A 144,179-nucleotide genomic window follows, 5' to 3' on the forward strand; every position below is an offset into this window, starting at 1 on the left:
CTGGTGCATAACTACGAATTAATTGACGGATCTCTCAATCTACGAATCAGGCAATGGAAAGGGAGGGGAAGATTAGGAGGGAAAATTACACTCCCACATTACATGACCCAACGTCAGCGACGCACTGCCTAATATCTGGCCATATCCAGAGACAGGGTATATCTGACTAAATCGTTCAAAAAATGGAGCGTAAACGCAAAGGAGAAGCAGAGAGTCAGCGTATAAAAAAAGGAAAAAAGCCCTGGCCGCAGACGCAGCAAGCTGCTGCAAAATCCCAGCCATGTTCGCCAGTAAGGGAACAGGTCGGTCAAGATTACATTTACATTATATTTATAATAATTTGGCAGACGAACACTTTCATCCAAATCATTTAGATCATCACAATCGATAAAACTAAACCAACAAACGAGCAACAATATGTAAGTGCTGCTGTGCTGTGTCAAGTCTCGTTTCATCTGAAAAGGTGACGAAGGAAGCAGCAGCAGTAGCACCAGTGGCGGCCGGCCCATAGGGGGCGCTGGGGCACCGCCCTCCCTGATAAGAGGGGCTAAAAATGTAAAATATATTTTTTACAAATTAAGTTTTTAAATTCGGTTTACCCACCAGTATGTGCCTACATGCGATATGAATAACATATACAACATTTCCCACCTAGTGACATTCATTCACCAGTGAATTTCCACAGACAGACTTGCAGGGGCGGACTGGCCATCGGGAGCACCGGGACATTTCCCGGTGGCCTGACGGTCGTTCTGGCCTGCCGGCTGCCGCTGTGCAGACGATCAGCCTGGCATGTGATAGGCTGGTGCATAACTACGAATTAATTGACGGATCTCTCAATCTACGAATCAGGCAATGGAAAGGGAGGGGAAGATTAGGAGGGAAAATTACACTCCCACATCACATGACCCAACGTCAGCGACACACTGCCTAATATCTGGCCATATCCAGAGACAGGGTATATCTGACTAAATCGTTCAAAAAATGGAGCGTAAACGCAAAGGAGAAGCAGAGAGTCAGCGTATAAAAAAAGGAAAAAAGCCCTGGCCGCAGACGCAGCAAGCTGCTGCAAAATCCCAGCCATGTTCGCCAGTAAGGGAACAGGTCGGTCAAGATTACATTTACATTATATTTATAATAATTTGGCAGACGAACACTTTCATCCAAATCATTTAGATCATCACAATCGATAAAACTAAACCAACAAACGAGCAACAATATGTAAGTGCTGCTGTGCTGTGTCAAGTCTCGTTTCATCTGAAAAGGTGACGAAGGAAGCAGCAGCAGTAGCACCAGTGGCGGCCGGCCCATAGGGGGCGCTGGGGCACCGCCCTCCCTGATAAGAGGGGCTAAAAATGTAAAATATATTTTTTACAAATTAAGTTTTTAAATTCGGTTTACCCACCAGTATGTGCCTACATGCGATATGAATAACATATACAACATTTCCCACCTAGTGACATTCATTCACCAGTGAATTTCCACAGACAGACTTGCAGGGGCGGACTGGCCATCGGGAGCACCGGGACATTTCCCGGTGGCCTGACGGTCGTTCTGGCCTGCCGGCTGCCGCTGTGCAGACGATCAGCCTGGCATGTGATAGGCTGGTGCATAACTACGAATTAATTGACGGATCTCTCAATCTACGAATCAGGCAATGGAAAGGGAGGGGAAGATTAGGAGGGAAAATTACACTCCCACATCACATGACCCAACGTCAGCGACGCACTGCCTAATATCTGGCCATATCCAGAGACAGGGTATATCTGACTAAATCGTTCAAAAAATGGAGCGTAAACGCAAAGGAGAAGCAGAGAGTCAGCGTATAAAAAAAGGAAAAAAGCCCTGGCCGCAGACGCAGCAAGCTGCTGCAAAATCCCAGCCATGTTCGCCAGTAAGGGAACAGGTCGGTCAAGATTACATTTACATTATATTTATAATAATTTGGCAGACGAACACTTTCATCCAAATCATTTAGATCATCACAATCGATAAAACTAAACCAACAAACGAGCAACAATATGTAAGTGCTGCTGTGCTGTGTCAAGTCTCGTTTCATCTGAAAAGGTGACGAAGGAAGCAGCAGCAGTAGCACCAGTGGCGGCCGGCCCATAGGGGGCGCTGGGGCACCGCCCTCCCTGATAAGAGGGGCTAAAAATGTAAAATATATTTTTTACAAATTAAGTTTTTAAATTCGGTTTACCCACCAGTATGTGCCTACATGCGATATGAATAACATATACAACATTTCCCACCTAGTGACATTCATTCACCAGTGAATTTCCACAGACAGACTTGCAGGGGCGGACTGGCCATCGGGAGCACCGGGACATTTCCCGGTGGCCTGACGGTCGTTCTGGCCTGCCGGCTGCCGCTGTGCAGACGATCAGCCTGGCATGTGATAGGCTGGTGCATAACTACGAATTAATTGACGGATCTCTCAATCTACGAATCAGGCAATGGAAAGGGAGGGGAAGATTAGGAGGGAAAATTACACTCCCACATCACATGACCCAACGTCAGCGACGCACTGCCTAATATCTGGCCATATCCAGAGACAGGGTATATCTGACTAAATCGTTCAAAAAATGGAGCGTAAACGCAAAGGAGAAGCAGAGAGTCAGCGTATAAAAAAAGGAAAAAAGCCCTGGCCGCAGACGCAGCAAGCTGCTGCAAAATCCCAGCCATGTTCGCCAGTAAGGGAACAGGTCGGTCAAGATTACATTTACATTATATTTATAATAATTTGGCAGACGAACACTTTCATCCAAATCACTTAGATCATCACAATCGATAAAACTAAACCAACAAACGAGCAACAATATGTAAGTGCTGCTGTGCTGTGTCAAGTCTTGTTTCATCTGAAAAGGTGACGAAGGAAGCAGCAGCAGTAGCACCAGTGGCGGCCGGCCCATAGGGGGCGCTGGGGCACCGCCCTCCCTGATAAGAGGGGCTAAAAATGTAAAATATATTTTTTACAAATTAAGTTTTTAAATTCGGTTTACCCACCAGTATGTGCCTACATGCGATATGAATAACATATACAACATTTCCCACCTAGTGACATTCATTCACCAGTGAATTTCCACAGACAGACTTGTATCGTTTCTGTCATGGAGCGCTGAGAAAAAGCGCCCCTGAGTGCAGCCAAATAGCCCGTCATGTAGCTGTTGCTAGGGTAAATTAATAAATATGCGGCCAATCGGGTTCTCAGAATTTTATGGTCTTGGGGCGCTGGAAATTCTGCCCCAAGCCGCAGAAAATACCGCGAGATTTAAGTTTTTTTTTTTCTTTTGAGGCGCGGCCAATCAGAGAGAGGCGCGGTCAATCAGAGTAATGATGGCGAACTTAACGAGCGAAGAGCAGTTTCCACCAAATTCGGTGAGATCCTTATTAATATACCCGTTTTAGACTGTTGGGTTAAATTGCATTTTTAAAACTGTTTTTCTTTGTGTGAACCACTTTGAGATGCAACTTTGCTTAAAGGTGATCCAGCTGATCATACCCTTTGATGTTGATTATTGTATTTGATACTCTCTTAAGAATACATGGCGTATTATACAATGGAAATTTGTTCATTTACTTTATCTGTGAAACTGGTGATTTTGAGGAGGAGATTAAATCATTACTGTTAATTGTAATCATCGTCTGACTGTTGATTTTAATTCTTATATTGGACTAAGCAAAGAAATATTTTGTCACATCAGCCCCACCAGGAAAAATTTTCACCGGCCGCCACTGAGTAGCACTAGTGCTGTAAATGCTCCTGCTGTTGAGCTAGAGGTGGTGGACAGTTCAGCGTTTGAGTCAGAGCAGGGACCTTCAGGTAAAGTTAAAGATAAGCAAAACTAAACATGCAGGCAGCAGGCTATACTTTTTAAACAGCATGTGCTTTTTTATGATTTATAAGATCAGTAGTAGGACTGTGATTTTGGGGACATACAACTGATGACTCACAATTATAAATAAAGATTATTGAACACGCTTATTTCATATTGCAGAGCAACTACATGTGCAGAGTGAGAGAGAGAAGGATTCAGGGAAAGATTAAGGAGACAGTGAAAGCCTTGATATCTCTTTTGATTATTTTGCCTGTCCACAGTCTAAGGATTAAGATTTTTTTTTTTAAGTATCACCCAATTCAAACGCCTACAGGTGTACTAGTAGTGCTAATTACTTACTGTTTACTCTTACTGGTCTGTTCCACATAATGCCATAATTGAGTAAACATTGGTATATGTTACTTACGCTGTCATAGGATTTGTTAAGTTTATTTGTGTTTGTGTTTCTGATGCATTTGATATACTAGAGTTGAGCACTGAAAATACATAAAATGTAAATATTTCAACATGTGAATGTGTCTCTTATTATCTCTTTTAAAAAGGCAATTTTCTATTTGTCATTGGTTTGGTAGTATAAATGGTGTATTCCTTGTGAGTTGTTAAGGGCTATTTTTTTATTCATTTATATTGCATCTGGTAGTCTACCTGTTACAATAATAGGGTTAGCCTACAAGTTTATCAGTCCAGTAGATTACATGAATAGGGTGGTGGTGACTGCAGCAGCAGAGGTGGCCTGGGAGTGGAGTCAAATTCCCGGCCTGAATTATTGTCCCAGTCCGCCACTGCAATAAAGCATTATTAAAATAAAGTATTTACGTAATGCCGTTAGTCACAAAAATGGTACTGGCCATGCTGAAAATAATAAATCATAATCATGACAAATATAAGAGAACGATAAGTATTTACTTCCATTATGGTTGAACTTGCACTGACATTAACATCCACTTGCGTCTCAAGCCCCGCCCACTAGATCTAGCGAGGGGGAGCTGGAGCTCCAGCTCCTCCCATTTGGCTCAACAGCGAGCACCCTCTCCAACAGCGAGCACCCTGTCTCTTTTCGAACTGCTTGCTTACGCTTTCTGTGTGTGCGAGCTCACAGACGCCCCTGATTGGCTGTAGAGCCGTGATTAATGTGGGAGCGCAAGTACCTCTCATCCCTCCCCCCTGAGAGAGCTCGGCCAATCAGCTCTCTCTGTGCTTCCGGCTGTGAGAGGAAAACAGCGCTCCCCGGATGATAGGGCGAGCGCTTTACCACTGCGCCACTCGGAGGCTTGTTGCTTCTTTCTACATGTAAATGCCAAATGTTGCCTTATATAACCAAAAGTATGGTCATACAGTATACCTCACCATCACACCTATATCCGGTTCTTCTCGGAAATGTTGCCACAAAGTTAGAAGCATACAAATGGAATGAGAGGAATGGGATATTCAGCATAATGGGACATACGGATATGATTATCAGGTGTTTACAAACATATACCGTATAATGTAGGTTTAATAATCATATATTTAGTTTATTGTGATATAATATAAAATACTAGACGCATAGTATTTGACAATATTCAACATGTTTTTAATAACTAAACTATTATCCTTTTGCAATTAATTCGTAATAATTAATTTGAGCTTTTTCATTTGATAATTTGTTTTTTAATATAATGACCTACAGTAAAATGACATAACAGAATCTACATGTGTGGTATGTTTAGTTTAGCATTCTAATCTGATATAGACTACTCCTTATGGTGGTGTACGTCATTCTCACTACTATCTATGGAAATAGCTATGTTTTGGACAAAAATGTAGATCATTACAGTATAAGATAAAATTTACATTAACATTAAAATTAACATTTTTATCACATTTACAAAAGAAATAGTATTATTTTAATTGTAAACTTTACTTAGCTAAAGTAATGTAATGCAATGCTGCCTTATTTAACTGAACAGAATTACAATAATTTTAAACAAACCAGCAAACCAACAAAAAGCATTACCAGCATAAAGCATAAGGATGCTGTTGATGAGAATAATAAATGTTCAGTGTTTAAAATAATTAAAATAATGTTTTAAATGATGTGGAACAACTAAAGACCACCTGTAAATGTGTGTGTTTTTATAAGGTAAATTGTATATTGGGATTGTAGGTGATTTCCATTTCTTTTAATCTACCTGGTATAATTATCCTGGATAAAAGACATGAACTAGAAATAAAATTCCTTTGTGCTTTATCACAAAAAGCTCATTCACTCGTCATTTATACCACTCTATCCTGTATACAGGGTTTTGCTCTAGCCTGGAAATTTAGGGCACGAGGTGGAGTACACCAATCCATCACAGGACATACACATCCCCTCTGACCAGTGTTGGGTGTTCAGGAATGCTAGTTAGTCTAATCTGCAAGTGTTTGGACTGTGGGAGGACACTGAAGTACCTGGAGAAAACCCACCAAGCACAGGGAGAACATGCAAACTCCATGCACACAGATTCAGACGGGAAGTGCAAGACATCAGTGCTAATCACAACGCCACCGTGCTTTTGTGTGTGTGTGTGTGTGTGTGTGTGTGTTTTTAACGAAACTATTTTAGTTAAATTGTATACAGGTATATGGTAGACTAAAAATTACATCAGAAATAAGGGTCCAAGATTCATAAAAAGACCAGAAATAGTTTTAAACAACCTTTTTTTTTAAACACTTATAGCTGAATGATGCCACTTGCTGGACTAAAGTCTTTTCTACACTAGTCAAAAGTGAACGTGGATGATATCATTTTTTGTGCTGTTCTGTCCTCTAGTGCCACCTTCTGGAATAAGGTAAACAAGAAAAACAGTTACTATAGATAGTATAAAAAAAGTTATAGTAAGTGGGTCAAAGTGAATAACTATTAATTTGTTAATCAACGTTAATTATTTAAGTCTAATGGAGATATTAAAGGTAAAATAACTTTTTTTTAGTTCTTTTTTTCTGTTTATCAACCCTAACAATTTGCACAACCATTTGAATGGTTTGTTTACTCACTCTTAGTGACCACTTTAACTCAGTGGTTCCAAAAGCCGTATTCGCCCAGGATTAGTATTATCTTGGGACTTAATAAACTTATCTTGGGACTTGTGTAATTTAGAAATTACTTCCCGCCATCTGTTTTTTTTTTTTTTTTGTGGCGCATTTACACAGGATTCACATGAAGCCTGCGAGTGTTCCTTACATGTCATCCATCTCTATTTAATCATTCTTTTTGCTTTTGCTCTTTTGATGGTTTTCAGCTTTCTCTTTTTGCACATTGTAGGGTGTATATATGACCCAGCACCTCCAATGCAGCCTTTATTCGTCACAGAAGTTGGATAAAAAGGCCACAGGGAACACCAATTCCTGACAAACCCTTTACAGTTATTATAAATAACTAGAGTTCCCCACATAATACTAATCCTGTGTAAAAAGGACTAAAGACACCCTGCAACCACTAGGCATGAGACAGGCATCCTGAATGGGACAGAGGTACACACACACACACACACACACACACGCAGACACAAAGAATCCATGCACATAAATTCAAAATGATCCTATACCATGAACTCTTCATTCCACACAGCTCCAGGAATTATTTGGGATTCATTGGAAGTTCATTACTAGAAGTTTGAGAATAGTTACCAAGACTTTTATGGGGTGAATCAAATATATAAACTCGGCAGGAGTGAAATACAATTAACATTGTTAATTATACAATTGCCATAAACTATTCATGATTAAATATTGGGTCCGTTAACCCAAATAAATTAGACAGGAGTGAACATTAAACAAATCTTTAAACTATTTAACTGGTTCACAACAGAAGGAAGGTTATAGGTGAACATTTTTTGTGATATTTTTATGTGTTGGTTCTTTTTTACAAACATATAAAGAGAGAGCAAGAGAGAGAAAGAGAAAGAAAGAGAGAGAGAGAGAGAGAAAAGACTTTTTAGAGAGAGACATATACTTACAACAGGATGTTAAATTGTTGCATGCCAGCCATAAGATAAGATTACTGAAGCAGGACAGAACAAAGGAGTTCTTATTGCTTTGACAAGAGACAATTCACAGTATATTTAATATCTATCTTTTAGTAACTATACCTTTAAAATTATGACAAGCCCTTTTATAATTGTACTTTTTGCTACCCTTTGGATGCTATATTAAAATAAAAAAGTTTAAAGTATCTTAGCCAGGATTACCCTGACATTTAATCATTTTACTTATATAAATATGCAAAAAAATTACTTTTTTCTAAAACTTCCCTAGGATATATAGTAATTCATAATATATAATAATTGTGAACAAAGTTTTACTCATTGTATCTAGTACAATGTCCAAAAGAGACAACATTCCGTTCCAACACATATGAGCAATGTTTTACTGTAAAACAACCACTAGTACAATGTCCAAAAGAGACAACATTCCGTTCCAACACATATGAGCAATGTTTTACTGTAAAACAACCACTAAACCCAGATGTGTCAGATCATGATTCATGAGGCTCTGTGTAATATAAAATAATGTACTTATAGTATAATGGAAACAAATAGTAAAATATATTTAATGAAGTGTCTCTAACATAAATACTGTAGATCATTTGCTGTTAATATGTTGCTGTTTAAAGCCTGCTTGAAATATAGCACTTTAATCCTTTAAAACCTCTTGTAATTTAATACTTTATGTTTTAAATTATCCACCAAATTATTCTCTGGCTCATTTCATTATAAATGAATAAAGTGTTTATCTCCTTTTTGGCTGCAGTTGCCTCTATGCTTCTGGGAAGTTTTTTCACAAAATGTTGAAACATGTACAGTAGGAACTTAACATTAAGTCAGCGATTATCATTATCGTGTCCTTACACATTATATAAAACTACTACCATGAAGCAAAAAAAGACATGATATTAAAATAGTGGTACAGTAGGATGACCACTAATGTGCAGTGCAGTACATCTACAGTATATATGGGAAAATGTCATTTAGGGTAGGAGGCATAGATTGGCCTTTAATTTTATTGTGAACCTTAATGTTCAGCCATGACATAAAGACTAACCACTTAAGATGATTTAGCCACTTTAGCCATCTAATAATATCAGACTTTTTGTTATCCCTGTCAGACAGAAACAATATGATTTACACTAAAACTATGATTTAAACACTCTGGAAAAGTTTTAGCAACTTGGCCGCTTTCAGCAAGATATGGTGACATTCTTCATTACATTGACAGTTTTGTATTCCCCTTTGAGTGATTTTTAAGAGTTCCATTGATATGATGTATTCAAAATAAATGCATTAAACATACAGAAAACCCATCCTGCACACCAGTGTATATCTTTTGATATTGTATTTGACTAATTAGAGGTAAAGTTCATTGGATTTCCCCTATGATAAATTAATAAAAAAAAGAATGGTGTCCTCTCTATTTATCTACTGGTAAAAAAAATGACTGCATCCTGCAGTGTTCCTTACTTTGTCTGTAAGCTAGTGCGTTAAATTTTGCTCTGTATCATCTACTCAACTCATCAGCAGTTTTAGCAACTGTAGTACATCTACTATAAAGACTTCCCCTAAGGAAAGCTCAACATTACCACATTATAGCAAGTATCGTTGGAAAAACTTTAAAGCACATAAAAAAACCTTCAAATGGACTCCCCAAAGTCCTTGCCAAAATTTCTGCTTTTTATTTATAAAAATTATTAGCAAGCCTAAAACATGTGTGAGCAAGAGCAAGACATCTAGTAAAACAAAACTTTTTAGCGTAAACTCTGAGACACAGCCCATGTCTATTGTAAACTAGAGATGCAGTTTCTTTGCTTGAAATTAACCTAAGATTAAGGTTATTCCTTTATAATACCGCTCATGTACAAAAACAGCTGATATTATGATGATATATTTAGAGAGACCGTCCAAACAGACTGCCGGCTGTTTAATAACGCTTTGCGGGACATTAAACAGCCCTCTTTGTTGAACCATTTTCATGCCTGTGTTTCGGGATATGCTCTTTTCCCCCCGTAGTGCAGACTCCGCCCACAAAGGGAGTAAGTACTCTGGCGCGTGCACTATTCCAGCTGTTACTAGAGATCAGAACGTATGTCGTGTTCGTTCTTGTCAGTGTGGCGCTCGTGCTGCTCTCAGGATGCTGTACTTGCACGCCGTGGCCGCTCTGCTCGCCTTATCGTGCGTCCTGGAGGAAACCGAGGCCTGGGGATACAAGAACGGGATATTTCACAACTCTATTTGGCTTGGTAAAATATATTTTCACAGTTAACTTGTGTCAAGTCGCTTGTAATTGCTATTAGCGTAATTACAGTTGACTAGTTATAAAAGTAATCAAAGTATCTCCTGGGGGCATGCTTGCACATAGTTTTTTTTATTCTAAATAGGAACACTTGGCTGGTCCCCATGGGAAATACAGTCTGATTTCCTGTGATATCATATTTTTTCCTTTTGTTTTTTTGTTGTAGGGATAGGTAATTAGCTCAGCATTAATAATCGTCAATGAGCCTCACAACAGTAAGACACGGTTAGTAAGATAGTCGCTCGCTCGCGTGTGTGTCTAGTTGGCGCTGTCACATTAAACGAGGCAAACATTTATGACCGTCTCAGTGTTGAGTCCATCCTTCCTCTGAGGGAGTCTTATAAACTAGGGGAAGTGAGCTCACTATTTGAGTGAGCTCTGTCGCAATGCTTCATTCAAACCACACTGTGGTCATTACCTCAGAACAATCGACTCATTTATCATTTGTGCCATAGTATATAGAAAGAAATTGAGTAAATTGCCACATTGTGAAATCTGTGTGAACACCATTTTTCATTAACCTCATGGCTCTAAAGCTTGTGAGGTTTTACACTAAACAATGTGCTGTTTAAACCACAGGACAAAAACTTACTTAGAGAAATATACAGTAATTCTAGAGAACATCTATCATTTATTCATCTTAAAGATCACTGGGACATTTAAAGGAATGTTTTACAAAACTGTAAATGTTAAATGTAAATAGGAGTTAAAGTACAAAGAGGCACTTTATTGCAGCTATTTCTCACGCTTCACATCTGGAAAACATATATAAGTTGTTTACAGATGTACACCCTTGCATTTTCCTGAATTTTCCTGAATATTCTTCTGGATAGTGAGTTGCTGTTACCCCATGCATGTTTCTGTTCAGTGGCATGGTAATAAACGCAAATCATTAGTGCTTTTAGTGATGTGAAGTCTACGGGGTCAGTCATGCTGTCAGGGTCAGACTTGTCTGAGAGGCATGAAAAGATTCACAAATGCCTACTGGCATGCATTCAATTTTTAGTATTAGTATTTAACTTCTTTTTTTTTTTTAACTCTCAAACTGTGTTCCTTATGGCAAGAGTTTCACTTCCCTTATAGATGCTAACAAATTTCTACAGCTTTTTTTCTGTTTAAGGTTTTGTCCTAACAGCCAGACCAGCAACCTACTAACACTTTAGGACACTGAGCAGATCCACATCCACTTGTAGGTCAGCCCACCACTGCTGATAACAGGATTTACTAATTTGTGCTTTCCCCGCTTTCTTTCTGCAGAACAAGCAGCCGGAGTGTACCACCGGGAATCTCGCAAAGGGAGATACCAGCTGACATATAAAGAGGCCAAAGCTGTGTGCAAGTTTGAAGGGGGGTCACTAGCTACTTATGATCAACTTGAAGCTGCCAGAAAAATAGGTCTCTAATGCCTCTTTTGTTGTGTTTGTTTTTACCCTAATATTAAACTCTGGGCCAGGGCAACCCACGGGACTTAAATGTAAAATGAAAAAAACAGAGACAGCTTTAAACAGTATTCCGCAGCTATCTAAAATCAAGACTAACCTGCAACCAATTACCATTATTCAAAGATACTTTTCCTTGTAATGTCACATTTTGTAAGTTGTGAATATTTGTAAAATCATTTAATTTTGTACTCTGTTACCAGAATAACACCTGTTTAACAGCTAACCAGATCATATTCTCATTTAAGTTAAATTAGATTTTAAGCTCTACATATCTTAGGTCTGTTTTAAGTCATTATTTCTAAGTTGCTTGAGGGGTCTGCAGTTCCTCATTTTGCAGCTCTGTAATTGCAACAAAATGTTGTTTCTCATACATCAATGACCGCACAGCGGATTTCCCCCGATTACCATTTCCCATGGGGACCAATTAATTGTCTGGGTACCTCATACATGTTTTTAGGAACCTGTCCTTTACAGGACATTGGTCATTAAGTGATTAAATTATATGGAAGAACAATGTCAGTGTAGTCTGTTAGTAAGAATGCTTTATGACAGACATTACCATGACATGCATAAAATCCAGTTAAAGTATAAATTTTAAGTTATTTCGAAAATTATATATATACCGTATATATATATATATATATATATATATATATATATATATAACAGTATATATATTTCTGTATTACATACTGTATCTGTCTTATATTAACTGTAAACATTTTACTGGCTTGAAAATTAGCTTTGGTATCTCTCTCTTCAGCTGCAATATATATCTTTTGAGCTTTGTTCTGTTCCCTTAAAAAGTTTTTTATAAGGCATTTTATATTATTATTATTATTATTATTATTATGTCAGGTCTAAAAAAGATCTCTGTTTTCAAGGCTTCCATGTGTGTGCAGCTGGATGGTTTGATAAAGGCCGTGTGGGATATCCCATCGTGAAACCTGGATCCAACTGTGGATATGGAAAGGTTGGAATTATTGATTATGGCTATCGGCTCAACAAAAGTGAAAAGTGGGATGTCTACTGCTACAATCCTAACTGTGAGTAATACTAAAAGAATAACTATGCAAGCGATAGTGAAGAAATTCTGGGAAGTAGGCTAATTACTCACTTTTAACATCAAAGTCCCACAGTTCCTTCCAAATGGTGAATGGTGTAACCACTGACAAGAGTCACACTTTTTGTGGGTGGCAAGCTCTCTACATGAAACATTTATTTTATATCCAAAACAACAGTCATTGGTCCCTGTGGAACAAAATATAAAGTTGTGCATCAGCCAATAATGAGAGCATGTGGATATGTCATCTGTGTCTGGAAATAAGAACCAAGGAAAATATTATTTTGTTTAATTGTACTATGACTAAGTGGTTGTGTGATGTTCACTGCTACAGATGATTCACTTAGCTTGAGCTTAACCTAGCTTCCACACATTTACCACCTACCTTTATGTAAGCTTAATGAAGATTCGTACAGATGGTATCTAAATAACATAACATAGGTCATAAACGTACTGGGGTAAGCTGTTAAGAACCAGAAAGTCACTTAAATTGAAACTTTGTACATTTAACTCAATTTCGAAGAGCATGCTTCATGTTGGCTTTGACCTTAAACAAACCAGACATTTTTGTCTTTGTGGGTGTGTCTGGTAATCCCACTGGGGGTCTTTTCTCATCTCGCACCCAGTTCCCTGAAACCATCACATCCTTACCCAGGATAATGCAGACATTGGAAATAATAATACATTTACTAAAATGCACTAGATATTGAAACTAAGCTTTCAAAACTAAAATATGGAACTTTGTGCCTGTGGTGTGTATTTTTGTCTGAGAAAATCTGTGCCTTACATTGACATCCGTTACAGTACTGTATATACTACAGTATAAATGACAGCAGCACATTGCACACCTGTACAATATGTGTGTTTATGGGAATGCTTTTCCTTGTTGAGCTGTTTGTTCAAGGTCACAGCTGACAATAACACAAATGACTAATAGGACGTAAATGCAATATATCTACCGTACGTAGTAGGAGCTTGAGTATTTCTTTCTTTCTAAACACACGGGACTCATATGCATTAATCCCATGTGTTAAATCAAATTTGTATTTTCAAACTTAAAGTAGAAATGTAAATATTCTTAAAAATGACTTTAAAACCTTTTACAGCAAAAGAGTGTGGAGGTGTGCATACAGACCAAGAGAAGATTCTACAGTCACCAGGTTTTCCAGATGAGTATCCTGATGAGCAAATCTGCTACTGGCACATTCGCGTGCGCTACGGCCAGAAGATCCATCTGCAGTTCCTTGAGTTTGACGTTGAGGATGATGTAGACTGCATCAGTGATTATCTCGAGCTCTATGACAGTTATGATGATGTCGCAGGCTTTGCTGGAAGGTATGAAGACATTAATTAATGAGCATATCTTGTGCACAAATTCTACAAACACTGACCTGTATTTACTTTGTAGGTACTGCGGGGATGAACTACCTGAAGACTTTCTTAGCACAGGCACGTATTTTACTGCTTTATTACATTTAATGCATTTCACTTTCCGCACAATTATTCACTATAGGCTTAAACTTAAATTAATGTAGTTTTATTTTATTTTTATGTCAGATGACATAGATTAAAGATGATGTAGCAGTCTGCATCACATACAACTGCATTCCAGGGTGGTGCATTTTTCTGTCCCTAATATTTTCTGCATCTTTCTCTTTCTTTAGGTAACGTTATGACGCTAAAGTTCCTGGCAGATTCATCTGTTTCTGCCGGAGGTTTCAGGCTACAGTACACTGCTATCGATTCATCTGTTCTCCCCGACAATGATACTTACACTTACACTTGACTATTTCTTATACAGATGTTGTTTTTATCAATAAATTGTTAAGGTTATATGTTTATACAACTGTAATCCACCATTTAATTAATTGTATAGGACATTAAAATCCTTTTGTACTTAATTTGTATTAAGTTAATTTGTCTTTTTTTTTTTGCTTTTTGTGAAGTAATACTAGGTGATGCAAATAAAGATATTGCAGTCATTTAACAGAGAATTACCTTTTGGCCAAAAACACTCTTTTTTTCTTTACATTGGACCAACTATTATGCTGTATTTAAAAATACATTTATATGTTTCTAAAATGGATTAACCTTATGCATTTGACTTCATTTTTTTTAACTTTAATTAACTTTTACTTGGTTTATTTGTGTGCGTGTGTGTGTAAAAGAGTACTGAATTGGACTGAATTACATTTTTAATGGGCTGCAAATTTAAATTTATATTTAACATAGATTTGAAAACATGTTTCTGTAAATGCAACAGTTGGGATCTTTTCATATGTAAGTAATTAATTTTATTTTAAAACACTAAGTTCTAATGCTAACACCAAGTGTTATATGTAATTAGGATGGCATGGTGGCGTAGTGGTTAGCACTATACCCAACATTTAGGTTGAGAATTCGATTCCCACCTCAAGTCATGGAGTTTGCATTTTTTCCCTGTGCTTGGTTGTTGTTGTTTTTTTCCCCAGATCAGATTAGGTTAGGTTAATTCCCAAATTGCCCCACAACCTTGTATACAGAATAAGCAGCATACAAAATTAATAAATGAATAAATGTGATTAAGAGCATATACATTATTGTTAAAAGTATATACAATTAATATATAAAGTAAACAAATAATCAATTACAGAACTTGTAACTTACACATATAGCATAGTGTTAAATTCTATTCTATTTGTATAGCGCTTTTAACAATTGTCATTGCTGCAAATCAGCTTTACACAATCAAAAGAAATTATTTAAGTTTGTGAATGTGTATGAATCAAAATGGTCAGATAGTCCCTGATGAGCAAGCCGAGGGCAACAGTGGCAAGGAAAAACTCCCTATTTAGCTCTGTGGCCTCGCACCTCCAGTGTTGAGGGTCCGATTTCTGCCTCTGGTCTGTGTGCGTGGAGTTTGCATGTTCTGCCCATGGGTTTGGTGGGTTTCCTCTGGGTACTCTGGTTTCCTCCCGCAGTCCAAAGACATGCAGATTAAGCTAATTAGCGTTCCCAAATTGCCTGTAGTGTGTAAATGAATGTGTGTGCCCTGCAATGGATTGGCACCCTGTCCAGGGTGTACTTGCCTCATGCCCTAAGTCCTGGGATAGGCTCCAGGCTCCCCCGTGACCCTGAATACAGGATAAAGCGGTATAGAGACGATAAGACAACATTATTGTTGAGTATATACAATTGATATAAAAAGTAAACAAATAATCAATTACAGAACTTGTAACTGACACAATGGTGGCCTAGTGTGTAGCTCTGTGGCCCTGCACGTCCAGGGTTGAGGGTTCAATTTCTGCCTCTGGTCTGTGTGCGTGGAGTTTGCATGTTCTCACCCATGCTTGGTGGGTTTTCTCAGGGTTCTCCGATTTCCTCCCACAGTTCAAACCCATGCAGATTAGGCTAATTGGCGTTCCCAAATTGCCCTAGTGTGTGTGTGTGTGTGTGTGTGCACTGCAAAGTCACCCCTTATCAGGATAAACGGTATAGAAGATGAATGAATGATTACGTGACCCACAGATTTCTTTATGTGGTCTTGTTTTTAAAACTATAATAATTTTCTGTAAACATTCATAGAATGTCATTATTTGGGCGATCAATCCAAAGGAAACCCGTAATAACATGTAAAGCTAAAATGTAAAGCTTATATGTAAACCTCGGGATTGGGGGAGGAATTAATTAACTTCAATACACCAATAAGCGACTGACTATGCTACATTGTTACGAATTATTTATAAGTGGGCGGGGCTTGTGGCGGGTGAAAGGTGAAGCTGCGCCGCGCGCCTTGTTTGGCGCCAGCGTTTTCGCGGGACTGCTGAAGAAATAGCAAGACGGCAGCTTAGCCCTCCCTTATTGACATCCATTATTTTAAAACATAAATAACTCTCGATAATTTTTTCAGTATAAGCTTTTCGTCCATGCCATCGCCGTTTTATGCTGGTTGTGTTCTTTTAATTTCAGTGAGGTGAGAGAACACTACTTGCTTCCTAGTTAGCTGCAGTGTGTCTGTTCTGGGCAGGGGGTTGGGTAAGTTAGCTAGCCACCATGCTCGTGATATAAGACTGCAATCTCAAATCTAACGCATGAGCTGAAAACAATGTAATGTCCTTGCACTCGATAATAAAACAAACCGATCAATCTAGCAGGCTGCACGCGCATCGCTTTGAGCTCATTACATGAGTGCAGATGTGATTAGCTGGATTTTATTAGCTGGCTCCACATTGTTTACACAATGTGCTAAACTAGGATGAGGTCGCTAAATGTGGAGCAGATGTGAAAAGCAATCCCGGTGCTGCGTTTATAAATGGTGGACAATATATTTAATATATATATATATTTAATTGGCTAAATTGTCTGTTATGCACCGTATTTTTATTGGATGGCTAGCCAGCCTTTTAGCAAGATGGGAACAGAGAAGCTAGCTCGTTTCCACCTCCGTAATTCTCACCATTGCTGAACGACTCTTTCTCATGCTTAGCAGTTAAATGCGCATGCTTTTAGATATTTATTTATATAGTTACTTAGCACCCTCAGTACATATTAGACATTATAGCCTCCTGTAAACTCCCATCCATCAGTGATTAAATGGGTTTAAAGTCTAGCTACACGTTTGTCTCTGAGAGCACAACGTGTTTCAGTAACTGACTTTAATCAGCTCGGGTCTTTCAGACAACATATCGATAGTTCTTGATCTTGAAGCTTGATGGTTGTTTTTCAAGTCTGTTAATGACACCATCTAGGCATCAACCCATAGAAGTCATATTTTAAACATATTCTGTAACTATAAAAGTTAAGTCAGTTGTTTAAAGAACACTAAAATCTAGTGTTTTTTTTTTTCTTGCTTGTGCCCAGTTCAGCATAGTGTTGGTGTGATTTAAGTTAAAAACACAAGTTTAAAGCATGAATGTATGTAATTGTTTGTGCTACTTCAGGTGAGGATGATGGCCACAGTCCCCATGTCCAGCTCCAGCCTCCTCTCGCTCCTCAGGACTCTGGAGGATAATGCAGCCGGTGTGTCTGAGCAGACAGATGCCTACCTTACTATTGCAAAGTGAGTGATTGAGGCTTAGACAGTGAAACAGCCATGGTGAATCTGTAGCACATTCCTAGATGTTCATAAAACATTTATGACCTAATTTGTATTTTATATTCTCAGTCGGTTGAGTGGAGAAGACGGACGGCAATTTTTTCCTTTAATCCTAAAGCACTTTCCACGTCTGGGTAAAGCTTTTCAGGTAAGAACTTTCTATATAAAATCTGTTTGCATTTATTTGTTTGTTGGGGTTATAACCTTTGGTATGGCCGTTTTTATGTATTTTGTAACTTGGCACTATTAAACATGCTACTTTTGTAAGTCTGCATTTTTTCATTTATACTTATTCATACTTCAGACCCACATATCCAGCGAGAACGAGGAGCTAAGCCAGGCTGCACTTCAAGCACTGGGCTTTTGTGTATTCAACACGAACATTGTATCTGGCATTCCAGGTAAGAATACGATGAACAGAATACTGATTCAGTGCACGTCTCCGTATTTTTGTTTCTTATTGAGATGATTTCTTTGATTCTTTTTCAGTAAATTTTGCAGAGGAGATTTTGTTGACCCTTTGTGCCTTGGTGTTAAAGACTACAGACAAGAACACCTGCACACGAGCATTATGGGTCATTTCAAAACAGAACTTTACTGCAGAAGTTGTTGCCAAAAAGGTCAGTTATCAGAAAGTATTCCACAGGTTATTTGTGCTTTTGCTTTGATTTTAAGCCATGTTTGCATCTTTCTTCTCCTGTCTTTTAGACACCAGAAATACTTAAGACGCTAGAGGCTTTGCAGACAAAAGACATCCAGTCAGTCTTAACGGATCATGAGTCACTAAATGTTGTGATAAAGTAAGTCATTTTTCTTATATAAATTTTTAAAATGTACATTTTTAATTATACCCCTAATGTAACAATTTTAAGCACCTGGACAAAGCATGAACCATTCATATTAGCCTCTGCTCACACAAAATGTGAACATTTACTTTTGCTTCAGACTTGTAGTAATGAAGTGTTTGGATGTAGTACTGTTACAAATTTTACAGATTTTTATTTTTATGCCTCCTGATTAAACATTTGAACTAAATTCAGTAGAAATAGCTTGCATATGCATGTATAAATACTTCTTTTTCCACTGGTGTAAGCAACAGAAATAAGCTGTTTTAACAGTTTTTGTGTTATAATTTTAGGCTGCTTGAGCAGGCCCCTGTTCAGATGGGAGAAGGAGCAGTCACGTGGATTAAGCTGGTCATACCTTTGGTAGTTCATCCAGCCTCGAAGGTGCGCTTGCGAGCGGCTGCAGCACTGGAGCTGGGAATGCCTCTTCTTCTGGAGAAACAGCAGGAGGTGGCTGCCATTGTAGAGCCCATGATGTCGTCTGTAAGTTTCCCCTTAGTTTCACTTTCTGCAAGCGTGACATCGGTACATTTGTGGCTTGTGCTTTTTGGCCTTGGGAAGAAGGCCATTCTTTCTCATAACTGTTTGTGATTTGATTTTGCTGCATGTTAAATACCACCATCTGTGATTCTGATAAAGCAGCTCTGTCATGGAGGCTATTTATTTACTGTATTATTCACCCATCCATCTATCTGGCTTTTTAAACGTTGTTTCCCTTACTGTGTTAGGATACTGTATGTTTTAGTTTAGTTTATCTTGGGTTGGTTAATGCATCTCTCTTACAATTTTCTTTCAATAACTCACCTTTTTTCTGCTTTTAAGAAACTTATCCCTGAGATGCAGAAACTCTTCTCCACCAAGAATGAGAGCAATGTGCTGAAGCTCTGGCCTTTATTTGTAAAGCTTTTGGGCAAGGTAAAATGTGCATTTCAATACAATATGTACAAGAACTAAAGAGATTTAGTGCAAGGAAATGTGAAATGTCCTGTCACTCTGTTTAGTTGCTTCACAAAGGAGGAGCCTTCATCAACTCACTGCTCTATTTAGAAGAGCTGGGATTTCGCAGCTCTTCTCCCAGCATTAAGAAAATTGCCTTCATAGCCTGGAAGAGCCTCATTGACAACTTTGCTCTCAATCCAGGTAACCATTTTGTCAGACTGTTACAAATATTTATCATATTTTTGTTCTTCGGTACTAATTGGATAAAACTGGAATAAATGTCTTCTAGATATTCTCTGTAGCAGCAAGCGACTAAAACTGCTTATGCAGCCACTCAGCTCCATTCTTGTAAGGACTGAAGCCTTGTTGCTCACCAAATTAGAGGTCTGGTGGTATCTGGTGGTCAAACTAGGGCCTAATTTGTCTGCTAACTTTGAACAGGTAAACTGGAATATGATGCAATTTGCAATGTAAGACAAGCAGCACAGACTTTTACACTGTTATGAATATAATAAGGTTCTTAAATGTGAAACTCTTGTGTATAAAGGTTGGTGTGCCACTGCTGCTCAGCACAATTCCTGCAGATGTGTCATTGTTGTTTCCAGCCACCCCTGCTAGAAACACAAGCCAGAGCAATGGCATTGGACTAGTTACTCCTAAACCAGGTAGAAGGAATGTTCCTCCCTTTTCCCCTCCCTCTCTTTCGCCATCTTGCACATAGTCTCATAATTTATCCTTCTATTTTAGGTGTTGCTTCATGTAGCACTCCAGGTCCTAACTCTCGTCTGAGCCTTAACAGCAGTGCAAGTGTCCCACAGACCTACTCCTCCATCCAGCTGCTGGGGCTGGAGATGCTACTACACTATTTTTTAGGCTCACAGGCCAGTGCTGCTGCAGCCAAGAACAGCCTGCAGCTCAGTCTTGGTAAAGCAATAAAGTTTCTTTTGTTGCTTGAATTTGATTTCCATGATTGCTTTTTCTGACTTTAGTGATCTGTGAGTTATGGCTATTGTAATTTCATGCCCTTCTCTTTCTGTAGACTTCTAAGTCAATTTTAAGATGCTGTGGGACACAGCTTTATGTGATCTGTATTGTGATGGCATGCTGTCCTTTTTTTTCAGAGCCTTTGACACACAACCTTCTGAGCAGCAACTCGTTCTTTAGCAAGCATTCCTCCACACTCATTTCGGCTGTTAGAGATGGATTCATTTCTGTGGGCAAAGATGCTCCAGGTACTCAATTAATTTAATTCCTCCTTTACTGTCTAGAGTTTGACAGTGTTGGCATGCAGTTTCATTCCAGCTTTTATTTAGTTAAATATGCTGTGTGAAAATATTTATAGTAAATACATTTTTTTAAAATAAATATTTCTTACTCTAAATGATTCCCTTTTATTGTATTTATCATGTTGACCCATAAGATTTCCTTAAAGCACACTGAATGCTTTAAGGACATCTTATGGGTCAAGTCTGTGACTTTATAGTATCTAACTTTTAATAATTTAGTGTTAGAGTTTCACATTTCTGGCTGTTTAATTATAAAATAATAATTGCTTCCATTAAAACTATAGACCCACATCAATAAAATACATTTGGCATGCTATGTTCTCTCAGGAAACAATAGTATTGTTGTGTTTGGGACGCCCCAGAAGCACCCAACCAGGTTTTAAAGTCTTAAAATAAAGCTTAAAAATATTTTGTGTTGTATTTCTTTGTTTAGAAGCATTGCTGAATCTGATATGGAGCAGCCTTGTGGGCCATGTCAATACAACAGTAGAGGCTGGTAAGTGCCCTAGTGGTCTGTTAAACTGAAAAACTGTAAAAGTACTCACACATGACTAAAGTGTTCTGTTGCTCTTTAAGCTTGCATCTGATCTTTTTTTTTTACAGCTGGCAATAAGAAGGAGAGACAGGGTTCTGAAGTACTTACCCTCCTGCTACAGGCTCTTCAGTCTATTGTGTCCTCTGAAGCCCTGCCAGCTCCGCGAGCACTGGTAAATCATCTCGCTTCACAAATAGAAAACAAGGTCCATCAGTCTCTAACCATGTATACTGATTAAGGTTTCTAAATCTTTGAATTCCAAAACTAAGACTTTGTAATCAGAATTCAGAACTAATGTTTACTTGAGGTGATTTTTAGGTCCATAAATATATTTTTGTGCTTCCCTTATCCCAGATATTGCACCTCTTCCCTTTTTCAATGCTTTACAGTTTCTTAAAATTTGGCCAATTTTACAGGCTTTGTTTGAAGCTACTGTGAAGGCAATCCCTCAGAAGGTGCTAGGGTCTGCGGCCTATCAAGTGGCCAACATGGATGTCTTGAATGTGAGTTTGGGGTTAGCAGTATGTACAGCTGACCATTTTACAATAACCTGGATATTGAAATGGACTTTTTAAAATTCTTAAAGCATTATACAAAATCATAATTGTGTATAACAAAGGTAATTTCTACCTAGGGTACCCCGGCCCTTTTCTTGATTCTCCTCTTCTTCAAGAGCAGTATGCTCTCATCGTTTGTAACCGATGAAAGGTGAGTGAGTTAGAGGGGCATCAGTCTTTTGTTTATTGTTTATATTACTAATGTGCTACTACTAAATTACTAAATATGCTTTGGTTATAAGGATAACTTTAGATTTGATTAAAGGATCACTGTTAATATTTAAGTGTTGCTTTATAATATAAATGCATTTACTGTATTTTTGTGTCTCTCCCCTGTCTTTCAGATTCTTTGTGTGCTTGGAGACCCTTGTCAGTTGCGGTCTCTGTGGTCCCACATCCCCTCTGGCCTTTGCAGAATCAGTTTTGGGCACAGTCAGTGGCAGTGTGGAGACTGTGGAAAACAAAGAGCATTTGTGGAGAATGTGGAGTGTGGTTGTGAACCCTTTAACTGATACCATTACACAGGTTTGTTCTGTCTTTATGGTAGAATACTTTTAGATGGTTCTGATTTCGAGCATTAACAGATCACCATTTATTTAAACAGACAAATGAGGTAAACCAAGGAGATGCCCTGGAGCATAACTTCAGTGCAATTCATAGTGCCCTGATGTTTCCCATTATTCACCTTTTGCCTGGCTCGGGTCTTCCACAGGTCTGTTACATCTATATTTCTCGAACGTACTTTGGGCTTTATAGTGCCTTTGTCAGAGTTTTGATTTTGCTTTACTGGGTTTCTCTTTGCAACAGACGACTCAGAAAACCATGCTGGGCACTTGGTCTCGATTATACAAGGCTTTTGCTCGCTGCTCAGCTCTTGTGGCTACAGCAGAAGAGAATGTTTGCTGTGAAGAGTTGTGTGCCAGGGTATCTGCTGCACTGGATGGTGAAGCCCTGAAGGTACACAGCATTCATGGAACAGGACTGTTTGACTTGTTGTATTTTTCAGAATTTTAAGGAGCACTGTATTTTCCTTTTCTCCTGTCTAGAGTTTGTTCACTCTTGATGCTGTAGCAAATATCTTGCTGTCCATTATTGAAACTGTGGACTTTTCTCCATTTACCCCTCAGTTTCAGCAAAAGATGAAATGTAAGTCATGTTTTTTGCTGTACATGGAATGAGGAATGTTTTTAAATAATTTGTACAATTAACAATGAATCCTTCCTTCCTTCCTTAGCCCCTCACACACCACTTGGTTGGGTTCGAAAGAGAAACAAAGCTTTGGGGAATCTCTCAAACTTTCATGTGCTCTTGGTGCAGTCCTTGGAAGTTTTCCTAACCTTGGCCTCTTCAGGGGAGAACAGTGCTGTTTTAAGTACCATTGGTACAATACTGTTCTCTATTGTGTCTATTCTTTTCACAAACCTTGCATTACCCACTGTTATCCATGAGTCTTTGGCTTTCCTCACCAAACCTCTTGGACTTCTTTATGGACTAGTAGGAAGGTACGTTTTACCTTCAGCCTAACTATGTAGTATTAATTGTACTGCTATAAACATATCCTGAGTTTCTCAACACAAAATGAATGCATTTTTTGTCTTTTAATTCATATAGTTCAGAAGATGAACAGAAGACCCACTCTGTGCTAGGATCCAAGGTATTGCTTAAGATGAAGATGTTGATCATGACACATTACCTCATTAATTTGTTGCAATCCTGATATTCTCTTATGATTTTACATTATTTCTGTCATTTAATTTAGTTGGAAAAGCTGGTAGGCGATGTGCTTGGCAACCTGCAAACGCGTTCTGCACTGCAATATGATGATGAGCTCCTGGAGGTTTTGTGTCCTTTGCTCTGTGTACTGTTCCAGCACAAGAGCAAACAAATCCGCTCCATCATTACTCAGTTCTGGAATGCAACTTTTGGAAATGCTGTTGTACTGGCATACCCTGAGAGTCTCAGGTGCGTGGATGCAGGCGTATGCGTGTAGTTATAGTTGAAACCAGAAGTTAATGTACACATTAGGCAAAATTTAATCCTAGTAAACATTTCCTGTTTTAAGTCAGTTAGGATCACCACTTTTATTTTAAGAATGAGGAATGTCTCAATAATTGTAGAGAAAAATATTTATTTCAGGATTTCTTTTTATCACTTTCCCAGTGGGTCAGAAGTTGGATTGAGGTCAAGGCTACTTCAACACCACCCCCCCCCCCTTTTTTTTCCCACCCACTTTAACCCCTTTGTCTAGTTGACTTCGGGCTGGACATGAGTAGTGGTCATCAAAGCGAATCACACGTGGCAGGATATGGAAGGTCTGCAAAGACATTGTGGCGTAAAAAATTGCCCGACCAGTGTCCGCATCCCATAAGCTGGATGCCGATTTGTTGTGGGATCTGTAGAACCCACACAAAATTTCTACATAGTCTTCAATATTCACCAGGTCTACCTCTTTCCAGGTGTTTCCATAAACCCTTCTCCTCTCCTGGTTTGTCATGTTCGTGTCAATGGTTAAAGTGAAGTCGATAAGGAAAAGTTGAAAACGAGACTTGATGTCATCCACTTGGAATATGGCATGTTATGGTTTGGTTCCATTTTTGGATGAAGGCAGACCACAACTTCAGCTGGGTTTTTTTCCTCATCGGTGTCAGTCATCCTCTAAAACCTCCTCACTGTTAAACTGGCTTTTGTCCTTCTGATCATAGTTATTGTCAAATATACTGCATGTGAAGCTGTATATCTCTTTGCTATTGTGTTGCCACAGACTGAACTTGAGTAAGGCCTCAAAAAGCTTTTATATACCAGAGCTGCAAGAAAGTTGTATGATTGTTGGCCATGTTGTCTTTCAACAGGTGTGGTAAAGATTGTGTTGTCGTTAGGTTGCCGTGCATGAAAGGGGCATAAGAAGTGTGTTCTCATACGCCTGCATGTTTAGGTGTGGGAAAGGAGTGTAGAAATAAGAACTGTGCATGTTCTATACACTAATTGTAGTCTTACCTATTCATTTCCAAAGACCGTTCCATAGAGTGGATATGGTTCAATAAAACGCATACATAAAAATAAATAATAAAAAAAAATTAAAAATTCGAATTGATTTTATGTATTCAAATGCAATGTGAACAAAATCATTGAACCTTATGAGAAATGAATACAATTTACTGCACTTTTTAGAGAGGAAACAGAAAATCAGATTTGACCGGAACACATGAGGGTTAAGATGCCTCAATATATCCACATATCATATCCATGTTTTTGGATTGATTTGTGCTTTTCGTATGAAAGTACATGTCTCCTTTGTTAATGTTTATGATGGCTGCAGGGTCCCATGGCGTTTATACCTGCATAGTATTGTTTGTACAGATGAAGATTGTACCTTTAGGCAGTTGGAAATTGTTCCCAAGAATGAACCAGATTTGTCGGTCCTCGTTTTTTTTTTTTTTTTTTACCGAGGTGTTGCCCAATAATGTCAAGCAAAGAGGAACTGTGTTTTAAGACGGGCGTTAAAAATCCATCTAAAGGTAACCTGCAAGTGTTTATTACCATATCGGATGCTTCTGAACCATGACGACATTTTCTAAAATTTTATATTCATATTCCAATTTTTTGTTCATAGGCACAGTCGATAGTGTATGTAGCCTTCTGACCCAATAGAATTCATATAGTGAATTATAAGTTAAATAATCAATTCGTAAACCGTTATTAGAAAAATTGCTGGTGTCATGCATAAAGTAGTTGTACTAACTGACTTACCAATTTGTTAACGTGAATCTGTGGAGTGGTTAAAACGGTTAATGACTTATTGTATAGCCTAAGTGTATGTACTTCTGGCTTCAACTGTATATGTAAAAATGTCAAGCTATTCTGTTAATAATGAAAAAAGTATTGACTAATGAAAGAAAAATGTCTTCTAGGCCTATTTTAAGTCAAGCTAAGCAGAAGTCTCCTTTAATCTTACCTGGTTTTCAAGCAGTTGATGACTTTGAGGATTTCAGCGGCCCGTGCTCTGTAAGTTAATTTCTAAACAGAATCACAGTAGTATCTAATAATATTTAAACTTGTATTATTTAGTAAGTTATGTACAGTTGAATTATATTCCATGTTGTGCATTGAATGATGTACGTTGTAAGACACTGCTCCCTGGTGGAATTTCAAATTCAAATTTCAAAATTCAAATTCAAATTTTTATTTGTCACATACACAGTCATACACAGTACGAAATGTAGTGAAATACTTACACGACCGCCAGTGACCTTAAAAAGAGAATTAAAGCTTATAATAAGTAATAAATATCAATAGAAGAAATATAATAGAAAATTTAAATAAAAAAATTAAAATTAAATTTAACTAGAAAAAATAGAACTAAAAATAGAAACTGAAAATAGAAATATACTGTACAAATAGAACTATAATGGTGTGCAAATATGCATAGAAAAAGTGACTTTGTGCAATGGTTATTAAAGTGTCTTTGTGCAATGGTCCAGAATGTAAACGTAAACATGTAGTGTAGATGTGATGTGCGTGGAGTTGTCCATAGTGTCCATGGATGTATAAAGATTGATTAAATTTTACCATTTGAAAGGGTTTACGCAGATGACGACCACCCTTTTTTTTTAAAAAATAATAATAATCTAATCTAAAATCGTGCGTCAAATGTATTTATCTTTTATCAGGTTAAAGTACCAGTCAAATGTTTGGACACAAATTAGATTTATGTATTTTTTCTATGTTCTAGAACCATCCTTAAGATTTCAAAGCTAGGACATAACACACATGGAATTGGGTATTTAAGTGACAACAGTTGTCACTTGCTGTTTTAAGACACGAAGGTCAGCTGTTCTTGATTAGTGCTTGCGAGAGCAGTGTTGTCAAGTAATTTTGCCAAAACCATCAAGCACCATGATGAACCTGGCTCTCATTAAGACCATCCCAGGAAGACACCATAACTTACTTCTGAGAAGTTACCAGCCTCAAAAATCATCAATTAACAGCACCTCAGATTAGAGCTGTTGTAAAGGTTTTACAGAGCATAAGTAGCAGACACATCTCAACATCAACTGTTCAGAGGAGATTATTGCATATTTTGGATGCCGTCCGCATTGTTTTACAATGTAGAAAGAAATAAAAGTCAGGAAAGACCATGGAATTAGAAGGCATGAACAAACATTTGACAGGCGGCATACATAAAGATCAGCTTCTATCCTAACTTAAAAATAGTCTGAAAAACCCCAAAGGACATTTAGGACAACTCCCATTTTTTTTCTCTCTCCTTTTTATGGAAGTTTTATTTTCTTACAGTTCAAACCTATTGTTGAGCTTGAAGGGGTAATTAAGTTGATAACCTTTAAAGATGGGTGGAAAAAACTTGCTGTTATTTTGAAGGCTAAAAATGACTTTGGCTTATTAAATTATATGCATAATTTTGTTTCAAAATTATAATTTAAGTTTTGACTTTTCAAATGCAGTTAATTTACTTTAGCAAAATAAATTTAAATATATTTCTTTTTGTTTTGTACAGAGTGAGTGTTCTCAGCTTGATGCCAAAATCAGTGGGATTACAGTGACTTCAGTAGGGAAGAGAGAATCCTTACTAACCAGGGCAGCAGAGCTAAAGGAAAAGAGCTCTGGAACACCCTCCAAGCCAGTATCTGTAAGTGACTGAGCTCTTTAGCTAGATCTTATCACCTATATCATTATTTTAGCTGATGGTGGGATAACATTTGCAGGTGAAACTGGATTTTGGTTCTCCAAAGCTGCCACGAAAAGAAGTTCTTGAGGAGGAAGCATCAGTAGATTTTGTCTTCATTCCACCTGAGGCAAAGGAGAGAGTGTTGACTGAACATCAGAAGGAGGTCAAAAGAACTAAAAGGTATTGAAGAAACATTCCAGGTTTTGTGCACCAGTAAAAAGTCTTGGACTTAATCTACTGCTTTATTCCTTCTTTTCTAGGGTTGATATCCCTGTTATGTACAATAATTTGGATGCATCTTTGGATACTACGGCATTTACACAGTACACTCAGAGCCAAGAGGAATCAATGTATGTACTGTTTTTGAGCAAGTTTCATTATCTCAGCATCTTTATCCCTTTTAGTGCTGAGCTGTTTGCCTGCATGTGTTTCCATTTAGGGACAAATTTCCAACACATGAACAAGCTGAGACCAAAAAAGTTGCAATGACTGAACTGAAGGTAAGGCTGTATATTTTGGACAGGACTGAAAAGACACCTGTTGTGCATATGGTGGGTTATTGTATAGGCAATTCAACAGGAAATAACTTGGCTATTTTATGTATTTCTTTTAATCCATAGGATTTAAAGGATGAGGCATCACCTGTTGGCCATGATCAGAAGGTTTTAGAAAACAGTCCAGGTACAACTGCACAAGACAAAGCAACAAATGAAAGTAACCAAACTAGTGAGGGCCCATCTTCGGCAGATGTCACAACTTTGGGAGCAAGTGACCTTAATGATTCCGCAAGCCATAAAGAGAGCCAAAGCCCAAATGTGTCGGGTTCATCCGACATGATCTCTGGTACTCCACCAAAGCCTAACAGTCGACGTCAGTCTTTCATCACCCTTGAAAAATATGGAGAGGGAAGAGCAGTTAGTTCCCCAAGTGTTGAAAAATTTACTGGCCCACTCACTAGGACATGTAGTCAGGAGCCTCCAAAGTCACAAAATGACTCCAAATTGCTCCCACCTGCCTCTTACTCACAGCCAGAAACTGGAAAAGATGACCCTAAAGAATCTACTACTGATATTACCCAGGATTCTTCTAATCAATCTGTTGGACAAAATGAGAAAATACCGGCAATGGTAAAACCAGCTAAATGTTTAAGTGAAGGCACAGAAGATGAAGATGATGTGATTCCAGACACTCAAACCCAAGAGCTACAAGAGGCAAGTGATGCTGGTAACAAGTCTTCAGACAAATACAATGAGGACATGAACATGGAAATTGCCTCCCCTGGTGGAGAATCTGATGTTGCTGCTTCTCAGGATTCAAGTCAGGTTGAACTGAGGAGGTCAGGTAGACGCAGAAGTAAACCTATCCTGCCCGGGGAAGAGTCAGATCAGGAATCAAAAAGCAAGCAGCAGAAAAAGGCTCCTGTTAAATCACCAACTTCAAATGATGCACAAACATCTACACCTGCCAAGAAAGCAGCAGTTTTGCCCACAAGAACCAGAAGAAGTAGACTCCATGAAGAGAATTTAAATGAAAGTGGCAAATTGCAGGATAGCGAACAGAAAGATTCACAAGAACCAGCTCTGGCTGGCTCTTTATCGCAAAGACGAAGCAGAAGTAGGAGTAAAGAGATTAACCAGACAGAGCTGTCTGATGAAAAACAGTCTTTAAGTCAAACAGATGATAAAAATGAATCTCCACTTAGTCAGTCAGATAGTCCGTCAAATAGCAGGCCTGTAAGGAGGACCAGATTATCCAATGCTAATGTACACGTTTCGGACAAAAGAAAAAGATCTGAGTTAGACTCTCCAGTCGAGATATCCAAGCAAGTTGACTGCTCTGTGTCTGATGCTGATAACCAGTCAGCTGGCAGACCAAGAAGAGCAAGGCGGTCTGATGGAGCTGAAGCACAAAACAAAGACAAGCCTGGGCATAGAAATAAAGGGATAACTGACCCAAGCCCTACTCGCACACCAACACTTGCAAAATGTAGGCAATTAGGTAGGTGGAAAAAGGATGATGATGATGATGATGATGATGATGAAGATGAAGATGAAGAAGACACTACTCCCTCAGGTTCAGTGAATTCTGAGTGCTCAGAGGGTAATGTGCACAGTGAGTTACAGAAAAATTCTCAAGGGCCTGGCAAATATAGAACTCGACGGTCATCTCAAGCCTTGTTGGTATCTGTTGAGAACTCCGAGTCCGATGGGTCTGATACCCGAGATAGACAAAGACCTAAAAGGGCTAGAGGGCTTAAATCATCTGAAGTGATGCCAAGCACAGTGGTTAGTGAGAATACTCCTTTGAATATTTTGGGCAAGGAAGATGCAGTTATCCCTTCCATTCCAATGGACACTTCTAAGAATGAGTCAGAGGCCTGTTTAGGTGTTGGCCCACTGAATGAGGTTCAAGACCTTTGCAAAGCTGATGACAAAGATGAGCCACTTGTTGCTGAAGACCAGATGATTGACAGTTCTGATTTAAAATCAGCTGCTGATGAGCAACAAAGCGACAAAGAGACAATAATGCAAACAGATTCTGATCACAAGGAGTCACTTAACGCTGTTCTGGAGCAGAGAGATGCTGAGAAAGAAGCCCTTCTATCTCCACTTAACAGCCTACAACTACCTGCAAAAGTTGAATTAAAGGCTCCAGAATTGCGTACATGTCCACATAGTAAAAGAGGTCGTGGACGCAGACGCTCCACTAACTGTAACTGTCACCAAGTTAGCAGCACGTCTTCAAAAGATCAATGCAGTAATTCTCAAGATGTCCAGGATATAAAGGAAAACAAGCTTCTGCTTGAATCCAGCACCCTGGTGTCTGAGGCTGAGTTGAACAGCATCACATCTGTTTTACCGGAAAAGGAGGGGGAAGCTCTCCAAGTTGGTTGTCCTGACGTTGCTAATGTACAGTCTTCTCCAACCTTGCCCAACCTACCAGAAGCAGAGGTGCCTACTGAGAGCCCAGTGGAAAAGCATAATGAAAGCGTTTCTAATTTCTCTGATGTGAATGAAAGTACAGCTATGGAAGAGGAACACCACAAAGACAATGTTGTAGATGGCACAGAGGATAAACTTAAAGAAATAGAACACAATACAATTTTATTAGAAAATCCATTTGGACAGGAGCAAACGCTGGAAGCTTCAAGTGCACCAGATGTTTTGCCAAGCCAAAGTCAACCTGTGCAGGAGGAAAAACCTTTCTGCCAGGAACAGTCTGAATCTCCTGTCAGTCAGGAGGAAATGGTTCACAATGGAGAAAAAAGTGAGATGACTAGAAAGGAGGAACTTGTGCTTTCTGAATTTGGCAATAATCAAGAAGAGCAGGATGATGGTGAAGCAACACAGATAGACAAAGATCTTCAGGCTGAGACAGCTCAACCTTGTGAAGCATCTATACCTCCACAAACTGCTGCACTGGAATCAGGCTTGGACTCCCCACCCAAGCAGAAATCTTTAGATTCTCTTTGTAGCAATACAGAAGTGAGACAGAGTCCCAGTAATAGTGTAACACGTGGTGTATGGTCACCATCAGCCTCTCCATCTACAAGCATACTGAAGAAAGGACAGAAGAGGCAATGTGAGGAAGATTCTCCATCGCCTCTTATTAAGGTAGTATTTTAAAAATTAAATGGTTTTTGAAGGTCAAAAGCATAATTCTACTAAAATTAAATTTTATTTGTGTAGTGCAATGGTCATTGTCCAAAGTTTTTTTTTTTTTTTTTTTTTTAAACAGATTTGTAGAAAAAAATTAAAATTTTGAACAATGTAAGGAAATATGTATAGTTTATGAATATTAGTTTGTCCCTGTTGAGCAAGGAAAAACCGATGACACAAAGGAAAAACCTTGAGAGAAATCTGACTCACCAGGGAACACTCTCATTTGGCCGATATCCGATAGTATGACCGCAAATCCTATTAAAGTTAATATAAAGTCCAGACTTTGTTTTTAACAGGAAGCTCGACAGAAAGATGGAGAGAAAAAAAGAAAATGGTACAATGCCTCGTAAATATTGCTGTTTATATTAATACTTAGACCTAGTGTTTGTTTTTTTTGTTTTTTTTTGTGTAGTCTCGAAGAGTATCCTTCGCAAACCCGATATACCAGCAGGAACTGGCAGATGATATTGACCGCCGTAGTCCAGTAATACGGACCAGCTCTCCAAAATCAAAAGCTATTGGGCAGCCTAAGGTACTATGACTGTATTGTAATCACATCATTTGCAATTTTCTTTCATACTTTAATACTAAAATTTGAATCATCTTGCAGTATATTACAACACCTACAAAAGGCCTGTTAACCCTCAGTCCTCGCAACCTTCGCAGTCCGGGTTACAAGAGTTCAAAGAAATGCCTGGTATTTGTCTTTTTTTTTTTTTTTTTTCTAGAACATTTTTTAATTTTTCACACTTTGTGTGGACAAAACATTCTAAGCTATCTTCTGAGTCTAACTTAATGAGTGTTGAAAAGTCAATGCACAAAGTGTACATTAATATTCAACCTGGCAACAGATCTCAGAAATGAGTCAGGAGCCACGCCCCATTCCAAAGGATTGCGTTTATCCCGCCCTTGTCAGCTGTTCTACGCCTGTGGAGGCTGTTCTGCCCCAGATTTCATCCGCAATGTGGTAAGTTCTATTTTTAATAATTGTTCTAGTAAATGAGTGCAGTGTAGACATGTTTACAATTGACCTTTTTCCCCCCAATGACTTTAATGTTTACCTTTTAATGATTTAACATCATATAGACAAAATAATGTTAAAGTTTAAATGACTTACTTTTTGAAAATATGCATATTCTATACCTGATTTATGTTTCCTTTCTTACATCTTGACTGAATAAAAATGACTGCAGTGCCTTTTTTTTTATTTATTTTTTTATTCACAATGTTTTTCTTTGTACTTAGGCCTCGAGGTTTTGGTCAGCTTGTGCGTGCTAGGAATATTAAAACAGTTGGAGATCTGAGTGCTCTATCCCCAAATGAGATCAAGTCGCTCCCTATTCGCTCACCTAAGGTGTCGAATCTCAAAAAAGCTCTGAAAACTTACCATGAGCAGCAGGTACAGTGAAGTCAAGTGATTGCTTAATTGTGAATATTTGCTACAGTTGATATTGTATTCAGTAATGTTTGAATTGTCCTTAAAGCGCAAAGGACGGCCAGATGACCTGAAAAGCTTTGATGAAATGGAGAAAATGACTTCTGAACCTGAGGAGACTACTGCAGCTCCAAATCAAGAGGAGGACCAAATGTCTGGAGATGGACAAGGTACAGCTGATGAACCAGCAGTATAAATTGCCTGTATCATGTAGAAAAGAATAGTGAACTACCATGTTCAATTTAACGAATATATATAATATAAAACAGTTTGAGATTAAAATTATTTTTTTAAAATAATTAATTACTTTATTTTTTATTATTTTACTGCAGAAGTAATTTCTTCAGAAGTGGAATCAACTGTAGAGCACAAACAAGAGGAGCCAATGCCTGTGGAGGTTGTGTCGGATGTTGCTTCTCTGGGAGCTCGTCTAACCCAAGAGGAGCTTGGTCGTTGTTCCCCAAGAGAACTTGGGCTGATGCATGAACAACTCAGTGGCATGATGAGAATTATTGTGGATCATCTCCAGGCACGTTTGATCAGGAACCTTGAGGACAGTTTGTCATGATGGCAGCCAACCCTCGTATCCTCAGCCTTCTACATGGAACATGCCTCAGTGACTGGCTTTTAACATGTTATCTGTGGACGTTATTGTTTTTAGTGATTGTTTTTAGCTCTGGATCTTCTAACATCTTATTTTCCAGACAGATGCGATGGGTCTGCAAATACCCACTTGGACATTTATAGCTTGTACCATATTCATATTCTGAGAGAGCATTTTATGGATAAATGGGCCTCGCTTTAGCCTTTTTATTGCCGCTTTTTAAAGAAATCCATGCAAACCAGAATGCAGATGGCACTTTTTAGTATTACAATATTTTTTGTTTAAATAAAGGACTAAAGGTATAAGAGTGTTGTTTTCACCAGTGATGCACCCTCCATTTCCAAGATGAGTGTTTCATGGGTAATCCATCTTACATATTTTATAGGTGACATTCTTTTTTTTTTTTTATTTTTTTTTTTTTTTAGGATTATCTCCTGCCATGTAGAATTTGAGTTTATAAATAGTTAAGTTATGCATCCTATGATCTTTAGTCTGTTACAGTGTTAGTGTAAAAAGAAAAAAAAAATCATTCTGATTTTAAGTTAGTAGCAGCCTTCTTTAGGATAATAAGCATTTTATTATATTTCTATACCATAACAAACCAAAATTCTTTCACTGACAATGCCTTCTGTTTTTAGTTTTTTATTACTATTGCTAACTATTCATTGAATCACTTCATACACAACACATGGACAGTTCAGCAAATGATCTCTTTTTTTTTTTTTTGTTTGTTTGAAAGGGATCTTTAAAAGTGGAAATGCATGTGGCTGCATGCAATGATTTGTAATAAAGCCATCTAAAAACCTGGATATATTTAAATATTTTATGTATATATTTTGAACCAACTTTCTTTACATAAGGCTTGATATTCAGGACAAGAGACAGATCTACTGCAGAAGCGAGGTGTGCTTTATTATCTACTAAGCCAAGATATGGCTTGAACCCTGGACCTAGGGAACTGGAAGAAACAAAACACACATGCAACTTGTGACTAGCCATCAGCAAAGGAGGGAAGAGGCTTGTTTCTTGAACGTTTTTGTATGTGGGGACCTGTTGGTCTCTCCTCATTGTCTACTAGTTTATTTTTGTCCTTCTTTTGTGTCTCACTTTTAGATCAGTCTTAGATTTTCTTTTTTAAGCCCATCTCTTGTGTAAAAGATTCAAGGCTTGAAAAGGCAAAAAAGCTTTTCTCCATCCTCCAACCACCTGAATCAATTATTTGTCATTAATATAAAAATAATGGGCTTTAATTTACTTTTATATGTAGTCGGGTTTGGCACATAAAAGATAAATACAGCTGTCTAATATCTGTCAGTTTTGCACGTCACATCCACTAAAGATTTGCAGATACAGGCATGAACAAAATTGCACATAATGTAAATGCAGACCAACAAAATACTATTCTAAATCTAACCTACAATGAACTACACATAAACTAGCTAAATGCCTGAGTTGCTTAGCCCTGTGGATGTCATATTCCCACTAGTCTTTAGATTGCCTCCACGTAGTTGGCTGGCAGCATGCCAGTCTTTCCAGTACGCTGCACTGTGCCATACATCCAGCCCTCATCGATGGACTGCACATTCACTATGACGTCTCCATCTTTGAAGGACACTTCGTCACTGTCAGCAGCAATGTAGTCATACATGGCACGAACAGTTTTCTATGAAAAGAGAAAATATATGAGGTGAGTATTTACTATCTTTTCTTCAGATCTAGGTTGCAATTTATGTAGGAAACTCATTACTACATGTGTAAAGTTAAATATGGCATGCATTATCTTCTAGTTACCCCAGTGGTGGAGGGGTGTGAGGGTACAGAGGACACCGTGGTCTGCTGGGTGACTACAGAAGAGGATCTCTGCTGAAGTTCAACTGCCTTGGCTTGCTGGTAGCCTGTAAAACAGAGTGCACTATATGAAGTAATGTCTTTACATACTAAAGAAAGGCTTCATTGTTAATTGAAGTAACAATAATGAAAATGTTTCATTATTATCTTTTAGCTGTTTAGTCCACGTACTGATGGTAGAAGAAAGGAATCCGTTGCTGTAGTGGGACTGGTGATGGTCCACAGTCTCAGATGGCTCAGATTTCTCATCCCCTAAGCCGCTCATGGCGCTTGTCGAGCGAGAGTGCTCCTTACTACGGCGCTGAGCTTGAACTGAAAGGTGCAGAAAATTGTGGAAAATGTAAAATTCTGTTAGTCAAATTTTTTATTTAAATTGGCAGCACTTTTATAAACCTGTATATGTCAGTGTCTACACTTAAATGGAAAGTAGATGGTCAGTTGGAATTAATGGTCTTTTTATTAATTTTTTTTACATTTGCAAATGTATAATTTGGTGTTGATGCCTTTATTCAATTCCCTGATAATACAGCAGTTGAAATGAAACCAACTCATTCAACTGAAATGTTTTTTTAATCAGTTAATTTCCTTTTTCCTTACAGTACCTTTAATAGAGACCAATATAATTTTTGCAATGATTATAAATTATAAATCATTTTTTATTATAAAAAAAATATTTTAAATTGTATTAAATGTTTTACAGACAATAATATGAAAGTATGAATCGTGATTTTGGAAATTGACTGAAAGGGTGTAAATACAAATGTGGGAGTGAGGGAAGGTAAAGATTTCATTATAAAAAGTACATATTTCAAAAATAATAATTATTTCAACAGAAGACAATTACACTGAAATTTCCACCTGTTAGTGCACATAAAGATTTCAAATTGAGGCCAGAGCAATGTAACTGTACTGTTTATATTATGTAACCCACCTGACATCATGTGGAGACTTCTAGACTGAATATTATCTTCAGCAGGATCATAGTCAAAGACTGAGCCTGGGTTTGTACGCCATACACGCAGGTCTAGAAATCACACAACAATTAGTTACTGGTAAATTCTACCCAAACACTGAGGTATAAACCATGTAAGCAACTCTAATGCTGCTCTAAGTGTGTTATCGTGTTTCAGTAAGCTGACCAGTGATGGTTTCCTGGTCATGCTCCATAGCACGTTGCCTCTCCATTTCCACCACACGTCTCTGAATGCCGCGGTAGCTGATGTCACTGAAGTCTTGAGTGTTTCTCTTTACACGCTCGGTCACAAGGTCAGTGATGGTGGGAGTGAAGCTGCCCTTACTCTTCTCAAAGTCCTGGTGGTATTGCACCTGCGAGACAGACATATGCCATTTATGTCCAAATTGGTTGTGTGTATAAAATGATAAATTTATAAAACTGAAATTTACCCCAGAGATGATACGCTGAGTCTCCCTCACACGTCTCATTTCAGGAGTGTCAAGTACAAAGGCTGCTTTGCCCTGAACCTGCTTACGGAAGCTGTCGGAGTACAGAACCTGGGAGACAGAAAGAACAGTAAATGCAGTAGAAGCTGTTTACTGGCTATGATGAATTATGAGCACATCTCAAGGTGAACAATTCCAGGAGGGATGGAAACATGTCTATAAAGACAGCAGCCATAGAACATATAAACCTCGGTGTTATTGCAAAAGTAAATGAATGATTAAGCACAGTAGGTCCACAAAGATGGAGAATGTTTTTGTTCCATTCCAAAGAAGTGCTACAGAACAAGGGGAAACTGTTAAACCAACAGCTAGTTAGAAATGGTCGCACACATCACGTATAATTTAATGGATTATATTCAGCAGATGGGAGGATGAAGTTAATATTATTAGACACCTAAGCAAGAAAGGATAGAGTTAGATAGGTTATGTTGGACATGAATTTTAGGGCCTGGATGAGTACCGAGCTAATATGTTCTTGGTTCCGTTTGACCCGCTCCATCTCTGGCGTGAATACAACAGGGGTTCCTTTGCCAGAAGCGTCTTTATACAACACCTGTAGTGGAGAAGAACAGTGGCCATAAAGAGGCCAGTGAGAAACAGATATGACATATCACACTCATGCTCCAAACATTCCTTCGGCAGAAGAAGGAGATGTTTGTGAGCAAACACCACTCACAGCATCACATTTGGAGGTTAAATGGCACATACGGAGAGAACCCTGTAGTGAGGGGTTAAGAAAAGCAAATATGAGACAGATAATTAAAGTCTGTTTATGTAAACATAGAAATAAGACATATGCAGAAAAGGTTACTGTTGTGTTGGATTATAAGATTTCAAGTTTGAAAGCTTGGAGTAAACAGGAGCGTAGATGATTTGAGGCTGCTGATTGGAAGATTTGATTATATTAGCAGGTCATGACAGACAATATGGATGCAATGGAGGTAGTGTGAGAGTTCATGCAGATGAAGGCACTCTAAAATAAACTCTGTTTAGCTTCCACTACCGAACTGATGTGCTTCTGAGTCTCTCGGACTCGCTTCACTTCAGGGAGGTCGGATATAGCTGTTCCACGGCCCAACATGTCTTTGTACTTTATCTACCAACGGATTTGGTTCCATGCAGACAAGATACATAGCAAGATACAAATAAAGCAAATCAGAAAAAGAACAGCCAAAGATGTAAAACAATCAGAAAGAAGACAATAAACTTTCAATAAGAATATGGAAAATAATGTTATAATTCATCACATCTAAGATGAACAAACACTGTGTGTTGCTGACATATCTAACACATTTACTGGTATACATATAGATACTATACAATACTGTCTGGTCAAAAGAGTTGCACACTGCTTTATGCTTTCATTACATTCAATTCAATTTGATTCATATAGCACTTTTAACAATGGTCATTGTCTCAAAGCATAGCTAAAATTTCTACTGTACATTTTTTTACGATGCAACTTTACCAAAAGTCTAAGTGACCTCTGATCACAATAATTTATTATAAGATATTTTTATTATTATTACTTGTAATATATGCAATTCCAGTAATTGTAATGTTCTTTTTCTAAAACAGCAACTTTTTTGGCCAGGCAGCGTATATTCAAGCAATTTAAATGGAAAAAGAAATCCAAGTTATTGTAAGCATGAACTTTAGAAGTATTAGCATTGAACTTGGTGAAATATTCAGAAATGTGTGTTATAATAAATGTTATCATGTGCTTATCATTTTTTTTTTTTTCTTTTTTAGGAACTTCAGTTAACCAGGGAGTAATAAGGGTTTGTCTACAGTGATTTATGGATGACAGAATGATTTGTAGTTGGGAAAGGGTCACACCGCAGTGTACCATGCTAATATTTTCCTGATTGCGTTTAACCCTCTCCATCTCAGGAGTTTCTGATACTGCAGTTCCACTTCCTAAATCCGCCTTGTATTGAATCTTTAAATAAGTATATAAAAAAAGGGTTAAACAATTGGTTCTGAAAAAAATGTTATACAATCTGTTATTCATACAAATATTACAAATTTTGTATATACATATGATTGTTAAATAAGATATTTGAAAAGAAAGAATAAAGAAAATCATACAAAAGGGGGGTAATTAAGAGTGTGCAATCAAACAGAATATAAAGTGGTTGAGGATTAGAGAGTGTTATACCACAGCACTTATCAATTTCCTAAAACTTTTTTTTAAAGAAATATCTGTAATGCAAAACCCACATTATGTTATTGTGGTCATTTTAATAAATTATTGTCTCTACAGTGTAAATATTATAGGATTTCAGTGATTAAATATTTATTTAGCAATTATTGAAAGAGTTTTGGGACAGAAGAGAAGGAAGGGAAAGGCTTTAGGATAAAAGACTGATTTGCAGTTTTTCAGTTACATACATCCTCTCTTAAAAATAGAAAAAAAGAAAAAAAAATCCTTGTGTAGAAAAAACTTTTTAGATCAGTTATAACGCAAGTGATAACAGGAACAAACTTATCTCGCAAACGTTTCCGGAGTTAAAAATAAAGTTTTCTTTAATTTAAAACATCTTTCATTAATTTATTCATCAACAAATACGAAAATTATCATTGACAAATTGCTGTGGTATAAAAATATTGATGGAATAAAACACATTAGGATGCGCTTTTATACAGAAAACAAAACCTTCTGCTGATAATGGCATCACACACATCCCTGCTTTTGATTTTTTTTCATAATGATAACAGCATTCCATATAGTGTTTTATGCCTTCGCAAAATGTAGCACATTATTTTAAACCAATGAAGTAGGAAAGTAATATCTTTAGCAAGAAGAAGAAAAAAAAAACAGGTTAAAATGATTAAGGGGAGGGGGATACTCGTAATAGATCCAAAGAAACTCTACCGAGCTTATGTTCTTCTGAGTCTCCTGCACACGTTTCACTTCAGGAAGATCTGGTATAGATATGCCTTGACCTAGATGGTCCTTGTATTTTATCTATTTCATATTCCATTTCATTTGTGACATAGAAATAAAAGAGAAATTATAAAACAAGAAGCATTAAGTAAGTATCTGGCAAAACTATGGAAAACACTTTATATAGGGTTACAGGAAACCTACATTAGCCCTTCCTGACTACTAGTACTAACTGACTTAAATAACTATTTAGAAAGGCTTATTCCAACATCTGAATGATACCTAAAATATCACTTACTTTTAACCACCAAAGGACATGGTGGTTAAAAATAACTGATAATGTTTTTATAAGACATTTCATATGTAAAATTCAACCTTTATCAAGGTTTATACATTTATACATCATTATGTGATGTAATGAAGGGCTGATGTAAGTGGCATGTAGCTTTACACCATATTTAAACAAAAGTGGGAAAATTATATTAAAAGAAATATTCACACCACTCAGTATGAAATTATCTGGGACTCAGTTATGGAGCATATTAATATTTAAATACATAGCCAAACCTTTAGTTGATTAAAGTATTGGGAGGTTTTTTTTATTCCATTACAATGAATTTACTAAAATGAATTTAAAATCTGTGAATAAAATGGACTAAAATGTAGAATCCTTGTCCAATCTTGGTAGTGATGAGTATTCACAAGGGAATGTGGTGAGTGGGAAAAGGCTAAGGTAGGGTCACACCACAGTGTACCGTGCTAATAGCCTGCTGATTGCGTTTAACTCTCTCCATCTCAGGTGTTTCTGCTATAGCAGTTCCTCCTCCCACATCCACCTTATAATGAATCTTTAAAAACGCAAAGGCAAAATATTACACATTTTTTAAGGAAATTTTGTTTTCTCTTTGTGTTTTCTAAAGAGAGCCGTTGGAATTTTAATGAAAAACATAATTTAATGCATATGAATATTTTACATAGATTTACATATCATGGTTTGGAAACATGCACATCTGCAAAACAGCTGGCAGCTGTGTAAAAATGGATTAAAGTTTTAGTTCCCGAAATAGTTAGGGTGGATCTAACAAACAAATCAACTAAGCTTTAACATTAAGTTAGTCTCCAAACTGGTAGTCTAAAGTTAATAGCTAAAATTAGGCCTAGATGAAAGAGGAATTGGGCTGCATGTCAGGGACTGTTAACTTATGATTAAAGCGAGAGTAAAAGAAAAAATAACAAAAAATTCAAAAAAGAGAAAATGACGAAAGTAGGCTGTTAGAAAAAAGCATATAAAAGGAGTAAAAATATACTTAATGAATAGGTACCGAGCTGAAATTCTTTGTATTTTCTTTAACACGAAGCATTTCAGGGGTGTCCTGTACTGCTGTTACTCTGCCCTTACTGTTTTTAAGGTCAATCTGGTATTGAAGCTACAGAGAAAAAAGCACAAGCGCAGTCAAAGTACTGCAGACAGGAAAAATGCTTCAATTATGTTCAAATGAACACAACCACTGCATTTAATCATGAATATCTTTTTGAAAGAATGAGAATATCTTTTTGAAAGAATGAACAGGTTAAAAATTCCAGAACATTTCTGTGAACCTGAGGAGGGAGAAACAAAAACACAGAGAAGATAATTGGAAAAGCTTACAGTGCTGAAGTTCTTCTGGTTCTCCCGCACTCTCTGCATTTCGGGAGTGTCCAGAACTGCATTGTAGTGAGACATGGTTTTCTCTGCCTCCTCCTTGTACTTTTTCTGTTTGGAAATATTAAGGATGGCTGTGAAGCTTTTCATTCCACAACTACGGATGCCACAAGGTATTTCTTATAGATAAGAAATATAATAAATTAATAGGTTTATTTTATATTTATTACTTATTATTCCTAGGAAAATATCACATTATCAAGGTTTGTCTACAAGCCATTACCTGGCTCACAATGTTCCTGATCTGCTGAGCATGGATGATGTCGGGGGTGTCGATCACGCTGGTGTAGCTGGCCCTGTCCTGCTCAGCATTGTGCTTGTACTTAGTCTGTAAAACATCAGGGTCCAGCTGAGAAAAAGCTCTTACTTGATGGTAACATAAAAATGTTTGTGACGTAATGATATTACAAACATTTCATAACATTGTATTGGAAAAACACACACAATAGGGCTTCATAAGCATAGAATAAGGAATTTACAATGCAACGTTAGAATGTTTTAATATAGTAAAATTTGAGAGATGACCTTACGGGGATCTGATGTATAAAAAATTTCAATATACATAAAAAAGGCTTTAAGAGCTATTCTTAAAAAATATATAAGATGTGCATTATAAAAGTTCAAATTTAATACCATTGAAATGAAGTTAAAAATAATAATAATAAATAAGCATTTTATTGTTGTTGATGTTAATGAATAGTTCTTTATAATTTTTGTTGACATTTCAAGTAGCAAGTTAACTGTAACATTAGTCATCAGAATGGCAGATTTGAATTCCACTAACCTGGCTGAGGATATCTGTAGCATTCCTTGCTCTCATAAAGTCTGGAGTATCAGTTGCCAACGCCAACATTCCTTTGCCCTTTATCTCTTGCTCCAATGACTTTTTATACTCTCTCTGTGGAGATGTTATAAAGAATGTTAATGATGGTCCAATCAGATAGCTTTAAAATGAACAATACTGCATATGCAAAGCTCAAAAATGGCAGCTAGAAAATATTTACATATCTGCATAAAGGCTTTAAGATTAATATTAGATGTTAAACAGCTTCATTAAGGAGACCCTTATTGTTTAATAGCATCAGGCTATGGGTAAAGTCCTGTTAGAAAAATAAGAGGATTAAAAACAGGGAACTTGTGGGAAAAGAACAAAAAACGATTTAGTGAAGAGCATAGTGGGATCAGTAAAGTTTTATTACCAAACCTGGTTAAATGATTGGGTGGAGTGATCCATTAGGAAAGTGGAAATTTTAGTGGTTAGCAAGAATCAGGACTTAGCACAATCAGTGCAGCCCTGTTAGTGTGGTAAAGAGGCAAAAGAGTCATGACTTCAACAGGGTGAATAAGAGTAAGACGTGGGATGGCTTCAGCCTGAGCCATTCCTACCTCATTGAGGATCTGAGTAGCATTCTTTGCTCTTAGCAATTCAGGGGTTTCCTCTAGCACTGTAAGCCCTTTACCCTTCACCCCTTCCTCTAGATCCTTCCTATACTCTTTCTACAGGGTGGAGAAGAATAGAGAAACTGCACAGAGAGCACACAGCAAGGCACAGACGTGCAGTACCGGACATAGCACTGCTCACAAATGGAGCTCAATGTCACCATGCCTCTGTTCCAGCTGTGTGTATTTCTGAGGATACATTATACAATTATCTAGTATGGCAAGCAAGAATGTAAAATGCTCCAGATATTGTTTATTGCTAATTCAGGTTGTTGCTTTAGAACTGTCTTGCATTTTTATTTGTAAGAAATGTGCTTTAAAGGCTGAACAAAGGCATTGGTGAACACACATTTTATAAGGTGTTTCTTAAGCAAACATAAGAAAATATATATATATTTTTTAATGTTTTATGCTCATACAATGTTAGCATTAGAAATAAACCAAACCATAAGCTAAGACTATATAAATGTTAATAAAAATGCACATTCAGGGGTAATCAATGTGGATTTGGAGAAGAGTGTCAACAGAAAAAAAGGCAATCCTGACAAACAGACTCACAAAAGAAAAAAAAAGGAACATTTACGATGACAGAAAGTTGAACAAAGTATTATAGGGTGTATTATAACTGGGTGGTAAAAACCATGCAAACCAACTACAACCTACTCAGCTGTGACCAGGAACACTGTATAACGTTTGGTGGGTCTTAGTATGATTACTGGGAAAGAAGGTACAAAATATAGACTGGTCCATTTGTTACCTCACTAGCAATTTTGGTGGCATGTCTGACATGTAACATTGCCGGAGTGACCTCCAGGCCCGAGAGGTTCCTGCCTTTCATGCATTCCTCAAAGTCCTTCTTATAGTCTTTCTATCCACCACAAAGATAAGAGAGTAAAAGAAACATGAATCCTCAGTGTGACAGGCTTAACACAACCTCGGTTGGTCTGAACAGGTCCTCGGATGAATGCTGTTTTCTTATTCCCATACTCTAAAATCAGCATGAAGCTGAACAGGGAATAGCTGAAATTAAATACACCCACTCAAAGAATTCAACGTACATAAAAGACAAACATATGACAGACAACAAGACATACTTTACCACCTCCTCAAGCCCTAAGGGTCAATTGTCACTTGCTGGTTTTAAGACTTTTACTATTAAAGCAATAAACCTGTTTTTTCTTAATATTAGTTAATACATCTGAAAAGGTTGAATTTCCAAAATATAAAATATAAGAATCTCCATGCAAAGTTGAATCACGACTATAAGATCTTTTAGTAACTTATCAATTATTTACCTGGCTCTGCATATGCTGTGCTTCTTTGGCGCTCACGTAAGTCGGAGTCTCAAAGTCCAGCATGGCCTTTCCTCTCTCCTTCTCATATTTCTCCTTGTACTTCACCTGAGAAAATCCCAAAGGTCAATCACATGTGGAACACTTAGTTCAAAAGAAAATATGTTGTTTGAAAAGTATGCCCAAACACAACTTGTTAAATGCACTTAACTGTTCATTAATTTTGAACTTCATAAACAGTTAACATTAGTAAAATTAGATGGTCTGACATATTGTATACAGTACAATCTAATTTTAAGTAAATAATTTTAGGTACTCCAAATGTTAATACTATAAGAAAAATATTCAAGCGTATTCAAGTCTGTGGTCACTCCAACACATAAGCAACTTCAGGTTTTGTTTTGTTTTTTAAAATGGTATGTGAATGTGTTTTACTACTTCTATAAAAATCACCAAAACAGAAACTGTAAAAAAGTTTATTGAACAAATTACCCCAGACAAATAGAAAAGTACAGAAGTAACTGCTCTGGGGCAGTATTCATTGTTTTTGAGAAAAAGTTTAAAAGAAGAATTATTTCAAAGACCATTTTGATTTAAACACATGTATAAACACAAGAATACACACACACACACACACACACACACATGCTTCAGGTGATGTTGATTTGAGGCCAGGACTTACACCATGTTGTGACTTACATTACTCTGTAGCTCTGAAGCCTCTTTGAGATGAAGCTGCTCAGGAGTGTCAGGAATCAAATGGTAGTGACCTCTACTCTCCTCAAATTTCTTCTTGTACTGGTACTGAAGGAACCCCCAAGCAAAGTAACTCAGTCGAACAACACTAACTAATTCGATTAGTGCTAAACCACTTCTCACTCATTTGACGTGATTAAACTGGACTAAAATAAAGTAAAATTTAATTGAATGAAAATAATTAAATAAAATACATTTTGGTAAAAGTAAAGTAAAATAAAACAAAAACAAAATAAAATACAAAGCGAAAAACAAAAACAAAAGACCTAAATGTGAACTTCTGTGGAAATAAAAATAAAATCAAACAACTAATTGCCAAGAACCTACAAAATAAGAAATTGTCGCAAAATAAGGTTTTAAAGACATTTAATACTGTAGATAGATAGATAGATAGATAAATAGATAGATAGACATACAGAGATAGATAGATACAGTATATAGACAGACAGACAGACAGATAGATAGATAGATAGATAGATAGATAGATAGATAGATAGATAGATAGATAGATAGATAGATAGGATAAATGGAGGGAGAAGGGTTATCCAAGGGGTTCTTTTTTAGTTATTTGGAATTATTCTTTGGAAAATTAAGGATGACTTTAGTTTGGTACTGTGGTCATATGTAGGTTGAGGGAGCACAAATGTGAAAGGTTAAGACTAACTACTAGTTAGAGAAGAGTTTTGGAGTCAGAGATGAGGCGGGTGAGGGTCACTACCAGATGATGTCCTTCACAATGGGTAAGTTTCAGGTGAGCTACATTCTTGAGGATAATAGATGTTAGTTATGATGCTGTTAAAGGAATGGTGTTAATGGAAGCTGAAAGGGGAAATGGTGAGGTTTGGGAAAATCTTACATTACTAGCCAGTTTGCTGGTACTCAGGTTGTGCTGCATGGCCAGAGACTCAGACATGTCAGTCACAGGCTTATGGATCTTTTTTAGGTCACCCTTATATTTTACCTGCAAGATACATAGCATAAATTACTTTGTAGCCCTTATTATCTTTATGCATGCTTTTACAATGGCAAAATCACTAATATTCTTGTTGGATTATAGATAGCTACAAATATCATCTAAAGTACATACCTCACTTGCAAGTGTATTGGCATCCTTCAAAGTCTGATAAATCTTACTGTTCTTCAGGTCATACTCTGGTCTCTTTCCTTTCATCTCCTTGTCAAACTTCTCTTTGTATTTCAACTTTTTGGGAAAAAGTAGAATTAGGAGTTAATAATGAAAAATAATGAAGGGACAGTAAGCCATAATTCTCACCCCAAAACAAGAGATACATTCCCTCATTAGTTACATGCACTTGTAGATACAGGAAATCACATTCATTTGCTACAATAGTCAAGCAGGCAATAATCTGAAGATGCCGGTGGAGACCGATTTATAAAAATGTATACAGTTACAACGTGACATTCTGTTTCAAATAAATAACGTTATAAAATCCTCCGGATATTAAGCACAACACCCAGGTCTGGACTAGAGGACATTAACATTGGGTCTTCACAACACATTCATAGTCACTTCTTACTAGTAACGCTAAAGGATTTATGTACTGTATAGTTTCTTTTAGATAATAATTATACTGTATTTAGGTATTTTTGTAGTAGGTATCTCTATAAAAATGTGAAAAAATTGGTATTATTCTTTGTCTTCTCATTTTATACATTTAAAAAGCTTAGAAAACATTGTCGATGAAGACATTGTTAGCTTTTAGGATATGTAACTACTGTATCTATTTCACAGAGGAACACGGAATTAGGATTTTCTTAACTGAATGTGCTGGTTTTTTTTGTTGTATTTTTTAAAAAAGGGAAAATAGCTAAAAATATTAACTATTAAAGCCCTGATGATGGCTATCTGTTCAAACAACGTCTTATCTTAAATGCCAAGGCAACACTACATCAAAACATTGATGCTAGTTTAAAAAAATATATTAACCTTCCAGCATTTTCATAAAAAGTATTAATAAATGTGTTACAAGGGCCCAATATTTGTAGCTTACAGATGTTGGTTGTGCTACCCCTCAAATATACATATACATACATCTTTTTTTCTCCAAACTGTTTCCAGATCTGAAGAAAAATTACGTTGTGAGAACAAACAAAACCAAAAAACGCATAAGGATTGTGTAGATCCAAAAAAAACTTGTTCTAAATTAAAGTTTTGTGAAAGTGTCTTATTGTAGCAATAGTGTATTAACAATGCCATCTAGTGCTCTCAGGCTCTCAGGAAGGCCCCCTGGATCTGCACAGTCCTTATTTCGTAAGGAATTAATTATTTCGTAAGATTATATCAATTCTAATGATGATGTCATTATTTATTTTATACTTCACTGGAAAATAAAACAATGAACTATTCAGCTATGCTTGGCAACAAGACAAAAGCTTGCAGGAAAAACACAAAAAGGAGCAACGAGTGAAATCTGAGTGAGTGGGTAATTAAAACAGAAAGAAGCAAAACTGTAGGAATAAGGGTTGATGGTAAGGAGTGCTTTAGAGTTCCTAATAATAACACTGAGTGCCACCAAAGACAGACGATAGAGAGGCATAACGCAAAGGTCTTTTTCCCCTGAGGTTCATCCTTACATCACTAGTCAGAGCACTCATTTTCTTAATATGCCGCATCTGGGGAGTATCATAAGAGGCAACTCCATGGAGGGAAGGCTGGGCCTCCACCTGCAAAGCGCAGTGACATGGCAGGGTGAAAGCAATGAGAATGACACAGGACAAATATGGATAGTAAACAGATGGGATATACACAGACTGAATAACATGAGAATGAATGAACATGGAGACAGAGTTAAGCTTACAAGTGAAATGCAATCTAAATGTACACAGATCCATGGTCACAGGACAGTCAATAGTTACATAGACAGTATTAGACATTGCTATTAATGTTGGCTGGTAAGAAAAGCGCTGATGAAGCATTTAACACTAACACTACAGTTATTACAAAAGCGATGTCGCCTGACTTGGAACATGGCAGTTGTTATGGTACAGCACATAAAAAAAGAGCAGAATTATGATTAGAGAATGGTTAAAGTAGGGGCAAGAAAAATTACCTGGCTGGTAAGCTTGGAAACTTCAGTGGCCAAATTAATATCAGGACGATTGACCAGTGATCCTCCACGGCTGGCCTCCTGACGAGCCTTGTCACGATAACCGATCTATAAGCATAGCAAAACATTTGATGCAGTTAGGAATAACTGACATGGCTCCCAGTTGGAACAGATTTTACCCCACTGATAATAAATTCAAATTCTAGAAATTCTAACACTGCAACAGCCATGAGTGGCCTGAAGTTAACAAAATTGTATGTGAATAACAGAGATGGCACACTCGCTCTCCCCTGTCAATCACAGAAACACTAGCAAAATGTATTCAAAAATGTTGCAGTTAGCCAACTTGCATGCGTTTGGTTTAAAAAAAAAAAAAAAAGGCCTTGTTCCAAATGGAAAGTGGAAATTACCTCACTGATGAGCTTGGCAGCCTGTTTAGCCTTCAGAATATCAGGGCGATCAGCAACAGGTGTGTAATGCAGTTTGGACTTAGCTTCTTGTTTATAATTGATCTATTAAAGATAAAAAAGAGATAAACCAACTGAAAACTATAACTTTAATAACAACCCACTAATAAACATTACACTTTCAGACAAATGGTTCCTCAAAAGGAAATCTTTTCTGAAAGGAGAGCTTACTTTGTTTTGTTACTTTGTTTGTCAAAACTTAATTGGATGATGAAGGACATCAAAAACTAAAGTCATCTTCACATGTTTGTCAGCTCACTAGATGATTGAGAAGGCATTATTGTTTTTCTTTTCATGCGGAACAGACTCACATTGCTCTGGCTCTTGGCCACATCCATGGCATGCTGCACATCTGGAGGTACAGTCATACTGTTGTACTCAGACTTTCCTTTCGCTTTCTCAAACTTATCCTTGTACACATTCTGCAAGAAGATTAAATGGAATCAGTGAAGTCTTGCAAAGTATTACCATTCTGAATAATTGCCTAGAAATATGAACATACTGAAATTAGTACTTACAGAACTTGTTATTTTGGTCACCAGTTTGCTGTGGGCTGTGTCACGGGTCTCGGGCAAGGTGGTGAAAGAGCCAGACTGGCGTGCCTTCTTGCTGGCCAGTTTGTATTTACTCTGCAAAGGAATTTTTAAATGAAAAAACAAACCATTTTACAATACAGAGATTTATCTAAATACAATAAGGTGCTTTCACTACCTCAGAAACCAGACCAGATACTGATTTAGCATGGAGGATCTGAGGCGTGTCATGGACAGCATGGTAGTGTCCTTTGGCCTCTTCATATTTTTTCTTGTATTTGATCTGGTGAAGAAGCAAACATAATTTATTTAGCACGTAAAAGCAAATCAGCCATATGTATTAGTTACTGTATAAACAATCTACCACTTACATCACTGGAGAGTTCAGTGTTCTGCTTGGCTAGAATTGTGTACTTATCATCAGTAACAGGCATCACACAACCTTTCAGCATTTCCTTGTCGTACTTGTATTCAACCTGTAAAGATGAATATTTTATTCAGCCTCTGTTTTTCATGTGGATCCAGGAATAAAATGGAGCAATAAAAGGCAATGAGCACTTACATCACTCTGTTGGTAATTGACTTTGGCAGCATGGACAAAGTCGGGTCTGTCCACAGTCCAAATCCACTTATTCTTGGTGGCCTCATACTTCTTTTTGTAGTCAAGCTACAGCACAAAAGCACATAGTTGGTTTAAACCCATTCTTTATAAACTGAGAAATAAGCTCAAATATTTGTTGAGAGACTTCTTACATTGGTGATGTTTTTATAGGCCTCCTTGGCAGCACGTATGTCGAAAGCATCAGGAGCGATGTTGATCTGAGCTTTGTTTTTCTCATACACTTCCTTATATTTTAGCTGCAAAGGAAACAGCAGTGTGAACATAACAATCAAATAATTATTAGGATTTATGGATTCTTCACAAGAAGTGTAAGACTTACATCACTGATGAGGTCTTTGACCTTTTTCATGTGCAGATTCAGAGGAGTGTCATGGCCAAGAGTGTAGCCTTTAGCCTTATTCTTATTGTACTCCATCTTGTAGATGATCTGGAAGGGAGATCGCCACAATATTGTTGATTTTAAGAGAGTATCAGATTCTAACATGCTTACAAAAAGAGAGTACACAGGAATATTCACTGAGTCGAGAAGCAAAAGCAATGGTAAGGCCTTACATCGCTGATCTGCTTTCTACGCTTGTGGACCTGGTGTTCAGGGGTCTCCAGCACTGATGTGAACTTTGACTTGAGACGTTCATATTGTGACCTGTACTTCCACTGAGAAAGGAGGAAATTCACACAAGTCAGAGTCTGGAAACAGGCAAACTAATAAACAATATGCTCAATTATTTTTATTAATATGATAAATTTAGCATTGTGTGTTAGTGATGAAGTTTGGAGGCATATTAGAGGAAGTAAGAACTGATATGTATTTTCGCATGTTTTACTAAACCCAAAACCAGAACTGATACCTTGTAAACAGGCATAAACTGTGGTCTGGGAAGTAAAACCGTGTTGCTTGTATTAGAACACAGCAAAAAAATGCAACTGTTTTCCAGTATTAAGGTATATAAAACCTTAAAGTCTGTAAAAAAGAACATGCAGAAAAGGCAAGCAAAAGTTATATATTTATTATATTCTTTTGCTCTAAAACAGACATGTGTTTGTTCTGCTTTTGTGAGGTTAATATTAGGTACGTCATGAAGGACATGAGGAATTATTGCACTTTTTTAGCAAAAAAATTGGACTAATTTTCAGCCTGTACAGTGAATGGGGTGCTATTACTCTTCTAAGGAATCGGGTTGAAGGTTTTTCCGAATCAGGAATGGGCAGCCTTTACTCTCCTTTAATTTTGCACCTCCATGAAACTTATAGTATCAAAATTTGCACTATGGAATGAAGTCAACCTGACACAATAACCACGATTTATAGGTTACAAGGATCCTCTCAACCTCTTTGCTCCCATACCTCCTAGCTTGCTTGTTTTTTGGTTCGAAGACACATCATTAAAAAATATCTACTACTTTGTAAAAAATCATGTTGATCAAAAACAGTTAACCCCTCTTCTAAATCTCTTCAATGAAAATAATTCTACAGGGTAGAGACAGTGAATAAGCAAAAAAAAAAAAAAAAAAAACTACCTCTTGTCTCTCTCTCATTCACCGATTCTCTTCCAGTTTTGCAATAACTTTTATAAAAACCTTTAGCTGGGTCTCCTGACTGCTGCAAAAAAATTTTCTAGAACTAAACTTTCCTGAGATATGGTCAGCACAATCACTTTTCTTTTTAAGTATTTGCAAGATATCAGGTATTCTCAGTGTTTGAGTCAGCGGTGCAGACACAGCCATCGTCTTTTAAATAGCAGTTCTTTAAGCAGCACCAATGAGTACAAATAATACATTTAATGCACTAATGATACTGCTGATACCTTCAGCAGGGTTCAGTGGGTACATTTTTGAAGCTGCGGTTGATGATGAAGAACAGCCAAAAAGTGATGACAAGGTGATGGAGAATTATTGAATGAAAATTCAAGTTAGGATGGATGGAAAATGGAGGTATTAGGCTTCCAGGAGCCTGCAGCAACGCCTGCAGGCAGATGGTTACCTTACTCCACATGCTAGTGTTGTACATGGCGTTCAAAATGTCAGGACGAAGCAGCTCATTGCAGCCACTCCTGAGGAGCTCTTTGGCCTTGATTTTATACCTGACCTGTTCACAGAGAAGACATACACACACATACAAACACACAGGTCATGCTACAGAGTAAGAGGAGAATGCACAAGGGGATCGCACAGTCTGAGTGGTTTGCTGCCAGGTCCAGATTGGTGTCATCTATAGATTATTAAATGCAGGAATTCCTAAAACAGCAGTACTTTTGCAGTTACTATTTATAGGTTTTGGGGAGCTATGTTGTTTACAGACTGACATTGAGCGCACTCAGAGAACCCACTGAGGAGAATTGTGTGGCACAGTGGCAGAAACCCCTGGGGCATCATCCAGCAGATCTGAGACGACCTCATGCTTGGGACTTGTTGGCGAGCAATCTGAAGCTGGATTACCTGGCTCCTATTGCTGGCCTCTTTAGCCAAGAGGTTTCTAGGGTCATCTACAACTACGGTGTACTTATCCTTAGTCTTCTCATAGACTGCGCGGTAGGCTCTCTGCTCAGAACATTAAAGGGAGAATTAAAGACCACTGCCTGCAGTTTCACATTCAACCAGAAGATAGATGCTTCACATTCATTCATAGGAAAGAATCAAAATGGCATGTAAATATGAACACCAAAATTTTTTTTAACAGAGAATTACCTTTACACCTGTTTCCACATTAGATGCAGGAAAAGAAATCATGTTAAGCAATACAATATACAGCATTTAATTTACAATTTTTAAAAATTCATTTGCCTTTGGTATTATATAATTTAAGTAATTATTTAATAAAATAAAAAAAGGTGGCTTACGTTATTGGAGAGGGCAGAAGCATGTCTAACAGCTGCAAAGTGTGGTGTGTCACATGTGTACTTGAAGTTGCCTCTGTTCTTCTCATATGATGCCTTGTATACTCTCTGTTAACAAAATAAGAGCATGTCATAAACATTAATATTCAGTAGTCCTGTGTAATTTTTTATTATTTCATACATACTTTACTATGTATATTTGCACACATTGTGTTCTTGAATCAGAAACACACGTGAGTGTGTATACCTTTTGTATATATTGGGTGAATATAATGAAATTTACCTAAGCTTTTTGATGAGCATTTTAATGTACATAAGTTGACATGGAGTACAAATGACAAATAAACGTCACTTGAATACAGGACTGTTTTTGTTTTTTACCTCGCTGTACAGTGATTTGTTATGCTCAGCCTGCTTCAACAAAGGTGTGTCCCATACGTAGCAGCCAATGCCTCTGATCCATTCCAGATCCTCCTTGTATTTGGCCTGTCATAGAACAAAGTGAGAAAACAGCATGTTCAAATGACTTTTAAAAGAATTCAAGTATATTTCATACAATTATATATGAAATATAAGTTGCACTCACATCACTGATGCTGTCTCTTACAACCTTGCTGTGGAAGAACTCAGGACGGTCTGGGATGGACTTCCATGTGCCCAGTGAGCTGATGTATTTCTCCCTGTATTTAACCTGTAAGAGGGAGAGAAAGAAATAAAAAGACTGCCAAACCAAATTCTTTATCATTTAAAATGAAGAAATCTTTATCACTAACCTCGCTGATATCATCTCTGACCCGCTTAGCACAAACAATATCCCGGGCATCCTTAGTGGTGTGGTAGTGTCCTTTGGCTAACTCATAGGTCTCTTTGTAGCGAAGCTGGAAGGAAAAGAAGGTTATAGATCTATATAGGCAATTAATATGTTAGGAAATTGTAACAGAATGTGATGTACTTACATCACTGGAATTAAGGTAAGCCTTTTTGGCACGGATTAGGATAGGTGTGTCATGGATGGCAGTGTACTTGTGCTTCATCTTCTCATACTGTTCTTTGTACTTGGTCTAGAGGTAAAGAAGGAGCATGTAAAGATTTATATAATGTGCAAGAATAGTGGTTAAAATATTTTTCACCTATTAAGTATTTGACCTACCTCACTGTACACCACTTTCATAGATCTGGCATGTTTCAGGATGGGGGTATTAAGCTCTGGAGTGTAAAAGGCTCTTTCTTTGGAGGCCAAGTCAGTGTACAACCACTATAAAATGGAAAGAAAAGGTATACAAAACTCTTCTTTAAGTGTAAAATTACTCACAAGAACAAATAAACAAAACTGCGTGTGATAGTCCCATAAAGGCAGCCAACAATTCAATATAAAATATTCTTGAAGCGCTTTACCTTATTAGCAAGTGTCTGGGCCCACTTAGCTCTCTTGAATTCAATTGCATCACCAGTAGTGCTGCACTGAGTCTTCTGCACATTTCCATCAGCTTTGTACACCAGCTAAAGGCAAAAGGAGAAACATTGATTTAAGCATTCATCTGTTTAAAGAGGTATTATGTAGAGCTGAAATGCTTTGAACTCAAACTTACATCACTTAAGTGAGTCTTCAGATCAGTTACTCGTTTGTACTCTGGGGTGTCTAGGACCACAGAGAAGTTTGCAAAGTTCTTCTTGGCATCCACATCGTACGACGTCTTAAAAGGGAAAGTGAAATATTAGACTGAAAACACAAAATATCTCGATCCAGTATTTTTATTGTGCATGCATGGCAGATAATAAAATGGTTTAATCGATAGTAAATAGATAGTTACTCTGAATTTGTTGATTGCTCGGATGCGGACCATCTCAGGAGAATCAAACACAAAGCAACCAAGGCCTCTCAGCCAGTGCAGATCCTCTTTGTATTTCAACTATAAGGAATAGAAGCAAGTTTAGTTAACACAAGAATCATGTGAGACATTAAAGGATGAAAAAACTAAGTGGCATATCAGTATTAGTTTAACACTTTCCTAATTTTGCTAAGAATAATTACTATTTCCCACGGATAAAACTGTAAATATGAATACAAATGAGCACAACATTGCGAAGGTCTAAAGAAGCATAACACTACGTACGTCACTGTTGATCTCATTGACATGGGCGTAGTGCAACAGCTCCGGCGTGATTGGCATTGGCAGTAGAGTCCCTCTGCTGTTGTAGTACTTTTCTTTATAGCAAACCTATTGAGAATCAGTATGAGAGTGTGATACTGTCAATTAATATATATTTAGGTATTTTTGTAGTCAACAGGCTGCTGTTTTAAAGTTAGAATAGGATTAATGGTATGAACTGCAATGGCAGATAATCCAAGCTTTACTCACATCACTAATGGCCTCCTGGGTGGCCTTAACCTGCTTGATCTCAGGGGTGTCATACACGGAGTGAATCTTGTCCTTATTCATTTGGTACTCAGCACGGTATAGTCGCTAAAAAATAATAATAAATAAATAAACAGTAAAAAAAAAAATAGAAAAGATTTGTAAACTGTGTTCCTTGTATTCATATGGCATTTTACTGCGTATGCAGAAAGTTTGTCTTACTTCATTGGTGACCTGATTGGCCTTTCTTATGTTGACAAAATTGACACCATCAGGGTCCAGTTGGTAGCTTTTGGCTTTAGTAAGTTCATAAGCTTCCTTGTACTTCACCTGTAGGATGTAAAATGAGGGCACATTTGTAAGGCATATAAATATCAGATGAAAATACCTTAACCATAGGTTGTGTTGTGGTGTCTTCTTACATTGCTGGTATTGAGGTTGTTGGTCTTGACTTGCAGGGCAAGTGGAGTGTCGTGGGGAAGGGAGTAGCCAGTGGGCATAAAACTCTTGCTTGCCTCTTTGTAGATGTGCTAGATAGTTTTATACAAAAAAAAATGTCATGCTGATTATGATCATTCTTCCATGATTATAATCTAGAGGTAAACTTATATGGTCAGTCAGAAAAGAAATCTTACGTCACTCTGGATGTAGTTGGCCAAACGAGCCCTTTCGGTCTCTACAGTTACAGCAGGAGCAGTGTTCGTACCTCTCACGTTGGTGACATAGTCATGACGATAGTTGAGCTGAGAAGACAAGAGTTAGGGATCTTTACAGCAAATATTAATTTACCGAGACAAGCTGGAGGTGTTTGTATGAATAAAATATACAAGATGTTCACTAGGAATATTCTGGTAGAATTCTTAAAAACCCTACATCACTCAGGTTCTGGGCGCTCTGCTTGCACGTCTCATAGACAGGGGTCTCTGTTACCACAGAGAAGTTCTTGAAATGTTCAATTCCTTTAGCTCTGTAAAGGTTCTGAAACACAGAGTATGAAAAAAGGTTCAGATAAAAGTGTAAAGAGGGACATGGGCTGCGCTACTGAGAGTAATAGTGAGTGCATACTTACGTTACTCTGCAGCTTCATGGCCTGTTTGCAACGCAGAATTTCAGGAGTATCCCAAGCATAACATCCAACACCCTTAATCCAGTTCATATCATCTTTGTAAAAGATCTGGCGAAAAAACAAGAAAATTTTTTTAAAAAGTAGCTTTGATTTCAAAACAGATATTATTTTAAATGGGAGTCCAATTAACCAGGTTTTTCACTGTTTAGGTTTGGTTGTTATTACAAACATCCCATCAGTGCACTGCATTATATAGGTAAGTTACACAGTCATGTGAGAAACAGCAAAGTGGCTGTATCTGTGTGCTTTAAAATGTACTGTATATAAAATGTTAATCCAGCTCATTTACGCACATCACTCAGCTGCTCGTTGACTTTGCGGGCATGTACGTAGACCTGCATGTCAGGCAGGCAAATCCACTGGTGTAGATATTTACGGTAGTCTACTCCACTAATCATTTTCTGGGTGTTGCGGGCAGCCACTACATCTAACATATCAGGAGGCACATGAATTTTGGCTTTCGTCTTTTCCCAGTTTGCCCTGTATAACCGCTGTGGAGGAACATACAAAAGTAAGAGTTACAAAAAGGTTATAATTGCTGTGATATTGTAAATCTCAGGGAGAAAAATTATATAAAATTATACATACGTCCAAGTTGAGTTTTCCAGCTTTGATGCATCTGGCAGTGGATGGGTCATCCTCCAGACACTTAGGAAGGCTGTAAAGGGACTTGAACTTTTCGTATTCTTCTTTGTATTTCACCTGTAAGAAATCACATTCAATAGATCCAGAGCATTTTCTTAATTAAATTATTTTGAATATTGTTGAAACTGTGTAAAAATTTACTCACATTGCTCAGGAGGGCCTTCTGCTGTTTGGCATGGACCAAAGCATTAGCATCATGAGGAAGGCTATAGCTCTTGGCCTTGATTCTATCCCAAAGGGCAGAATAGGCTTTCTGTAAAAGAAAAGAACGTGTACAGACTCTCTGCCCAACTGCACAAACCAAAACAAAATCATTTGAACATCATACTGTTTTCTTTAGACTTACAGTGCTGTACAGTTGCTTCAGGTTTAGGCATCTTGTATAATCACAAGTGTCCAAAACAGTCGTGTACAAGTGCTTCTCCTTATGGTAGGCCTCTCTATAATTCAGCTGTAAATGAAGTAGTAATGGCACAGCAAAATAACATTCAAAAGTAGAACAAAACAAGATCATTAAACAATATGAGAAAATAAACTACTAATGTCCTACCTCACTGGCCCAAGTGTGGCCCAGTACAGCAGTCACATACACAGGAGTGTCTGTCACAATAGAGTAGTTATTAAACTCCTTCTTGCCCTCTGCCTTGTACTTGATCTGTTTAAAACAGTAAAAAAGGGAGAAAAAAAATGTAAGAGTCTGAACAAGCAAAAATAAACATAAAAAAATTGTGTGTAATATAAGTGCTACTCACGTCACTCTGGAGCTCATAAGACTTCTTGGCACGCACAATCTCTGGTGTATCCCAGGCATAGCAGCCAATACCCTTCATCCAGTTTAAGTCATCTTTATAGAATACCTGCAGAAAAAAACCCCAAATAATTATAATTTCCAACTGAAACAGAAGAAAATCTGAAATTGATTCCAAGATTTATAGATAAGCTACATCGCTCAGGATCTCGTTGGCCTTGCGGGCATGGATAGCATCATTCTGCTCTGGATGGCACGTCCACTGGTGCAGGTAGGTGCGGTACAGTACATCGCTTAGGATGTCTTGGCATCTCTTGGCTACCACATGGCTGATCATGTCATGTGGAATGTGAAGCTTAGTCTTGGACATATTGTAATCCTTCTGATAGGTTCTCTGTAGAAAAGCAAAAAGACCATGCTTATATTATACACAGCATAAAAAGCATGATACGTCTCAATCATCAAAAGATTCTAATTGATCTAAAATACTGTGCGATGTATCACTACGGTGCTGGACAAACCTACCATAGGTTTCATCTTTTCCATTTGCCCAGAGTGGACCACTGCAGGGAAGTCAGCCAGAGTGTTGGCCATGTAATGACCCTTATCTTTTTCATGACCTTCATGGTATTTAACCTGAAAATATCCAAATACACAGCTAGTTAAATAACAAATGAATACACTTGAGTATATTACTGCTACATTAAACTGATTATAAATATATCACACAAACTCATCAAACTGAATAGACACTCACATGACTGACAACGTCTCTGTTTTTCTTAGCTGATACAAGTGGCAGGTACTCATGGTCCAGCTGATATCCAGTGGCTTTAGCTTCATCCCAGCCAAGTCTGTACAGTTTCTGTATTAAACAACAGTTACAGGTAGGTTACGGAAACCTTTAAGCACATACAGCTCTTTAGTTATCAGTGTGAGCCACAATGGACTAATTACCTCACTGATGTTCTTCGCAACCTCTCTGGAGTGTGCCAGCTGTGGTGTATCTTCAGATCCAATGTAATGACCCTTCTCCAGGTTGAAGGATTCTTTGTATTTCAGCTACATAAAATGGCACAGATTTAAAAATTAAAAACTCACATGAAGTGGGATTTATAAGAAAGTACAGTGTAACTTGGAAAGTGTGGACTAATCTCAAACATTGACAATTTTATTTGTCCAACTCCAAAATAAATTTCAACAAACTTTTACAGAAGCAGTGAAGTATTTTTTAAATTAAATTGAAATCTTAAACCTACATTGATATTTAATTAATTAAATAATGAACTTTTTCTTATCTCACAAAGCCCCATATACAGTAAATGTACGTAAAACCTTTACTTGTGGTAGATTATATTCAATTAAAGGAAACACTTACATCACTGAGATTCATGGCATTAACTTTGGCCAAGAGAACTTCAGGTCGATCCACAATATTTGTGAACTTGGCAAAGTTATCTGTGGCATCTTTCTTGTACATTCTCTGTTTGGAGAGAACACAAGCAGGCATTGCTAAATAGGAATATTTTAACATACACAAAATTGCACCAGTTTAAATAATCCTAACAACTTACATCATTAAGAATCTCCTGGGCTTTTCTGACTTTGACATGATCAACAGAGTCAGCTGCCACCCATCCACAGCCACGGATCCATTCCAGATCTGCCTTGTAGATATTCTGAAAGGATTTAAAAGTATTTTTTAACTCCTTATTTACAGTATTTAAAAGCTAAAAAGTTTACAGAAAAAAAAACCTTTTATTAGCATGTAAGACTTACATCACTGGCAAGATCATAAGCTTTGCGGGCGTGAATGACATCATTCTGATCAGGCATGCAGGTCCAGCTGTGCAGGTATGTTCTGTAGTTATCATCGTTGACCTGTATCTGACACTTCTTTGCTAATTCAAAGGCCAACATGTCTACAGGAAGATTAAATTTGGTCTTTGATTTATTGAAGTCCTTTTTATACAGGGCATCACTAGCGATCCTAGCAGAGTTTATGGCCAGCATGATCAGAGGGTCATCCTGGACACAACGTGCTCCAATATGGTGACCAACTTGCCTACGATATCCCTCTTTGTATTTATACTGAATAAAAAAAAAAAAGAAAGATTGTGTTAATTTAAATAAACAATGTATTGTGTAACAACAATTATTTGGTCATAATTAGAAAGAAAGGGTCTTCTTTACTTACATTACTCTGGACTTTGGTGGTGGTCATGCATTGCTTAATAGGGACAGCATCTCCAGGCATGAAATATGATTTAGCTTTTGTCATCTCCCAGGCCTTTGTGTAGAGGTGCTATAGGCGGTAAGTAAAATAAAATCTTAGTTTAAATAGTAAAGTGTAGTAAAGTATTATAAGTTGTATGTAAGTATTTATTTTTCTTTGAAAGAGCTACAAGGTCATCTCTTACTGGATGTATATGCTTGGCCACCTCCCTGGCTGTGGCTAGAAGTGGGGTGTCCAACATATGGTATTTGACCTTATCATTGTGCCAGGCCTCACGATAGCTTGCCTGGAAGACGAATATACAAATAAATGAAAATTCTTATGCATGATTATAAAATACCAAATGTCACAAAAGACAAAATTACAATTTTGTGATTTTTTTAACATTATTTCTGAATTAAACAAATATTCTTCCATGCCAACCTACAATAGTTGCTTATATTATAATAATAACCAGAGTAAAACTGCACAATAAAAAATGGTTTTCTCACCTCATTGAGCACGTTTGCTGCATTCTTGGCACAAACGAAATCAACTCTGTCGACGGGAGTAGTGTACTTCTGTTCATCTAACTTTACACGGTAGCCTCTCTAAAAAAAAAAAACATGATTAAATTATAATAAATTTGTTTTTACTGCTTTTATTTCTTGTTAATAACCTCAACAAAAAAGTGCATAAAGGCACTCTAACTATTTCTTAATATTTACCAATAGTTAAATGTCTGCAATCAAAGGAAAATAATAATTTTAGGGACTTACATCTGCCAGAATATGTTGGGCATTCTTCACCTTGTTGACCTCCAGAGATTCATGAGGGCTCCAGCCACATCCTTTCAACCACTCTAAATCAGACCTATACACCACCTAGAAAGAAGTTTCAAGCTTGGTTATCAGTGTGACAACAACTTGCTACTAACCTCATATTTCTAGTACTAGAGGCCAGTAAATAACATTTAGCGCTATGCAAAAGGTATAAACTCACATCACTGCGCAAATCATAGACCTTCCTGGCCTGGGTAACGTCATTGGAGTCTGGTAGGCAGGTCCAGTTGTGCAGATAATTCCTGTAGATAACATCATTGACCTGGTTCTGGCATTTCTTGGCAAGCTCAAGAGACAACATGTCTGCAGGAAGGTGGTATTTTGTTTTGAACTTGTGGAAGTCCTTTTTGTACAGGACATCACTGGCAATTTTACCAGAGTTTAAGGCCAGCACGGTCAATGGGTCATCCTGGACACAGCGAGCTCCAATATGGTGGCCAAGTTGCTGACGATATCCAGTCTTGTACTTGTACTGTCCAAGATTTTTAGAAGTAAAGTCAGTTTGTTTGTTATACATACACACAAAAGGAAATGTAATTGCTTTTTATTTTTGACTTACATCACTAGCAATGTCTCTAGAAGCTTTAGCCTTTAATACAGCAACAGCATCCTGTTTGATCTGGTATGCTTTTGCCTTCTGTGAATCCCAGTCTTTGGTATACAATCTCTGTTAACAGGGTAAAGAATATGTGAAGGTCAAATACTAAAGGAAAGCCATATAATGAGACAATATAACAAGAATTCATGGGAGTAATAGGAAAGACTGTAGAAATGTTATAGATCACTTACATTGCTAACTGCAATAGCATTGGCCTTAGATAGTACAATTGCTGGTGTGTCTGGCTGGATGTGAATGGTAGTTTTGTCTTTGTCCCATGCCTCTGTATATTTCCTCTGTAATTGGAAAAAAAATGTTTGGTTGTTCAATGCTTGAGTTTTTATGTAGTGGAACTTGCTAAATGGTACAGTGATATATTACTATAATAAATGTGAAGTATCTAATGTAAAACTAGTTACAAGTAGTAGTACAGCTTACATGATTAGTATATTCATTAGAGATAATATATTTATTATAGATAATAAGACAGCTTACATTGCTGAGGATATCAGCATTTTGTTTGGCCAGGACAATAGCAGGCAAGTCTACTGGGCTGGTGAATGGAATTGTGCTTGGATGCTGTTTATATAGGTTATCGTTGAGGATCTTCTGGGCATTCTGTACTTTAATAACCTCAAGAGAACCTTGTGGCATCCATCCACATCCGCGGATCCACTCTAGGTCAGCCTTATATACAGCCTAAAAAGAAGTGTAAATCGTGGTTAGCTATGAGCATATATAGTGACAAAGATGTAAGCAGGTTGGAATTTCATACTCACATCACTGCGCAGATCATAGACCTTCCTGGCCTGGACAACGTCATTGGAGTCTGGCAGGCAGGTCCAGTTATGCAGAAGATTTCTGTAGTTAAAGTCGTTGACCTGAATCTGGCATTTCTTAGCGTGCTCAAGAGACAGCATGTCCACTGGGAGGTTAAATTTAGTCTTGGACTTGTTGAAGTCCTTTTTGTACAGGGCATCACTAGCGATCTTAGCAGAGTTTATGGCCAGCATGATCAGTGGGTCATCCTGAACACAGCGCGCTCCAATGTGATGTCCTTGCTGCTGCCTGTAGCCGGCTTTGTACTTGTACTGTGTTCGGGATATTGCAACAGTGATAAACATTCATTTCTTTTGTTTGTAAACTATAACTATGTGCATCTGCTTAACTATAATCACTTACATCACTGATGATGTCTCTGGAGGCCTTGGCAGCTTTGACTGCAACAGCATCTTTTGGCAGGTAATAGCCTTTCAGTAGACTGTCAACATAATCTTGACGATAATATTTCTGGAAAAAGATTTTTTTTTTTTATGTATTAATGCTAAACTATCATTAATGAAGGAAAGATTTATACCAAATGATATGAAAGTTTCCATTAAAGACATATCCACTACAAACAAACAATATTTACAGAGCTGTTGTTGAGTTTGTTCTGCCTGCTAAGAATGATCTCTGGAGTGTCTGGCATGATGTGTATGCTGAGCTTATCTTTATTCCAGGCTTCAACATAAGCTCTCTGCAAAGGAAAAAAGGATAATAAACGTATGATTCATGACATATTATTGAATAAGCATATGTGAATATGACTGAAAAATTAAGATGATATTGTTCGGTTATTTTCACAAATAAAATATAAAAAAATACCAATACCATACCATACCTGATTCATGACCTTAGCATTGGCTTGGGCAAGAGCTATTGGCATAGAGTCTGTTGTGCTAGTAAACTTGAAGTTGCTTGGGTGCTGACGGTATTTTCTCTCACTCAGGATTTCGCCAGCTTTTTTGGCCTTTTCTACATCAAGAGATCCTATTGGAATCCAGCCTGTGCCTTTAATCCATTCCATATCCGCTTTGTAAACAGCCTGGATTTACATGCAAGAAAACAAATAAAGGAAATTGACAATATTAATTTTGGTTTCATGGAAAAACAGTCAGACAAAGAGATCTTCAGTAACCATTAAAAAAAAACTTACATCACAGCGCAGGTCATAGACCTTTCTGGCCTGGACAACATCATTGGAGTCTGGCAGGCAGGTCCAGTTGTGCAGGTAAGTCCTGTAGTTAAAGTCATTGACCTGGGTCTGGCATTTCTTGGCAAGTTCAAGTGATAACATGTCCACTGGAAGGTGGAATTTGGTCTTTGACTTATTGAAGTCTTTCTTGTATAGTGCATCACTAGCAATCTTAGCAGAGTTTATGGCTAGCATGATCAGTGGGTCATCCTGGACACAGCGCGCTCCAATATGATGGCCAACTTGCTGACGATAACCAGTTTTGTATTTGTACTAAACAAAAATGGAAAAATTAAGATGCATGTTTCCCTTAAATGTATACTTAACTAGAATGTGCTAAATAGTATCATACATAGACCAGATAAACTCACATCACTAGCAATGTCTCTGGATGCTTTGGCCGCTCTGATGGCAACTGCGTCAGATTTAAGGTCATAGCCTTTCCTGAAGCCGTCCTCCACTCCTTGCCTGTAAAGTTTCTTTTTTTTTTTTTTTTGTAAAGTAAGGTAAAATGATAAATATTATTATATATAAATGACCACATCACTATTTATATATTATGCATTAATTATTTTTACATTATTATTATTATTACTATTAATAATAATAATAATAATAATAATAATAATAATAATAATTAAATGTAATTAAAACTATACTAAAGTAAACAGTTGATCAAAAGTAATACATACTCTGCTGTTGATAATAGCATTGGCCTTTGAGAGCAGAATTTCTGGGGTGTCTGGGTTAACATGGATCTTGACCTTATCAGCCTCCCAGGCTGAAATATATTGCCGCTGAAGTAAAATGAGAGAAAAACATTCATCAAAAACTTATTTAGTTGCAGTACCTTTATGAGGACAAATAAAAGAATGTCAAATTAAACGCAAAAAAAATCAACACACTAATTCACTGCTTTTAATCCATTTCATACTCTATTCTAAATGAAAATAAAACTAAATGTACTTACTCTTGTATCAGATTGCTACCTTTTAGCCTGACGCTAATGTTATGTTTTTTCACATGGTGTCAATTATATGGATAATGATCAAGCCATTTTATTTACCTGGTTCATAATATCAGCGTTTGTCTTTGCCAGAACCAAGGGCATAGATTGCATGTCTTGTGTGTATTTAAATGTGTCAGGTTTCTGTCTGTAAAGGCGATCATTGAGAATCTCTCCTGCTTTCTTTGCTTTCACAACATCCAATGAACCAATAGGAACCCATCCAACACCCTTCAGGTCCTCAAGGTCTGCTTTGTACACAGCCTAAGAAAAGAGAAAGTCAACTTTATATGCTACAATCAACTAATTAAAAAAAAAAAAACTTTGAAAAAAAACCTTAAGACTTATTTCAGGATAACATTTTTATACCATACTTACATCACTACGAAGATCATAGACCTTTCTGGCCTGGACAACGTCATTGGAGTCTGGCAGGCAGGTCCAGTTGTGCAGGTAATTTCTGTAGTTAAAGTCATTGACCTGAATCTGGCATTTCTTGGCAAGTTCAAGTGATAACATGTCCACTGGAAGATGAAACTTGGTCTTGGACTTGTTAAAGTCTTTTTTGTACAGGACATCACTAGCAATCTTAGCAGAATTTATTGCCAGCATGAGCAGTGGGTCATCCTGGACACAGCGAGCTCCAATATGGTGGCCGACTTGTTGACGATATCCAGTTTTGTACTTGTACTGCCATAAACAATACCAGGGAACAAGACAGAGGGTTTACATTTATGAAGTAGAATTTTAAATATTAAACACTTAACCTTTTGGACAAAAAAATGTAAGCAAAAGGTGCATACATCACTGATGATGTCTCTTGATGCTTTGGCAGCTTTGATAGCAATAGCATCACTACGCAGGTCATAACCATCCTTCTTAGATTCTTCATTGGCAAGTTTGTATCTTTTCTGTTAGTGGGAAAAATGAAATAATTATTGCAATTTTAACTGCATTTTAGCATTAAACATTGCAGTAAAACAGAATGGAAGGTACAAGATACATATTCTCAGTATCAAAGATATTACAAGAGAAACACACGTACCTGACTGTAATTGATATTGTTTTGTTTTGCCAGCAAAACGTCCATGGCATCAGGCATAACATGGATCTTGGTCTTTTCCTTATCCCAGGCCTCAGTGTAAAGCTTCTATATTACACATTGAAAAGGAAAACGTTATGACTTTTCAAGTTTTTTTGGATAGATTAATAGGCTTAATTTAAGACAAATATCTTGTTTTAGTCAAAATTATTATTGCACCTTATTGCCCGTAATAGCATTGGCTTTGGCCAGAGCCATTGGTATGTCTTCAGTTGTGCTTGTAAACTTGAAGTTGCTGGGGTGCTGACGATACTTTCTTTCACTTAAAGCCTCTCCAGCTTTCTTCACTTTCTCAACATCAAGTGAACCAATAGGAATCCATCCAATGCCTTGTAGCCATTTTAGGTCTGCCTTATACGCAACCTAAGTATGAGTGATTAAAAATCACATTTGTTAGTGAAATTCTTCAGTATCATATAGGTCTATAATTATAGATACTACATGATGGTATTGGTTAAAGTTTTAAATTATTGACACAAAATCTGTTCGAAGAACAAATTAATTAATCAATTAATCAATCATCATAATAATAAACAAATTACAAATGTAAAATTACATCACTCTGGAGGTCATAGACTTGTCTGGCCTGGACAACGTCATTGGAGTCTGGCAGGCAGGTCCAGTTGTGCAGGTAATTTCTGTAGTTAAAGTCATTGACCTGAATCTGGCATTTCTTGGCAAGTTCAAGTGATAACATGTCCACTGGAAGATGGAACTTAGTCTTGGACTTGTTGAAGTCTTTTTTGTACAGGACATCACTAGCAATCTTAGCAGAGTTTATGGCCAACATGAGCAGTGGGTCATCCTGAACACAGCGCGCTCCAATATGGTGCCCGACTTGCTGACGATATCCAGTTTTGTACTTGTACTGCAGGTGAAAGATATTTTTATCTTAATTGTTTTATTTGCATCAATGCATAATGTGCAGTTATGTGTTTATTGTAACAGACAACTCACATCACTGATGATATCTCTGGATGCCTTAGCAGCTTTAATCGAAATAGCATCATTGCGCATGTCATAGCCCTTCTTCTTTGCCTCTTCATTGGCAAGTTTGTATAGTTTCTACATAATCAAAAAAAAAAAAGCAAATTGGTTGGTAAGGAAACAAAACTATAAAAGTAGTTAACCTTTTCAAGGGTTTCTCTCTGAATCTTACCAGGCTGTAGTTTAGTTTATTCTGTTTTGCTAGGAGCACATCGATTGCATCTGGCATAATGTGAATCTTGGTCTTATCACTCTCCCATGCTGCAATGTAATTTTTCTATGGGGTAAAAATACAAATATTTATAGATTTTGAAATCTGAATAATATCTAGAGTATGCAATGAAAAAATTAACAAACTCAGGACTGCTTCTTGTAACAACACCTTGTTCATGATACTGTTATTGGCTTTGGCCAGAGCCATTGGCATGTCTTCAGTAGTGCTTGTGAACTTGAAGTTGCTTGGGTGCTGACGATACTTTCTTTCACTCAAAGCGTCTCCAGCTTTCTTAGCTTTCTCAACATCAAGTGAACCAATCGGGATCCATCCAATGCCCTTCAGCCATTTCAGATCTGCCTTATACACAGCCTGTAAAAGGAAAGCAAAAGAAAATCCATTTAGTGAAGTTAAGGTATAGAAAACACATGACAAAAAATGTATTTAAAAAAAAACCTACATCACTCTGGAGGTCATAGACTTGTCTGGCCTGTACAACATCGTTGGAGTCTGGCAGGCAGGTCCAGTTGTGCAGATAAGTTCTGTAGTTGGCATCATTGACCTGGATCTGGTTCTTTTTGGCCAGTTCAAATGACAGCATGTCCACTGGAAGGTGGAATTTGGTCTTAGACATGTTGAAGTCTTTTTTGTACAGGGCATCACTGGCAATCTTAGCAGAATTCAAAGCCAGCATGAGCAGTGGGTCATCCTGGACACTAAGAGCTCCAATGTGGTGGCCAACTTGCTTACGATATCCAGCTTTGTACTTGTACTGTAGTACAAAATTTTGAATATTAGCAAAATGAAACAGAACAACCGTTACTTTAATAAATTATTTCTTCTTCTTTTATTTTTTTTTACAAAAAGAATATGTTTTCTAAAAATACAAATGCACACAGATTGCTGGCTTTCAGTTACTTGTATTTAAAAAAACACTTACATCACTGACGATGTCTCTAGAGGCTTTTGCTGCTTTGATAGAAATGGCATCATTTCGCAAATCATAACCCTTCTTCTTAGCCTCTTCATTGGCAAGTTTGTACAGTTTCTGAGGGGTAATTTGTGAAAAACAATAATTTATGAATTACAAAAAGAAATTAAAATGGAAAAGCTGTTATCATTTATGTGTTATATAGTCCTTATAAACTAACCTCACTATAGTTGACCTTGTTCTGTTTTGCATGGAGAACCTCTATTGCGTCTGGCATGACATGGATCTTGGTTTTATCATTCTCCCATGCTTTGATATATAACCGCTAGCAGAATTAATTTAATGGGAAACAATTAAAAGCAAGTGATAAGAATTTTCATAAAAATTCACTAGGGTTATGTATGTCAGAGCAACCTTTACCTTGTTCATGATACTATTATTAGCTTTGGCCAGAGCCATTGGCATGTCTTCAGTAGTGCTTGTGAACCTGAAGTTGCTTGGGTGCTGACGATACTTTCTTTCACTCAAAGCATCTCCAGCTTTTTTTGCTTTCTCAACATCAAGTGAACCAATTGGAATCCATCCCAGGCCTTTCAGCCATTTCAGATCTGCCTTATAGATAACCTGAAGATTGAATGTAATAGAAAATGTAATCATTTAAAATCATATGAGTAAAGAAATTGGTAAAGTTATGTAACCAAATGAAATCACTTACATCACTCTGGAGGTCATAGACTTGTCTGGCCTTTACAACATCAGTGGAGTCTGGCAGGCAGGTCCAGTTGTGCAGGTAAGTTCTGTAGTTGGTATCATTGACCTGGATCTGGTTTTTCTTGGCCAGTTCAAATGACAGCATGTCCACTGGAAGGTTGAATTTGGTTTTAGACATGTTGAAGTCTTTCTTGTACAGGGCATCACTAGCAATCTTAGCTGAGTTCAAAGCCAGCATGAGCAGTGGGTCATCCTGGACGCTCCGAGCTCCAATGTGGTGGCCAACTTGCTTACGATATCCAGTTTTGTACTTGTACTATAAACAATACAAACCAATTAAGTATAATGAAAAACATCTTTAAAATTATGTGTCTTTTTAGCTCATAAAACTTACATCACTAGCAATGTCCCTGGAGGTTCTAGCAGCAATAATAGAGATGGCATCGCTGCGCAGGTCATAGCCTTTTTTCTTGGCCAGTTCATTGGCAAGTCTGTATTGTTTCTGTGTATGAATAAATGATGACATTTTTTATACACCACAAAATAAAAAAAATACAATAAACAAATAACTGTCTTGTGTTACCAATCATTAAAAAAAGCAACCTTAAATGATGTTTAATATATATGAAACTTATGTGATAAATAACAGCTTTAGGCATAGAATAAAGATACTGACCTCACTGTAATTTACTTTATTCTGTTTTGCAAGGATTACATCCATTGCATCAGGCATGATGTGGATCTTGGTCTTATCATTCTCCCAATTTTCGACATAAGTTTTCTGAAGGAAAATAACAGGCATTATAATACTTTCATTTCTCTGTACAACAAATAATTAAATAAGCAATTTAAACAAATGTTACCTTGTTCATGATACTGTTATTGGCTTTGGCCAGAGCCATTGGCATGTCTTCAGTAGTGCTTGTGAACCTGAAGTTGCTTGGGTGCTGACGATACTTTCTTTCACTCAAAGCGTCTCCAGCTTTCTTAGCTTTCTCAACATCAAGTGAACCAATTGGTATCCATCCCAGGCCTTGAAGCCATTTCAGATCTGCCTTATACACAGCCTGCGAAATAAAGGTAATAAAAGCAATAGAAAATTTATATAGCAAAGTTATAAAATAGGATGAGCTAACTAACAATTCCAGACGGAAAACCTACATCACTCTGGAGGTCATAGACTTGTCTAGCGTGTACAACATCACTGGAGTCTGGCAGGCAGGTCCAGTTGTGCAGGTAAGTTCTGTAGTTGGCATCGTTGACTTGAATCTGGTTCTTTTTGGCCAGTTGAAATGACAGCATGTCCACTGGAAGGTGGAATTTGGTCTTAGACATGTTGAAGTCTTTCTTGTACAGGGCATCACTAGCAATCTTAGCAGAATTCAAAGCCAGCATAAGCAGTGGGTCATCCTGAATGCTTCGAGCTCCTACATGGTGGCCAACTTGCTTACGATATCCAGTTTTGTACTTGTACTGTTTAGAAATAAAAGGTGTTATTTTTATACACACACTGTAATCAGTCTGTTCACACATTGACATTTATTTTGGCCCGATCAAAGAAAAACTTACATCACTAGCAATAGCTGTGGATGCCTTGGCTGCTCGAATTGAAATAGCATCATTGCGCATGTCATAGCCTTTCTTCTTTGCCAGTTCATTGGCAAGTTTGTACAGTTTCTTAAAAAATGGAAGACAAGAAGTTAGTTATAACTTTGCATTACAGTTACTGTACAGCATATGAAAGCTTTGTGTTAGAGATTACTAACCTCACTGTAGTTGGCTTTATTCTGACGTGCAAGAGTGACATTCATTGCATCTGGCATAATATGGATTGATGTTTTGTCATTCTCCCAGGCCTGAATGTAGCTTTTCTGTGAAAGACATGTTTGGAAGTATTCAACACAATGAGCATTTACATTTTGAAATCTATTTTTGTTATTAGTTAAATCCAATTTATCTGAGGCCATGACATAATAATTAAACAATTAATAAAATCAGAACAACAACAACAACAACAAAGAAAGTAATCTAAATCACCTTGTTCATAATTTGATTGTTGGTTGCAGCCAGGGTCAGGTCCATGGAGAACATATCCTTGGTGAACTTGTATTTGCTCGGGTGTGTACGATAAAGTTTTTCACTACCTATCCGACTTGCTGTTTTGGCTTTCTCCACATCCAATGACCCAATGGGAATCCATCCCATTCCTTTCATGTAGTTGTTGTATTCACTCTTATACACATTCTATGAAAAGCAATTAAACATTTAAAACAATGCATTTAACAACCATTTAACCTAACAACCATTTATTGTGTACGTTATAGATTTAAAACATTCATACGTTAATCTCAATGGTATAAACTTGTATTAGGATCTGCAGTTTTATTCGGAAAATAACCAAGACTATCATGTTAATCTACACTCACATCACTAGCAATCGCCTGCATGTTGCGAGCCAACTCTAGGTTCATGGCATCTGGCAGTACTGTGTAACGAGCAATGTGCTGTTTATATCCGGCATAGGTTTGCACAGCAGAAGCCTGCTTAGCAGATACAACACTCCACATGTCCACAGGAGAGTGGAACTTCAGCTTAGCCTTGTGATAGTCCTTCTTGTAGTTCTTGTCACTCTGCAGTTTGGCCACTTGCATGTAGTGCACCAAGAGCGGGTCGTCCTGAAGACTACGGGTGCCAATATGGTGGCCCCTGGCCTTCTGATAATCCAGCTTATATTTGTACTATTAAAAGTAAAATATCATATTAGATGAGACAAAGACAGACATTGGCTGTGAAAAGGTAATAAGATTATAATTCAGTTTTTGATTATCTACTTACATCACTAGCAATGCGTGTTGAAGCTTTGGCTGCAACTAAAGGTATAGCATCCACCCTGAGGTCATAACCCTTTTTCTTTGCAGCTTCCATTCCAGCTTTGTAGGCTTTCTAAAGTGAAACGATATGGACTTAAAGATTAGAATGGTCCACAAGTTAAATACCAAGGACTGAGAAAGAATGATGTAACATATGTTTTACCTGACTAATAGTTACTGCATTTGCTTTTGCCAGAAGAATGTCTGGGCTGTCAGGCATAATGTGGACCTTAGTCTTGTCTGTATCCCAAGCAGCTGTATACGCTTGCTGCAGTTACAAACATGTAACATATTTAATTATCAACCAGAGAATCCACACGTTTACTAAAAGTACAAAATTATACTTTGTTTATGAGATAAGCCACCTTATTCATGATCTGGTTGTTGGCAGCAGCTAATGCCAGGTCCATGGAATCCATGTGCTTGTGGAAAGTGTATTTAGATGGATGAGTCCGGTAACTCTTTTCACTGAGTATCCGCCCTCCAATTTTTGCTGTCTCCACTCCTAATGAGCCAATAGGCACCCATCCAAGACCTTTCATATATGTGTTGTAATCATTCTTGTACTCAACCTGGAAATATTAGCAGAAATATTGCTTTGGAGATAAGCAACCATTGCTAGGCTAAAATAAATTCATAACCCTCCACTGACAATAGAAATCTTTTTTTTACTTACATCACTGGAACTAGAATTCATGGAGCGAGCTAACTCCAGGTTCATGGCATCAGGAAGCAATGTGTAGTGATGAAAGAGCTGCTTATAGCCAATCCATGTTTGAGCTTTAGAAGCTTGCTTAGCTTGTATAACACTCCACATGTCCACAGGGGTGTGGTACTTTAGCTTAGACTTGTGATAGTCCTTCTTGTAGTTCCTGTCACTCTGAATTTTAGCCACTTGCATGTAGTGCACCAGCAGAGGGTCATCCTGGAGACTACGGAAGCCAACATGGTGACCTTTGGCCTTCTCAAATGCTAGTTTGTACTTGTACTGAAATAAAATGATAGCTCTATTAATGACAAGGACATACATTAAAGAAGCAATGCATATTATTATATCTTAAACCAGAGGATGATAAACATACATTGCTGGCTTTGTCCCTGCCAGATTTGGCAGCCACAATTGAAATAGCATCTGCTTTAAGGTCATAACCCTTCTTATTCATTTCCACAAGGCCAGCTTTATAGAGTTTCTAAAAATAAAAATAAAAAAGCAAAGAGCATACAAGTATAATTAATTAACATTGGCAGGTAGTACAATGTGCTTGGTCAACTCTAGCAAAATTATCTGTAGGTAAAGTTGGGTGTTCTAAGGAAACAGCTTTTTTTTTTTAGCCTTACCTCGCTCACATTGATGGCATTGGCCTTGGCAAGAACAAATTGAGGGCTGTCAGGCATTACATGGACTTTGAGTTTGTCTTTCTCCCATGCAGAAGTATATGCTTGCTGCATTAAAACAAATGGGGAAAATTGTTACTAGACAAAATTACACAGATTCAAAATCATACAATAAGAAAGTGAAGTCACAACATGCAAACTTACCTTGTTCATAATCTGGTTGTTGGCAGTAGCCAACGCCAGATCCATGGAATCCATGTGCTTGTGGAAGGTGTATTTAGAGGGATGAGTACGGTACTTCTTTTCACTCTGTATTTGTCCACCAAGCTTGGCAGTCTCAACCGCTAGGGAGCCGATAGGAACCCATCCCAGACCTTTCATAGTGCTGTTGTAATCAGTCTTGTACTCAACCTGTAAAAGATAGAATGATAATATAAAATATAAGATTTATACATGATAATAAGGTAATTGTAACAAGAAAATTTGGACTTATTTGATTTTTTTGCAATCTTAGTTGCTCTGGTTTCATTATGATGGCTGGCTTGGGCAGGTAAACTTTTAGACTGTTAAATTTCCAGTCTTACATAGGCTTTGTAAAAGAAATTAACTTGACTCACATCACTGGAATTGACATTCATGTTGCGAGCCAGCTCCAGTGGCATGGCATCAGGTAGAAGTGTGTAGTGATGGATCGGCTGTTTGTAGCCTGTATACGTCTGAACTGCAGATGAATGTTTAGCCTGGGCGACACTCCACATATCCACAGGGGTGTGGTACTTCAGCTTGGCCTTGTGGTAGTCTTTCTTGTAGTTTTTGTCACTTTGCATTTTAGCCACTTGCATGTAGTGAACCAGTAGTGGGTCATCTTGAAGGCTACGGAAGCCAACGTGGTGACCTCGTGCCTTTTCATAATCTTTCTTGTACTGGAACTGTAAACATAAGTCCCTCATAAATTAATGGACAAGAGATGGACAAGCTCCTTAACATAATCTGAAGAGAAGGATATATGTTTTTTTGTATTACTGTATGTGTTTACTCACATTGCTAGCAATACGCCTTCCTTGTTTAGCAGCAACTATAGGAATAGCATCAGCCTTCATGTCGTATCCTTTGGCAATGTCTACAAGCCACTGAGATTTGTAATGTGACTGAAAAAAACAAGAATGTTATCTCAGTGAGCACAAAGAAGGTTACAACTGCAACATTTTATTCTCTACATCTATTGTCATTAATTATTATATATTTTTTTAAACAGCAAATATTTCCATAATGCAAGCAAATTTACACTTAATAGTGACTCTCTTTCAACATGTATTTTACCTCGCTAATAGTCTGAGCGTTATATTTGGCCTGCATAAACTGTGGCGCGTCTGGTGGAAGGTGGTAGGTGTGCATGTACTTCTCTCCAGAAGCCTTATAAGCAAACTATAACAGAAAACACAAAAAATACAAATTATGAGAAAATTTACATAATTATGAGAAAGTTTTTACATAATCATTATATTATTGTGGAGCATGGGAAGAGTGATACATACAGGATGCATCTGCTTGGTGTTATTCATGGCTAAAGCCATGTTCATTTGGTCTGTCAGGCTGGTAAACTTCAAACTGCTTGGATGAACTCTGTAGTTCTTTTCATCCAGAGCAGCTTTGGCGGTTTTAGCTTTTTCAACATCAAGAGAGCCGATCGGAACCCATCCTGATCCCTTGTAGATATTATTGTACTCTGACTTGTAGGCATTCTGTCCAGATAAAGCAAAAACAAAATAAACAATTTTATTATTGTTTATTTTGTTGTAATAATGTAATGTAAAGTAAATGTAGATGTAATAATGCATTAGTACATTATTATAAATGTTGCATAAGTTAGACTTACATCACTCTGAATTTCCATCATGTTGCGAGCGAGGTCAATATGCATGGCATCAGGTAGAAGCGTGTAGCGATGGATCGGCTGTTTGTAGCCTGTATACGTCTGAACTGCAGATGAATGTTTAGCCTGGGCGACACTCCACATATCCACAGGGGTGTGGTACTTCAGCTTGGCCTTGTTGTAGTCTTTCTTGTAGTTTTTGTCACTTTGCATTTTTGCCACTTGCATGTAATGCACCAGCAGAGGGTCATCTTGAAGGCTACGGGTGCCAACGTGGTGACCTCTGGCCTTCTGGTATGCTAGTTTGTACTTGTACTGTATAACAAACAACAACATGTAATCATTGTATTAATATATATGTTAGAATTTTATACCATATTTTGAACAAACTTAAAAAATAAAATGTGTGGTTACTTACATCACTGGCAATATCTCTAGAGGCCTTGGCAGCAACGACTGGAATAGCATCCTGCTTCATCTGGTGACCTTTCAAAATATCTTGCTTGTGTGCATACGTGTAGTATGTCTGGAAAAATAAAATCAGTTAACTAGTATATCTATAGAATATGTAACATTTAATATACATTTTTTGGACAGGTGAGGGTGTGTCTTCTCACATCGCTGATATTGACAGCATTGTATTTAGCTTGCAGAAACCCAGGTGCATCAGGTGGAAGATGGTATGTGTGCATGAACTTCTCTCCACTGGCTTTGTACAGCCTCTGCAAAACAAAGAAACCACATGATATAAATTTAAAATTTAAATTTTTTCAAATATACTTTGACTTTCTGTACTTATTTGGCACATTTGTTATTACGCACATCACTTAGCTGCTGTGCATTCAGCTTCGCTTGCTCCATAACAGGACTGTCGGTGACGCTGGTGAACTTGATGGTGTCTGGATGCTGCCTATACTTCTTTTCATCAAGAGCTTTGCCTGCAGCCTTAGCTTTCTCTACATCCAATGAGCCAATGGGGATCCATCCAGTACCTTTCACAGAGGCTTCATAGTCTGATTTATAGTTGACCTAATAATGACAGAAATTGACAGAAATTGTGAGTTACTGGGAGTATGCATGCCCTATATATATAATTAGTTCATTTAAAAACTAAAATATAAGGCTTAATGTCTTAAAATGCTTTTGTTCAGTTCAACTGAGTTTATGTTAGAAAGAACTATCTTACATCACTAGAAATGCTGTTCATAGTGCGAGCCAGCTCCAGTGGCATAGCATCAGGTAGAAGCGTGTAGCGATGGATCGGCTGTTTGTAGCCTGTGTATGTCTGAACTGCAGATGAATGTTTAGCCTGGGCGACACTCCACATATCCACAGGGGTGTGGTACTTCAGCTTGGCCTTGTGGTAGTCTTTCTTGTAGTTTTTGTCACTTTGCATTTTAGCCACGTGCATGTAGTGAACTAGTAGTGGGTCATCCTGAAGATTGCGAAAGCCAACATGATGACCCCTTGCCTTGTTGAAGTCTTTCTTGTATTGGACCTAAAGGAGTAAAAAGAAAAAAAAAAAGGATATTAAAATGTATTGATTTCCTTCTTATTCCATGTTGTGCATGATCCGTGTCATGTGGGAATAAAAAAGAAAGGTACATACATCACTGACTGCCAGTCTTGCTGCCTTAGCTGCACGAATAGGAATAGCGTCAGCCTTCAAGTCATAACCCTTTGAAATAAGGTCTTCAAAGCCAAGCTTGTAATATTTCTGAAAATTCAGAACAATGTGGAAAACTTTATAAACAACACTGTCATAACCCCATGGATTTCTTATTAGAAATATTTACATACATTGCTGATGTTGTAGGCGTTACACTTGGCCTGGATGAACCCTGGAACATCAGGAGGGAGGGAGTATTTTTGATGGATTTCCTCAAGCCCTTTCTTGTAGTGAAGCTACAAATTGGAGTATAAGTCAGATGCAGTGCACAAAGCAGTGTGGTCGATTTACGATAGCATAAATGAAACATTAATGCACATTATATTGTAATGTGTTATGCTATTGAAGGTGTACAGTGTGGAGCACGAAAAGCAAAGCTCTATATCATATTTAGAGAACATGTACTTACATCACTCCTGAGTTGCTGATTGAGCTTAGATTGCAGCATGATGGGGTGGTCATCAATAGAAGTAAACGGCACAGTATCAGGGGCCTGCCTGTACTTTTTCTGGGTTGAGGAAATAAGAGAATAACATGTGACTACTATAGTTATGTGAGTAGTTATGTGAAAGATTAGGCAACATAGCAAAAAAAAAAAAAGAAAAACAAATTCTGTGAGCAAGTCATGTATTTTTCAGTTTAATGTAAAACACTAATCTAACAACATTTTTAAGCATAAAGTGTGTATGAAATCATTAAAAACAACTTGCAAACAAAACAGTGCATGTGCATATTTCAATGTTTAACAATATGAAACCGAATTTTGGGGTAATTGACAATTATACCTCACTCAGGATCTCTCCTGCTTTCTTCGCCTTCTCAACATCCAGTGATCCGTAAGGTATCCAGGGAGTTCCTTTAGTGTAGTTGTTGTACTCTGACTTGTAGTCATTCTGCCATATGAGGGGAGAGAAAAAAAAATCAGCGAAATCATAAAGAAAGCTAGCAATTTAAAATATAGAAGTTTATTCCACACAAAGCATCTTTTCTGTGTCAGGGTACAGTGTGAATGCTTACATCACTCTGGAGCGTGTTGGCTTTCTTTGCCTGCTCTAGTGCTATGCTGTCATATGGCAAGAAGTAGCGATTGATAATATTCCTGTAGCCAGTCATGCTAGCAATGCCCTGAGACTTCTTTGCTAGTGTAACAAGCATCATGTCCAGTGGAGTATGATACTTTGTCTTCATCTTCTCATAATCCTTTTTATATTCACGCTGTTAAAGAAAGATTTTACTTGTATTAGAAATCATATCAAAATATTAAACCATAATATAAACAAATCATCTTCCAGAATGTCCTTCTAGTTGTTATACATATATGAAATAATTACCTCACTTTGGATCTTAGCAACATGAACTGAATGCATGATCTTTGGATCATCATTGATGCTAAGGGCACCAACCATGTGCCCTTTGGTCTTTTCATAATCCTTCTTGTATTTTACCTAACAAAAAAGTCAATAGAGTACAGTGTTCTCAAAAGCAACTTAAATACTACTGTAATTTTAAGAGAAATGTTGAATTTGCTATAATGAACAACAGAGCTTTCTTTACTTACATCACTGACAATATTGGTGTGGGCGCGGGCTGCGAGGATGGGGATAGCATCACCCTTCACCTCAAATTTTTTTGCTTTTGTCTTTTCCCATTCGAACTTGTAACAAGTCTAAACCACAGCATTGGTTCATATTAAAACATGAAAGCTTGCTCATTAACTTTTATATCTAAATGAAGTCATAATATGGTGGTAAAACAGATAATACTTACGTCACTTAGGTTATACGCGTTGACTCTGGATTGAATGAAGAAGGGGTAATCGGGAGGTAGGTAACATTTAAACTTCTCTTTTTCATACTCTGCCTTGTAGTTCAGCTGAAAAGCAAACAGAATTAAGGTCAATAACTGCATATACTGAAGATGCACGTTGGTTTCATGCTAAACTAAGTTTTTGATAATTCTCATTATAACATTGCTATTGAAACCTGATTTATTTATTTATTTAAACAGCAGCTCAGCTCTGACAATAGTTTGGTCTACATAGATTTACACTATTCAGGATTGATGCTCCCACCTGTACAAGGCAATGCTAGGATCTGGGGTTGCTTCAATTGATCAGGTCTAGGCTTACAGTAGTAAAGTTATGGGCAATAAACTGAAGTCAGCTGATGACCTGAATGTACTGACTGACCAGGCTATCCAATCAATTGATTTTTTTTTTTCACTGATGGCATGGCCATATTTCAGGATAATAATATCAAGATTCCTCAGGATCAAATAGTGAAATAGTGGTTCTGTATGCATGTGGAATTTATTTAATCTTTACCCCAATAAAAATCTTTGGGATGTGATGGAGAAGACTTTATGGAGTGCTACTCTTCCATCATCAATACAAGATCTTGGCCAAAAAACAATGGCATGTCAAATACGTGCTGTTAAACATAAGGACGGTCTAACAAAATATTAAAGTTTTTAACTTTTTTCAGCTAAGGCAGTGTATTTAATGTTTCAGTTATGCTCAATTTGTATTTTATTCAAATGTAATGTTTTTGAATATAAAAAAGCAAATGACTTATTTAAATAAATATGATTTACAGTAAATTGATTTATCAAAATTCTTATTTATATTATTTACATCCTAATAGTCTATATTTTGATGATACCATTGTGTCTGTAAAATCAGAAAGTCCAATAGATGGCAATGTTGCTTCCTAAAATGTCCAATACCTTTGCTTTGACCTCTGTGGGTAGGAAAGTTATTTTAAGATTTTGGTTTGGAAAGTCCTAAAATATCTCAGCACATTCACTTTATCTACAGAACAGCAACTGGGCTCTGAAGATAAACAAGTGTGGCCTAAGTATTTGGGGATGGCATTTAGTGCACATGAGAATGCCATTGGTGCCACTCAGCGTCTTATCTTTGTTGTAATTTTTTCTAAGATAAATACTTGTCTGTAAAACAGAAATGATATATGTGACTCTTGTTAAAACTGAGCTAGACATTGTAAGGGATAAAGAAAGACGTACATCACTCAGCTGTTTGGCGTTGATGACTGCTTGTACTTGGACAGGCGAGTCTGTTACTTGTGTGAACTTTACTGTGTCTGGGTGTTGGCGATATGCTTTCTATGAAGAAGAAATGGAACACACAAATATAATTACAAAGTCATATACAAAAAAGGATTGAATGTGCAATGTCATGAATGTTTCTATTTGGCAAACTCACATCTTTACATTGTTCCACTTTTTTCATGGCGTCATATTCAGGTGTGATAGTTTGAGGGAAGTAGCACCGTGCCTTCATATCCTCATAATCAGATTTATAATTTTTCTAAAAGCAAACAAAAACACAATAATTAATAAAATGTAAATGGGTACAACTGTTCAAGAAAATCCTATATGTGGACTATTGTTTAGTAAAATACACATTACTTACATCACTCTTCATCTCTTCCACCCTTTGGCAGTGAAGCGTGTTTACATCTTCATAACTGCCAATATAATGGCCCTTTATCTCATTGTCATACTTGTCCTTATAGTGCGCCTATGGAATGAAACAAACGCATGGTTGTTCTATCACTAAGCTAACACTGAATGTTTCTTACCAACAAAGAATAAAGTAACTGATACTCACATCACTAAACTTCTTCAGCACATTATCCATCTTAAATTTTGGGGTGTCACAGTAATTAATGCTGAATCCTCTTGATTTTTCATAGTTTGCTTTATACACTTTCTAAAAACGAAGGAAGAAGAAGAAATGAGAAAACACCTAATACACAACATATAAATATTTAAAAGTCTTAAACTGTAATTATTGTAATTATTCTAAATATTTAACTTAAATCCAAGCGATGATTTCTAGTCACTGCTCTCACAGCCTTGTGTTAGTATTTTAACATTACATTCTTTCCACCAGTAATTTCACCAACAGTATTTGACAATGATATGCTACTTAATGAGCAGCAACACAACATGTTAAACATGAGCTCCACATGGTGGACGAAAGGTCTGCTGCGTGACTAAGCTTTTCACAACATGGGGTTAAAATGAAATAAAAAAAGTGAATAGCATACAAATTAATATATATATATATATATAAAATGCTTGGTAAACAAATCCAACCATACATCGCTCAAAATGTTGCCAGCGTATCTCAGTTGTCTGAGGAGGGGGTTTTCTGTAGCTGGGAGAACGTTGTAATCCGACTCTGATTTTGTCTTTTCGTACTGTTTCTTGTATTTGACCTAAGAAAGAAAAAAAATGTTTATAAATCAATGCACAATTAAATCTGGTTGTGAGCCTTATGGTTACTTATAGGGATCCTCTATTATTATTATTATTATTATTATTGTTATTATTATTATTATTATTATTATTATTATTATCATCATCATCACTATTACATATTATTATTATGATTATTATTACTATTTATGCCTACATTGAGTCTCTGTCAATATTACAAGTACAATATGCCAACTTGTGAATAGCTCTTGTGTCACTGGTTAAATTCAGCCTGAGACTAACCAGCACATGTACTGACAACATATCCACAAACAGAAGAATTTAAACCTCTGCATGTGATTCAGCTTGTTCTGTAACACTATCATTGTTTTCAACATCACTTAAGGATTTCTTGATTGCAACTGGGTGTCTAAGTCTAAAACACAATACCTAAATATCTGCATGACACATATTCACACTTATCAGAATTTGTTCTAAATATCATTCCAGTGACTATACAATTAAAAAGACCCTCCTTTTTTCTTGCCAGTTTCTCACTGTCTAGTTTATAAGCACTATATCACTGACCTCTTACTTTTACTATGTTTAACAGTACTGTACCACTGACTACCTCACTTCTACTATGATCACTTCCACATGTGAAAAAGAAGAGGAACATATTTAAGCTCACCGAGCTTGCAGTGTCACCAGCCATTTTGTTTGTAGCGTATGTTGGTGTTTCGGTTTGCATGAAATAAATTTGGTCTTTCATTTCTTCAAAAGCAGCAGTATATTTTTTCTGAGCGGGAAAGAAATGTATAATAGAAAACAGTTAGCAGTAAGAGTAATTTTATATACATCTTTATATGGCTTGTTTAAAATTAAGATATGAGGTAGATACATAGTACATACAGTAGACTATTACTTACTTCACTTAAGTTATCCATGGCCATCCTGCCAACTGCAATGTCAAAATAAGGAGTTTCACACCACTGGCCTTTGACATTCTTGTTATAGTGGTCATGATAGACAAGCTAAAAGATAAAACAAGTTGGTTAATTATAATAATACAAAAAAAACTTAAAAATGAATCTGCACTTTCTTTAAGGGTTTGTGGGTATATGAGCTGTTTAAATCTGAAACAAGACCCTTTAGTCATATCATGAACATATGTTTAGTCCTGTCTGTCTCTGAGGCAGTCTCTCATTCTTGTGTCATAGCCCTGTTTAGTCTCTGCCTGTCCGAAGCTTTGCAATATCGCTCATTATAGATATGATATGGCTAAAAATATACACTGACTATTAACACTCTCCATCAGACAGGGCTTTGAAATTTCAGTGACCAAGGAACAATATTGTTTTGACATGACTGACCTGATGTGTGAGTTCTACTTACATTACTCCGATTGGCAAAGTTTCTCTTGGCCAGTTCCACTTCTGGGGGATCAGGCAAGGATGTGTACTTTGCTTTGCGCTCATCATGACCTTTCTTATATTTAATCTATGACAAAGAAAAATTGAAAGTTGTTAACATATAGAATAGGGATGGTTGGCAACTGTTCATTTCTCTAAGTGCCCCTAAAATGAGAGAATACATCATCCAATCTGTTAATACACAGATATACATACTACGTGTACATTAGGTAATGAAAAGAAAATTATTTATTAAATTATTATTTGAGTACGGACTTTACAATTCAAAAAACATTATTTATATCAACGAGACAGGTTTTATAAAATAAAAATGGTCTTAAATGGGAATACTCCTCTTGCTCTAAATGTGATATAAAGTTGCAGTGCAAGTTTACAAACACTGTTAATGATCATGAATGTCATGGAAATTTGTTATTGGGTTTGCAAATTTCTTTCTTCAATTGGTCTTTTTGCTTGGGCAGAATGATTGTATACCATACATCTTGAATAGAAGAAACTCCCAAGGTTTAATTTATTTTAGTTCTTCTGAAATCAAAACAAAGTATACATTAATTTCTAAGGCACCTGTCATTTCTTTACATTTTGCTTCCAAAAAGCCAGACCTTCTTGAGGAACAGTTCTTCAGGTGTCCTGAAGAACTTTTAATGGCTTTCATTTTTGGCAAGTTTTTGGCTCTCATTTTTTTGTTAAACCACAAATAAGCCAAGCATTTGGCTTATTTGAGGTAATTTGGTCCGTTTGGAAGAACCATTTGTGGCAGAGCTGACTGATGTCTTGAGATATTGCTTTAATATATATTCAAATTATCTTCCGTCCTCATGATGTTATCTATTTTGTGATGTGCACCAGTCCCTCCTAAAGAAAAGCTTCCCACAACATGATGCTGCCACACCTATGCTTCATGGTTAGGATGGTTTTGTAACCTGTTTTTTTCCTCCAGAAAGAAGTCATTATGACCAAGTCATTCAATATTTGTTTCACCAGAACCCTGTGCAGCTGCAAAGTGCTGACTGTTTTTTTGTTTGTTTGTTTTTTGTGACAGAAAATGTGGTTCCGAAGCCGTGGCTTCTTCCTTGCTGAGCAGATTTTCCAAGTTACTTCAATATAGGACTTGTTACTAGACACTTTTTTCCATGTTTCCTACAGTGTCTTCACAAGGTCTGTTGCTGTTGTTCTGGGATTTATTTATGTTTTTGTTAAAGTACAAGTCTTCATTCCTGAGCGGTATGATGGCTGCGTGCATGCAACCATCATACTGCATGGGACCACGCAGTGGTCTTTATGGTAGTATTTATAATTGTGTAGTATTATTTGTACAGAACATGGCACCTTCGGTCATTTAAAAATTGCTCCCAAGGATCCAGACTTGTGGATGTACATAGGTTTTATTTATTTTTTTTCCCCTTTGTCCAAGACCTTTTTTCTGAATTCTTTAGATTTTTTTTTTTTGAAAACACTAAACATCAAACAGAATAGGGAGAAATGTAATCTCAGTGACTTTACCATGGTGTGGTTGTTGTAAGAGATGGGCTGGTTTGAGTATATGTACTCAGAGTATTCCAAACTACTGATCTCTTTTTACCCATAACAGCCTATAGAATGAATCGTTTCCTCTGACCCCTCTTGTGAACAGGACGTTTCTATCCATAAAGCCTTTGAGATCAGCATTAAAATAAATAAATAAATAAATAAATAAATAAATATGTCCTTCTGGCTTGAACAGCTTGGTCATAATCAAACTCACAAATCATAGTATTTCTTTATTCTAATGTTATAATGTTATTCTAATGTAAATGTTATTCTAATTGTAATGTTAAACATCAACTGAAGCTTTTGACCTCTATCTGCCTGATTTCATGCATTGCACAGCTGCCACATGAGTGACTGGTTAAATAACCACTTGAATATGCAGGGTCACAAGTGTTCCTAAAAAAAGTTTAATAGTGTGTTTAATTTGTAAACACATTCTTTATACTTTTCTTTTGTAGTTTTTGCTATTTGTTTTTTTTGCTAAAATTTGCTTCCCATACAGCAGCATATTATTTATTAATAATTATTATATTATTATTATTTATTATTATTTACATATTATTTCTGATGCTGTGTCATATACTGCCTTTTTCAAACCATATCTATATATTGAGACACAAAATTTTGTAGATAAACGTTTTGACTTTTTATTGTACAGTAAAGAAGGCTAATTTTGCCATCATTTGTAACGTCCTTTTTGATGACATTATATTGAAAGAGTATACTTACATCACTGAGGACTTCCTGTGCCTTTGCCACTCGGCGGAGCTCCGGACTGTCACTGTATGGGTAGTACATGGTCTTATCCACATCCCAATCTTCTGTGTACTGTTTCTGATAGGAATAAACATTTGATTGAAAGTTATAATGTGTTAATGAATTCAAGTCATAATAGTAAAAAGACTAAGGTCGCAGGTATTTATATACAAGACATTCTAGGACAGTCACTTTCCTACCTTGCTCATATTTGCAGCATTTTTCACTGCCAATACCAACTCGGGCGCATCAGGAGGCAGTAAGTATCTGTCCTTAGTCTCGTCCCATTTCTGTCTGTACAAGACCTTAAGAGCCACAAAAAATTAGGCACATTTGATAGATTTGGTTCTCTAGTACGATTGACTGTGTTTTGATGTTGCTACGTTAGATGTACTTACTTTGCTGACAAGATCGGAGACTTTCTTCACATGTGCGATTTCACGAGCCTCACCATCATACAAACTGCCGGTCTTAGCCTTCAGGCCTTCCATACGATATTTCACCTATATATATACCAACATTGCACATTGCATATTCAACAATAAATCCAAAAGGGGTAAATTGGTGATTCAACAGCTGAAAGTAATCCTAAAGTGTAATCATCACCTCACTGAGCTGATCCTGAGCCTTCTTGATTTGCATAATCTCAGGTGTGTCAGGGGTAATGTAATAAGGTTGACCCTTGCTCTTCTCATAATTCTCCCTGTACTTGTTCTGCAAAGATCCATGAGCTTACATGTAACATTAATAATGATGCCAAGCATATACCCATATACAGTTTATACACAATAATGCATGTATCATAGTAATATTACACCAGTATTACAATCTTAACAAAATAAAATGCAGACGTCTGTGTTGTTTATTTTATTGTCTTACATGGCTGTACTGGTCAAGCATCTTCTGACTGTGTTCCAGGTACGGGGTCATGAATTTAGAAGTGTCAACCTTCGCCCTCTTCCTGACCTTACGTGCAGGAAGTCCAGTAGGCCCAGGCTAGAAAATCAAAAAGTCTGTCAGAAACTAGATTAAGGTGCATGTATGAGCATCCTCTTGGATTCTAAATATATGAGCCACTAGAGACATATTAACACTAAAATATTTCTCTTGCAAATATAAATGCTAATTGTTGGGTTGATGTATTAACTGTGATATTAGCAACCTTTATTTATAACAAGTAAATCATGAAAAATACTTTAATTCAAGGCATCTTTCTAAATAAACTTAATTGCTGTAATACAAATCACTTACAGTATATGAGTACAAAGTAAAAAGTATGAATACCAAATTAGTCACATCTAGTCATTTCACTTCTTCCTTTCAGCAGCATACCAATAAACATCTAACTTGCAATTATCATTATTATTATTATTATTATTATTAGTGTGAGTGCGTGTTTGCATGTTTGTGTGTGTGTGTGTGTGTGTGTGTGTGTGTGTGTGTGGTTAGGAGGTTATTTGCTCTCAAAAACCAAGCAACTCAGAAAAAATGCATGAGACCAGTCCCTATTGAAGCACACATACATAACTTTACTTGAAAATGACATGCAAGAACAAAAGCATGCAAAAAGTCTATGAAGACTGCGGAGAGTCACATCCTTAAATACAACTCTAACTACTATTTTAAAAGGCCTACAGAACTGAATATGAGGGCTATTTCATCAGTATTTGGACTAAAGATCATATTTATAGGAAAAAACAGGAAATAGAAAAAACTTATATACTTCTAAAAGTAGAATGCTGACTGACTCTTCTTTCTACACTGTGAATTGTTAAACAAGGTGGTTTGTTTAATAATCCACTGCCTCTTCATGAGTTAATTTAAAAAAAATATTTGTATAGTTTAGGTATGGACAGTGGAATAACCCTCATGACATGCGAGATCAGGCAGCATGGCAAACGCTGTGTATCTCTTTCAGCAGTGGGCCCTGGTAGGAGGCCATTTACCTCTCCAACCCGAGCCTGTTGTGAGCTGGTTGAGGAACTGTAGACAGTCGTATACTCCTCATAAAACTACAAATATAGGACAAACTCTGTACTTTTAAAATGTTGTTCACAGAAACAAGCTGACATGTGTGTGTCTGTGACTTTTGCAGGGAAATAGCTAAGCATCTCTTTTACCTATTTATATATATATGCTCCCAGTCAAAAGTTTGGACACACCTTCTAATTCCATGGTCTTTCCTGATTTTTCTTTCTTTTTACATCGTAAAACAATGCTAAAAGAATCCAAATATGTAATAATAAAAAACTTGGTATTGAGATGTGTCTGCTGTGCTACTTATGCTCTGTAAAGACTTTATAACAGCTTTTATCTGAGGTGCTATAGATTTGTGGGGGTTTTTCCCCCTGGTTGGATAATTGAGTTATTTTTTACTGAGCAGCCTGCAATAGTTTGACTGCTTTGACTGACTGAATCTCCTGTGCTCAAACACTTCAGCACCTAGATGAGCTCACAGCTGTAAATGTTTCAGCAAAAGGTAATATCATGGTGACAAATATACATAACAGCGGCTCACAGAATACTTTAATTAATCAAATAATCATAACGCTGGTCATTAAAAATATATAGATTATCATGATATTATAATTATAATAAAGTTTTAGCTATTTAACTTGGATTCTATTTTATACATTTAAGATCTCCTTAGTTCTGATAACAAAGCTATTATTTGCTACCTTAAATACGTTTAGTTGAATGTTTAAATCACAAAATTTTACATCTTCTAAGTGTGTAATTTGAATACAATTCATTTTAAAAAGCTGACATTTATCATGGCTAGATAAAGTATTCCAGGGTCTAGAAAGAAGAGATTGTATAGATACAGCAAAATGCTTTAATACACCTATATCTCTTCACCTTAACTTCCTGCCCCTTACTGTATTGCAAATTGTTCTATTAACCACCTGTGGGTGTCTTTCCCCAATAAAACCCCAGCAAACCTTTCTGTAAGAGTGACATTAATGGCTTGATGAGTGTGATTTACAGTGCCTCTCTTCTCATTTGCCTTCCTGCAAGTCAACTGCATATGTACACTTCTATATTTGTATCTACTGTAAGAATAACCCATGCCAAAGCTGGATACTACTTTTCCACTAATGGTGAAAAAAAAAGTAGATCATACATGAAGATAATACTACATTGTAGTAATCTACAAGAGTTGGAATATGTTTAAAATGTTATCTATCTAACTGAGATAATACTGCTAGAGAAACCTGCTGAATTGTGACATGAATTGAATGGGAAAAAAAGGAAAGCATGAATCAATGTTAAAACATTTACACAAGTGTTCATGACAGCAAGAGCCCCTGGAAGCTTCACGAAGAATTATACTAGTCAAGGTGACAACAAAAGATTGGTATCCTGTGACAGTAAACAGTTTACAGAATATCAAATTGATATATCTTATCGTTCTAAAAAGAAAAATTAAGTAGTATTTTTTATTTTTATTTGCAGCTCTAAATGAGGCTTGCAGGGGATCTTGTAACATTGAACAGAACGTAATCCCACTGTTAGTATAAAGGTTTCACAGCAAGTGTGAGAATATCATATCTAACAATGGTTACTTCCATTCAGGCATTTTTCATAAGATGCTGGTAACACATCATCAACAATAAGAATACAGAACAGACACAAAAACAGTTGCAAAATAACATGTTGTGTTTTTTATATATCAAACCAACGTTCTGATATTGCATATGCTCAACTAATCAGACTACTTCAGCTGGGAATAAAGTGGTGGTGGTGTTGGGGGGGGGATGGGGGGGGATGGGGGGGGTTAAAATGTAGGTCTTATACTGCACTACGGGTGGTACTGAGAGGGATGATCTGAAATGAGAGCCAGCTCTAGTCATGAATATTGGGGTAAGCGCATACTGAACTGCTGACTGTGGTGGTATCTCAGTTCTCTATTCATAGGACCTGCCAAAAGACCTGCACTGTAGAGTTCATCAAGAGAGGTTAACTTATATCTTACCTCCTCCACTTCTTCATCATAGTCATCGTCATACTCTTCAGTGTCCATCATGAGACACTTTTAGTGGGTCTACATAACAAAATAAACTAGAGTTAAACTTCCTTAAATCTATTTTAAATGCATATAGCAAATAGGAGAGCTATATAAATTAACATTACTGAAGCTTAAACAAAGAAATAACTCAAACATTGCTGAAAACATGTACAAAAGATATATTCTTGCCTTGCTATCAGTTGAAGGGCACACCGTGGACCCATACTAAAAATAGGCCTCAAACCATCTATCAACACCAAGAGCAAAGATAATCTTATGGAAACTAGAATATTTACCCTTTATAGTTTCATACATACCTGACCAAATACAATTTCAGTAGTCTATCCAATGAAAGTAGTGATAGTAGAAAGGTGTTCACTTTCCATCTACTAGGGTCCCACACTGAAATTCCACTTAATGTATTCCTGCAAACCTAAAGACAGACAAATATGAATTCACTTTTTACTGAACTCCGCAAACGATTGTCTGTTTAAAGGGTTTTGCAGGCCTCAGGTGGTCAAATAGTTTGACACCCAAGAGCCCCAAAAGAGCCGCAACTCCTGGATGAAGCTTCCCGACAGCTGCGCCCAGACGCTCCAGCTATGTCTCATGAAAGTTAATGCCAGGACCTGATTGGCTGGCTTTGTTTAGCTAGCAGAACTGCAATGCCTTCTGAGGCTGCGGGTTAAATATAGGACTGCATACTAACTAGCCTTTTTTAGCACCAAACTCACAGAATTTAACATGAAATTATCATTTCTTTAAAGATAAAATTTTGGAAAAGAGAAAATGAGAATTGAAGCAAATTCCCATTCAAAGTGGTGAGGGGCCTCAGATAGTGATCCCAAGTGTAGATGCATAGATTCCAGAGAAAGCGAGAGAGAAGATCCAACATCATAATATGGGCAGGTTTAAGAGTCCTTGTAATGTTGCCCAGTCAGAGGAAGTTGACCAGTGCTTCGTAAGAGACAATGCCAAGAATTGACCCTGAGCTTCAATTCCATCCAATGGCAAAAGAGTAGAAAATCCACAGGATGCCATGCAAAGGTCTGTGTAGGCTGGAGAGGGAAATCTGAATTGTTGTTTGCTTTATTTAATTCTTTGCTTACCAGTAATTTTAAGGTTATAGTGTTTCCCAAGCTGCCAGAGCCTCCCCAACTCTTCCCTCCTGAGAAACGCTGGGCGACAGCTCACAGCCACAGTCGCACTTCAGTTATCATGTGCTCCAACCAGCCAATCAGAGAGCAATATTCTCAGGTTTCAACAGCTAAATATAAGGTAGTGATGGCTTTAGGAAAATAGCACCTGTTCAGCAAATCCAGTGAGAGACAACTATACAAAAGGAGCAGTGAGATTTGGGGTGAAATAGATTTTCGCAGTAAGGTATTATCATTGTTAGCAGAGGCGTTGCAGGGTTACAGTAACATTCCATTCTATAGAGCCACCATAATGCCCAAAAGTAACACTCAGGGTAGAGAGAGAAAATTGGTCAACTACACCTTGACCTAAGGAAATGTATGAAACAACTTTAATTCTTAATAACTTCTTTAATAAACATTTGATTATATTTTGGATTTAGATTTTTAGATGAGCAGTAAACTAATATTTTAAATCTATGACTGCAGATATGACATCATGCTAATTTTGTCTGTGTACTCTAGCTAGCATAAAATTCATGTTATGACAGACAGAAAAAAACATTCTTATTCTCTTGTGTATAATCACTATTGTTTTTGAAACAGAAGTAAATAATTTCCCCAAAATAAATTTTTTTCAGTAATAGCTCAGTATTACCATAAAACTGCATAACTATTATTGTTACAACCAAGGCATAATTCAACGAAAGATTTAACATGTAATAGAAAAGAGCAAAGGTAATAAAAATAATGTGTCATAAACTATACTTAATAAAATGCATGGGCATCAACAAGCTAACAATTACCAGGACATTGTCGCTTGTCCCAGTATATAGCTTTAGTGTTATGCTATGGGTTTGGTAACTAAGGTGTTGCCAAATATTTTTAGCCAAACACAGCTCAGGTGCCTGGCATGTACACATTTGTTGTCCAAGGATGTTTCAGAGTTGTCATGAAAATCCAGGAACCAAATAAAAAAATAACACATATTTTGACACAATTTATTTATTTTTTTTATGGGGGGCGCGAACAAAATTAAAATTAAACTTTTAATAATCACCTGTAAATAGCCATAAGAAGTGCTGGAAAGCGCAGAGTGTAAGCTCGGCCACGATCACTTGATTGCTGCTTGATAGCTTGATTGCTAAGCTCTTTAACTTTTTTTCTTTTCTTTTTTTTTTTTTTGCTTTTTAAAAATTTACGTGCCTACATAGACACTTGTTTGTTCGGCGCCCCACGTACACGAACATAAATGAACATAATACAGTTTCGATTTTTTTATCATAAAAAATAATATTAAGGAATACAGCGAAACATTGACTAAATAACTTTATTTCATTATTTAAATAAATAATTATGTTAAATTATGTATTATGTTAAATAATTACATGTTAAAGTAGCATTCTTCCCATCGCTCCTTATTGACCGGCCACCACAGCTTGCCACAGAAGCTATCCCCCATAATGTATCTTACCTCCTGGATTGTTCTGGTGAACAGGTTTCTACTTCAGCCCAGCCCAGGAGCAGGTTTCTGCACATGTTTATCTTCTTAATGCCTTTATCTACTCCCTGTGCGGATCTGCACTACAGAAGGTGAATGACAGCCACAGCTGAGTCATTCCTTCTCTGGGGGCTATGTCCTTCCTCAACCCCTCATACATTCTACAGCATCAGTAAGCAGAATGCAAGGGTACTGGGTCACCCCAACATCAGCCAGCAGGAAGCTCAGATTTTTAAACTAAGGTTTTAATGAGCTCGGATTGCACTGACCTTTTCATAAAACCACAAATGCGTAATAAATCTTGACTCATTTATTATTTTTTAGATCAAAAAGCTATAATAAAAATGTAGTGGTCTGGGTATAATCTAAAATGGCGACTTTAAAGTAAAGGGCAGCATCAATCGCCAGCCATCCACATCTATTAAACAGTAGATGACAGGATGGGTGAATCACAGGGCTACAAGAAGAAAGACAGCAAATCACTTGGTCATTGGTAAACAATGAGTCATGGAGACTAAATTTTACAAATTATTTGGCACGCTGACTCAATAACGCACCAGTGCCTGTCGTAGTGGAAAAGACTCACTTGCCAAAACACTGAGCTAAGTGGGCTAAATACAGAGGGGAAGAAAAGACATGTTTGCTAAGGCCTTCAAATAAAGCCAAGTTGTTTACTTTGTGTTTGTGAAAAGCTAACAGATTCTGATTTTCTAATTTTTATTTAACCCTTAGAATATTTTGTAATGTTGCTACTCACTCACTCATCATATATAGCACTTTATCCTGTGCACAGGGGCGCGGTACACCCTGAACGAGATGCTAATTTATTACAGAGCACACACAAACATACTCGCACACAATTTGGAAACGCTAATTTGCCTTATCTGCACATCTTCGGACTGTGGAAGGAAACGGAAGCACCCGGAAAAAAACAACGAAGGAAGGGAAGGTCATGCAGACTCCATGTGCATAGACTCGAGGTAGGGCCCGGACTGAGTAGCAAGGCGACAGTGCTAACCACTAAACCACTGTCCCATCTAATGTAAAAGTTGAAACTTAACATGAAACTTAAATACGATTTGGAAGGTTTCCTTCCACAGTTCAAAGACATTCAGGTTAGGCTAATTCGCGTTCCCAAATTGCCCGTAGTGTGTGAATGTATGTGTGTGCCCTGCAATGGTTTGGCACCCTGTCCAGGGTGTACCCTGCCTCGTGCCCAAAGTCTCCTGGCATCGGCTCCAGGTCCCTGCGACCCTGAATACAGGATAAAGCAGTATAGATGATGAATGAGTGAGTAAGATTTTGGAGGTGGTATAGTGGCTTAGTGGTTAACACTGTCGCCTTGCACCTACAGTCTCCAGGTTTAATTCCCAGCCACTTTTAATTGCCGCCTGAGTGTGCATGGAGTTTGCATGTTTTCCTTGGTGGGTTTCCTCTGGGTACTCCGGTTTACTCCCACACCCAAGACATGCAGATTAGGCTAACTGGCATTCCCAAATTGCCCATAGTGTGTGATTAAGTGTGTGTGCCCTGCAATGGATTGGCACCCTGTCCAGGGTGAAGCCCACCTCGTGCCAATTAGACTTTCTGCCTGGAGTTTGGAGTTTCTTCTGGGATAAGTGAGTGACTGAGTGAGAGTAAGAATTCGGTCTTGAGGCACAAATCTGGGGAAGGTTACAGAAACATTTCTGCTGCTTTGAAGGTCCCAATGAGCACAGTGGCATCCATCATCCGTAAGTGGAAGAAGTTTGAAACCACAAGGACTCTTCCTAGAGCTGGCTCGCCGTCTAAACTGAGCGATCGGGCCTTAGTCAGGTAGGTGACCAAAAACCCGATGGTCACTCTGTCAGAGTTCCAGAGGTTCTCTGTGGAGAGAGGAGAACCTTCCAGAAGGACAACCATCTCTGCATCAATCCACCAATCAGGCCTATATGGTAGAGTGGCCAGACAGAATCCTCTCCTTAGTAAAAGGCACATGGCAGCCCACCTGGAGTGTGCCAAAAAGCACCTGAAAGACTTTTAGACCATGAGAAACTAAATTCTCTGGTCTGATGAGACGAATATTGAACTCTTTGGTGTAAATGCCAGGCATCACGTTTGCAGGAAACCAGGCACCACTCATCACCAGGCCAATACCATCCCTACCGTGAAGCATGGTGGTGGCAGCATCATGCTGTTGGGATGTTTTTCAGCAGCAGGAACTGGGAAACTAGTCAGGATAAAGGAAAAGATGACAGCGACATCCTGGATAAAAACCTGCTCCAGAGCCCTCTTGACCTCAGACTGGGGTGGCAATTTATCTTTCAGCAGGACAATGACCCTAAGCACACAGCCAAGATATCAAAGGAGTGGCTTTAGGACAACTCTGTGAATGTCCTTGTGTGGCCCAGCCAGAGCCCAGACTTGAATCCAATTGAACATCTCTGAAGAGATCTTGAAATGGCTGTGCACCGACGCTTCCCATACAACCTGATGGAGCTTGAGACGTGCTGCTAAGAGGAATGGGCGAAACTGGCCAAGGATAGGTGTGCCAGCCTTGTGGCATCATATTCAAAAAGACTTGAGGCTGTAAATGCTGCCAAAGGTGCATAAAAAAAGGATTGAGCAAAGGCTGTGAATACTTATGTACATGTGATTTCCCTGGTTTATTTATTTATTTTTTTTATAAATTTGCAAAAACCTCAAGTAAACTTTTTTCACGTTGTCATAGTGGGGTGTTGTGTGTAGAATTCTGAGGATTTTTTTTTTTATTTAATCCATTTTGGAATAGGGCTGTAACATAAAATGTGGAAAAGGTGATGCACTGTAAATATTGTCCAATGATACTGGCTCACATCCTTATGATTTCATTCATTGAACTTCTGCCTCTTAAGTGTCCTCTAATACAACACATTAATGCATAAAATGGATTAATGGCAAAATGTGAGCAAGTGCCTTACTAAAATTATCATAATGTTCAAACGTTACCATTTGTGGTAGGTAGGGTAAACACCTTTTATATTTATTCCATGAATATGCCATGTCTAATATTTGCTTTTATATTTATTCCATGAAGATATTATATCATGTCTAATATTTGCTGATTTGAACAAAACAAAAAAACAATATCATTTTGACAGCAATATAAACTAAACAAACTTGTCTGGGTGTGTTTCCAGCATGTTAAATTTAACTAGGCCAATTCAGTGTATTTAATTTTTTTTTCTTATTTATTTTTTTACTTGTTGCAATCCTACTTTTTTATGTACCATGCTCCTGCCATAAAGTGTTACTCTGCTAACACTTATGCATACCGGTGATGTATCCCTGGAAGAGGGTCACAATGCGGGGAAAGCTGTAGCCCAAAATAATTTCCAAAAAATAAAGCAACTACAAACATACAAATAATGTTTTCCATAACTTACATACCTCATGTCCAGGTAATCATGAAAAAGCTTATTGTCTGCAAGTTACTAGAGAGATGCTCAGGTTAAGTATAACGTTTATTTTTGTGATAAAGTGTGACTCGTACTTCAAGTCACAAACTATGTTTCAATCACTGTGACAACAAACAAAATGACCACTATCTCCAGGTTCCATGAGTAAAAACACTTTATTTATTTTTTTCCTTACATAAACTGAAGTCTTCCACTGCATGGTGTTTTAGTCTTGATTTTGATGTCCTGGTCTCTGAGTGGTTCAGGAAAAGGCTCAAGGTCAATGTAAATACTGGACTGAACACACAGAGCAATACTATGTAAGGCAGTCAGACAATACTGCAAAGTCACTCCATGCAGAGCCTCACTCATTTACACATGCGCTCAGTCCATATGCTTCTCTGCATCTTTCCTGTTAGACTCTTTAGAGAGCAACTGGGCAGAAAAACACTGATATTATGTGGTTTTGCTCTTCCTAAACCTTTTGAATAGTTAGTTGAAGATTTTTGTTCACAGTTCTCCGTGAGCTGTAATAAATTAATCACACAAGTCCAGGTGACATCTCCACGCCACCTTCACAGTGAGCGACAGTTGGCCTCCATGCTTGGAGGGGAAAGAGTGTGCACCGTTTGCTACGGTCAGGAGTCATCTCACTCGCAGTCGTGACATCATCCACTCAAGTCCCTGACACAGTCTGCACACAGATAAAGTTACATTATAATCATTACATTCCATTAAAAAAAGTCATAAAATGTGTTCACTAACTGCAGTCAATTTATTTGGCACTGAGTCAGTATAACATTTATTGGACTTCCTATAAAGCTAGATTAGAAGCAGAAAGTAGGACTTTTAAGGTAAAATCTTCATTATGAGTGTGTATGTACTTGTATATACTGTATGAACTCTGCTAATTTACTGCAATTATTATTAATACTACAATTTACTTTTCAAACTATGAATCATAAGAACTAAAATGTTACAGGGAATTATTAATTAAACAGTTTATACACACAGTAATGAGACTAATGCATATTATGCAAAACATACAGCATACAAAAGTGTGTTTTTAAATTCATTACAGGTACTAAAGAAGTACATGTTACAGAGAAATACAGGGTATGTACAAAAAGGTCGAAATCAAGTACAGATCAAATATCATCACAACTTGACACATTTGAAACCCACAGAAATGTTTATCTTATTGCATGAATTAAAAAAAAAAAAAAGTCATAAAAGAAAGTCATGGCAACTAATTAGCTGAACACCAGTGTGCCGTTCTTTTATTATTATTTTACACTTTTGCTATTAAAAGTTGCATGTGTTAAAAAGCCATGGATCTGTCTTTTTTCTCCCCAAACACCTGCAAGCGAATTAGTCTTAAAACCTGCTCATTACACACGCTAGTCACAAAGCACTGCAGGCGCAAATTAGAATTAAAACATCTGCACATTTAAAGCCGTGTGTGCTTATGTGCCTGCAAATGCTCAACTCGCAATTATTTTAAATTTGGTTTTTGAGACTTGAGACATTTAAACACACTAGTATATGTCAGGACTGAATTATTTGCCAAGTTTGTTTTGAACCAATAGTTATGGCAGATGAGAAAAATGTGCTGCTCAGTAATGTAGCCTTTTTGTTCAATTTAATTTTAAGTCAAAATATTACATTTGTATTAAAAGTTACTTTGTATTATTTAATCGCTGTTCTTGATTTTTATGTGTGAATAATATAATAAATGGGCTACATCCAATTTAAAAAACTTTCAAGGTTGCATACTAGTGATGGTCAAAGTTCAAGGTCTTAAAATTGTAATGAAATCTGAAAAAAAAATTAAACATTAAATCAGGATTTTTATAAAATGTAGATACTTACAGAATCATAATATAAACCAAATCGATGCCTATGTATCATGATATCGAATTGGTTGAGGACTGCTGATTTCTATCCCTAACAGTCAGTATGTCCCAATTAATGTTACAAATACAGAGTTCTGTGTGCTCAGATATCAATGCAGTTTGGTTATTTCTCTGAGCAAACACCTAATAAAAATCATAATCATCTAGTCAGTGCCATGCAGACAGCTACATACATCTGGCTAGTGTAAAAGGAAATATATTCTTACCCTTCCCCTGTAAGAGCACAGCAGGCCTGGATGTGCCACTGGTGGTCCTTAACAGAAGTAAGCTGTAGGCTCTGTGAGATTTCAGCTACAGTCATACAACCTTTTACATCCTGCTTGTTGGCAAACACCAACAAACCAGCCTTTTTAAGGTCCTGGGAAAAGAATAAATGCAAACTACTGAACGATCTTGCTTTAAAAAGATTTCCTAAACAATTCTGACTCCAATAAAAGTATTCGTATTCCAAAACACTCATAAATCAAAGCAAAATTTCCCATAAGAAATAACGAAAACTTAAATTATTAGCCCCAAAAATAAATACATAAAATGTATACAAAATTTTAAGTAAAAATAAATTAATTAACCTGTACTTTACCTTTAAAAAAAAAGTTAAACTAAATCCCGACAGATAGGTTTTTCCGTTTATGTACGCAGGCGCTGTATGTGTGTGTGTGAGTGTATGAGAGTGTGGGTGTGTGAAGCTAAAGTAAGAGAAGAGGGGGGAAACAGGAGGGGCTGATTCCTCTTCTTATTTTCTCCTCTCTTATTTAAGTTTTTTATAATTAAGTTATTTAAGTCACACACACACACATTAATGGAAAGACTGTTTTATCGGAAAAATTTGCAAGGAACATCGCTAATGACACTCGCATGAGCGCATACTAACAAAATCACTGCTGTCAAAAACAACAAATGAACCTGCACTTTATCTTTGAAAAGAATCGTGACAGAGCAGTGTTTCTGTGTAGAGAGTGTGTGTGTTTGTGTGTGCGAGTATGGGTCAAGCCGAGAGGAGGTGTGGGGGTTGTGTAAAAGCGTGTGTGTGACGGTCAAATTATGTGTTACACACGTACACACACACCGACGGGGTGAAACAGAGAGGGAGAAAATGGATCTTTAACCTCTTTAATGAGACTTTCGTTTGCTTTATACGCGTGCACACGTATGTTATAAGAATACGTGTTTACACGCACGCTGTACACATGCGCTTACAAACACAAAATAAAAGATGATTTACGCACACACAAGTGGTCACAGTGTTATTGTGTTGATTATACCAGTAAGAGATGTGCACCAAGACCAAGCGAAGGAGACGATTACCCACAATTCCGCAGCGCAAGAGAGAGAAAAACCATTGGTTCAGTTGTGATCACAAGACGTTCGACGTCAAAACAAGAATTTGCAAGAACTTGCTCGTTTTTCAAATCTTTAAAGAATTACAAGATTAGAAGGGGAATTGAGTTAACAGGTTGACTATCCCAATCTTCCACATCAGTCTCTGTCTCATTACCTGAGGTAAAAAAAAAATTCAAAAAATAAAAAAATAAATGACTTAAATACATTAAGTGCATTACAACAGATAAATGCATTAAATGCATTATTGTTGTCTTCACTTGATCTACATTTCAATGTCTTTTATTATGACATTTATACTTTTTAAAACTTTGACGATGCAAAAATCCAGAACATATAACTACAATTGAGTTTGAGCTTATTATCTTCTAATTTGAAGTGTAAACTAATATGAATATAGGGTGGGTAAATTCTTTTTTGTTGCACTTAGAATGATATTTGACTGTGGATGGTATTACATTCTTTACAGTTAATATTTTTAACATTATTTTTATTTGTAAAGCACACATTTGTGCATATTGTGCTATAGACTTGATTTGATTATTCTGTTATGATAAGGCCTCATCATGTCAGAGCACGAGACCTCAACAAATCCTAACTAATTTGAATAAAAACATCAGGAAAATAGAGGTGGTGTGCAGTAACCATTATACGAATGCAGGACTCACCTCATGAGCTAGCATTCTGTAGAGCTCTTCTCTGGTCACAGAGATCCTCTCTCTGTCTGTGCTGTCCACCACAACTATCACAAACTGTAACCAGAACCAAAATATAATGAAATGTTTTTCTATTATAATGTCAGTATACAGTACAAAAGAAGAAGAGAAGAAAAAGAGCAACTTGCCAAAATAAATTTAGTAAGCATACCTCTGTGTTAGTGTAGTAAGTATTCCATGAGGAACGCAGAGATTCCTGGCCTCCTATATCCCACATGAGGAAATGAGTGTTGTTCACAACAATCTCCTCTACATTGCTGCCTATCGTGGGTGAGGTGTGAACTACTTCATTCATAGAACTGAGGATCAAACACACACCAAATAAACATTGTTAATAATGTTACCACTATTAATCAAGATGAACTGAATAATGCAGAAAGTTGAATTATGTAGAAGTCATATACATATAATAACAGTTTAGTTTAAAAAAAAATGTAACAAAGCATGCTCAAAGATTTCACATAAAACCAGCCGCTCATGCTCTCCTGTGACAGGGGAAGTGCTACTGCTGTGTTAATTTTACGATTAATTTCACTGCAGTAAAATCATGCTTAGTTACAGAGATAAATTAACCACAGCAATTAACAGGCTCTAGAATTCCTTAGGAGATGAGCAATAAAACAAAATAAAAATGGACCGATACATTTAACAATAAATACAATTCAATTTAATGAGATATTTAATCATATTTCCAATGTATATTTTTATTCTTAACATCTTAACAAAAAAATGAAAAAATGAATAAATGAAATAGTCATGCTTCATATTACTTGTTAGAATAATACATTCAACAATAATCTGTATACAAGTAAACTAAGTACTCACAATTGATAAAGAATTGTTGTCTTGCCTGCATTGTCCAGTCCAACAATTATGACTTTATGCTCTAAATGACAAAAAGAAATATGGTTAGGAACACTAAAATAAATTTTTTTCACTTAAGAAAAGGACAAAAACATATTCAGGATATCACATAACTGATTTACATCACACTAAAACAAAACAAGCAAGTATGCAAACAAAAATAAAATAAATAAGACAATTACAACAACAATAATAATAGTAATTCTGTATTTCAATGTGTCAAAAGTGCATTTTTTACAAGAGTATTTGCTTAAGAAAAGCAATCTTTACTGATATGACATTAAATACTGATAAGATTATAAATTTACTAACTAGGTTATCAAACAAGTAACAACTGACTTGTACATGTAATTCTGTACTACATGTACAGAGGTAGCCAACTGTGCGTGTAATGAAGTCATTTGGAAAAAGAACAGTCTGAACATGAAAACTATTTGTACCAAGTCCCTTGTGCTTCTGGTTTCACATAAAACACAGAGAGTATCAAAATCAAAGGGCCCAGAACTATTGTAATAGTAATTTAAAAAATAAATAAATAAACAAACAAAAGTTAAATAAAACTAAATACACTAATGTTTTACCAACTTAACACTGCTACAATATCATGTAAGAAAATAAACAGTTAATTACAAAACAATGCAAATGTGTATATGAGAAGATTTAGGGTTAATGGAAGTTAAATTCTCAAGATCTGTTTAACTATATTTACAGTTTTACTTGTTACACAGCTGTGAATATGGAACAAAGCAAACATGTTTCTTGGTTAAACAGTCAAAACGTCAGCATGCTTTTCAAACAAACCCCTACGCTACACGCATACAACACCTGTGAACCAAGGTCAGACGTCAGGCAGAGCAGCACAGTAAAGCGCTGGTAACAGGTCCAGCTACTACGACTGCGTCACAAAACTGGTTCTTGTAAATTTACTGGTTAATTGACTGTTTAAATTAAACTATAATTAACCTAGAGAACAACCCAAGTGTTTTAAAAAGGAATGTTAATGTACACTGTGCTTCACAATAAAAATAATACAGTGCTGCACCCATTCCTTATTACCATAATAATACGCATGTACACCAAAGTATAAAAGAAAGAAGCAAACAATGTCATAGTTATGCTTAAAAAGCAGGTGTGTTGTTCTGTCTGAGAGAGTAAAAAAAAAAAAAAACAAGGATGATCGCTATGTTCTAGCGTCATTAAGTTCAGTGACTAATGTTTCAGAAATGCTTTTTGCTCTGCACGAGTCAAAATCATTCCAAATTTTAATGGTTGCAAGTGCAAATATAAGCAACAGAAATCAGTTAACTACGATCATCATTTAGTTCATATTTGTGTGCTTTGACCTCTAACAGTGTAGTGTTTGTGTAAGAAGGAAAATAACGGCTGTGGATATGGCTGTAGTAAACAAATTTGTGCGAATATAAAATACATCTGACCATCACACACATTACAGGATTATTTCCTTAACTGGTACCACAAATTTGGAATCATGTAATTAGGATTTGTGCCATATACAAAATGTGTGTAGACTGTGGCATTCATTAAAACCAAGGGGCACATTAGGACTTGTTCCCAGGCCTCATCAACTAACATCAGTACCTCACGTCACTAATGCTCTTGTGTTTACAAGGAGTACAAAAGTGCCAATCCACTAAATCTAGTGGAAAACTGTTTAAGAAGAGTGAAAATTATTATAAACACTAAATCTGAAATGAAATGTTCAAATAACTTCTTCTTCTTCTTTGTCTTTCGGCTGTTCCAAATAACAGTTTGTTTTATATTTTAAGAACACATACTGTAAGACATCCAAAAAATGTTATAGAAATGATCATGCGAAATCCTAAAGGGACCATAAAAGCAATCAGAGAAGAAAGTGCAAAGCTATTTTTCTCCTGAGTATAAAGAAAATACAGCGTTGCTGACATTTGATAAGGTATTCATCTTTAGCAGCCTCAATGAGTTGTTGTAGTCAGTGTTTCAAAGCTTTTTGACATTGCTTTTACAAATTACATCATGAAAACCTTTCATTTCTTTGTCTGTTTACAGCTGTGGTTACATGGACAATATTTCCTATACTACTTTCAGAGGTTTGTACACTGTGCCCTATGCATAATGAGTGTATTACTTCATGTAATTCTTTTTTATCTAGACATTCTAACGCACTGGAATAGAGTCAATTTCAATTTCCATATGGTCACACAGCTGTTTAGTCCCAGTCCTTAGCTTTCATATGGCACCGTGTGTTTAGAAATGTTTTTGCTTTCACTATTAACCATAACTGGGATTTCTATTGTTGATTTTTTATGATGCAACTTCACCAAGCGTATAAATGATCTCCATTAACGATTGTTTTCTTCCCCCAGACTACATTTCTTCCACAAAGCTTATGGTTCGGTACTATCCTTTAAATTTAAAGATGTGTTGGATGATTCTTGATCAACTTACAATCATTTCAAAATCTCCTGTTTTTGCCTCATCAACAGTGTTTTTTTTTTTCTTTTCTTTGGCCAGGCAGTGTAAAAAGGAAAAATATATATTTTTTAGAACAGCGTTGTCAAATTGTGTGGTTTCCTGCCCAATTAGGCTTTATAATCATTTTGGGCTGTAGAAATGTTTCCTGTGCAGGTAATAAAGTAAATTTAGTGAAACAAAGTATGTAATACATTTGAGTGCTACTGCTAATATTATTTCCATCCAGAGTGGGCAGATTTTTAGCACTGCCTCATAGGGTTTTGTTTTATCCTTTTTGGCTTCATTTTTGTTAAATTATTAATGGCACGGTGAAAAGTTGTTTGTCTGAGCCTGTATTTGCCTAGTACTAAGACCTGCTATGTTCAAATGATTTTTATATCATCTATATAATATCAAATAGAATTAAAAGAGGGGGTAGTAACTTTTAAAAATGACTGTATTGTCTTGCATTCAGATCATGTTGCACTTACATGTTCTATTATTTACTTGACATCAAATCCCAGATGCTGTATCAGTCAACAATCATTGGTCACTCACACAACGTAAAACAAAACAACATAAATTTGCCAATGAGGTCAGAAATTAATAAATGATTCAGTCATACAACACAATCACTTCTCTCATAGCTCGTCCGCGTGTACAGTGTTTTGCTGACAATCATGTGATGTTTAACAAGGAGGCAGTCCTCAACAAACTAGTCAGTTTACTTAGTGGAGTTGAAGTAGTGTGCTGTTATTTTCGTGCCAAAAACGTGAATGCAAATCTCAGAGTTTTGTGTTTAGATTTTATAAGCTTCCACTCTCCCCTTCTCCCTTTGTCTCTTTCTCAATGCTCGCTTGCTGAATTCCAACCAATCAGAGACAAGCGGATGGACCCAACACCAGCCAATCAGAAACTGTAAAGCAGTACATTTCTGATTTACTCCTTTTGATACTTTTTGTGTCCCCTCAAGGCACATTTTCTTCTGTTGTTGTGTTTAGGGGCTAGTATATACCTCATCATTCCATACATTAGTTTATATTGTCATTTTTATCCGAATTATCTTACGCACATGTGCGCACACAATAAAAACTAACATGCATACTAACTGACAAACCATTTTACAAACAATTTAACTGGGATGTAACTTACGGCATTAGTTAATTAAACCTAATCGGGCAACTTTAGCTGTTGCACAGAAACTCTGGGAACAGAGTGAAAGCTACAAAGAAGCATACTAGAATGTATGTTTAGACTGAGCAAACCTTTGACGACAATACATTTGCAATCTGTGCATTTAATTTCAAACTACCTAATACACATCACAACATTTACCTCATTCTGACGAATTAAATTAAATTTTCCACATCTGGGATCCAACTTTTTTTTTTTTTTTGAGGTTTAGTTTTTCTTAATTTTGTCTTGTTCATTCAGGGTTTTACATTTCAAAATTTATGTTAGAGAGCTAGGTGAAAACTACACTTTGTGACATGTTTTTAATTTGATAAACTGATCCAAAATTATATTCCTAAATCAACCTTAATGCTTACTATTCCTTTCATCTTTGAAACAGGGGTTTATGTGAAGAACTATCCTTGCATTTACTTTGATGTGACCCCCCCCCCCAAAAATGGTTATGTGAGGCATCTCAGTGCTACTGTAATATAGTTGTGTCTATGGATAAATTTGCAACTTAGATATGGTGCAGCAGGTCCTATTACATACATTGCCTGGTCAGAAAAGGTTGCACACTTCAAGCTGACCACCTGCAGAGTGTGTTGAAAAGATTCCTTATGGCAGGATTCAAATATTTAAAGTAGTTGATGTGTGGAATGTGCTTGTTTCATCAAGGAAGAAAAAATTAATAGATAACAAATAAAATAGACAACACAACTTCAACGTCATTCAGTACATTAAGATCATCAGCTGGCTTCAGTGTATTTACACAAAAGGACGCTAAGCATACACCTGACCAACTAAGCAATTCCAGAGCATAACACTGCCTCTAGAGACATGTATAGTGGCCACTATGCATTAGTGATGAGAAGTTTGAATCATTTTAGTGACTCAGTTCTTTGAATCTTATTCATCAAAATGAACAAATCTTCTTTTTTTGAGTCATTTGGTTCATTTCGTTCCTTTGATAATAAATAAAATAAAATGTTGCATTTTCAATTAAAAAGACCCCTAATACGTCTACAAACACAAATTTTGGCTATAGTACCAGTAATCAAAATATTACAATACAGCTAAGAACATATTATAATAAACAGAATGAGTAGCTCACCTCTCATATCTTTCAGTCTGAGTCATTCGTTCTTTTAAATCTATTGCACCGCATAGCGTCTATGGGAGTTGCGGGACAAAGGACCAAACGACTCGGGACTTGAAGACTCATTGAGGAGAATCGTTTAAAAAGAACGAATCATTCATAAACAAACCATCACTACTATGCATGCTGGGTGAATCGCTTCATGTGCGTCTCTTTTTACCCTGACACACCCATCACTCTGGTAAAGGGTCAAGCTTATCAAACCACATGACCTTTTCCACTGCGCTGAAGTCCAACCTTTATGCTCCCTAAGACACTGAAGTGTTCTTTTCCTGATTAGGTTATTTTAACTATTAAACATAACTGTGACTTCTACTTTTTTTTAAGTGATGCAGGTCGAAAAATTTGCTCCTTCTGAAATGCTGGCTTTTTTGTGGCCAGGCAGTATACTTTCAAATAATTTCGCAAGGGAAAAAAAAAAAAACTACATTTACCACAACTATCTGTTGTATCCTGTGTGTGGGTACAAAAGTAAGATGATGGAATTACAAAATGCCACTTCCCTTTTCCAAATGACAGGACATAGAAACTGTCTAGACAGCCACAATTGTTAAAATTATCCCTACGGCTATCCTATTCACATTGAAGTTGGAACAATGCACTCCTGTCTTGCAGCATTCCACCTACAATCACTCAACACTATTTGTTGGTGCTATTACGTGCATTTAGTCAGCTGTAAAGGTGTACATCTTAATACCTTAACATTTTGGCCTCAAATACCATTTACCCTCTTAAAAGAGTATGATTTGGAATATGCACTACAGTTGTTCAGCGAACAGTTATCTTTAGTAAAAACATGCTCCATGGGATCATATTCCAATCCTGAGTACTTTACACAGAGGCAACAAAGGTTTGAGTTTTGTGGGTAATTCTTTATGCTCTAAGACAAATAATATCCTGTGTTGTCTGTAACTGAACTTTATGACAAGAAGGCTTGAACGGTGCATCTTCATGTTGCAATGTACTTTCTAGACATGTTGACTTTCAAGTGAAACCTGAGCAGGCAGCGCTGCCAGGGTTCACGCCAATACTAGGTCACATCATTTATAATGAACAAGAAGCCATGAATACTGCAGGGTATCACACAGAGGCCCTTCTCAGTCAGCACTGGCTCAGAGCTTGTGTCTGTCTTTACATAAACATTGAAGGATTTCTTCAGTCTGTCCCTGCATCACATATTTTACAAAAACAAATCAAGATAGCAGCAATGAATACACACTTGTCTCTTCATTTAGAGACGTCTTTGGTTCGGTCATAGCTTACTTTCAAAGCAGGTAAGTGTAGGATAGTGTAATCTCCATGAGAAACTACCTAGAACTGTCAAATCAGCTTCAGACATGCTTGGCCATAGTAAGGATATTTAACTTATTAAAACAACAACAACAACAGTGCTGTAAATCATACACAGCATTACAAAACAGGATAAAAGTACTGCAAAACGAATAGTGATGCTTATATGTTTTTGGATGTGTGTTATTTCGCACAGATATTGCAGGTCTACAGGCCTACGCAGACAATAATAACGAAGAGCTATCGCCAAAAACAGATGGACAGCATTAGGACACTAAATAATGACGGAAAACAGTCTGGTGTTTTTAATATTTGACAGCGTTTCATATTTCCCATAAGCAGTTTCTCTTCCGCGCTAATGCTGAAACAGAAAGCAGCTCGGTCAGGCCCAGTGTTAGCCCCGAACTGCTAGCGTCTGGAAAACACATTAGCATGTGTCAAACAGGTAGCTTATAAAACACAACCAGCTACATACCAACGAGATATATATATATTTTTTTGCTATCGCTGACACACAGTAAGACAATAACAAGCCTCGTTTTTTTTTTTTTAAGTCAGAAGGTGTATCATACTCATATCGCAACCGTATCTAAACTTCACAAAGCTAGTTGTCAGCTAGCTGGCTAGCTAACTTTGCTAAATATCTATTGTCTTCTTAAACGTTGACATAAGACCCACCTTGGTGGTTGAACAGCCTCCATAACTTTGTAAAAATGATTCCCATGTCTACTGGATGATTTTCCTTACACCGACAACAAAAACAGTCTAAAATGTAACGCTGGAGCTTTGCTCGGTAAAAGCCCCTTGTGCTACCCAGGCGAAAAGAGACCTGAGCTAGCTCTCGGTTACAACCAGCGATTCAGCTAAATGCAGGGGATGATTTCAAGATGAAATTGATGTGAGAAGTAAGCACAGCGATGGAAAACGCCGTTGCCTTTGAAATGCTGCATAATTCTCCTCGTGTCATAGCTAGGTTTAAAAAGGTGATTGTCAGGAAAGCGTCGTTCAGTTCGCGCAGCTCGGTGTCACTGAGGTGTTGCGGCTGCCGCCTTCCGCCGTCACGGCTGAGTGAGCGCAGGGAGAAGCAGTAGAGCAGCTCACACCACCTGAGCGGCTGCCCTGCCCTAACGCACAAAACTCTCTTTCCCACAGGCTAAATGTTTTTACTCCGTGACACGCAGTTCCGTTTAGCCTGGCGTCGGAATTTCTCAATCGGCAGTAGTATTTGCCTATGTAAAGATTACTTTACCTGCAACTCTTAAAACCTATATACAAACTTCAGATGGTTAATGAATGCCTAAAAAATGTTAAAGTTAGAATAAAATAAAACCTAAATTTGGCAAAATCAAGTAATTCAAAACCATCATATTCTGTATTCCAGTACTACGTACGTACGTGTATACACACACAGACACGTCAGCCGTTGTTATCTATGCTCTCTTTTATAACTTCAATTATGCAGCAATGTGTAGAATTATGGTTCCTCTAAAGATGTCAGTAGTCGTTCCGTCGTTGATGCCATCATGTGACCGTAATTGTTTGTGCATATTTTCATATTAAAGTGTGTATACATTGGCTGGCACATACGCTATAAACAAAAAAGTCGCACACTCTAATATTTAAGTTCGGCAACCTTATGCAATGTCACAACATTTATTTTTGCCCAGAGTCGCATTAATTTCTCTCCAACACCTTATATTAGTGATGAGAGGTCAGACTGCTGCATAAAGGCTTCTCTAGCGCATCCCAAAGATTCTCAATAGGGTTCAGGTTGCTCCCTGAACCACTCTTTTATAATTTGAGCTGGTATCTTCATCTTAGAATATGCCTGTGTCATTAGGGAAAGAAAAAAAATCCATTGATAGAAAAACCTGGTCATTCAGTATATTCAGGTAGTCAGCTGATCTAATTTCTTGGGCAAATAACATTGTTAAACCTACACCTGACCAGCAGAAGCAACCCCAGATCACAACACCACAGATTACGCCACACAGGACATTTTGCATACACACTTATGGACATTTGTCTTTTTGCACTCATTCAGGACATTTATGGACACTGCACACCTGCACATTTACATTTCATTTTTTTGCTCGTTGGACATAAGTCACTTTCAATAAGACAATTTCATGTATATTTGCACCCCACCCTGACATTATGCTCCCTGGTAAATTGAAGGTTTGTCTGGTTAGCCTCACTGATAAGTGGATTTCTTAAGCCAAAACAGTTGTTTAATCACAATCCATTGAGTTCACTTTACATTGTGCATGTCGAAATGCTCTTACCTTACATATTAAACATAAATTTAGTTATACATAAGTTCTACTCTTGTTTTTTTACAATTTGATTTTACCAGATATTTAAGTGCTCTTGTTTCTGTAAAAAATTTCTGACTGCATTTCTACTTTGAAGATGATGGTTTAGCACTATCCTTCTAGGTTTCAATATTTCACTGAACATTTCTTAAGCTAATTTTAATAGTTTCTAAAATTCAACTAAAAGTCAACTGCATCAAGTTGTTTTCTTTCCTTGATGCAGACAAGTGAGTTTAACCTTCTAAAACAGATAAAATATCTTTGCTACTACCACAGGATATGTCTTCAGACATGGTTGTTTAAGAAACGAGAAGCTACTCACTGCATCAGTTATGATTAAGCAACTTCTTGCCAGCTGAAGCATATTAATCACTGCAGCAATTATCCAATGGTCTAAACCTTTTGCTTATCAAATCTATTATTCACTAATTACTCATAAAATTGAGTATTTCTATTCTTTTTGTTTTTATTATAATGATTGACCAAGCACAGGCCACAGCCTTAAGAAGATTGTGAAGCGGAGCTGATTCAAGAACTTGGGAGTGCTTCACAAAGAGTGAGGCTGGAGTCAGTGCCTTGAAAGGCATTGCATCCCTAGTATCAGGTCATGTGTATTACCTGGGTTAAGAACAAGAACTGGACCTCTGCTCAGTAATCTAAAGCTCTCTTCTCAGATGAAAATTAATTTAGCATTTTATTTGAAAATAATTAACTCTAACCAAAGTTCCCATAATTTGGAGGGAGAGCAGATAGGCACAGAATGCGCCTAAAGTCCACTGTGAAGTTTCCACAGTCATTGATGATTTTGGTTGCAATGTCATCTGCTGGAGTTGGTCAACTGTATTTTATCCAAAGTCCAAAGTCAACACAGCCATCTACCAAGTTATTTTAGAGCACTTTATACCTTCATGTGCTGACAATCTTTATGAATGATAAGCTGATAATGCTAATAAAATGTCTTTTCAAAGAGGACATAGCACCTGCCCATGGTGCCAAAAATGCCCACTAACTGATTTGCTGACCATGATATTAATGTATATAAATTAATAAATTAAATGGTATATATGAATAGTATATAAATGAATTTACTTAAAGTACTAAACATTTACTCACTCACTCACCATCATTACCGCTTAATCCTGTATTCAGGGGAGCCTGGAGCCGATGCCAGGAGACATAGGGCACGAGGCAGGGTATACCCTGGACAGGGTGCCAATCCATCACAGACATATACACACTCACACACTCATTCACACCCTACGGGCAATTTGAGACACCAATTAACCGAAGCTACTTGTCTTTGGACTGTGGGAGTTAACCGGAGTCCCCAGGGGGAAACCCACCAAGCACGGGAAGAACATGCAAACTCCATGCACACAGAGACGGGAATCGAACCCGGACCCTGGAGGGTTATTACACCTTACAGTCATTCCTAGTCAAGTATCAATTTTAAGCTTCTTTTAGCCCAAGGCAAGACCTAATCAAGCACCAAGCTTTCCTCTCAAATTTCCCATCTGAAAATTGTGATGGTTTAAAATATCTGTAATTAAATGGTTAGTAAAAATAAACTAAACATGAATAAATGAAAAACAACTGCCAGTCAATCATTATTTATTCTTCATAAGTTAAACCTATTGTTAATAATAATTTCAGAAGGCGTTCTAAAATCCGCAGAATCGTCTCACGCAACCCGATAACCTGCATTGTCGTTACGTCATCAAAGCGCGACCATCAGGGGCTAGGCTAATCAAGAAGAGCACGTTGATGACTCAGAGCGGTTCTGCGCTTGGACTACAGGAGAGAAAGCAAGGCAAGAGAGCGGCGTTAATTTAATATAGATTTGTGTCTATATTCTGTCTCACATTATACGTCATACTTGTTTTAGCAAGTTACACCTGAGCTGTTGCCGAAGAACTTCTGCGAGGTAGCCATGTCAGTAACGGAGATGTTCAGCTACATCCAGGGCTTTTTAACCGCCGATCAGGATATTCGTGAGGTAAGGAGGAAGAGTTCTGGCTTAATAACCGATGGATATGGATAATGATTGTCTAAATGTATGAAACCATAGCTGAATAAGGAAGTCACGTTTACATTTAAACTGATTCGTGATCTAAAACCTCAGACGTGGAGCTAATCAGGGTTGATAGGGGTGTCATTAGTTGCAAAACAGCAAAGCCGACACAAACAGTTACCCTGGGTGGGCTTGAAGTGTACCCTGGGTGGGTTGTAGTGTGTTGCTCCTGTTAGACAACGTGCCTCCTTTTAACTTGTAGGACATCAGAAAAGTTGTCCAGATGCTCGAGCAGACCGCCAGGGAGATCCTCACTATCCTTCAAAGTGTTCATCAGCCAAGTGGTTTTAAAGACAGTAAGTGAACAATCATAAGAACTTATTTTAATACTTCACCATACTACCGCAGACGTATATAATATCCTGTGGTTTTCCACCAGTTCCCAGCAAGTGTCTGAAGGCCAGAGAGTTGTTCTGCGCAGTTCAAACTCAAATTGGTGAACTGAAAACCAAGTTCCCTGTGGAGCAGTATTACAGGTCAGTGCAGAAATTTAACAAGTGTTAACCGATGAACTGTACTCATTTTACAAATCGTCCAGCGGAAAATCATTATATTTTGTACAGATTTCATGAGCACTGGAGGTTTGTTCTGCAGCGCCTCACATTTCTAGCTGCTTTCGTGGTCTATTTGGAGAGCGAATCCTTGGTGACGCGAGAGGAGGTGGCGAAAATACTTGAAAGTATGTAAGTTTTTTTTCATGGCTTTTCATTGATTGAATGTAATAATAGAGACTGGTGGCCATTTCAACAGCACATTGTCATTATCACTGGCACGCCCGATCCATCGCCATCATTAAACTTAGTCTTTACACATCTTGCTAAAGATCAGTTGAGCTAGAACTGGCTGTAATGTAAATTTCTTTGCACAAAGGACACCCTGTATAATGTAACAACTACTTGTTTTTGTACAGTTGAGGTGGACAGAGAAAAAGGATTCCATCTGGACCTTGAAGATTATCTAGCTGGAATTCTTATTTTGGCCAGTGAACTGGTAAGATATTAAATGTCAGAAATTTTGAACAGTTTGTGTGTGAGTGTCACAAACTAAAATCTATTATTAACTCCACAGTCAAGGCTGGCAGTCAATAGTGTAACAGCCGGAGACTATGGGCGCCCTCTTCGTATCTCAAATTTTATCAACGAACTTGATTCTGGTTTTCGCCTACTAAATCTGAAAAATGACCCACTACGTAAACGCTATGATGGTCTCAAGTATGACGTGAAGAAGATTGAGGAGGTAGTGTATGACCTGTCAATCCGGGGCCTTGCCAAGGAGCAGGAAGCCGGGGGAGATAAGTAGAAATAAGAGGAACAGAAGAGGCCGTGGGGCAAATACCCTGACTGGTATTCTCCATGAGGGCAAGAGTGGAGACTTAACCTGCCAGAAGGCAGGCGCATGGAGGAAGAGAAGATCAGATGAAAGTGTTGAAGCCCCAGTAGCCTTTGACAGTGGTTTGTAGGCAACTGTCTGCCCTAGTGGAAAGCTGTTCAGACCTACTGTAATAAAAATGGGAGAAATCATGTTTCTCACTGCTGATAAGAGAAGTTTACTCATGTACAGTTCACCTGTATGCTTGACTTGGATGTGCCATTTTGCTGTTTTTTTATTGATCTGTGCTGATCATCACACCCTTGTAAATTAATATTAAATAAATAGATGGACATGGTTGACACGGGGATGGAGTGATTTACAAATTTAAATAATCTTATATATATTAATAGTATAATTAAGATGAAGCGATACCTGTCTACACAAATGAATGTAGGAGAAAAGCGAATGATTTGCTTAAACTACACAAATTTGCTGCTTTTGAGAAAAGATATCTAAATTTCTCTACAGCTCATGCTTCTAGGTCAGTACATACAGTAGTCACAGAAACAGAGGTGCACATTTGCCATTGTTCCCTCCAAGCCCTAAATCTCAGATTTTGATTTAAAGAATTTTTTGTTCAAAAGTTTTCCATTAAAATATTTTCAATGTTTATGTTGTATTATGATTGAACAGAGGATTTTTGGCAAGGCACAGGATATTCTGTAATAAATGTGGCAGTAATTTTTGCAATAAATGTTTGCTTCTGCTCTGCTAGTTTTTTTTTCCTAAGCTTACTTGAACATATCGTCATATGCATGTTCTATATGGACTGCAGACGTTTTTGCAGAAATACTCATAATTAACAGATGCAAGAAGTCAGTTTTTGTGTTTTTGGGAAATTCATTATTGCTTGCCTACTTGTATGTAAAATATACCTTTACATGTAAGCATGTGACTGCCCTGCTTTATAAATGTATGCATAAGTACTGTTTGGCTTCAACACTAATGCAAAGTTGTGAGCAGTGATAGTAATGGATTGATGTCTGATATATTACTACTGAGTTTGTTCTCCCTCTCACGCAGGCACACAAACGTGCACACAAAGTTTTAAACACTTAGTTAATACTGTGTAATAAAACAAACCAATTTACATTTAAACGAGTAGCCAATGAAAAGGTCAAGTCACTTGTTTTTGTTCATTTGTATTTAATATAGTTCACCAGTTTTTACATGTGGATAACTTAGGTTTTGTAAATAAAGAAATTAACAGCATGTCTGGTCTCAGGTAAAAGAGTGACTGTATATGTGCTGAGTTCAAACTCTTCTGATGAGTAAAATACAGTAGAAGCTGCAGTGCTTGTTGTGCTGTTGATTCATTTTTGTAATGAAAATGAAATTCAACCTTCACAGACCTATATTAACACTTCATATCTATCAGTGCCAATGCTAACCCATACATATCCTACACAATGTTGTGTGGACTTGATAAACAATGTTTGTCATTTGATTTGCCTTACAAGTGCATAAAAAGAGACACAATTCTAATTTAATTGCCAAACATTTCTTCACACTTGTGCTTTTCTGCACTGCAATGTGTAATAGTTACCACAATGAAACTGCAGTCTTGGACGGTTTATTTTTAATGTCTAAACTGCTGTGATCAGGCAATATTGCAGTAACAATTGCAATATTCTCTTCCTCTGGTACACATCAGACAAAAAACACCTTTTGTAATCCTGTACACGTTGCCATATTTGCTAAAATAGACATGTCAATCAAGTGCTGTGGGCAGGACTTGGAACGTGCCTGGTTTAGAAAAAGTGACTTTTGACTGAATGACTCACATAGCTGCCTTCCTAGTTGTGTTCACCTTTAATGCAGGTTGGAGGCTGGGGATCTACAGCAATATTTAGCAAATGAAATATATTAACCAGATCATTTTTTTTCCTGTGCAAATTACCAGTAGATAATCTCTTTTACATGCACAGTAGTCAGTAAAAAAGGTTTTAAATACTGTAACTAGTGAACATATACACACTGTCCAATTTAATAAGAACACTTGTATATCTGCTCATTTACAGTTATCAAATCAGCTGATCATTTTGCATAAACTCATGCAGGTACATGTCAGTTAATATTCACATTAAACATCAGACTGGCAAAAGATCTCTGATGGTTGTTGCTGCCAGACGGGCTGGTTTTAGAATTTCAGGAAATGCTGATCTGGGATTTTCACATGCAACAATCTCTGTAGTTTACTTTGTGATAATGAGAAAGTGTTCCTGCAGATCTAAGAACTGCTATTACTTTTTTAATATTGTAGAATCAAAAAAATTGATACAAAAAAATGCACTTGAATTTTTTTTTTTACAATTTAATCTGAATTATGTCTCATTATGCACACATAAGATAAATGTAACTGGTGATACATGGTTAAAATATAAATTATATTTAGCATTGAAACACAATTTGAAAAATGCCATATTAGATAATTTGGTTGAAGGATATTGCTCAAGACAACCATCAGCTTTCTTGTAAAGCTTTGAAAAATTAAAGCTTTTACTAAAAAAAAAAAAAACATCATAGACTAAAGTGCGATAAACATTAAATAAGGCTTTTAAACAGCTTGACAACGATGGTGGGAGACATTTCGAGAACAATACGTTTTGGAGCAGGGGACACTGGCTCTGCTGTGTCAATAGGCAATCAAATGAAAGGCACGCGGTTTTCATTCTTATCAATTAACAGATGATTGACATTACTTGGTTTTGGAAGATCTCTTACTGACACTCCAGTATTTAAAGTTACTGCTACTATCTCATGACCAGATGCAGTTTCATCACTACCTTCAGTGTCACAACAGCAATTAGTGAATCAATCATTGATTTATATAGGACTATTTGTAAATGAAACAAATGTTGTTATAACTTGATCTTACTACATTGTTTCTGTAAGTATTATGGTAAATTAAAACCAGCATTACAGTAGCTACAATATGCTTGTTAATTATTGCTGCTTTCTTCCCCCCGCACAGTGATAATAATGCAGGTATATGCACAATGATTCATGTATCAACATTTTTAAATTAAGGGCAGAGTTTCAAGTTAAACAAAAACATATAATGGTAAAAAATGGATGTTTAGGTTGAACTAATTAAATAGAATTAAGAACATTACGAACTTAATTTATTTTAGTAAAATAGACATAATATCAATATGTAAAAGCTACCCAGGGCCAGAATCATTTTTGAGAGTGGATATTTTAGGATTCAAATGTCATGAGCAGCTCATTATACTGTAGCTTATGATGAAACTACAGTGACACAAATTGTCTTGAACGATTCACTGGTAGTTGGGATGGAACATTTTGACATTTTTCCAGAATAATGAAAAGAGAGGAAGAGAGCTGTGACACATCATAATAAAAAGAAAAAGCACAAGGAATCTGGCTCAGTCTTCACACATTACACTAGTTGTCACTTTTTGTGCGTCTTTGTTAAAAAGGATTTCTAATGATCATTTTCTTTCGTAATATATATTTTTTTAAACAAATATTCCCACTCATGCTGTTACAAATAATTACTGAAAACATTTGCGTCAATAGCAAATTACGCAATCTGTAGCCTGTGTTGTTCCAAACCACGTTCTGATTTTGGTCCACCAAAACTTAATTTTATTTATTTATTTTTTTGAATGTCAGCGTTAGCCTATAGATAGTGCACTTTTCTGGCCAAATCATCACGTTTGTTTCCCATAATGTAATACTGTCATTTAAATATTTTTAAGTGATTTTCCCCAGATTTAATTTGCGTAAATAAGTCTTAAATGCGGCTCTGCGATGTGTTGATCATAATATTAGGGAGTGCGTTGCGTCTTTTTCTCCAGAACCCCAGATCACACGCGTACCTCTTAATCAGACGAAACCACTGCTGTGTGCGTGATTTGTCAGAGGCGCGTAAAACAAATGCTTCGCGTCGGATGTCCAGCACCTCGAACGTGTCATCGCAGTCCGGGTCGGTTGAAATCACACAGTTCGCCAGATGAATGGGCTCACGTAATACAGCGAACTTGCCACTACTTTTGTCTTTAATCAGTACAAGCACGCCATCCTGCACAGTCTCTAGGGTCTCTGTTTGGTCTGAACGTACCCCTCCATCTGCCGTGCGCACCATCAGCAGGCTTTGAACATTCTGAAACTTGAGAGACTTGCTGCCTTTTTTCACCCACTGGCCATCAGCAGGCTGTGAGATCTGTAGCGGACCCTCCATGATGAAGCGCGTACTTTCACGAGCCCAGCCTACAAGCTTCATGGATGTCTCTCTCATCTCAATGTTAATGACTTCACGGTTCTTGCGGCTCTCGCGCCGGAAGGAACGCAGGGACCACGTGGCTGTGCCCTCCTGTTTGCTCTTCATGTTGATGTGTTCCAGGTGAGACTCCACGCGACTTTTGGCCTCCTTCAGACGCTCGTAATCAGGGTGGTATTCGTTAGTGGCCTTGATGATGCGGCTCAACAGCAAGGGATACTTGGTCACACGCTGCAGTGGAGCCATGAGGAAGGAACGCAGATTCATGCGCCGCAAGGCCGTATTGTCATTCTGGGATACGTCGAGGAAAATCCTGGTGGACGGCCAGAAAAACAGTCATATATGATTTAGCATTACTGAGACGGTCTGGCAATGTAAACATTATTTGAAAGTATGATTGCTTTTAAATCTTGCAAGAAAGCAGTTCATTATCAGAGTAATAGTTGTGGCAATACCTTAAGGCCTTGAAGACCTTCAGTCTTGTCACTTTATTATATTACTTACAAACATTCTTATTCCTACAAACGCTTTTCCAATGCAACACCTTTAGAACCCTTTAGGCCACATTTAGGGCAGCGTGAGCTGAAATTCCACCAATTTTTTCTCTGATGCTGCTGATGTGGTTATTGAACAATAGAGGCTTTCACTTAAACATTATCTGTTGTGCTCTAAACCTGACCTGCAATGGATTGGCACACTGTGTGGGGTGACCCTGCAGAGTGCCGTAAGTCTGCTGGGATATCCGCAAGCCTGTACACAAGATAAGCTGTATAGAAAATGGATGATGGATGATGAATTAAATTGCAGGCTCCTGCTTTGATGAAGAATTGATTGAAGAGTGATTAACTAAATAGCCAATAAGGCACATTCTAAATTGTTTGTTTGCTTGGGTCGTGTTTTGGGTGTCCTTTGAATATGTTTTTTGTTTGTATAGTTTTTGGACTTTAATCTCTAATGCACACTAAATGAAATGTCTGAATCCTGAAAACCTATCTTACAAACTATTAAGTTACATATCTGTGTAGTATATATACTAGTATATTAGTATACTAGTACAACTTTTGCATGAAATAACTTAAATTGGAATAACTTAATTAAAATTAACTCAAATATTCACATAAGTGAATAAAAGGGATTTCATTACAGTAAAATCAATATCTGCAAATTTGCAGCAAACATTCAAGTACTGTACTTTATACAAAACAGTCTAACACTAAAGGATTGTATTACCTAAGTAACTCTTTTTCCTTTTCCAGTGTGTTAAGCATGTTGACAGATGTTGATTGCTGCAAGCAGTAGGTTTGAAAGGCTGGTAGCATGTTGACAAACTCCAAGAAGATTTCTCCAATGCATACAGTGAGCAGATCTTCATCACCCTGCATATTTAAAACATAGAACACTCAATTTATCATATGGCTCCATGTCACACCTGACCTGTATAATAGTAATTATGCAGTGATGTGTGACGGATACAATCTGTATGGAAAAACTATTCCAACCCTAAAATGCTATTATTTAAAGTACATCATACTTAAACAAAACTTATAGTAAGCAGTTTTAAAATGGAGGTTTGTGCTGGATAATCTATTCACCGTGAAAAATAGTTCCTACCTGATCGAGTGCTTGGTCAATGTTGTCCTGCAGATGCTCAGTGAATCTGTCATTCACATCGATCAGCTCCTGAACGTTGCTGAAGACCACAGTCAACTGTTCAGCTGTGAGCAGTCCTGCACTCTGCATGGGGAAGAAGAACTCTTCCTTGATGATTCGCAAATCCTCGCCATAGCTCGTCTCTGTGTTTAGGAACTCCAGAATAGCCTCCTTGCGCTCGGTCCGTAACTTTGAGCATCGCTCACACATTCCCTCTTCGCGAGTGGTGTCTCGATGACCGCAGTCTGGGCATGGCCGCTGGGCCTCCCATGTTTTAAATGATTCTGAGGGTCTCTTCCAGGCTGGTGCCAGTCCAGACCCGATACCACTATCTACTCGCTCCACTTCAGAACCGACACTGCAGCCAGTCCTGCGTGGCTCCTCCTCATCCTCACGCTCATCGCTCAGCCCCACCACGCCACTGTCTGCACTCACACTGCTCACTGTGCTCCAGCGGTGCTGACACACACGATTCACTCCCAGACGTCCATTCCGACCTTCTCCTCTAGGCTCAGAGTGGCCCCTAACTGTGCGCATACCTGGTACAGAAAACAGAGTATGCTATGCTTTGTTTGACCATATGGTTTATGGAGTCTGTGCTCCAGTTTTAACATCTATAAGATACAAGAAACCTTTAATCAGAAGGGAAAAGTGACCCCAGAATAAATGTGGTTTATGGAATAAAAGATGGCTTAAATGACGAAAATAACATATTGTGGGAAAGGCTCAGTAATAGTTTAAAACTAATTATTTGTGTGGAACAGTTTCATAAAAACAAAAAGTAGATTAATGCAGGTGAGCAACAACTGCATTTATGATGGCACCTCATTAAAGAAAATATGGATGTATCTATGCATATTAAAAGAAAACAAATACCTACTTATATTTTACAATCGATTCTAATATGCAATACTGTATATGAGTAATTGTGGTCCACTTAAACACTTCCTCACTCATTGTCTATACCACTTTATCCTGGAGCCTATCAAAAGAGACTTAGGGCACAAGGCGGGGTACACCCTGCCGATCCATCGCAGGGCACACACATACACATTCCCACATGTCTTCGGATAGTGGGAGAAAACCGGAGTCTTCAAGGGAAACCCTTCAAGCACAGAAAGAACATGCAAACTCCACGTACACAGATTCAAGTTGAGAATCGAATCCACGACCTAACCACTAATCATTAATTCACTGAGCCATCTCCAACACTTTGGGACTACTTTAATAAAGAGCTACAGTGAGTTACTGGAATAGGAACTACTATGGGTCTTACCATTATCTCTGTCCCTGCGCTGACTGTGGAGACGTGCAGCTGCAGCAATCTTCATCTCCAGCTGCTTACGTTTTGCAGCATCGGTAGGCATTGGGTCACTGTAGTGAGGGCGCAGGCGACACTCCCGCTGCGCCCTCACCGATCCAGCCGGCTCATAGGTTGCGTCTGAGCTGGAGCGCCTGCATCCCGACCCAAAGAGCTTCTAAGTGGATAAAGAATCGTCAGTCAGTTAGCTATTCATCACACTGTGCAGTAAATTCATTAACATTGAGTGGTTTATGGATGGGCATGGTGGTGTAGTGGTTAGCACTGTCGCCTTGCACATCCAAGGTCTGGGTTCGATTCCCGTCTCTGTGTGCATGTGAACCCTTTCGGGTTCGCAAGGAAGTATGTGTGACCATCCCATCATAATGACTCCAACTCATACTTGCCCACCCGATTGTCTTATCATAGAGCCTTTCCGGTAAGAAACCACATGACAATATATTTGGGGTCTCTAACCAACCATTCCTGAAAAAGCAAACTGGATGAGTTTCGCAAAGTTTCAAACCAACAAGAAGTCCAGTTGACATGGCTTAACTTCCAGACAACTACTCAGTACATGGTAATTCACTAATGCTGACCTCTAGAAGACCTGGCTCAACATTTGACACAGTACACTGAAAATACCTCTAGGAGACCAGTTACTGAATAAGCTAAACTGACAGAGATACGTTCCACCTGCTATCAGTGGCTGAGTAACAAGACACTTAGGTGCAGGTATCACCCAGAATAAACAACGCTGTCGCTGCTATTGTAATTAATAACAAAACAGCAATCCACATGAGACTCGGTGCGGGTAACAGAGCTGAGTTATGCATGATGCCAGGTGAACACAGCGGATCTCAATTCCACCAGCCTAATACAAAATACATGAGCTATATAACCAAAGAAGCTGATCAATATTACCCTGAACCTTCTAGCCAACAGTCACCAGAGACCCAATGCATGTGGCGCAATGAAGAACCAGCTGGCATTTTAAGCAGAAAGAGCAACCACAGACGCACATCCACACAGACAGGGTTATGAATCCACACAATCGCAGACTTGCATGCAAATTGAAGGAAACCAGTTACCAGCGTGAAACCTGAGAGTCATTCTGAGCTGCACGTTCGTGTGCACCGCTACATGTCTGCAGATATCTGTGTTGTGCAGCTGCATGTGTAGCCTCATCTAGTCCCAATGCATGTGTGACCCAGCACTCTGCAGTCCGCGGTTATAGACGGTGAAACAGAGATTCATGATGGAGAAAAATTACGAACTGTGTGTGTATATGTGTGTGCGTGTGTGCATGCAGGAAGGGGAATTGCCTTACGCATTCTCTTGCCTCTTCTCGTCCAGTAGCTTCACTGCAAGCCTCCTGTCTGCAGGCCGGCGTTGTCATGGCAACGCAGGCAGATTGACACCCAGGCTGGGGAGTGGTGATGTCAGTACCGTCGTGCTGGTCATGTGACAGCCTGACGGGGGCTTTGCCGTTGATCTCTGCACTGCAGCTGAGGGAGGAAGACAAGGAGTGGAAAGCAGGGAGGGGAGGTGATGAAGGATGAGAGAGGGAGGGAGAGGAATCTATTAAACTGAATTTATGATTCCTGCCTCCTCCTCTCTTTCTCCTCTATGAGGCATGTGGCTAAGCATCCCCCATTTTCTCCAGGGATAGAGGGCACTGTGCTTCAGAGTGGCTGAAGCGTAATTAGATGCTTCAGTTCGCATTACTGTAGCACCTGAACACCTGAACAAAATATGCAACCCTTTGACTGATTTCTCAGATTTCTTTTGTGTATCTCGCTGTGATTGCTATGCTGTGTGCGTATATGATATAAACGTGTCCATTTTATCAGTAGCTTTTTCTTTAGCATTTTTATTTACTATCAGCCCTCCCTTACAATTAACACTTGCTATTTAGTCGCATTGATTTGTGTGGTTAGAGATATGACCCTTGATAAATTGACTTCCTTTCCTTCTTCTCTGCCACATCAGAATCTGCATTGCTAATGCAGAATACGTCACGAAGGCGTGTGCACATAGATATGATACTGCTGACAACTCAACCATAAGCAGGACTGAATCATAATTCAAAGTGCACACGCATATGCACACATCATATCTACCAAATCAAAGTATGAATATAAACAAAGAAAAATGTCATGTAGAAAACTATATGCTTTGACTACATAAGGAATATTTACATATGTGTGGTTTACATGTAATCCTAGTTTTAAATGCTTAATGCTACAGCAACAAATCAAACAAGAACGATGAATTGAAATGATTATTATTGTTTAGCAAAGGTAGCTACTCACTCACTCATCTTCTATACCGCTTTATCCTGTATTTAGGGTCGCAGGGACCTGGAGCCTATCCCAAGAGGCGTAGGGCACGAGGCCAATACATCGCAGGGCACACACACATACACTCACACACTATGGGCAATTTGGGAACATTAATCAATCTAACCTGCAGATCTTAGGACTGTGGGAGGAAACCCACCAAGCACAGGGAGAACATGCAAACAGAGACAGAAATCAAGCCTGGCCAGGAATCGAACCCAGACCCTGGAGGTGCAAGGCGATAGTGCTAACCACTAGCTAGCTATTTATTTAATAAACTAGTTGTATTCGGTATCAAAAAATAGCTACAGCTAATCTTGGGCTAATATATAAATATTAGTATTAATATACATTTTAGCTAATAACATAATTTACATATATAACATACATGCTAAACACAAAACTCACTTTAATCTTCATCACAAAGCTGAAAAAGCTATCTAAAATAGTTCTTGATAAATTTCCAGTTTTGCATCAGTTTGCAATTTTTCCTCTTTCTTGAGAGGCTTCATGCTGTACTATGGATATATTTAGAATTTCACCTAGAGTACAGGAGAGAGGATTATGATTTCTACTCATATAAATGCAGCTCCAAATCTGTGGTGCAATATTCAGTCCACATGAAACCTTTCTGTAAAACATAATCAAAACGAATATATAATTATTTTGACTCAACTAAATTAGATCAATCTTAAGGACAGGAAGTGTGAGGAATATTTTTCTTTTTATGCATGACACTGAAACACCACAATTAATTTCATACATTTTTAAACATAAAATCCCTTTCCTTCCTCCCAAACCTTCATTCCTATGACCAGTGAAAGAATATTTCAGATCTGTGGGAAACACTGAATGAATTTCACCCTCTTACCTCTTCTTTAAGAGGTCCAGGGCTGTTCCAAGGAGGTCAGCCTTCATCTTATAGATCTTAGCTCCATAACTAGAGAGATCTTTCCCATCCAAGAGTAGGGAAGGACAGCAGGTTGATGCCCCTTCAGCAGTCTCCCTGTTGGGGGGGAAAGGGACCACAGATGAATCAGCTGGATTCATACTTCCAAAGTCTCCTCCTTTTTCAGCATGTTCTTTTCCTGCAGTGTTACTCTGGGGTTGCAGAGGAGAGCGAGGTGCAGGTCCTGTGCAGATTGGCCCATCCGGAGCTTCTTCAGGGGACCTGCCCTTAATCAACTCTTCATCAGTAGTGCTACAGTTTTGCCAGACTTCTGTAAATGCTTTAGCCTCAGCATGTAATCTGTCTTGAACATTCTCTCCACAGTTTCCCTCTGTGCATTGGCCTTTCTTTCTGGCTACTCCACTAGATGAAGCTGTTGAAGAACATAGGCCTTCAGCACTCTCTTTCTGCCTCATCCTTTTGAACTCTTCAAATGTTGGGATATGCAAGCGACTCATCGGAGGTCTTTTTCTCTCAAGAGCAGACTGGGTATTGTTGCTAATATGCTCAGAGGTGTGTGACTTGCTAAAATTTGCTTCCTGGCTAGAAATGAGTGCCAGGTTAGGAGTGCTTCTCTGTCTGTGAAGCTGTAGCCGCCGCAGTACCTCCTGCTTGATTTCTTCCGGGCTTGTTATATGATGAGCATACAACTCTTTCTTGCCATTTACCTGTCCTGGAGAAGAGAGATGACCAAAATGTGATGCGATTTCATGATCGCTGAAAGAATTTGTTGAAAGAAGAGTGTTACTTGGCGAAGGCTGAGGGCGAAGGGGTTTGTTAGGTTCAGCCACACGAGTGCTCTGAAGGCGAAGTTTGTCTCTTAAGCCTTTCCGGGCATTTCCATTGATAGTCCAGTCCTCCACAGCAGGAAAAATCCACTGGGGAAAGAGTGGCAAGTCCTTCCTTAATAGTCCCTGATGAGGACAGAAAGCCATCTTCTCAGGGGAGTGCATCATTGTGTAGACCTGTGATCCCTGAGAAGTTCCATCATACCACTGACTGCTAGCGGTACAGTGAAGAACAAATTCACTCTCCATGCTTCTGTAGGTGTACATACCAGGGTCTGCATTCCAATGCAGATTTTCCAGGCTTCGGTATAGTCGATTACTCCCCGAGTTGATGCAGCTCTGTGGCAGTTGCCCAGCCTGGTAGCTGGACTGAGAGTCTGATTGTTTATATGGATGTACATTGCTGGTGGAACAGTACTTAAGTCCCATGTTGCTAAGGAGGTTGTTGTTGGGTCCTGCTGGATAATGGTTCACTGGAGCATCTAAATTGATGTACGAGGAGTTTTTGTGTTGAGGGAAACCAGATAGTGGGGGGCCAAGGACAGAGAGAGGATCTGGCAATTCACTGAAGCAAGGCTCCAGGTCCATGCTGCAGCCAGCAGGGGAGGCTGCTGGGGAATACTCACATGGAAAAGGTTCTACGTCTGGCATGACCACAGCAAGAGATCCCATCCATTACAGAGAGGTTCTGGAACCACAGCCCTTTAAAGATCAAAACACAAAAACAGCATTTTGGTACACTGACAACACAATGAGGACATTGTTCTCACATTCCGACATTTATAGCTCATTTAAAGATCAATTACCCACAACTGTTTAACCCCCAGTAGTGCCTTAATGACATCCACAAAGAAAACTTCAAGAGCCAATAAAATATTTTTATATAAACAGTATTAGCTTGAAATATCAACATAACAGTCATTTTTAATCAATATAAACAATTCAATTTAATCAATTAAAATTCTATTTCTATAGCACATTTAACAATGGCCATTGTTGCAAAGCAACTTTAAAAAATAAAAAAATATGGAAATAAGTAAAAAAAAAAAAGTGTGAAGAAATATGTGTAAATAATATTTGTTTGTCTCTGATGAGCAAACCAGAGACAGTGGAAAGGAAAAACTCCCTGAGGTGACAAGAGGAAACCTTGAGACTCAACAGGGTCTGGTAATATCAGTAGGCAGGGATTGATCAGCAGTCATATTGTGTGTTGGGAGCATAAGTTCAGTACAACAGGAAAATAGTTTCGATTAATTTGAAGTCCAGTTTGTTGTTTGTGGGTCAGTTACAAAACTATTTGTGGTAATTTCAGTGTTAAACCAATGATAAGTTATTATTTTTTTTTATCTTTTCATTCCAGAACATGGGTCTGGTTTTTTAAAGATGCGTGATGTGTGCAAGATTCCATCGTGAGGTTTAAACAACAGCAAACAGTTAGCACATGCACTCTTAAATTAATTAGTGCTAAAGCTTTAATTAAAAAAAGAAGGCTCGTATTCCAAAACACTCGTAAACCCAAATTATTTCCGGAAAGTTTTTCCGTTTATGCGTGCAGGCGCTGTGTGTATATATATGTGTGTATATATGTGTGTGTTTGTGTGTGTGTGTGTGTGTGTGTGAAGCCCCTCCAGTCCTGAGAGAGAGTTTGTGAACCAGCACGGTGTCAACTTACGCGCACGCACACACATAAGAGAGGCTGAGGAAGAAAATGGATATTTAACCTTCTAATAAACCTTTATTACACAGTAAATATTTCTTATTTAAATTTCACATAAACACACATTAACAGAAAGACAGAAACAGAAAATTTGCAAGGAACATCGCTAATGACGCTCGTGTGAGCGCATACTAACGGAATCACTGCTGTAACGAAAAACAAACAAATGAACCGGCACTTTACCTTTGAAGAGAATCATGACAGAGCAGTGTTTATGTGCAGAGCAGAGTGTGTGTGTTTGTGTGTGTGTGAAGCAGAGAGGGGGTGCCTCTTACACACACACTTAAGGCGAGAAAGAGAGAAATAGAGTGAGACCCGGCACGGTGTCAAATTACGCGTGCGCACACACATAAGCTCACACAGGCTGAAACAGAGAGGCTAAGGGAGAAAATGGATTTTAAACCTCTAATGAAATTTATTACAAATCTTTGCTCGTCTTGCGGAACACTCGCAAACCGCGTTACTTGTAATCCGAGGTTTCACTGTATACCTTTTCTAACAAATACTGCCTTTTACATTGTGATGGGTTAACAGATGCCTTTGTCTATGACATAGGAGACAATTTTAGAGCGTGAAGGCAGAAGTTAAAAGAGGCAGTGAACTAAGGAGACAACAAACACTAAGCAGAGTTCTGCATTTGGTGAATGATGTAAATGTACAGTGCTTGCACCTCAACACTCAGTTCTTGTTTTAAAAGAAATCGTACGCTCTGTAATTCTGACGAAGGTGCTATTGTGTTTAATGCCACTCCCACTCTAATAGCGGAAAAAGCACACACTGAGGTGGCTTATCAACGATTTTGTGGGCTCTGTCAGAATTAGGAATTACAATGAAAAGCTTAATATTGTATTTTTATTACCTTTCTAGTGTGATTTCTGTGTAAAATGGGCTGGTGTTTTGCTTCTACTGAGCAGGGTGGTAATAAAAAAAAGACAAATTGACCAATTGACAAGATAAGCACTTTTGTTGACATTGAAATTATTTTTTATATGTAAGTTATTTTTCCACATTGATCAGCTTCTACAGATTGCTGGCATCTACTGTATACCACTAGGGGGCTTAAATAAACGAGCTAAAAGAGGTTTTATTTCTCTGTTCTCACTAAAAATTAGAGAATGAAAAGTTCACAGTTGTGAACAGGGGCACTTTTTACTTGCCCTTAGGCAGTCATTCTACTAATGAATGCAAAGACATGGATTAGCTAGAAGAGCACTGCTTAGTAATTATTTTCTGTAATTAGTACAGATTACCTAGATCCAGGACAGACTTGTTTTGACCGATAATATGAGCACGTCAGGCATTTCAAAAATCAGAAAAAAATGCTTTACAAAGGAACATACAGCAACCAGATAGAACTTATATAACATGTATAAAAACAATAATCTACTTTCCAAGGCTTATCGGAAAACAAACAATAATGTACAGTATTAAAAAGAATTAGAGACATGAAGATATTTCAAATAGATGAAGATATGAAAGCTTTACATGTTCAGATGTTCAATTAAAACCCAGAGCCAATTTAATTAAACTGTCATCACTTAAGGCCATTCGGCTAAGCAAGGCTTTTTTAGTTTGTACAAAATGATAAGAAGTTCACATGAAAACTTTAATGTCTTTTAAAGATTTTATCTTTTAATAAGAAATCACATTAGTGTAAGTTTAAGTTATTATAGCATCAATGCAAAGCATTTTCTCCGTCGGTGCTCGTCTCTGGCTGTGTTCAAAATCTGCTGATGTGTGAATGAGCATGCTTGATTAGCATAAGGATATTGGTTCATAAACATGGAGAGCGCAGCTCACTTCACACAGAACACACCCTGCTGTCTCTGCTTATGGCAGGCAGATGCTCATTTTTCCACTTTTAACTAAATTGCTTTAGACACACAGCAATTCCAAGAAGCAGTCACTCACTTTAGTATAATAGGCTTTTACAAATAAAAAAAAAACCTGTCAAAAGTTCCTTGTTACAGCATCTGCAAAAAGGAGATATCAAATACACCATAACTTAGAGGAAAATGTTTTTTTTTAATCATAGAACGAAATGTGTTACTGTTGGGTTGTAACTGATTTTATTGTCAGTTTGCTTAAATTCTGTATTCTGAATTATTCGACAATATAGCCAGTTGCGAGGTGGCACAGTGGTGTAGTGGTTAGCACTGTTGTCTTGCACCTCCAGGGTCTGGGTTTGATTCCCAGCCAGACTCGATCTTGTGCATGGAGTTGCAGTGCTTGGTGGGTTTCCTTCGGGTGCTCCGGTTTTCTCATACAATCCAAAGACCTGCAGATTGGCGTAGTGTGTAAATGAATGTGAGTGAGTGAGTGTATGTGTGTGTGCCTTGCGATGGATTGGCACCCTGTCCAGGGTGTACCCTGCCTCATGCCCTTAGACTCCTGGGATAGGCTCCATGTCCTGCAACCCTAAATAATTCAATGTTTATTCAATGAATAAACACATTGAATAATAACAACTGAATGTTTTCTTTTTGGCTCTAGCCTCTTTCACCACTATCTCCGCTTACTGCTCAAACTCTCTATTTCTCTGCAAAGTCATCAAATCTTTACAAGGTATAGTATCGAGCTCACGAGCTGATTCTTGATTGAGAAAATTCTCAAATTTAATCCAAGCACTGCACTGGTAAGAATGATGAATGACACCATCCTCATGTTGTTAACAGCACTGTTTTAGATTTAAAATTTTCATGTCTTTTTGGTATTTCTTCAAAATAGTTCTTTAAACTGGATTTCGCTTCGACTAGCATGAACAGATGTGCCAGTGCTGCAGACAGCTGTAGACACACTGATATCCCACATACACCATGTAAAGGAAGTGTCTATATGCAGCATACTGTAGTTCTGGATCCTCTTTTTTCATGCCACCTCCTCTTCTGGTTTATGCCTTAAGGTAAATGCATCCTTATTTAAAGAGTTTAAGACAGCCGAGTAGGAATTTATGTGAAAAAGAAACCAAGTCCATACAGGCCTCTACGAAACTGTCCAACTGAAACAGCACACTTTATAAACTACATGTAATTAAATTGAACACAAACAGTCCATTACAATAAATGTGTCTTTGTGGCCTGGGTATAAATCAAACTTATGTGAGCACTTAAATGTAAGTCAATGTGAGTAAAGGTTGAACTATTACAAGCTGGCAGCAGTACAAACATTAGTATAACAAGACATTGCACCTTACTATTTAAAGATTTTTTTCAAAGCTGCAGCATGCATTCCACGACATTTATCTCACATTTTTTAAGCTTTGCACTTGACAATGAGACATATAACATACTTGAGATATAAGACACATACAGTATTATGTGAAGAGAAGGTCCTAAAAAATGTGACCTTAGCCTCAAAATACATGAGAATAATTTTTCCCATTCCAGTAGCATGACAGTTGTTGACCTTAATCATGAAACAGCAGACTTTCTAGCAATTTCTAACATTATTTTATGCTCATTACAGATATATTAATTACTGTATTACTGTTATAGCCTTGTAATTTTTTACAAGTCTTTTTGCAATAAAAGGTTATGCTTCTTGGTAAGACAGATTTGGGTGATAGGACTCTTAAGAACTGATAACGATTCTGGGCAACACTGGCGTGATCTCCGATAGGTTTTCACAACCTGGTCTCCATAACACAAAAGACTATGGAGCCTATCCCACTCCAGGCAATTTGGGAACGCCAATTAGCCTACCCTGCAGGTCCTTAGACTGTGAGAGGTAACCCACCAAGCACAGGGAGAATGTGCAAACTCCATGCACACAGAGACAGGAATCGAGCCTGATGGGAATCGCACCCGGACCCTGGTGGTGAAAGGCGACAGTGCTAACCACTACACCACCGTGCCACCTCCTACAAGGCTGTCAAAAGAGGTTAACCTATTAAAACATACATGTTAATGTAGATATTCTTATCGCAGACTGTTTGTACTCGTGCCATATTCATCATTTCATTTAGTGAGTCTGATGTGAGAGAGCTAGAGTGCCACAGAGACAGATAGTAAGACAGAAACAGGAAAAGTCGGGTAATAAAAAGACACATGCTGATTACTTTCCACATTAGGCAATAATGATGTGATAGTGATATGGCATTTCATACTGTAACACCTCTTACTTCAGGGAAATCCCATGTGTGATAATTAAAAAAGGATTCTCTTGACTTTTCAAAAAAACAAGCATACAATTAAAGTTTCTAGAACACCTGCAAGACCAGAAGATATACAATACCCAAGGAGCAACAAGGAGTAGCACTTCTTCTCATAACCAATTATTAGTTTAACTATTGTTTAGAATATGTATGTACATTCTACATTTACTGATCATGTTGTTAGAAACACCTTTGCTCCTGTTCATTTATGCAGTTAGTTACACAGCAACAGCACAACATATAAAATCATGCAAAAACAGTTCAAGAGACCAAGGTAATATTCCAATAAATCAAACTAATATTTGAATAAAAAACTGAACAGAAAAATCAAAAATGGAACTGTTGAACTGTCCTGAGATTTTCATGCATAACAGTTTCTGGGGTTTACAAGGAATAGTATTAAAAAAGGTCAAGTGTGAATGGCCAGACTGATTGTGACATCAGTGAAGCAGATGTGAAACAAGAGAAGACCACATTGGATACCACTCCAGTCAGCCAAAACGATTTTGGTGAGTCTCTAGCCATCATAAAATATCTGATTCTATGATGGCTAGAGACTCACCAAAATCTAGGCAGTTGAAGATTAAAAAAAATAATAGGTGAATGTTAAGCATGAGTCACAGAATACATCAGAGGTTTAAAATATTCAAAATCACCCCTCTGGTACCAACATTTATGCCATTTTCTGTGTCACTGAGATCACTTTTTTTTTCCCCAGGACTGTTTTGAAACATTAAGTGAACTTCTTCAGCTATGTCTGCATGAAGTTATCCATTGTACTGCTGCTACATGATTGTGTGAATACCCTTCTGTATAAGTGTTTCTAAAAAAGCGGATAGTAAGTTTGGGTAAGATAACCAGTTGGCCATGTTGCCTAATCTTATCACTGTGAAAGATGATATACTAGAAATCTGTTGGAAATCAGTGCCAAGATGGCACAGGTTTTACACCGGAGCGCCTTTCTGCACAAGCCCCCTGATTTTATCCGGGCTTGGGAACGGCACTGCAACCAGTGGCTCAGTAGTATGGGGTGTGGCAACCCACGGATGGAAGAGCTCAAATCCGGATCCTTAAATCCCTAAATCAACAACCTAGAGCCTTAGCCGAGTCACCACAGTGTTCTTTCTCAAATATCTTTAAGTAAGTAGACTAAAATATATGTTAAACATTTACATTATCCCCATAAGTGTTCCAATGAAACTGTTTCAGCAGTTTTTAATTCTTAGGTCCTACAGAATTTAAACCGAAACCCACATACTGTAGTCTGAGCACGTTCTGGGGATGAACACTTTCAGGGCACACATACTGTAGGTGTTTTACTGTAAGTGTGAACAGTTAATATATTCACATATAAATGTCAAGATCAAACATCCTTGAAATATTTTTAACCTAAAATCTCAAGAATGTTTATTAGGCATTTTATTGAGAACAATTTGTTTTACAGTAGACAGTTACTGTAAGTAATTATTTCTCTTGTTAAGGGCATTCCTGTTAAGCCCAGACACAGTTCAGTGCTAATTTATTTTATTTTATTTTTTACATTTTCAACTTTCAAAGGCAAAAAAAAAGTGTGTATCATGTCTAATTATCTCTTTGAAATGACACTGGACAGAACATTCATATCTATTCTGAATGGATTTAAGATATTCAATAAGCTGTGGATAATAAAGTCCCTTTCATCCCACAGCCATTTATTACTTTATTTTTCTATTTGATTTGCTTCTTGGCTGCCTTCAATTCTTTTTTAGTCCCCTCGAGTCATTTTAAGTTTGTACCGAATGCTGTCCGGTGTGTGTCCTTCCTATGTGAGAACTGCAGGTAACACTGCCCTTTGTGAGACAATGTAAACGGGCACTAAATAAGATTCCAGAGCTTTTCATGAGAATTAAAGGAATTGACTGTAATACCACTGTGCAACTTTGAACAGAGAAATGCATAGAGAAATCTCTGCATTTAACAAACAGTGCGCTGTTTATTGAGTTTTGTCCCTTAAATCAAGCACCTTAAAGATTTTTTATTCGGTGACAACAAAAAAAAAAAAAGACATGTAATTTAGGTGTAAGCTTCATAGTTTTACTGCAGAACGTGACAGAAACAGTTTAGGTTAAGAAGGTTAAGACTGTCCCTATACGGGAAGAACCCTCTCTACAGCCACACTATATTTTTTTATTTGTATAGAAAGTAATGTTATTTATGTCAACCAGTAATATCATTTTCACCTGCAGCCATTTGTCAGAAAAGTAAGCCACATCCAAAAACATCCACTCAGTGCCCTGATAGTGTAGGACACTAAAATACTGACAAATCTAACCCTGCAATACAAGCTTGCAGAGAGCCTCAACATATATAAACAGGAAATTCACAGGAGGAGCAAAATCTGTTCATTTTGGCCCAAACCTGAGTTCATCAGCATTCACCTTGGCACACAATACAGTACATATGCGGACTGCATTATGTAGGTGGTTTTGGGCGATTATTTATAGCAACTGAGTCATGTCATTTCTAAACAAGTGGTGGATGAAAGCATTTTTATTGAAAGTTATATGTTAAATTTCATGATACTTTAATTTGTCCTTCTAATATACAATAGGAAACAAGCAGTGCTTGGTGGGGTTTCTTAAGGTCCTCCAGTGTAGGATGTGTGTACTCGTGCTCTGCGATGGGCTAGGACCTACACTGCACAAGGTTGGGTGCTAACACCACACTCAACAGGATAAGTGGTATAGGTAATGGACGGATTAACGAATGGATGGGTGCATGGATGGACGGTTTCCATAGAAATATCTGTGGTGAGCATAACATGCATTCCATCCTGTTAAAAGTTTATGCAAAATGTGTAAGTGTATTTTGTCATAATTACACTAGAGAAAAACTAAGGTACTATAACAGGCAAAGTGAGAGGAATATTTTTGTAAAGATGGCAGGAAGATATACTGGGCCTGTCTCCCATTTTGTTAGTGGCAGTGTTTAATTAATGACTGTACTGCAACATTCTGACAGTTTTTACAAGAATTCAACAAGAAAAGTAGAGCGTGATATAAATAGCCATGTGGTTAGGCTCCTGCTTTACCCGGATAGTGAACCTGAGCTCCGTGGACAGCTCAGATTCAAATATTGACTGTAATGGAAATTATAGATCTGTCTCTTTTACACATAATATATTGAATGCTGAACTGAAAATAGCATACAATCCGATGTAACAGCCAGATCTTTTACAATAATGTAACAGAACATTATTTAACTCCACATACATTAGAGTACTTTTTAAAAATGCATAGCGTCAGAGTACTTTCTGAGATGGAAGCTGATTTCTGCACTGAGATGCAGAAGAAAATGAACTGACCAGATAATTGACTTTCAGACTAATGAGGCACTGGGCTGCTGCTATTGAGAAGGCTTTTCCTGCTGAACTCAATACTTAAACTGTGAAAGATAAGGAGGGTCAATGCAAACAACATACACTCTCAGTGCTGAGTAGTGTGGATTCACAGACAGGTGACCAATTAAAAAAAAAGAAAACATATGGTGTCTTAGGAAAGTGTTGGGATAGAGCAAGTACCTTCTACAGTATGCATAACCGTTCCAGAGGGCGGTGCACAGGTCTTTAAAAAAATTACATTTTTCCATCCACCATCAATCCATCCCATGAGCCCCATGTCCTATGGTACTGATATTCTGTAACAGATCACGTCCGTCAGTAGACAGATGTTTCATCATAAGCTAGAAAATGATCAGTCACAACATGTACCAAGGGGACATGTACCAAAAAGTCCCCACAGCCTCCAGCTTTTCTTTTAATGTCTCACCTGGCTGTATTAATGTCAAAAAGACAGAAAGAGAAGGAGAGGAAATGAAAGGTGAAATAGTTTGTCCATTATTGAAATGCACAAAGAAATAAAAAAAGATACAAGAAGGAGGAAAATAAATGATAGGTGAGAGCGAGTGGGGATTGATTAAGACTGGGTGTTGGCTGGGAGACACAAAGAGGAGCAAAAACATGAGCACAATAGATAGAGTAATGAAAAAAATAGATAAGAATAGGTCATCTCAGAAGAGGTGTTCTGTTGATAAACAACGGGCTGGTAATAAGACTGAATTACGCTAAGGAGCAGATGGCTAGATGACTCTTTTATCACTAGTAAATAAGACTGAGAGGCCTGCATGAGAGGGAAAGAGACAGAGCGAGGGAGTGAGAACCTATAGGACTATACACTACCCTTACACTGATGTAAGATTCATAACTACAGTATATTCTCATAAAGTAACACCCTGATACAAATTCTGATCAATTCACACACTAAGAGCACGACTCAACTGCTCGATTTCATCTATCAACATTCATCAGAAAGAATACTGACATCAAGAATAGTTTTAATTCTGCAACCCAGTCAAAATATACACATCATCAGCTGCATGTAGAAACTCAAATAGCTTCAGGAACAAGGATAATTTGAAATCTCTGAATTTGAAATATGCAGTTTGATACACTTGAAATTCCTCAGCAGATAGTTGTGAATTCCTTTCTTCTTGTCCTTGCTTAGGCAACACTTTAGGATGTTCAAGGTCATGCCTAGAGCAGGCATATTTGAACTCTGCCAGGTCAACAATAATACATGTCTGGAGAGGGAAAGCCAAAGGATATTCCAATTCTACCCACCTAAACACAGACACGCACAGACACACAAAATACTTTGCTGTTAATAGTGACTGGAGATGGGATCGAGGCAGGGGGGCATCATGTGATGGAGCCCTCTTCTTTCTTTCTGGAATACCAGTTTCTGGTAATAGGCTTTCACATGAAGGTGTGGAGGTATCAGCAGGTGATGAGAGAGGAAAGGATAGGAATAAACAGAGGGAGGAACAGCAACTGATCAATTGTCATCTCGATGTGTTTCGGTATCACTGTTCTTTTCACCAGAGGGAACAAGGCCTAACTAGGACAGAATCATCTTTCAAAGTTCTTTTGTTCATTTTCATTCTTGTGCATTGCCATTGTCTTAACATGACTCCATAGAATACAAATATGTTCATAATTGCTATTAGAAGTGATCAATAGATTGTTACTAGAATATAGGCTTATAAAGGTTAAATATCAGTTTTACTTTTTAAAAATGTCATTGCATTGTCAGCACAAATTCAAAGAAGATTTCCTGGGTAAAATCTGGAATTCATACTGTAAATACTCACTATGAAAACAATAGGTATAGTGGTAGCTCAGTGCATTGTGCTCTTTAATAAACAGAAGTTTGGAGGTCTGTTCAGCAAAGCCTTAACCCTTTCTACTGTATTATGGCTAAACTGCACTTTGATCCCAACTTCCTTAACTGATATAAGAAGAAAAATGTTTGTGTGATTTTCTTTATAAAATAAAATAAGAATTGCTCGAATCATATGAATGTATTTTTTCACTGTGTCTGCAGCACTTCCCAGATGTGTGTTCCTGCCTGTGTTGCTACGCGCTATGTTGCTAAGTGACCGATATTCACACAAATATGTCGGCTGAAGAGTATGAATGGTAGAAAGCTTCTGATATGGGACCCTTTAAACATGGTGTCATTGTGCCATATCACTGATGAGTGCTTTCAATTGAGCACTTCCACAGCCTACAGCAAATCACCTCGTTGCTATTACAAAGTGGCATAATCAGCTACTGTAGCCAAAATAAAATCACCTTCGATTGCGCTCTGCTGATACAATTTCCTTTTTTCAAAACTAATTTAAAATCGTCCTGCCTCCAGCACTCCGTAACTCTGAAGCAGAGACGAGATCAAATTATGATGGGAATGCATTAACAATCAAGAAGAAAGTAAGTCTTTGTCCTTTTTATTATTATTATTAATAATAATAAAAATAATAATATTTGTCACTTTACAAAAAACTAATAAAAAATAAGATAGATAATATAGTTTTAAAAAATGTTCACAACTAAATTAGCATACTTAGAGTTGTAAATTCATCTGATTATAATTTAAATTATATTATATTGCATTATTGATAAAATATTGCATTTTCTTGATCTTAAAGCTGCTTTTATTAACAGAAAATCTCTCTGAAGTGACTGGAGGAATTTGTAAATTTAAAAGTGAACTTCTCATTTAAATTGGATAAAAAGGCAGCAGAAACCACTTCTAATCTGTCAATGAACAGCAACCTACATGGTGTGACAAGTGATATATTGAAATTCAGTATGGCTAGCTGCTTCTATACCTGCAAAATATTCCTAAGCATAACACATTTCTTACAATAAAGCAAATGCCATTTTTACGCCTTAGTATGCAGTGTGTTTCTTTCATTTTTCAATATCCTGTATACAGTGTAGACAAATGATCTATTTCCAGCACTCTCGCTCTCTTCCTTTGCCTCACAGGATTAAATACTGAGATTGTTCCAGGTCTTATTTATTTGCCAATGTTTGCCCAACACTCCCCCGAGCGCACTAGAGTGGGAGCAGTCCAGCCATCACCCAGAGATCCAGGGCTGAATTATCAACACACACTCGTATGCAAACACACATAAATCAATAAGATGTTTCATTAAAGCAAATGGAGGCCGTCCACCGAGGATGGATCCGGTGTAATGTGTGAATGGGTTGCAGTAGAGCTTTCTAGCTCGTTAAAACTAGAGCACTAGTCTAAACGTGGTGAAAAGACCCATTGTCACGACAACAGAGTGGTGGGTCACTAAAGCAACACTGCACAACTTCTCATCATATCGTGTGACAATGCTGAATGAACACTCTTATATCGGCTCCATCATCTCTGCCTCACTTTCTGTTCCTTTACCACTCCTAGCTAGCTCTCTGTCCAGCTCAATTAGGTTTCTCTGTTCGGAGTGAAAACAAAGTCATATTTTTCATTTTTGAAACATATTATTCTTGTCCACTTGACAAAAAGCAAACCCTTTTCAGAGCAGGTGAACATGGAACTCATTACATGAACATTACATGTTAAACAAAAAACACTGCTATTACTATTTTATCAATAATAATGACATTAATAATAATATTCATTTAATTAGCCAACATCTTTATTCATTGTCTATCAACAAGATCTAAATGAAATAGAAAATGTAATCAGAAAAAAGATCCAAATACCTGTTACTGAAGTTCACATAATTCATCATGTAAAATCCAGAATTGCTATCTCACTCCATGTTTCTATCCATCGTGCAGAAAACGACAGTAGGACACTAAAACCTGAAATATATATATAAAAAAAAGAAAGCCTCCTACACACAGCGTTTATGACAGTGAGAGCGCAGTGAGGTGTGTTCCACTCTGATGTGAGACCAGCATGTGAACGTACTCAGGTCCCTCTGCTATTGTTACAGCAGAGAGCTCTTCACTGAGCATGCTCCAAGACAGCACGTTGGCATGGGAACAACAGAAACACAAGGCTGTCCAAAAGGACCTCTGAGCCACATCTACCCTCTTTATCTCCCCCACCTTCTATCCCAAGAGGGCATTCCTTGTTTTGTCTCTGCATTTTTTTTTCTTCCTTGGCACAAACCTTTGAAACAGTGAACATGAGAACTTTTCTACCACATGCCGCATATTCAGATGGATAATCAGCTGTGCTTGAAAGACTCCACTAGTTTTATGCTGGTTGAAGGTTGTTAATCTGCAAGTCTATACTCGTGACCGGTTGTCCTTGTCTTTTTTTTTTTTGTCTTTTTAATATTTAATGCCTTTTCATTTTACCCCATTTAATCTAACAGATTAATGATGATGATCATGTGTTCTGAAATGAATGAATAAATTATGTTAATTTGAAACATCCCATTGACTCACATATTGCATAATGAAGCAGACAAGGAGCTCTGAAAGGGAAATCTCAATGCAACAAAAAAGAGACATTCTTTTTTCCCCCCTTTTTTTATGGAATACGCCGAAAGCAAATACGTTCACTACAGGACCTTACTGCAGGATGCTGCATCATTCTTCTGGATTCCTATGGGACGGCTTTCAAAGTGTATCGGCTGTGCAGTGTAGCTGCAGTATGCTGAGCCATATGGGGGTGGCTAATCCTTTCTGTTACTAGCAATCAAAAACCAAACAGCTTGAGCGTGTGAACTAAACATCAAACTGAGCCTGTCAATGTGCCATAATGTCAGGTTTAGTGTGTCTAAACTGGCTAAAACCTGGCTGAGGGATTTCCTCTTTATTTGTGTAAGTGGCCAGTGATCCACTATTGCTACAAATAAGCAGGGCATTCAGCAGCTCCATTCCACTTCCCCAGGGAGACTATATTTTTGCGATGTTATTTCAGGGCTGCTGACTGGTCTCAGGTAAGCAATTGTGTACAACAGCCCAATGTTTTGGTTTTCACTTAAAGCAAGTGTAATAAGATTTATTATGAGCAAGAGTGGGGAAATAATCTAATATTAAAGCAGTGACGGCGCCAGAGAGTTTCTTTTGCTTGTGTTATATGGTTGCGTGATCTTGCTTAAATTTAAGTTAATACATACATACATACTGTATGTGCACATATGCCGTACACGCTTCATGGCAGTTACAATGCTATTGTGTTAAACACAAGGTGAGATATTCAACTCATAGGATGTAGATGCAAGTTTCACCAGCCAGGCTGCATACACACACCCCTGAGTGTAAAACTTAACACTTATCACAAAAGCTTGTACACCCCTCAAATTTTAGCAAACATTTTATTATATCTTTTCAAATGACAATACTATAAAAATAAAACTTAGATATATTTTAAAATAGTCAGAGTGCAGTGTGTATAACATTATACACTATCTTTACTATCCTCAGAAAATAACTCAACATACAGCCAGTATTGTTAAAATAGCTGTCAACAAAAGTGAGTACACCGTAAGTGAAACCAAGTCACCGAATTTTTAACCAAGTCACATGTCCTATTCATTATGTTCATGTGTTTGTAAGTGGCCAAATATGTCTCCAGACCTGCACCCTATTGTGCACCTCTGGGGCATCCTCAAGCAGAAGGTGGCGAGGCGTCCAGCAGCTCTGTGTTATGGTTGTGGAGGAGTGAAAGAGGATGCCAGCAACAACATGTGCAGCCCTGCTAGATAACAATGGTCCTCACACAAAATATTGACACTTTTGACAAAGTTTTGACATGTTCCTTACTGTGCATCCGGAAAGTATTCACAGCGCATCACTTTTTCCACATTTTGTTATGTAACAGCCTTATTCTAAAATGGATTACATTTACATCTACACACAACACCCCATAATCACAACATAAAAAAATTTACTTGAGATTTTTGCAAATTTATTAAAAATAAATAAATTGAGAAGGCACATGTACATACAGTAGGTATTCACAGCCTTTGCCATGAAGCTCAAAATTGAGCTCAGGCGCATCCTGTTTCCCCTGATCATCCTTGAGATGTTTCTGCAGCTTAATTGGAGTCCACCTGTGGTATGTACAGTTGATTGGACATGATTTGGAAAGGCACACACCTGTCTATATAAGGTCCCACAGTTGACAGTTCATGTCAGAGCACAAACCAAGCATGAAGTCAAAGGAATTGTCTGTAGACCTCAGAGACAGGATTGTCTTGAGGCACAAATCTGGGGAAGGTTACAGAAACATTTCTGCTGCTTTAAAGGTCCCAATGAGCACAGTGGCCTCCATCATCCGTAAGTGGAAGAAGTTCGAAACCACCAAGACTCTTCCTAGAGCTGACCGGCCGTCTAAACTGAGAGATCAGGTAGGTGACCAAGAACCTGATGGTCATTCTGTCAGAGCTCCAGAGGTCCTCTGTGGGGAGAGGAGAACCTTTCAGAAGGGCAACCATCTCTGCAGCAATTTGAATTTACCACAGGTGGACTCCAATTACATCTCAAGGATGATCAGGGGAAACAGGATGCGCCTGAGCTCAATTTTGAGCTTCATGGCAAAGGCTGTGAATACTTATGTACATGAGCTTTCTCAATTTTTTTTTATTTTTTATAAATTTGAAAAAGCCTCAAGTAAACTTTTTTCATGTTGTTATTATGGGGTGTTGTGTGTAAAATTCTGAGAAAAAAAAATTAATTTAATCTTTTTTAAAATAAGGCTGTAACATAACAAAATGTGGAAAAAGCGCTGTAAATACTTTCCGGATGCACTGTAGGGTGTGCTCATTTCCATTTGCCAGTTATTTAAACAATAAAGTCTGCATGTTGAGTTATTGTTAGAAGACAGTAAATCTATACTGTTATACAACCTGCACATTGACTGCTTTAAAATATATCCAAGTTTCATTACTATAGTATTGTCCTTTGAGAACATATAATAAAGTGGGAAAGGAGTGTACTCAGTTTTGTGAGATACAGTACAGTATATGCCAAGGCTCTCGGAACCAGAGATTACGAACTCGTGCTGCCAGTCAGCAACACCTCGATTAAAGAATCAATAGTATTCTGTCCCACAGATCTAATGTCATAGGAATGAGCGTCACACAGAGATAATTATAAGGAGTCAGAATCTGTGCTTCAACTGCCGAATTCATCAGATTTATAATAGACAGAGGGGGGAAAAGATCAAGCTCTTACCATTAGACAGTTTTAACAAACCTTTTCATGTGTCAAAGTAAAATGTTAAAAAATAAAGCTAAGTAAAAAGTGGCAAGTAAATTAAGTCATTAACTAATCGCACTTAACCTGTGCAAGGTTGCGGGGGCTGGAGTCTATCCCAGGGAACTTACACACACACACACACACACACACACACACACACAAAATCACACCTTGGGCAAGTGGAAAAGCCAATCAACTTGTACTTCATCAAAATATATATATATATATATATATATATATATATATATATATATATATATATTATATAATCAGTCTGTGTTTATACATACATGTAATTATTAATGTATTTTTAAAATATCAAATTAGAGTATTGTCACATTAAAAACTACAAATTTAAAATGATCCACAAATATTTCTTAAGGTCAAGGTTATAGCTGTCCTAGTGGTTGCTATAGCACCCAAAGCCTCTCTCTGGCACCATGTATTAATGGTAAACAAATAATGACGATTGCATAATGGAAATTTATGTTTTTCAATAATCTGAGCTCAGGATCACACCGAGGATCCTGGAGCGGGGAAGCAGTGCACCATTGTGTGACCCTCGTGCCACATTTAACAAACAAATTTACTGTTTGTTAATTACAAACAGTAAATTAGTTTGTAAATTATTATCAAAATATTGCCATTTGAAGCCTTCAATAACTGAATAAGCACTCAAATAATCCACATTTATTATTGTTATATGTGCACTTTATACTCTATGCAATATGTTTTATGGAAAACTGCTGATAATTAATTGCTATGATTAATTCAAAAAGTTAAATCAACATAATTAAAAAAGGGGTCAAATGGATGGCAAGGTAATATGTTTTTGTAATTGTTATGCAGCCCTAATTGACAAATATTTTACAGTATATGCTTACACTGTATAACTTGGTGCCTTTGAACATGGTCAAATGTCTCTAAATGTACATTATGGTTTATAGCTCCCTCGCTTCTTTACAGAGCTTGCAGCTTTACACACTTGAGTATCCATTCACAAACCCATAAAAGCATCAGCATCAGTTTAACTGCACAAAGGGGTCCTATCAATGATGGCAGATATATGAAGGCTGTAGAATATAAAATACATAGTATATTTTGAATTGACAATCCCTACTGAATTTAAATGAATTAAATATAAGCTCTTCCTTGTACACTGAAGGTATTTAAACAAAGAGTTTGTACATATACCAATTAGCCATAATATTTACAACTAATGACTGATTCAATAACTTAGTTTATACCATTACTATTGCACATTTCTAGGGGTGGGATATATTAGGCAATAAGTGAACAGTCAGTTCTCAAAGCTGATGCAGGCAACATGGGCAAGTGTAAGGATTTGAGTGACTTTGACAAGGGCCAAATTGTGAGGGCTGGACACCTGGGTCAAAGCAGCAGGTCTCTGGGGTGTTCCTGATATGCATTGATTAGTCAATCCCAAATGAAATCATGGATGCCTGAGGCACCAAGTTCATGGTGGCAATGATAGAAAAGTGTCAGAACACACAGCTTGCTGAGAATGGGACTGTGTAACCACAGACTGGTCATGCTTACTGTAGTGCCCATGCCCTGTGCACTGCCAAAAGTGCCTACAATGGACCTGTAAGCAACAAAGCATCAGAACTGGACCATAAAGCACTGGAAGGAAGTGGATGGTCAGGTATATGTGCACCCAGGGAAGACAAGCAACTCTGATACACCTCCCCATAGTCAGGCATTTCCCCCAAGGCAAGTTGGCAGAGGCAGTGTGATGCCCTTAGTAATGTTCTTCTGGAATTTCTTGGGTCCTGGAATTCATGGGCTGTTATTTTGACACACACCACATACATAAACATTGTTGTAGACCAAATACAGTACATCCCTTCATGGGAACAATATTCTCTAATCTCAGTAGCCTCTTTCAGTAGGATAATGTGCCCTGCCACAATGGCATGTGCTTGACAAATAGGTCTGATCAATGGAGGCCCCACCTTAAAACTTACAGGACTTAAAGGACCTGCGACTGCTGTATCTTTTTATCTTATGGTTTTTGAGTCAGAACTGTTTTGCTGGCAAAAGGAGGACCTCAACAATATTAGGTCGGTGTTTTTTATGTTATGGCTCATCAGTGTATACAGACAAATCATCCATTGCTAGGTAAAAGGTACTCGTTATCAAATAATGAAGATTCAGTACATAGTGCAGGTCACTCCCTGAAACTTTACACTGCAGTCTATCATATTAGGGTCCTGGGACTAGGTGATAAAACATGATTGATTGATGGCCCTGGGGCTGAGGCAGGCTATTACAGAGCGCTGACACATGTGACCATGACTCAGAAGAAGCAAGACCGCCATATAGCCACTACCATCACAACAAGAAAAGACTATTCCTAATTTATGAAGGCTCTACCACAATATTAATAATTTATACACAGCGCCACACAAAGGCCATGCAGGCATAAGGAGTCTAAAAAGACAAGAAAATTTATCCAGTGAAGGTTAAAAAAGTTATTATAGTACAAATATCCTTACATAATACAAATTTCAGACTTTTAATAATAATAATCATAATAATAATCATCATCATAATAATAATAATAAAATATTTTGTCACATGAACCTTATAGCACAGTGATTTTCTTTTTTTTGCATATTCCAGTTAAGAAGCTGGGGTCAGCCAGGCTATAGCAGATAGGGTTAAAATAATTTTTTAAGGGCTCAACAGTGGAAGCCTGGCAGTGCTGGGGCTCAACCCTCAACCTTCTGATCAGTAATCTACAGCCTTAACTGACTGCCCACTTAAAAGCCACGATTTCTTTTTTTTTTTATTCAGTTTGGCAAACAATTTTTATTGGACAAACAAAGTTGTCTATAACAACATTTTTTCATTTGAAAACTGGTACATAAACTTAGTTTAGAAGCTTTAACCTTTCATGTTTTAAGCAACCCACAACATAAGCTGATGCATCAAGACAAGCATCACTTCCCCTGTCACACAGAAGCAAGAAACTGAGGACGGACCATTTCCTTTACAGCACGCAAAGCCAGACATGTATTTTTAAACGCCTTCTTTAAGTGCTCTTTTTGTACATAAGCCTCAAGCTTTAAATGGGCAATATCTAGATGATAGGGTTGTTACCTTATTTTAAAAGGACATTATGGTTATTATGCTAATTAATTACTTGCATATGTTAATAATGTGATTTATTTAAAAACAGGTACATAATGAGAGTCATTAATCTATTATTGTTGATGTTTGTAACCATATAGGTGATGCTTCATAACTTTCTGTTTATTTAGTAGGTAGATAAACAGGATGAGATATGCATCTATAAGTTCATCTAAAAAAAATTTTCAGACCACAAAAACAATCTGATTACACAAAAATGCTCTTAGCAAACATTACCATCGTACCCCAGTGTTATCAAATGAGCATAATGACCCAGTTATGTGCTTCCCCAGCAGCATGGAAAGTTTGATTAGTTCATTGATGAAAGCCAGACCTAAGTCAATAATGCTATAATGGCAGCAGCCCACATTCCCACATGATGGTGTCTCTCACTGGCTTAGTGTGGCTGTATAGAGTTTGGCAAAATAAATATTCTCTAATTTTAATTAGATAAATATATGGATAGGTAACTAATTATCTACACAGTTACATGGTCAACACAGTTCTCAATAACCATTAATGGGCTACACAAGTATCTCATTTTATTTTCACTATGATAATATAATACCCTAATGCCTCACCTGAACCACCAAGCTTCATTTCTCCAAACCAATGTCTTTGCGAAAAAGTTAAAGTCAAAGATGTTAGAAAATATGCAGATATGCAATAAAATTAAAAATATATGAGCAGAAGAATGAGGATACAAACTATAAAACCTCTCTTCTAGTAAGTTATCTTACACTTTCTGTCACTTAAGTCTGAATATACAGAACCAAGCTTCACTGCATATTCTTTAGCAGGCCTCTCAGCTTTCCATCACTGTTAATATATCAATGCTCTATGATCGTTTTTACTAACTTGTTTGCCACACAAACATTTTCTATACACTCACTCAATAGCTAACTGTCCTCACTGCCAATGTTTTAGTACTTTCAACGTTTAGAAAAAAAGAGTAATGTTAAATAGGAAGAGAGGGCTGCATTTACACAACAAAAGAGAGGTTTAACATGGCCTTCAGAACAAAATCATGCAGAATATAAAGTGCCCAGGAGGAACAGTTGACATTGGAGTGCACACAGTCACTAGAATTATATACAGAAAGCCTAATTTTTTAAATCACCAAATATGGACAAAAAAGTATCATTATGATAAATATAATATTATAATAACATTATAAATAATGGATCAAAATATGTGATGAGTATTGAGAAATGTTAATATGAATGTCCCTTAGCTTTGCCAAATAAAATGAAAAACAAGAGCTTAAAGTGCCTGCTGTGAATAAATGGCAAAATTTAGTTATTCAGTCAGGCTCCCTAGCCACTGTATATGATAAAATGCTCTGCAGGGATGGTAAAATGCTCTGCAGGGATATTTCCTCTTTTGTAGAATCTATGCCAGACAGTGAGAGAGCTGAGAGAGAGAGAGAGACCTGCATTCAGACAGCTCATTTAATAAGTGCCCAGCTGTTTTATAAAACTGCAATATATCACATACACTACAGACCTGGATGCAGCACAAATAAGTACATTTTACACACATCAACTGGCATTACTGTCTGAACAAATGACATCCATTCTAGCAACTCAACTTCATTAAGCAATATCTGGCAAATACAAAAGGTTTTGACATGAATGTTCAATAATCTTAAATTACTTACTGAACCACTACAGATTATGACAGGGACCTGGCAACACAGAATGTGCTTGAACTGTCACCACCAAAATGTATGAAGAATAAGAAAAAAGAAAGAAAACGGGATAAGAAGATAACCTGTACTCCTTTAAAAAATGATGATAAATTATTATTTTAACTAGTAATACGGATTTAACAGCCATAACTTGACATCAACTAATATTCGCCTTGCTGACTAGCATCAGCCTATCAGCAAGTAACATGCCAGCAACTGATGGTGGTTACCTATGTACAATCAGACATGGTCAGCAGTCAACTCAGCTGCAGGTTTAAGAAAGAACCAGTAGCTGGTGCTATTATACCTCCCATAAGAGTGATGATGTGTGGACATGTTGGAAGATGTAGGCTGTGTGGGAGTATTTCACTGTCTTACACGTCTTCACAGACAGAGGAGGTACTGCAAGCAATTATTGTAACATTTTGTTTTTCGAATCACTTTTACATTTACATTTAGTTACATTTAATTTATGTGTTACAAAATGTTTTTTTGTTAGGTTACATAAGTACTATAAAATTATTCTTATTGAGAGTAACTGTATATGAGTTCATAGACCTTACAAATGTATACTGTATGAGGTTAAAGGGGCTCTTGAGATAATTATTTTCACAGAAAGAATAATATTATATAAAAATATCATGTATATTATATTTAATATATCATGTTATATTATATTTAAGATATTATATTTCATGTTTTTTCCCAGATTTTCTCCCTAATTTAGGAAAAATAATCCAATTCCTCCCCGTCACTAGAGGGCTCCCACATTAAGGCTACTACTACCACTCAGTCCGGCGGACGCCAGCCGACTGTATCTTTTCGAACTGCTCGCTCATGCTCTGTTAGGGGCGGCGTAACACACTCAGAGGACAGCGCTATTCGTTCCCTTGCTATTACCGCTGATTAGCTGTAGAGCCTTGATTAATGTGGGAGCACGAAGTACCTCTCATCCCTCCCCTCTGAGGGAGCTCGGCCAATCAGCTCTCTCTAGACCTCCAGCTGCGAGAGGTTACAGCATCACCCGGGGATCAAACCAGCGACCACTGCGCCACTCGGAGGCCCTTTTCATGTTATATTAAAGGTTGTTTAACAAGTAAAACAAAAAGCATTTCTATTAGCTAATGTTTATTTTTAACACTGGTATTGTTATCAGACCAGCTTTTCACAATGGGTGTATCCATAATTTTAAGTAAGTAATATTTTATCTGACTACTATTGGTTGCTAAAAGTTTATCTTGAATTGCTTACTGTCACTTTGCTGGCTCACGTCAGTCACATATAAATAAACCTTTTTTACTTAAATGGTTAGATTCAACCATCTTGATGTAGATGTAGAGGTGTTAGTAAAGACTCATTTTTTAAAAATATACTAATAACACTGATTCTATTTATCCTCTATTGGCCTTAAAGGTTTGATAGATTTATGCTGTCAGAAAACTAAGGAAGAAAACATGACTGGATATGCTGTCACAGAAAAATATTAGTGACAGGGTTATGAAGTGGTGTTCCCTTATAACGCCTATAACTTTTATC

At 37.4% G+C, this 144,179-nt stretch overlaps 6 protein-coding genes across 7 annotated transcripts; 3 read left to right on the forward strand and 3 right to left on the reverse strand.

The window, feature by feature from the left end:
• The first annotated feature begins 9,650 nt into the window (after positions 1 to 9,650).
• Positions 9,651 to 15,118, forward strand: tnfaip6 (tumor necrosis factor, alpha-induced protein 6). The gene is made up of 6 exons (XM_053496956.1): positions 9,651 to 10,098; positions 11,409 to 11,546; positions 12,478 to 12,639; positions 13,763 to 13,991; positions 14,065 to 14,105; positions 14,321 to 15,118. The coding sequence occupies exons 1-6, from the start codon at positions 9,831 to 9,833 to the stop codon at positions 14,440 to 14,442; spliced, it is 960 nt and encodes a 319-aa protein (XP_053352931.1). The 5' UTR covers positions 9,651 to 9,830; the 3' UTR covers positions 14,443 to 15,118.
• A 1,305-nt stretch (positions 15,119 to 16,423) lies between these two features.
• On the forward strand, positions 16,424 to 34,095 carry rif1 (replication timing regulatory factor 1). The gene is made up of 36 exons (XM_053497012.1): positions 16,424 to 16,608; positions 17,576 to 17,694; positions 17,800 to 17,878; positions 18,035 to 18,131; positions 18,220 to 18,350; positions 18,439 to 18,530; positions 18,869 to 19,058; positions 19,398 to 19,490; positions 19,577 to 19,715; positions 19,804 to 19,955; positions 20,062 to 20,179; positions 20,262 to 20,438; positions 20,636 to 20,746; positions 21,234 to 21,296; positions 21,404 to 21,507; positions 21,752 to 21,838; positions 21,970 to 22,043; positions 22,237 to 22,417; positions 22,497 to 22,604; positions 22,700 to 22,849; positions 22,939 to 23,038; positions 23,127 to 23,394; positions 23,504 to 23,546; positions 23,652 to 23,854; positions 25,801 to 25,894; positions 27,405 to 27,536; positions 27,613 to 27,755; positions 27,836 to 27,925; positions 28,015 to 28,075; positions 28,196 to 31,189; positions 31,650 to 31,769; positions 31,848 to 31,934; positions 32,089 to 32,204; positions 32,483 to 32,636; positions 32,722 to 32,842; positions 33,005 to 34,095. The coding sequence occupies exons 2-36, from the start codon at positions 17,582 to 17,584 to the stop codon at positions 33,238 to 33,240; spliced, it is 7,221 nt and encodes a 2,406-aa protein (XP_053352987.1). The 5' UTR covers positions 16,424 to 16,608; positions 17,576 to 17,581; the 3' UTR covers positions 33,241 to 34,095.
• A 69-nt stretch (positions 34,096 to 34,164) lies between these two features.
• neb (nebulin) lies at positions 34,165 to 87,416 on the reverse strand. The gene is made up of 136 exons (XM_053497013.1): positions 87,354 to 87,416; positions 84,257 to 84,373; positions 83,984 to 84,091; positions 83,776 to 83,880; positions 83,578 to 83,682; positions 83,351 to 83,455; positions 81,054 to 81,158; positions 80,588 to 80,692; positions 80,350 to 80,457; positions 79,562 to 79,678; positions 79,066 to 79,167; positions 78,868 to 78,975; positions 78,658 to 78,762; positions 78,459 to 78,557; positions 77,202 to 77,306; positions 76,993 to 77,100; positions 76,766 to 76,879; positions 76,452 to 76,649; positions 76,220 to 76,327; positions 75,844 to 75,942; positions 75,566 to 75,670; positions 75,375 to 75,482; positions 74,952 to 75,263; positions 74,588 to 74,794; positions 74,383 to 74,487; positions 74,184 to 74,291; positions 73,769 to 74,080; positions 73,428 to 73,634; positions 73,213 to 73,317; positions 72,933 to 73,040; positions 72,510 to 72,821; positions 72,097 to 72,303; positions 71,896 to 72,000; positions 71,640 to 71,747; positions 71,234 to 71,545; positions 70,923 to 71,129; positions 70,721 to 70,825; positions 70,523 to 70,630; positions 70,114 to 70,425; positions 69,725 to 69,931; positions 69,454 to 69,558; positions 69,257 to 69,364; positions 68,849 to 69,160; positions 68,551 to 68,754; positions 68,364 to 68,468; positions 68,082 to 68,189; positions 67,692 to 68,003; positions 67,397 to 67,600; positions 67,197 to 67,301; positions 66,986 to 67,093; positions 66,506 to 66,817; positions 66,214 to 66,417; positions 66,004 to 66,108; positions 65,802 to 65,909; positions 65,401 to 65,712; positions 65,004 to 65,207; positions 64,788 to 64,892; positions 64,546 to 64,653; positions 64,121 to 64,432; positions 63,803 to 64,006; positions 63,429 to 63,533; positions 63,108 to 63,215; positions 62,698 to 63,009; positions 62,383 to 62,586; positions 62,134 to 62,238; positions 61,902 to 62,009; positions 61,499 to 61,810; positions 61,215 to 61,418; positions 60,911 to 61,015; positions 60,681 to 60,788; positions 60,282 to 60,593; positions 60,059 to 60,163; positions 59,792 to 59,890; positions 59,485 to 59,586; positions 59,262 to 59,369; positions 58,844 to 59,155; positions 58,639 to 58,743; positions 58,443 to 58,547; positions 58,022 to 58,126; positions 57,822 to 57,929; positions 57,590 to 57,700; positions 57,261 to 57,458; positions 57,069 to 57,173; positions 56,867 to 56,971; positions 56,663 to 56,767; positions 56,462 to 56,569; positions 56,260 to 56,373; positions 55,965 to 56,162; positions 55,615 to 55,719; positions 55,419 to 55,523; positions 55,181 to 55,288; positions 54,968 to 55,075; positions 54,768 to 54,875; positions 54,549 to 54,653; positions 54,303 to 54,407; positions 54,000 to 54,098; positions 53,778 to 53,882; positions 53,584 to 53,688; positions 53,339 to 53,443; positions 53,145 to 53,249; positions 52,962 to 53,066; positions 52,775 to 52,879; positions 52,570 to 52,674; positions 52,192 to 52,296; positions 51,791 to 51,892; positions 49,908 to 50,009; positions 49,675 to 49,782; positions 49,487 to 49,591; positions 49,296 to 49,400; positions 49,105 to 49,209; positions 48,912 to 49,016; positions 48,719 to 48,829; positions 48,512 to 48,622; positions 48,144 to 48,245; positions 47,737 to 47,841; positions 45,753 to 45,866; positions 45,522 to 45,626; positions 44,609 to 44,713; positions 43,913 to 44,017; positions 43,375 to 43,485; positions 42,564 to 42,674; positions 41,962 to 42,075; positions 41,401 to 41,505; positions 41,124 to 41,228; positions 40,798 to 40,902; positions 40,231 to 40,323; positions 39,464 to 39,556; positions 38,435 to 38,527; positions 37,589 to 37,681; positions 37,046 to 37,138; positions 36,529 to 36,636; positions 36,264 to 36,450; positions 36,056 to 36,148; positions 35,296 to 35,436; positions 35,068 to 35,171; positions 34,165 to 34,939 (listed from the first exon to the last, which is right to left on the reverse strand). The coding sequence occupies exons 1-136, from the start codon at positions 87,402 to 87,404 to the stop codon at positions 34,766 to 34,768; spliced, it is 18,849 nt and encodes a 6,282-aa protein (XP_053352988.1). The 5' UTR covers positions 87,405 to 87,416; the 3' UTR covers positions 34,165 to 34,765.
• Positions 87,417 to 93,596: 6,180 nt separating this feature from the next.
• Positions 93,597 to 105,491, reverse strand: arl5a (ADP-ribosylation factor-like 5A). Its single transcript, XM_053496899.1, has 6 exons — positions 105,025 to 105,491; positions 98,235 to 98,295; positions 97,561 to 97,708; positions 97,362 to 97,445; positions 95,562 to 95,713; positions 93,597 to 94,133 (listed from the first exon to the last, which is right to left on the reverse strand). The coding sequence occupies exons 1-6, from the start codon at positions 105,068 to 105,070 to the stop codon at positions 94,085 to 94,087; spliced, it is 540 nt and encodes a 179-aa protein (XP_053352874.1). The 5' UTR covers positions 105,071 to 105,491; the 3' UTR covers positions 93,597 to 94,084.
• Positions 105,492 to 108,380: 2,889 nt separating this feature from the next.
• tsn (translin) lies at positions 108,381 to 110,402 on the forward strand. 2 transcript variants are annotated; one of them, XM_053495740.1, is made up of 7 exons: positions 108,381 to 108,471; positions 108,547 to 108,657; positions 108,935 to 109,028; positions 109,112 to 109,208; positions 109,296 to 109,411; positions 109,643 to 109,722; positions 109,801 to 110,402. In XM_053495740.1, exons 2-7 carry the CDS (start codon positions 108,592 to 108,594, stop codon positions 110,029 to 110,031), a joined length of 684 nt encoding a protein of 227 aa, XP_053351715.1. In that variant the 5' UTR covers positions 108,381 to 108,471; positions 108,547 to 108,591; the 3' UTR covers positions 110,032 to 110,402. The 2 variants fall into 2 exon arrangements, with proteins under 2 accessions (XP_053351715.1, XP_053351714.1); XM_053495739.1 differs by having other exon boundaries at positions 108,411 to 108,657.
• Positions 110,403 to 111,229: 827 nt separating this feature from the next.
• Positions 111,230 to 121,966, reverse strand: si:dkey-91i10.2 (uncharacterized protein LOC555224 homolog). Its single transcript, XM_053496324.1, has 6 exons — positions 120,513 to 121,966; positions 118,630 to 118,807; positions 117,276 to 117,477; positions 115,961 to 116,538; positions 115,580 to 115,725; positions 111,230 to 114,662 (listed from the first exon to the last, which is right to left on the reverse strand). The coding sequence occupies exons 1-6, from the start codon at positions 121,964 to 121,966 to the stop codon at positions 113,864 to 113,866; spliced, it is 3,357 nt and encodes a 1,118-aa protein (XP_053352299.1). The 3' UTR covers positions 111,230 to 113,863.
• Positions 121,967 to 144,179: the final 22,213 nt, after the last annotated feature.

Source organism: Clarias gariepinus, chromosome 5, assembly GCF_024256425.1.
Source record: "Clarias gariepinus isolate MV-2021 ecotype Netherlands chromosome 5, CGAR_prim_01v2, whole genome shotgun sequence".
Taxonomy (NCBI): domain Eukaryota; kingdom Metazoa; phylum Chordata; class Actinopteri; order Siluriformes; family Clariidae; genus Clarias; species Clarias gariepinus.

Bases quoted from the DNA above. Each gene is read 5' to 3' on its own strand.
- tsn (XM_053495740.1), top strand. From the start codon at position 108,592: ATGTCAGTAACGGAGATGTTCAGCTACATCCAGGGCTTTTTAACCGCC. The intron at 108,658-108,934 runs GTAAGGAGGAAG...TTTAACTTGTAG, and splicing joins CCGATCAGGATATTCGTGAG to GACATCAGAAAAGTTGTCCA. The intron at 109,029-109,111 runs GTAAGTGAACAA...GTTTTCCACCAG, and splicing joins GCCAAGTGGTTTTAAAGACA to TTCCCAGCAAGTGTCTGAAG.
- neb (XM_053497013.1), bottom strand. From the start codon at position 87,404: ATGATGGACACTGAAGAGTATGACGATGACTATGATGAAGAAGTGGAG. The intron at 74,488-74,587 runs GTGCGTAATAAC...TTTGTTTTGCAG, and splicing joins ATGCACAGCAGCTAAGTGAT to AGGCTGTACAAAGCCAGTGG. The intron at 37,139-37,588 runs GTAGTGGAAGCT...TCTCCACTACAG, and splicing joins CTCAGAAGCACATCAGTTCG to GTGTTGTATAAAGACGCTTC.
- rif1 (XM_053497012.1), top strand. From the start codon at position 17,582: ATGATGGCCACAGTCCCCATGTCCAGCTCCAGCCTCCTCTCGCTCCTC. The intron at 17,695-17,799 runs GTGAGTGATTGA...TTATATTCTCAG, and splicing joins GCCTACCTTACTATTGCAAA to TCGGTTGAGTGGAGAAGACG. The intron at 23,039-23,126 runs GTAAGTCATGTT...TTCCTTCCTTAG, and splicing joins GTTTCAGCAAAAGATGAAAT to CCCCTCACACACCACTTGGT.
- tnfaip6 (XM_053496956.1), top strand. From the start codon at position 9,831: ATGCCTGTGTTTCGGGATATGCTCTTTTCCCCCCGTAGTGCAGACTCC. The intron at 10,099-11,408 runs GTAAAATATATT...TTCTTTCTGCAG, and splicing joins TCACAACTCTATTTGGCTTG to AACAAGCAGCCGGAGTGTAC. The intron at 11,547-12,477 runs GTCTCTAATGCC...TCTGTTTTCAAG, and splicing joins TGAAGCTGCCAGAAAAATAG to GCTTCCATGTGTGTGCAGCT.
- arl5a (XM_053496899.1), bottom strand. From the start codon at position 105,070: ATGGGAATCATTTTTACAAAGTTATGGAGGCTGTTCAACCACCAAG. The intron at 98,296-105,024 runs GTGGGTCTTATG...TTTGTCATTTAG, and splicing joins GAGGCTGTTCAACCACCAAG to AGCATAAAGTCATAATTGTT. The intron at 97,709-98,234 runs GTGAGTACTTAG...TTTGATCCTCAG, and splicing joins ACAACAATTCTTTATCAATT to TTCTATGAATGAAGTAGTTC.
- si:dkey-91i10.2 (XM_053496324.1), bottom strand. From the start codon at position 121,966: ATGGACCTGGAGCCTTGCTTCAGTGAATTGCCAGATCCTCTCTCTGTC. The intron at 116,539-117,275 runs GTAAGACCCATA...TTTCTGTACCAG, and splicing joins GCGCAGGGACAGAGATAATG to GTATGCGCACAGTTAGGGGC. The intron at 114,663-115,579 runs GTAATACAATCC...GCCGTCCACCAG, and splicing joins AAGGAAAAAGAGTTACTTAG to GATTTTCCTCGACGTATCCC.